This window comes from Chrysemys picta, chromosome 5, assembly GCF_011386835.1.
Source record: "Chrysemys picta bellii isolate R12L10 chromosome 5, ASM1138683v2, whole genome shotgun sequence".
Lineage (NCBI taxonomy): Eukaryota > Metazoa > Chordata > Testudines > Emydidae > Chrysemys > Chrysemys picta.
The window spans coordinates 18,153,270-18,264,077 of record NC_088795.1 but is presented as its reverse complement, the minus strand read 5'-3'; the positions used below and the strand labels follow the sequence as shown (position 1 = coordinate 18,264,077).

Below are 110,808 nucleotides of genomic sequence, written 5' to 3'. Positions count from 1 at the left end.
CAACTATTTAAAAGATTACATCTCTGAATTAGCTGCCCCCCTTTTCAATGCATGGCCCCCTAAAGCATCTTGAAGAATCATAATTACCTGGGCAACCAAGGAAAAGAAGTTTGAGACCAACACCAGTGGGTGCAGGACACACACTTACTAGAGAAGGGCTAAGGCAGGAGGAGCCAGGCTCCTAGCAGTTCGAGCTGGAAAAGCCTAGTAGAGCCAGTCCATCTTTCCCGCCCTTGACTCCTTGGGAGTGACTGAGTAGGGCCTTAGGGGTGTGACTGGGGGAGGAGCAGGGAAGAGATCTCTCTTCATGGCACCCTCCCCTACTCAACTGCCTGATTTATTTGGTGAAAGCCAGATGGCTGGAGTTATGACAGCTTAGAGCTGGGGGACCCAGCCAGTGGGACCACAAGGAGGGTCAGCTGTGCATGCAGGATGGTTCTAATCTCTTGCTGCAGCAGAATTATGTGATCTAGGAGGTTTGGAGACACCCCCCACCCTCCCCAAGCTTTTCAAGGGGAAGATTTACAGGATTGCCCATGACATCCACCTCACTGAGTTTCCCTACCCCTCTGGTCTGCTCCTGCTGGCTTATCCATGGAAGTAGGGGGCATCATGGCCCTGAGCAAGGACTGCGGGATTTGGGCCTTTAGGGTGGAATTCACCCCTGTGCAGAGCAGTGAATAATTATGAAGCATAGAGCCCAATCCTTGCAGAAAAGGGGATTTTTGGGAAGGAGTAGGACAGCAACTTAAATCTGCTGTAGGTCACTGCGCTTTGGAGCAGGACCCACTCAGACAAGATGGCCATGGGCATCAGCCAGTGTGACTCGTGCAGCCCCAATGCAGCGACACTTACTTCCATCAACTGCGGCTCACTCCCTTTAGCTGCAGTCAAACCCACCTATGGGGGCATCTCTTTGGCCCAGCACTTGATGGCATACGCTGGGATTTCCCAACAAGGGATTCAACTTGCCACCCACTGACAATAAAACCGAAGTGGAGACATTTTCACAGAAACCTTCCCCCTCCACTAAAAGAAAAAAAGGAAACAATCATCACTAGCTGCTGTTGTTTTACTTTTGATGGAATATATGGGTCCAAAACATCAAAGGTGTTAGCATGACCCTGTGACATTAAACAAGGTTCAGGGTTTGGTATACAGAGACCTCAGCCTGCTTGATATCATCACCAAGACACCACTAAAAATCCCTTTTACCTTTTATTAAAGATACCCGAAGAAAACAGAAGCCAGTTTGAATGCATTTGAAATGCACACTATTAAATAAGGCTTTTCTTTTGAACAACATTCTTTGTTCTCTTTCCCTTTAGCTGGAGAGAGTTTTTAGCAGGAAACCCCTCTGAGAGGGTATTGGAGAGGGTACGAACTGTCCTTTTGGGGAAAAGAGAAGACGTTAGTGGCGATAGGCTGGAGTCCATTTCCTAGAAGACAAATCCAGACAAACACACACCAAAGGGGGGGGAAAAAGAGAACAGCAAAGACAAAAAATGCAGCTTTTGTCTCCAATATTGACTCTTATTGCTGGAAAACACAGGCCCAGCACATGGTCTGATCAGCACCTCTGAGACCTGGCAAACTCATACCAGCAGTGGGCTGTTTAGGGCATTGCATTTAGCTGCCTCTCTGGTCACCACTTACAACAGCATTGCTAAATATACAGTCTTGGCTTGCTAAGCCAGGCCCTTATTAGACAGGAGGAAAAAGGAGAGGGCTAAGAAAGAAAAGTAATAAGGTAGGAAGGAAAAGGGCACGTGGAGTAGACCGGGGACACAACGCAGTCTCACATCCCAGGTAGTATTTGGGATTTAGTTGGAGGTAGTGGAGATGGTGATGTCATCTGGCCCAGCTGGCTCAGAACATCTCTCAAGATTAGGATGAAGAGGGGCTGGGGACCCAGGAGACAGTGGGGATGGTAGCCATGACAGTGAAGCTCACTCCTTCCTCTTCTGTCATCTTTCAGTCAGCCAGCATCGGGGTAGCCAGTTTTTCCTCCAAGTCTCTTTATGAGGGCCCCAAAGGGGAGCTGTGGATTCCCTCATTATTTGGTTCACCAATTAGACCTAATTTTCACCACCAATTTTGGTTCACTGATTTCTGGTCCCACATGTCTCTTGTTTACCAGGCATGATCTTAACACCAGCCGTGGCTCCTTTCCCCATCAGCATGCATTGTTATAGCTTATCGGGACACCTTACGCACCTATAGCCACTTTCCCACTGTTTTTACAGTGAGCTCACAACGAGAGTCAAAGTGGGAGGCCCATTTATCAGCAGATTGCCCATAACATTGTTAACAGTCTGGTTACTGCACATTCATTGCAGGCAGCAAGGCTGCAAATAGATCACTCAACAGTTCAATGCATTGAAAAACTGCCCTCTCCCTGTGGTATCTGAGGGATAGCTCAGTGGTTTGAGCATTGCCCTGCTAAACCCCAAATTGTGAGCTCAATCTTTGAGGGGGCCATTTAGGGATCTGGGGCAAAAATCTGTCTGGGGATTGGTCCTGCTTTGAGCAGGGGGTTGGACTAGATGACCTCCTGAGGTCCCTTCTAACTCTGGGACTCTATGAGTAATCATTAAGGGGCCTGATTTTCCAGTGGGAGCCGGATTGGGCCCTCAATCCTGTTTAGAGCAGGGATTTTCAATTGATGTTCAATTATATGTCCTTTGACAGCAATTGATATTAAGCAGGCACCGTTGTGCTGAAGGAGTGCAGGCTGATTCGGTGCCTGGAGGGGTTTTCCCCCATCAAGTGAGGGCCTATTAAGAGGGCTCAGCAACCTCACAAAAGCTTGGCTGCCTTTGGGGAGGACTAGTTGCATCTGGCCACCGCTTCTGCTTCAATCCCGCCCTCTCAGTGTTTGCATTCCGTTTGCGTGTGCGGGGGACTATTCAGTCTAGCCAATATGTGGCAACAGCGGCCAGAGCCGCTCTCTTGAAGAGCCCCACGTGTAGTGCTGATTGGCTGTAGCTATGCAGGTCTGTCTTTCACTCTCCTTTTTTCTTTCCCCCTCCCCCCCCTTTTTTTTCTTCCCTCTGTTGCTGTGCGGAGTTCAGCCCTGGCACAGCAGGAGCATCATGGATGAGATGCTAGCAACAGATGCTGTGCGCCAGGACTTGCATTCGTAGGGTTCATTTAAAACTGGTCTGGAGGGGAAAGAAGGGGGGGGGAAATCCCCAAACCTAACAAGAAGAACACTCATCATCTGTTATAATAAATCATCAACCCTCCAAGCAAGCAACTACTCCCCTTCGCTGGCTGGCTGGTAGCTGCTCTCAGACCCTGGTCTGTGGGGTACCGCACAAGCTCGGGCGCATACGCACACGCAGACCTCGCTTTCTTAGCTATGTCGGGCCCGGGAGCCGGCTGTGCAGTGGATGGAGAGACAAGGAGCCCCTTCTGTGATGGGAGAGAAGAAAGCCCGTTAGCATCAAAAGCCGAGAGCAGCGAGGGGAGCGCCAGATATCGCCAGCAGATTGTCTGGAGGAATGTCGTCCTAATGACACTGCTTCACATCGGCGCTGTCTACTCCCTCTGCCTCATCCCCAAGGCCCAGCTGCTTACTTTGATCTGGGGTGAGTCCCCCTTTGTTATCCCCTGGTAGGAGACCTCTCCTTTCTGTGGGGGGTGCGGGCGGGCTTGTTTCTGAAGGCTGGATTAGTCCTGTGTTCACGACTGTGCTTTAAAACTGGAAGGGGGGGGGTGGAGGTCGCACAATGGAGCCTAATATTTCAAAGTCCTCTTTCAGCTCGAATCATTCCATTCAGCTCCTCTGCTGCGTGATTTGCACCCTAGGGCGAAAGGATGGTAAACCACCCACTACTTCCCCCACGAGCGACAGGATCAGAATTGTTCCCGTGCTGGAGGGGTGGGGGGTGGGAAAACGGAAACAGTCAGATTAGAAACTTCATCTCTCTCAATCGATGAGGACATCAATTGGCTGTTTTCAAGCACCTTCTCACAGGAGATGGTCTTGTCTGGTCCCTGCCCCTGTCTCCCAGCTCCTGGTAATTTTGACTCATTACTGAACCAATAGCTCACAGCATTCTCAATGAAACAACGGGGGAGTGGGGGAGAGGGGGAGATGAAATCTCACCTAAGGGCCTGATCTTGTGAGGGGCTGAAGTCAATGGGAGTTGAGGGCGCTCAGTACCTAGCAGGATCAGACCCCAGCAGCCTAAAATGCTTCCCACTCTAATTCCTTGCTTCAGATACAGTCCAGGCTGTCATTACTTTTTCTCCTTACGGGCTCCACTTCCCCAGCCTCTTCCCCCTTTTAATGCCTGTACGCGTAGATGCTATTTGCCTGCTTACATATCCCTAGAGTTGCTATTGAAGAATCCCCCGGTGTGTCTGTCATGTGTGCCCCTGGCATAAAGCAAACCTGCTGGAGATATGCTGAACAGGGCTCCCTGCTCCTTCTCCCCAGCTCCGGCTGGGGCAGTGTGGCATGCACCAGGGGCTTTGGGGGGCAGCCATGACTTAGGGCTGCAGCCCATGGGTACGTCAGCATAGCAACTTCTGTTGGCCCCTTTCCCCCGGGTTTAGCTGAGACAAAGGACGCAGCCTCTGCTAAGAGAGTGGGTGCAGGTCAACCCCTCTGTGGGGGGGATGTCTGTTTTTTTTTTTTAGAAAGCCCATTAGGGGCCAAAGCACAATCCCAAAATGCCTTGTGCTGCGGCCAAGCGTCCAGCCCCCTGAAACACACACAAGACTTGCTTCTGATGCTTACAACAAGTGCCCCTGAATCTGATGGGAGTTGAAGGGGTTTGACGCCACCCAGGCCCAGGCCCATAAGTAAAGATGTATAGAGTTAGTGCATGCTGGGAATGTGGAGAGTTATTCAAGAGCCCTTCCACTCCCTGTTTGGTTTGGAGGAGCTGTGTGTTGACACACTGGTTTCCATAACACATGGTATGCAGGGAATGGTGCTTAATTCCAAGGCCCTCAGGTTCCCAACCGCCTCCCTTCCCCCACTCCAACCCCCCTCCCTCACATATATTCACTACTATACTGGTACTCGCTGTGTTCCTTAATGACAATTATAAGGGCTCTTTGCACTTCCATCCGACCGCTCATCAGAGCCTCTCTAAGCACGCTGTTAGCCCAGAGCTACAGAAGGGGAAACTGAGGCACGGGGAGGTTGTCACACTGTGAGTGAGTGGTAGAGTAGGGAGTGGAACACAGGTCTCCGGGCTCCCACTTGCTAGCTCTAGCCTCTTACTCTTCTGCCTTAAAAGAAATGATTGTGCTACTTGAAAGCCACAAGTGTGTGAGCAGGAGTGGCACGGGATGGTACAGGCAGGAGGGAGGTGGAGGGGGTGATACAGGCTCTAGATCTAGACCATGTTCATCAGAAGTTGCTCTGTCTCCTTCCTGAATTCCACGTTTGCTTTTAAGAGCAGTTGTAGAGAGATCTCAGCCGGGTGAGAGCATTCAGGCCGGCAGGACAATAAAAGGGGATGAAAGCTCAAGTCAATGGGTGGCATGCCCGAGATCACTTATTCACTGACTCTTTAAAAATCCTGCACCCCAATCTGGGTCTATGCGGGTTATGTACTAGGTATGTAGCTTGTGAACCTTGTAACCGATGCTTGTAATCTCTCATAACTCAAGCCTGACCCCTTCCCTCTTAACCTGTGCAAATTTGATTTTAAACATTAGCTTTAATAAAATGTTTAAATATGTTCAATGTCTGGCACCTCCTTCTGGGGAGGAGGTGCTTGCACTCCCCTCATATGCAGGTGGGGGAGGGGTGAGCATTTGCTCTGATAGCCCTTTTCTGTCTCTAACCACTCGGATCCCAGCGAAGGTCATATCCTGCAGGCAGCAAGATGAGCAAGCCACACCCACTCCCACACTATCTGAAGTCTCTCATGGAATGTCTACATTACAATTAGACGCCCGCGGCTGGCCCGTGCCAGCGGGCTCGGGCGAAGGGGCTGTAATTTAAATGTGGTGTAGATGTTTTGGGTTGGGCTGCAGCCTGAGCTCTGGGACACTCCCCCTTGCAGGTCCTAGAGCCCGAGCTCCAGCCCGAGTCTGAACATCTACAGCACAATTAAACAGCCGTGAACCCGAGTCAGCTAGCGTCTACCTGCAGTGTAGACACTCAGTAGAGGCCTCCCCATCCCCAACCACCCATTTCAATATAGGGAAGAGAAGGCCGGGGCAGAGGAGGGTTCGGCTGTACTGAACCTGACCTGGGTTTTTTTGTCAGTGTAACACATCTCTACTTCAGATCCATTATTCCAAAACCGGCCCACTAGGACTGCCAGCTCCATCGGCAGAGCATGGTTCAAAGGATACACAACGAAGAGGCCTTGTTAGTCCTGTGTCTTCTAAAAGAAACACCCCCAGCCCCTCCAGTGTTCACAAGAGGGGGCCTATATCTGAGACTCAGCCCTGCTAGGACAGCATCACTGAGGCATATAAAGTTTTCTAGAGGAAGGTGTTCTCCATGCTTGTGTCTTTCAAAGACAGATTTTGTATCCCTCACAAATCATAGAAGCCTCATTATGTCTGTTACCTTGGACACCCGTTTGTGGTTTCTGTGCTGAGTCAGCTATCTGTGGCCTTGATTACCATTGATTGCAATCTCCCCCCCCCTACCGCTTCCTTTCAATAATTCCCAGAGAGTTTTGTCCGATTATTCTTCCCTCTGCAACATTTCCAAAGTCTCTCAATGGGCATTTTAATGGCTGGCCCTGCTCTTTCCAGAGGTGGTTGTGTTTTGAGACGGGAGGGGATATCAAATCTAAATCTAAATCAAAAGCCAACACTAGCGCTGTTGGATATAGATCTTGCCTGCTGCAGAAGTAGATCATGAAACAGCCAGAGCGTGCGTTACCTGCCTACTGCTTAGCCACGGGAGTAAACGCTCCCCATTCTCCCCAAGTGAAAATGACGAAGACAGCCTGGGATATTTCAGCTGTGGTTCCATCAGCTTCTTGGAATCAAACGAGTTTCAGAGTCAGGCTTTGCAGAGCCGTCGAAAGTTCAAAAGGGAAAAGAATCTGCTCTAATTGTTCATAAATCTCCCAGTCTTTTGTTCTGTAACAATGTGATCGTTCTTTAGACAGCACTGCTAGCAGAATTCCTGGTATTTCAGTTGCTGTAGAAATAGAACGGGGCCACTTTTTTTTCAATGACATCCATTACTTTCTTTGATAACTTTTTCTTTTTTCTGCCCTTTTTTAAGCGAAATATATGATGAGCGAAATGGCTGATCTCTATTAAAATCCATGTGGAAAACAGGTTTGTTTTTTCTCCCTTCCTCCCTTTTGCTGCTATGTAGATGCCTACCTTTTCTATTGTGGGAAGGTTTAGAAAACCACCCCCGGCTGCGTCTTTCTGGGAATGCTGCACACAGCATAAGGAGAGGAGATTTGAAAACCAAACGAGTTGTAAGAGCCAAGCAATGAGAAAATAAGAGGAGGCACAGCTATGCTCTCTGAGATGGGATGGCTTCTCTTGTCTGTTCTGTAGCTGTCCCTGATGAGAAGGAGAAAGCAAAGATTTGCACTAGGAAAGAGAACCTAACATACAGCTTCCTTTATCTTTATTCCTCCCATCTCCTCCACTGAGACGATGCTAAAAGAAAAGACTAGATTGAGTGTTTGAGGATCTGCCTTATATGTGGGTTTACTGAGGTCCCTCTGCTGGATGGAGTGAGTGCCTGCCTGGCCACCTATGGGCTGGTCAAGGGGATAAAATCCTCACTACTGCTGACAGCTGAATGAAGGTCTCCTTTGGCATAAGGGCTACGCATCTGTAGGGGAGTTTTGAGCTAAGGGAGAAATTATTATTATTAATTTGTATTGTGAAACCACCTCGGAGCCCCAGTCCTGGATTCAGGACCTCACGGTGCTAGCACAGAACCAAAAGATGGTCCCTGTCCCAAAGAGCTGACTAGCTAAGTATTCTGCCTTGCTGTCAAAAGTGTTAAAGGTGACCTGCAATGGCTTTTGGTTGCATCCTTCATTTGTTGCTCTGTGGTGTGTAAAGAAGGGCTGGGAAGCTCTTATTTCTAAGCTTTGGGGGAAGAGGAGGAAAACAAAGCTTAAGAAGATCAGGGATGTCAAGTCTGGTCTACCCTGGGTTAAAGTCCCTGCTCTGCCACAGACTTCCTGTGTGAACTTGGCCAAGTCACAGAGCCGCTATTCCCCATCTGTACAATGGGGCTAATAGCCCTGCCCTGCCTCACAGGGATGTTGTGGGGATAAACAATTATCCCCATGCTCAGATACTAGGGGAATGGGGGCCATACAAGTACCTTAGCTAGACATCTGGTGAAGGGTAGCAATGCTTGGTACAGGTGTGAGATAATTAACATCTCAATAAACTAGGGTATGACCTTCGCATCCTCCCCATTCTGCTGTACCAGTTTAGAGGGTGTGTGGGTTTTCTGTTCTCATGTAGAGGCAGGTATGAAGGGCTAGTGCCTTTTGGGGACTAGACTGTTAAAATGAAGACCCGGGGCATGTGCTATGCACAGGAAAGGTTGTGGGTAGAGGGTTTTAGCTGGGTAGTAGGAAGGTGCATGTGGAAGGGTTTTAAAAGTGGTTGGAAGTCCTCTTCCACTCCTCCACCTCTCTTTTTTTCCAGCCAGTGACTCCATCCAACATAGACGTATCTCCATGTCCATCTGAATTCCGAACATAGTTTGCAACCCTAGGACTAAATGTTGCTGTCACACCTGCACTAAGATCTCACTTAAGAAATTCTGCTCTCCTTATGGAAACCGAATCCCCATTTATGTTAACAAAGAATGATGTAGGGAGAGCAGAATACTGGAGCCAAGTGCTGACAGACGCATGTGAGAAAAGACCTGTCCATCCAGCATTTTCCCCTCATCTTCAGAGGAATCTCTTCTGTATTATTATGAATAATGAATCACAAACAGGTTAATATTTGTATCATAGTAGGACCCAGAGATCCCGCTCAGAATTGAGCCCCCTTTGTGCTAGGTGCTGTGCAAATGTGGTTTTTGTTTTGTTTTGTAAAAGGAAGACCGACTCTGACCCAAAGAGCTTACAATCTAAAGAGACGCAAGGCATGACAAGTGGATCTGGAACGCAGTGGGAGCAGGGGAGGAAGACAATAGTGACAGTAATAGGAACACACATTTGCACTGATTAACTGAGTGAATACTTCAGGGGCTTCACAGGTCGGGGTTTTTATAAAAGCGAAGAAGAGATGAGAGCATTCTCTTTGGGCCTGAGGTAGCCATGTTTGCTTAGACAAAGTATGTCTAGCATTCATGGTGCCTCAAGAGAACTGCAGGTGCATGGCGCATGTGGAACAATGAGCTCTCCTAGAATACATCAGCAGCAAACATACTCCTTAAAGAGAGAGACCCTGGGTTATGGAGCAAGGATGGCAGAACAGGGCCCTCCAGCTACCTCACACACTAAGTTTTCCAGGCCAAACTGTCCCTGCTGTGCTGTAGATGATTGCAGCTAGAGAGGAGCCAGAACCAAATTGCCACTTCCCCAAGTTTTGGGAGAGTTTGGAGCTGGAATTGGATGTGAGCTTTGCAATTCAGGCCCAACTCTCCTTGAAACCTTTTTGCTTCACTAAAAGATGACAGTCGCCACCTATGTGGACTCTTTCTAAGGGCCTGTCTTTCCCCCTGAAAGAGAAGGAGCCTACAACCCACCGTGAAGCCCTGAGCGGTTGAGCAGGAGGATGATCTGGTTCTCCTGGTTATCAGGACAGCTGGGCTCAATTCCTTCCTCTGCCACTGACTTCACACGTGACCTGAGGCAAGTCACTTCAGGCTGGAATTTTGAAAGCGCTCAGCTCCCAGTTAGGCACCAAAAGAAGTGGCCAGATTTTTTTATGTTGGACGCTGAGCTCCTTTGAAAATGTGACCAGGAGTTTCTCTGTGCCTCAGTTCCCCATCTGTAACATGGGGCTAATACAGCAGTTCTGCCTCACCTAGGTGTGGCGACGACAAACAGGTTAAGTGAGAGGTGGTTGGATACTCTGGTGGTGGGGGTGGTATAAATCCTGGGACAGAGAAGTCCACAGCGGTGTCTGGATATGTCAGGCAAGTGGAATCTGTGTACCTCAGGGAGGTCCCTGTGTCCCCCGACCCCAGAAAGTCATCCCAAGGCACTTTGTAAATCAGTGGTTCTCAAACTGGGGCCGCCGCTTGTGTAGGGAAAGCCCCTGGCGGGCCGGGCCAGTTTCTGTACCTGCCCCATCCATAGGTCCGGCCGATCATGGCTCTCACTGGCCACGGTTTGCTGCTCCAGCCAATGGGAGTTTCTGGAAGCGGCAGCCAGCACATCCCTCGGCCCGCGCCGCTTCCTGCAGCCCCCATTGGCCTGGAGCGGCGAACCATGGCCAGTGGGAGCCGCGATCGGATGGACCTGTGGACGGAGCAGGTAAACAAACCGGCCTGGCCTGCCAGGGGCTTTCCCTACACAAGCGGCGGCACCCGTTTGAGAATCACTGTTCTAAATGATGTCCAAAGTCCATGTAACACCCCAGGGAGTGACTGCAGTAAGAGGTATGCAGAGTTGTACCTCCCCAGTGGCCAGCACTAATGCGGGACACGTTCCTAATGCTGTTTCACGAGCAGAGAGTCCTCCATACCGTTTGTTTGTTTACGTTCCCTTCCCCAGCAACAACCAAATGCAGCCAGTCTCTCCCTGAGTGGTCTGGGGCTGCCACTTCCCTCCCCACAGGCGGGATTTCCCTCCCGGCCCCCCCTACTGATCCGCTTCCCACTGCTCCCAATTAACTTGTAAATCAGTGAGTCACCGCTTCACGCTAAGCAGAGATGAAAGAGGGCCACCATGCTACCTAGAAAACAGCAGTTACAGCCAAAATGAACACTCAGCAGGATTCGTTTCCATTGGTAACTTACTGAAATGCATCCAGCTGCACATAATAGACAATGGAAAAATTAGGCCAAGGACAAGCCAGAGTCAGTTGTTTACTCAGGATCATCTATACTTCCCCTTCCCCTGCTTTGACCAACACCTAGAGAGCTTTATTGTGGCTTGTAAACCACAGCTCATAGGGGCAGGAGGGGGGATGCAGGAGGGCTACCCAGAGGCATTCTGAGTGACTGAGCCAGGGAATGCACTGACCAAGGGGGAGCTGCAGCACTACCCTTTCAAGGGATGCAGCATGCAAGCCAGTGTCCCCACCAACCCCCTCCTGCCTCTGTCTAGTGTGGGAAGGGCTGGGGCCAAAGTGCAGGGACTGCATCCTCATGTCCTCTTGTATTCCCCACACACGGCCAGCCAGGCTGGGTCTCTGTCTCCACAGATGGCAGGTAGGAAGGCGCTCATCCTCTCTGTGTCTTGGCACTAGATGTTGGCTGTCACTCAGTGCCCTAACAGCTCTCTCTGCTTTCTGATCGCTACAGGATAGCTTGGCATGCAAGCTAAGAGACGCGCCACAGAAGCAGCATGGTTGTTATTGACGTGTGCTATGAGAGCGCCCAGTGGCCCCAGATGGGATCCTGCCGGTGATAGTCAATGTGTAAACCATACAGGAACAGGGGGGCTCCAACCCGAAGAACTTGTAAACCGAGTTTATCCTCAGCTATCGTATGAGTTTGACCTTTCACATGGCCTCTGAACAGCACCTTCATGGGTCTGTTTTGCCTACCTAATAATGGCTATGCAGATGGAGACAGCTCCAGCCTCCCCGGTGCCATCTCCTGTGAACTTCCCTAGGTAATGGGGGTGGGGGAATGGGGGGGGCACTCTCAGTTTGAGGATTTGTGCCCAGCTCTCCCAGTGAAGTGGATCAGCGGAGCTAAGAATGGGAAAATAAAAGCAGCAATAAAGTAGATTAGGGTGGGAAGGGAGCTTCACTCTCCCAGCAGGAGCAGAAAACAGGGAGCAGCTTGGGGACCCGACCATTCCCAGAGCCAGCTCCTGAAAACAGGAGGGACGCCCCTGGTGTGAAATAGGGTGGTGTGCTGTGAGTAGTTCTGTCTCAGCACTGCTCAAAGCTGTGCATGTAAACCACCACTACCCCTTACAGCCAGCCACAGTGTGGTGGATGCTGCTGTGATTGTCTTTTGTGTGTGGCAAATGCCACACTTCCCATGAGGGTCAGAAAACCTCCCTCCCCAACCACTTCTTTGCACTACCATTGGCAGGAAAATACCAGTGTGTCTCTGAACAGGAGTATGGAAGCAACTCATCGTCAAACTAGATCCCTTCCCATATTTCTATTACTGGCTAGGGTTCCTATTGTCATTCTCTTAACCCACAGGCCTTTTTGTTGGTCTTTCTCTCTCTGAGCTCCTTGTTGTATGCAATCACTTGTCTTTTATGTTTTCCATACAATTCCATCTATGTGCCTTTTATTTTAATTTAAGGAAAACAACAAAAAAAGAACAAATATAAAATCTCCAAGAAAGAGAGAGAGCTGAGTGTCTCTCTCACTCCAAAATCTAGTGTTGCCAACACTCACATTTTTATGGGAACACTCACAATGTCTGGTATTTTACCAGCTCCCATTGGCCAGGAATGGTGAACCGCGGCCACTGGGAGTTGCAAGGGGCCATGCCTGCGGACGGTCAATGTAAATTAAATGTCTCGCAGCCCGCCAGCGGATTACTCTGATGGGCCGTGTGCTGAAGGTTGCCGACCCCCGTGTAGACACTCACTATAGCAACCATAGGGGTTCTCCCATCACTGTAGTTAATCCCAAGGCGGGGCAGCTAGGTCGATGGAAGAATTTTTTTGATGACTTCGTGCCTTCCACACCAGAGGTTATGTTGGCTTAACTGTGTCTCTGAGGCCTTGTCTACACTACGAGAGTAGTTCGATTTTACTTGCATCGAATTTTTGTAATCGATATTGCAAAGTCGAACGTGTGTGTCCACACTAAGGACAGTAATTCGACTTTGTGCGTCCACACTAACGGTGATAGCGTCGACATTCGAAGCGGTGCACTGTGGTCAGCTATCCCACAGTTCCCGCAGTCCCCTCTGCCCATTGGAATTCTGGGTGTAGCCGGCAATGCCTTCTGGGTAACAAAATGAGTCGAGGGTGCTTTTGGGAAACTGTCGTCATCCGTCCATCACTCCCGCCCTCCCTCCCTGAAAGCGCCGGCGGGAAAACAGTTCGCGCGCTTTTCCAGTCATTGACAGCGCGGACGCCACTGTACTCCGAGCATGGAGCCCGCTGCGACCATCGCTGCAGTTGTGGCCGCTCTCAACGTCTCGCAGCTTATCATAAAGGTTTCCCTGAGGCAGATGCAGAAAAGTCAGGCAAGGAGGCTACGGCACCGCGGTGATGTCCTGAAGTCTGAGAGTAGCACAGACCTGTCAGAAAGCAGGCGACCCAGCGCCGAGGACATCACAGTGGCAATGGGTCATGTTGATGCCGTGGAACGGCGATTCTGGGCACGGGAGACAAGCACTGAGTGGTGGGACCGCATAGTGCTGCAGGTCTGGGATGAATCCCAGTGGCTGCGAAACTTTCGCATGCGGAAGGGAACTTTCCTGGAACTTTGTGAGTTGCTGTCCCCTGCCCTGAAGCGCAGTGACACCCGGTTGCGAGCTGCACTGAGTGTACAGAAGCGAGTGGCCATAGCCCTGTGGAAGCTTGCAACGCCAGACAGCTACCGGTCAGTCGCGAACCAGTTTGGGGTGGGCAAATCTACCGTGGGGGTTGTTGTGATGCAAGTAGCGAAGGCAATCGTTGATGTACTGCTGCCAAAGGTAGTGACCCTGGGAAACGTGGAGGCGATCATAGATGGCTTCGCAGCGATGGGATTCCCAAACTGCGGTGGGGCCATAGATGGAACTCACATCCCTATCCTGGCACCGGACCACCAGGCCACCCAGTACATTAACCGAAAGGGATACTTTTCCATGGTGCTGCAAGCACTGGTGGACCACAGGGGACGTTTTACCAACATCTACGTGGGATGGCCGGGCAAGGTTCATGACGCTCGTGTTTTCAGGAACTCTGGTCTGTTTAGACGGCTGCAACAAGGTATTTACTTCCCGGACCACAAAATAACTGTTGGGGATGTGGAGATGCCTATAGTCATCCTCGGGGACCCAGCCTACCCGCTAATGCCCTGGCTCATGAAGCCCTATACTGGCGCCCTGGACACTGAAAAAGAACTCTTCAACTACCGGCTGAGCAAGTGCAGAATGGTGGTGGAGTGTGCTTTTGGCCGTCTCAAGGGGAGATGGAGAAGCTTACTGACTCGCTGTGATCTCAGCGAAACCAATATCCCCATTGTTATAGCAGCTTGCTGTGTGCTCCACAATCTCTGTGAGAGCAAGGGGGAGACCTTTATGGCGGGGTGGGAGGTTGACGAAAATAGCCTGGCTGGTGATTACTCACAGCCAGACAGCCGGGCGATTAGAAGAGACCAGCGGGAAGCGCTGTGCATCCGGGAGGCTTTGAAAGCAAAGTTCCTGAGTGAGCAGGGTAACCTGTGATTTTATAGTTTGTGTACTGAGAAGCTAAACCTGCCCCCGTTTCTTTACCCAGGTAATGTTGACTATCCTATCCAGTTACATACCCCCTTCACCCCCCCTCCAACACACGTGTCGAAATAAAAATAGTTCTACTTTGTTAAAGCACACCGTTTTCTTTAATACTGTTTTAGCGGGAATTTTTTAAAACTGGGACGCAGACTGTGGTGCGGGGCGGGTCTAGTGTTGTGATGCGAATGCAGCTTCTAAACTCAAGGATTGACAGGCTCCGCTGCGGTGGGATGCTTGTTTCAACGGAGCCTGTCACCCCTCCTGATCGGGACTGTGTGTATGGGAGGTCTATTTGACTTTGTGGCAGGGGGAGGACGGTTACAGATCCCATGCTGTGTGGCTCTGTGATCCTGTCTAAGGACCGGCGCTTAAGATCTGTAACTGCCCTCCCCCGCCACAAAGTCACAGAGCAACCCACCCCCCCCAACATTACATCAAAACAACCTCCCAGACTAACCGGGGCAACTAGTCACTGCATCACTGCACTGTGTATGTGCCCTGCTGCTGTGCCTGCCCCCGACTATGTACCCTGCCAAAGGAGACTGTCCTGTCCAATTTCCAACCCCCTTTCCCCTCCTCCTCCAAAAGAACATGATTGAAACAGTAGTTAACAGAAACGAATTTTTTATTATCAACTACACATGGCATTGGGAGGTGAAACTTGGACGTGGGCTTGTGTCAGGCGGGAAGGAAAGAACTTTTCAAATTTTGGGAAATGAGAGCCTTCTGCTACTAGAGCTCTCTGCAGGGGTGGAGTGAGAGTTAGCAGGGACTCTGCCGCCTCTCCTTCTTTGCACTTTGGGTGAGGTGGGTATGGGACTTGGTGGCGGGGGAGGGCGGTTAGAGATGGACTGCAGCGGGGCTCTGTCCTCCTGCCTCCGTTCCTGCAGAACATCCACAAGGCGCCGGAGCGTGTCCGTTTGCTCCCTCAGTAGTCCAAGCAGCGTTTGAGTCGCCTGCTGGTCTTCCTGCCGCCACCTCTCCTCCCGATCCATGTTGGCTTGGTGCATTCGGGTCAAGTTCTCCCGCCACTGGGTCTGCTGTGCTGCCTGGGCTTGGGAAGAGGCCATAAGCTCAGAGAACATGTCCTCCCGTGTCCTCTTCTTCCTACGCCTAATCCGCGCTAGCCTCTGGGAGTGTGATTCCAGGCTAGGTTGTGAGACAGTCGCAGACGGGGCTGTGGAAATGGGAAAAAGGGAGTGAATTCCTCTGAAAGATAAATGTAGTTGTGAACAAAGAACATAGTCTTTCTCTGTGAACAAGACCATGCACAGCACCTTTCACATGCGCACTCAGCACAAGGTCGAATTCTCGGCCTTCGCATTCTGTGCCTGGGGTCTTGAACAGCACATTTGAGAAGCGAGGCAGCACAACGGAATTTCTGTTGCAGGCAGACATGGTAAGCCGTACACTTGTGGCAGTTTAAAACTTTTATATTACCACTGGCCTCATTTCACATTTAAATCAATGTCAGTCCCTGCTGCCAGCAATCCGGCAAGCGGGAACTCTGCCCCTGTCCCACCCCCTCGCGGCTGTCCCCGGGAATGATCCCTTTCGGCTGCCCCTCTCCCGCCTCCACCGCGTGGCTGCAAACCAGCGGTGACAGTTCTGTAAAGGAACGGGAAAGCAGTCCCAACACTAACATTCCCCTACCTAATTAAAAGCAGGTCACCATGGCCGACATCACCCTGATGAGGATCTCCGAGAGCGACAAAGAGAGAATGCTCCGGGAAAGCCTCCAAAGACCAGGGCCGTATGCCGCCCTGCTGTGCAGAGCAATGATCCCCGAGTACCTGATAATCTCGTGGCGCGGCAACGTGTCGTACTTCGGAGGACCCAATAAGGCCGCTCTCCCCAAGAACCTCATGCAACGGCTTTCAAGTTACCTCCAGGAGAGCTTCATCGAGATGTCCCAGGAGGATTACTGCTCTATCCCCGCACATATAGACCGCATTTTACTGTAGCTGCAGTAGCAGGGAATACACAGTAGAGCGGCTTGTGCAGGACAATCACTGAAAACCGGACATTGCTAGATTTCTTTTCAAAACTTGCACTGCCCCTTACTAAACCGTTAAGCGCCTAGGGCACACTAATCATGAACAACCCATTCTTTTAATTGTTAATATTCCTGTTTTGTTAAAAATAAATGTTTAGATGTTTACAACACTTACTGGCTGATCCTTCACCAGATTCTGTGTCCGGGGTAATGGCTGGGGACGCTTCGTAGGGGATCTCTGTAAGGGTGATGAAGAGATCCTGGCTGTCGGGGAAATCAGCGTTGTGAGAGCTGCCAACTGCCTCGCCCTCCTCATCTCCTTCCTCATCTTCCCCGTCCCCTAACATGTCTGAGGAACCGGCCGTGGACAGTATCCCATCCTCAGAGTCCACGGTCACTGGTGGGGTAGTGGTGGCGGCAGCACCGAGGATGGAATGCAGTGCCTCGTAGAAACGGGATGTCTGGGGATGGGATCCGGAGCGTCCGTTTGCCTCTTTGGTCTTCTGGTAGCCTTGTCTCAGCTCCTTGATTTTCACGCGGCACTGCGTTGCATCCCGGCTGTATCCTCTCTCTGCCATGTCTTTAGAGATCTTCTCGTAGATCTTTGCATTCCTTCTTTTGGATCGCAGCTCGGAAAGCACGGACTCATCGCCCCACACAGCGATGAGATCCAAGACTTCACGATCAGTCCATGCTGGGGCTCTCTTTCTATTCCCAGACTGCACGGCCATCACTGCTGGAGAGCTCTGCATCGTTGCCAGTGCTGCTGTGCTCGCCACGATGTCCAGACAGGAAATGAGATTCAAACTGGCCAGACAGGAAAAGGAATTCAAATTCAAATTTTCCCGGGGCTTTTCCTGTGTGGCTGGTCAGAGCATCCGAGCTCGCACTGCTGTCCAGAGCGTCAACAGAGTGGTGCACTGTGGGATAGCTCCCGGAGCTATTAGCGTCGATTTCCATCCACACCTAGCCTAATTCGACATGGCCATGTCGAATTTAGCGCTACTCCCCTCGTCGGGGAGGAGTACAGAAGTCGAATTAAAGAGACCTCTATGTCGAACTAAATAGCATCGCAGTGTGGACGGGTGCAGGGTTAATTCGATTTAACGGCGCTAACTTCGACATAAACGCCTAGTGTAGACCAGGCCTGAGGGGGGTATGGATTTTTCGCTCCCCTGATAGACGTAGCGATGCCGATGTAACTGTTCAGTGTAGACCAGCCCTTAGTCTCAGTGCAGGTCTTCTCCTGTCAGTCAGGTCCCAGAAGGGTCACTGACACCACTGCAATAATCAGTGTTGAGTAAAAGCAGCCATGATCATGTAGCATTGTCCTGGGCTGGCAGACTTGCCCCCTGAGCCAAGCTAGGCTCAGTCTTCTCCATGATTTAGCAGGTATCTCTCAGCCTCAAGGATGAGCTGGCAACAGAAGGGTCAATTAGTGAGCCCAGCTAGATGTAATGGTTCTTAATTAGAAAGACTGAGCCCAGTTGTGGCGGTGGAGCAGCAAGAGCACTGCTGAAACAGGGCTGCAAAGGCAGTAGAAGGAAGAGAACGCTGGAGAGAGAAACAAGGGGAGTCAGGCTGCGTCACCCACAGGGAGCAGGGTAGGCTCCTGGGGGTGGTGAGATAGGGCTGTGAGCAGTGAGCTCCTCAGAGCTAAACTACTGGAGTTGCTAGGAAGCAGTGGGGGAATCCTGCTGGGGAAGAAGTGGTTTAAGAAAATCTCTGCAGGGGCCAGGAAGCAGAGGATTTCAGTCAAGCCTGAGAAGGGCAGAAGAACTGTAAGTGTGGACATTGTTTGTTAACTTTATGTGGGACCTTTAGTTACACTGCAAGGGGAGGGAACTGTTATGTGACCTGGCCAGAGAGCTGAGCCATGGAAAACCCAGGACAGGAGGTGGGAGAAGATGTGGTCTGGGCTATCGCAGGGCAAAAGAAGTGGCCATCAAGGTGTGCACGAGAGGTGAAGTCTCCTGCAATACGGCGTCGAGGCACGAGGGGTGCCCTGAAGTGAGGATGTGCACTTACAAGCATATAACAAGGCCAATCTTATTCACAGACTAGACTGACCTAGGGCCAAACAAGGTTCTTGACAGTTAAAGACTGCAAAGGCCTAATCTCTACTAGAGCTCAGCAGAGAAGCCAACTGAAACTTGAAAACTAAGGGGCCAAATTCACCCCTGTGATAAGTGGGCACAACTCCATAGTGTCTGTTATGCCAGGGCTGAATTTTGCCCACAGCTAGGACTATTTAGATTTTTCTCAACCTTTGCCTAATTCAAAAGGCTGTGTGACAGCTCTTTGCCTAACAAACATGCACAGATATAAGGCCTGCTCCTGCTCCCCCTGTAATCAATAGCAAAACTCCTTTTGTTAACAGGAGCAAGATCAAACCCCATGTGTGTAATTTCATAGGTCTCCATATTGGTTTTATCCCTACGGATAGAGCTTGGGGAAATCAGAACGCTAAAGTTAGGAATGGAATATCTATTACTATAGGCCATCTAGACCAGTGTTCCTCAACCTTTCCCATACGGGAATGCCCACCTCCCAATCTAGCTGGGACCCCCACACACATTAAACAAAACAGAGCTAAGACCATAAAGCCTTCTTTGCCCGTGACCTCTGGTTCTGTGCCAAGTGCAGCTCGGGCAGATGTCGGAACTGGGTTTTCAACAGTATGAATGAAATCACTCCCTCTCTCAGCTAGTACCTGATTCGAAGCCCACTGAAGTCGATAGGAATCTCTCCATTGACTTCTGTGGGGTTTGGATCATGCCCCTCATCAGTTTTCACTTGCAAGGTCCCTCTGAGGTCACAGTCTGCCTGGCTCTTTTGTGATCCGCAGATTCCTGCAATAAAAACCAGGCAGGCAAGCTCTGAGCTTCTAATGTAAAAATGAGCAGAAATAACTTCAAAAGAACCCAGCCAAGCCTTTCAGGCCTTCCTCCGTCATAAAGCAGCACCAAAGGGCACACAATGATTTGTTTTCCTTTGGAAGCCTCCTTTAAAGATCATATCCTCTGGGTAATGAGCAGGAGGAACAGGTTTGCTAATAATCCTGCAGTCCCACGGATCCGACAGCAAACGTCCTCCTGCAGCAGGAACATCAGTCCACAGTATGGGGCTCATTAGTGCTGCCATGTTTCTATAGCAGTTCTGAGAAGGTGGGCATGGCCAGTGCCTGCCATGTGCCCATTGAGCTGGCTGCAGTTCTGAGAATCTCAGCTCCTTCCCCTGGAGCCCAAACACCAATCTCTCAAAGACATGCCCCCTCATTAGAAAGTAGGGACGACAGCAGCGCAGCTGGACAGTAACTTTCTAGGCCTCCCACAGAGCGTGCACGCTTTCTCTCTCTCCCTGCCAAAGATCGAGCAGAGGAGACCTGAGAAAAAGAGCAGCACAGAGTCCTGCAGGTGATGTGGGATTGAACCTCACCTTTGTGACTTAACACTTCAGGCTTTATTGACACTAAAAGATGGGCAGCAGCAGCGCAATAGGTAGGGGTGTGTGTGGCGGGGGCCAACGGAGAATTAGTCTGCAAGCCTGGCAGGTCCGTGTTCTGCCCCTTCCTTTCCTCTCCACAAATCCCCTGATCCCAGATGCTGTGCTCCTGCAGGGAAACAAGGGAAGGTAATTAAATGATGCAAGAAAAGGAAGGGCGGGAAGAGAGCTCGTTGTTATAACAGCAAGGGAAGAGATGGTGACGTTTTACTTTTTTCCTCCTTTAAATCTTGCTTCCCACAAATTTAGGTGCCCCAGCCGCTGTTGCCCATCTGTCTAATTCAGCCACTCAATGGGCGGTGCTTCGTGCCCGGCGAGCAGCATTTAGAGTCCTCCCCAGCACTGATGCCTCGTAGTGATGTGACTAGACATGCTCAGCTGGTGGTAGCTCTGTGGCATGTGGTTCTGTGATAGACCCTTACAGACAAAGCGCCTCTTTCAAGGTTAAAAAGGAGATTGGTCATTATTAAAATGTTGTCGCTGCTCCAAAGTGGAATCTGGGGATGGCTGGGTGTCATTTGAGTCCCCTCAGTTTTAACTTAGCTGCTACCCATTGAAACCTGAGGCACATTAAATGTGCCCTCAGCCAGCTATGAGTATCAATCTTTGGGCACTTTCATAAGCGTTTCATACACTTGCTATTTAAGCTTCAACGCCATTGTAAAGTGGGAAAGTAGATATTATTATAACCCATCTACTGATGGGGAAACTGAGGCAAAACGGTTAAGTGAATTGTCTCAGACCAGAGAGGGAAGCAGTGTCCCAGGTGGGGCGATCCTGGCTCTTAGGGCTCTGTTTACACCACCAGAGCACATCTCTTTCTTGGTGATATTAGGCAGGTGCTCTCAAAGAGAGGGTCAGTAATGTCAACAGCCCCAAAGGCTTCTGAGAAATCTAATAATATCAGCTTTGGACCTCTGTCTATCTCCCTACCACGGCAGGTGCTAACACCAGAGCAAGAGGCATCGCTCAGTAGAGTAGGTGCAGTGGTGGTGGTTCTCCCCCAACTCCCAATAACCTTCCTGAAAGAGGCAAAGATTGAGAGAGGCTGGAAATAGGCAGGACTGTAGAGAGGTGGTTCCTTATGCAAGGGTTTAACCATCACTTTTGCTTTAGGATGGTAGGCAGGTTGCCCTCATGGAAAGAGGCATGAACAATTCCCACCAATAATGGACCCAAGTTCTCCCCACTGGCTTTGACCAGCTATGAGGGGCAGGGCGAGTTGACCAAAGCTTATCCCCTGTACCTCGAACCTCCAGCAGTGAGACTGGAAAGGGACTCTCAGCCAGAGAAGAGGGTGTATTTGTGCCTGGCTCGATCAGCATTAGGATAAATGGAGCAATATCTGACTCCTCCACCAGGTGGAGGCAGTGTGGATTCAGACTGCCTGCTGCTTGGAGCTGTGCCACTGATCTAGACTTTGCAGATGCTCTGGGGTGGGGGGAGGGGGAGGAAATAGCTGCCTACCCTCAACTACATCCAAAGCACTGGGATGCAAAAGGTCTGCTTCAATCAATAGGATTCAGCATGTGTCCCCATCACTGGCGCTGGAGCTTCCTTCCCTGCAATTACAATTGCACTTGTAATTAACATTGATGTTATAATTAAAGATGAGCAATTTGTTGCAATCAGTAGATTTTATTTTTTACCATCCAGACTAACTGTATAATGCCCTGCTCCACTGGAAAGTTGGCACGTCAACATGACTCTGCTACACGAGGCAGCACCTGGCCTGCGTTCTGTCCCACCTACCCGAGGCATGTTGGCCAGCACACACACACAGTTAATGTAGCTGCTTGAGAGCCAAAGAACAGCATCAGAGCAGATATCACAGAGCGCTTTACAGCGCCAGGGCGGATATGAAAGAGAAGCATATCTGTCCGATGCTGGCATCAGGAAATGGATATACTATTTTTGTTTTCCCAGTGAACCTCACCCTTAATAACAAAAGGAATCCTAGAACAAAGAGCACTTTCCATCCATCCTCAGACAACTGACCTTGCAGATGTTGCTTGCAAATGGACCAGAATCGAATTAGATGGAGTCAGTAATCAAAGGAACTTCCCTTGAACGGATGACTGGCCAACTGCCTAGTCAGGGGTTTTCACTTGCAGATTTAGCTTGTGAGCCCCCACCCCGGCCCCTAAAACTATCCTGGTTACGTGGCACTTACAGACCTGCCTCTCTGCCCTTCCACACACTGTAGTTGTAGCCATGTCGATCCCAGGATATTAGAAAGACAAGGTGGATGAGGTAACTGTGACAGGTTCCCCTTGGGGTGCCACCTGGAACTGGGGTACCACTGAGCCCCCTGACCCACCAGCTTGGGTTCCCTCTCACACTGTGCTGCTGTGACAAGCTGCAAAGCCCTCCAGTCTGCATTTTCACCAGCATTCACACAGGTAGGGGCACACCCAGCTCCAGTCACATTCAGGCTCTCTAACCACCAGCCTCCCAGCCTAGGACCCCAGAGCAGTACTGTCCTGCCCTGGTCAGATCTGGCCAGTATAAGTGATTATAAATGATAGCAAACAGATCAAAGAGATTAACTAGTAAATAAACAAAAATGCAAACTGAGCTTAACATACTAGATAGGTAGGGTATGAATTAGCAAATTCTCACCTTGAATGATAAACAAGTTGGCAGATTCTTAAGGCACAAGCTGCCTTAGTTTTGCAGCTTGGGTTTCCCAGGTTTCATACACAGACTAGAAATCCCTTTAGTCTGGACCATCATTTTTCCCCCGTTCAGACTTTATTCCTCAGGTGTTTCCAGGTGTGTGATTGTAGGGAAAGTGAAGTACCATCATTATGTCATTTCCCCCCTTTTATATCTTCTTCCCACTTGCTGGAAATCTCTTTTGCTGTGACTTGGGCCAAAGAGTTCCCGTTGTGTAGTGCAATCTCTGAGAGGTTTCTGTTGTACACAGTTCCTGGGGTAATCCTTGTGCTTGTGTGAATTTCCTCAATAAGCCACTAACATTGTTTGGCCTTTTTATTGTTGTACCTCAAAGGCTGCTTGTGGGTGTTTTTTTTTTTCAACCTCACGTGTTTCAGTAACACATACATAGCCTAACTTCATAACTTCACATACGTCATAGCACATACCATCCAACGTGATATTACTGTCTAGCAGATCAATCCTTTTAGAATGATACCTCACAAGGCACACTTTGTACAAAACATATCCTTGGACTGGAAAAATCTTGCATTCCCTTTCCTTGCACAGGCAATTATGGGCCTTTTCCTAGGCAGAGGGAGAATCCTGCTTTTCTAGCAGACACATGCGTCACCTCTTCCGTGTGTAAGTTTGTAACTGAGGCTGCCATAGAATGAGAAGAAGCATATCTGAGAATTATGACTGAGAATTCAATGAACTCTGTGGAAGCCTGATAGTAACTTTTTAACCTGAGTCATTCATTTTGAAGGAGGACTCTTAAGCTATGTCTACACTTTAGAGCTGGGGGTGTGATTTCCACCTGGCATAGACGTACTCCCTCTAGCTCTCATCCACCTAGTGCACTAAAAATAGTGGTGTAGTTGCAGTAACGTGGGCAGCAGCTTGAGCTAACTGCCCTAGGTACCTACCAGAGTCAAGGTGGGTTTGTACTCAGGGCGGCTAGCTGCTGTCTCTCTTACCATGGTTACACTGCTATATTTAGCATGCTAGCTCCATGAGAGCGACAGGGAGTAGATGTATGCGACCTGGGAATCACATCCCTAGCGCCAAGTGTAGACATTGCCCCAGCTATAATATTTCACTGAAGAAGGAGGCGAGGGTACATTTAACAAGGGGGAGGGTGGTTTTGTCGTTAAAGCACTAGTCAGGAAACTTGGGTTCAAATCCTGCTTCTGCTACAGGGCTACTATGTGGCAGAAGACAAATCACTTCATCTCTCTCTTGCCCATCTGTGAAATGGAGATTATAACATTTTTTTTTGCTGCCCAAAATCACTGACACGGCTTCTTGAAATTCATGAAAACAGTTTGAATTCTTTGAAAATTTTACAGAAACTAACATTTTGATTCAGTTTGAAATGAAAAAGTTTGGTTTGTGTGTTCAAATTGAAAAACCCAAATCTTTGATTTCATTCTCCTGGCATTCTCTTTCCCTGACCCCCCTGCCGTCCAGTTATATCCAGTGAGGAAAGGAGGAGGGAAGAGGCAAGAAAACAGTGGGGAAAAAAAACAAGAAAGAAAACCAAACCCCATCGCTTTTAGTTTTGATTCAAATGTAAACAAAACATTGAAAAATTCAGTGAAAATTTTCAAATGCCATAAAGTTTTCTTTTCCTTTGAAATTATTCATGGAAACTGTGGTTAGATGTTCGGCTGCATTTGTGTGTTCTCCCTGTGTGCTGCCTCAGCTCTGCACAGACAGCCGGCACAGCAAACCTTGAGCGAACCGCCCAATGACCACAAGATCCGTTAAGGTACAAAGGTCAGGTTTATTATCAACGAAGCACGGTAATAGCACCTGGCAGACTCTATGAGGCTACTAAGACATGTATTCCCGTGACAATGGACCAGCTCAGTGAATGGCGGGACTTTCCATTCCCCCCTTGGCTGGACAAAAATACTCCCTCTGAGATACATCTTTATACCCTGATACAAACAAGTTAGTACTGCCTCTGACATAGTTACTGCCCCCTGATGTGGCTAGTTATCACCTTGGTTCGATCAAAACATCTCTATTACGTACTGTCATTCTGACCTTATCTTTTAGGAGGGGTCATTGTGTTCCTGTTATCGTTGGGGAATGTTTTTGTACCATTCTTGATATTGGGATGTGTTTGCGTGCATACTCTGTGACTAGCACTTCTTAGGAATGTGTATTTCTGCAATATCAACCCTATTCTTGCCAGATTGTGAGAGCAGGTTCTGCCTCAGACCAGGCCTCTGATGCAAGAGCTTATGTCTCAGGCTCTCTTCCTACTACAGAAACTAACTGCTATTGTTCGAGAAAAATCTGTGGGAAACTTTCCCTGTGTTCTGTAGAAGAACTTGTATTTTTGAGAAGGGAAAAAAAAAAAAATTCAGCCAACTCGACTAGATTTGTCGTAACTTCTTCCAAGTGCTCATTTGGCTCTTAGTATGGAAAAATATGATATTAAAAAAAAATTAAATACAAGTTTTTAAATTAGTAGCAATCACTGAAATATATTTCTTATCATCAGCCTGCTCCTGCTCCATTCACTTGAATGGAACTAAAGCATGTAGTTAAAGTCAAGCAGGTACCTGAGTGTTTTGGGGCCTGATTCAAAGCCCACTGAAGACTCCCGTTGTCTGCACTTGGCTTTGTTTCAGACCCTTGCTAAACTATTGATAGGCTTATGTCAGTCATAGGCTGGCTGGTGCCTTTTACTACACACATAAAACTGTGCCCATTCATGCATTCTGTGTACAGAGATGGCTGAACATCACATGCTCAAATTTTCTGCCAAAAAAATAAAAATTAAAATTTACCCATTGGCGGAGGGAGTCTGGGGTCCTGATCCTGCAGTGAGCTGTGCACCCACTCATAACGCACTGCAGTGCATCGGGATCCCAGCTTTGACAATTTCGGCTCGAAGAGGAGTGCTTCAGAAAGTTATGAGCAAGGGACAATGGCTTTATATCTGAAACCATACTGCAAACTTAACTCCAGCACTCACTGTTTCAGCTTCCTTGGCTTCTGTGGGCTGGCTTTTATGTTTAAGACAAAAGCGTTCTTCTGTGCTCTGATCGTCTTACATGTGATGGCTCGGTGTGATTTACCACAGGCCCTGCTTGATACGCGTTCAGCTCTGGGTGAAAGGCTGCAGCTTCAATTTTTTATGAGCGAGATCGCGCTGAGTGTGTCTGTTAGGATTAAAGGACGAAAGGATGGAGAAGTGGGAGACCCCATTTGTGTCAGAAGTTCTCCTCGATGATGGGAAATCTTATAAATAAGCAGCTTAGTGCTGCCTTTTTGAACTGTTGGCTCTGTTTTCGAGGGAGGTAAATACACTATGTACATAAAATACACAGGTAGGCTTACGGGCTTTAAGTGTGGGGTCCTCCTACAGAGGGAAGGACCTGGGTGCTATATTGTTCGATCTAAAAATAGCTCAAAACCTAAAACCCCCGAATTAAAAACAAACAAACAAAACAAAACAAAAAACCAGTTAAGTTGCGAAGTGACAACAGATCAGCATGACTGGGCAGATCCTGCACTGCATGCCTTGGCTCGTACACGCCCTGGCATGGTCCACTCCAGGGTATATGCCAGGGATGGAGTCAGATGTGGAAGGGCGTGTGCTGGGGGGGTGGAGGAGGAGGAGCAACTGGATCATTCAGCACTACCGGCATTCTTGGCTGCAGAGCAGCCCGTGGGCAGCCATAGGCAGGGGCGTCGAGTTGTATTGGCCCGTGGTGCCCGGGCTCCAGCAATGTTCAGGGCCCGGGGGCCCTGCTCCATCAATGTTTGGGGCCGGGTCTCTCTCCCGGCCCCGCCTGCCGCCCCCACGGCCTCCCCTGAGTGCCCCCGGCCCCCACTCACCTCCCTGGGGCCCCAGAGCCTGCAGCTCATGCTGACTCGACTCTGCTGGCTCCCAGCATCAACTGCTACCGCAGGGTCCTAGTGGCCCCCATCCATAAATGGCAGGGCAGGCTGCCCTTCCCCTGCCCTTCCGCCCTAGCCCTGAGCCTCTCCAATGCCCCTGCACCCTAATCCTCTGCCCCAGCCCTGAGCCCCCTCCTGCATCATGAAGCCCTCATCTCCAGCCCCACCCCACAGTCCTCACCCCAACCCTCTGCCTTAGCCCTGAGCCCCCTCCCAAACCCCTCATCCTCAGCCCCACAGCCCTCACCCCTGCACCCCCTCCCACCCCCAAACTCCCTCCCAGAGCCTGCACCCCTCACCCCCTCCTGCACCCTCACCCCTTGCCCCAGCCCAGAGCCTGCACCCAAACTCCATCCCAAAGCCTGCACCCCAGACCACCTCCCCCACCCTAACTCCCTCCCAGAGCCTGCACCCCTCCTGCATCCTAATCACCAGCCCCAGCCCAGGGCCTGCACCCCAGACTTCCCCCCACCCAAACTCCCTCCCAGAGCCTTAGGTGGGGGGGGAGGGGGACGGGTTCTGGGCACCAAAATTTCTACAAACCTGCCACCACTGGCCAAAGGGAGCCTTCTGTAAATCAAAGCAGCCATTAGGGAGCGGGGGCCTATGTTCATTCTTGGTGTACGTGTAATCCATGTGGCCCAAAGGTGGTGTAAAGGACCCCTCTGCCCCCGCCCCTGTTAGCCTTCTGCGCTGCACCTGTCAGAAGATGCAGCACAGAATCTAGTCCATTGTGTTTCTGTTTATCATGTGATTAGTGTCAGCTTGATAATTCCTTTAACGATTCGCTTCCTCGTTGTAAAGGGTTTGGGTTCTGTAATTGATACGGGAGATGGCTACATGGCCATTATTTAGCAATCTCAAGAGTATGTATGTGTGTGTGTGTGTGTGTGTGTGTGTGTGTGTGTGTGTATTTTCCAGGATTGGTTCTGGTGGGGTTTGTTGTTTGTTTGTTACAAATTTCATTTGTTATGTTGTGTATGAAGACACACATTTTAAATAAATAGGCTGGAGCGAGGGGCACTGGGCAAGCTAATAATGTCTGGAGACCAACCTCTACTTTTCCCTCTTAGATTACGGTAGTGCCCAGTGCTAAGCACTGCACATAGACCTAGTAAGAGACAAACCCTGCCAAGGAAGGCTTGCAGTCTAAAAAGACAAGACAGACGTAAGAAGTAATATCTTTTACATATATGGAACTCGTTCTCCAGGGCCCTCCACTTTATGTAGTCATTTGCACCTGTGCAAAGCAAGCGGGACATTCACTAATACCTCACGTGGAGCAAGACAACACAGAATTATGCCTGAAATCACCAGGTATATTAAGTTACTTTGCCCAAGGTCACAAACAGAGGCTTTAGTAGAGTTTGGGATTAAATGCGGGTCTCCACAGTCCCAGTCTAATGCCTTAATCACAAGACCATCTTTCCTTCTACCCTTGAAAACTGCTGGTGGCATGAGTCAGTATCGGGACCTAAGTCACCTATCTCTGGGCATTTATAAAGCACTTGTCACTGTGGTGGTTTAGCACGGATTAAGGGCAAGTGAGGCTTGAGGAGTCAGTAAAATCTGTGTCCTGTGTGTTTTCAGTGTTGTGATGGAGTGTTATTTTATTGAACTGAGAGATGGGAACATTGGAAACTTCAGAGAAATTAGAAAATGTTCATGCCTTGCTTTTTGTAACCTCAAAAATCCTTGCATTGTTCAACATTTTGGAGCAAATTCTAGTTGTCAGTGTGGTTTAGCCTTTTTTTTTTTTTTTAAGATCAGGAAGATTCTGTTTCTACCTTTGTCCCTAGCTTCCTTTGGTATGTTGCTAACGGCATCTGGGCCAGTTTCTGATGCCAGGTATGCTGGTGGAAATATGGAGCATCTCCACTGACTTCATTGGAACTGGTTTGGATTTACACTAGAGTAACTGAGATCAGAATCTGGCCCTCTGTGTCAAAGTTGACCTGTCCAGAAAATGGGAAGTAATATCATCCCTCTCTAGGGACAGTGGCGTGAGTTTTTATTCCATGAGGGTTGTGAAATGTAGGCATTTATTAAGGCTGGGCTTTTCAAAGGGACCTAAAGGAGTTAGGCACCCAACTCCGAGACTCTTGAGTGGAAGACATGGGTTGGCCCTAGAACTCAGCACCAGTGTCCATTCCCCATAGGGCCCTTTCAGCAGGGAATGCAGAAGTAAGTGCAGGAGTCACCTTCCCGGATCCTGAAATTTTATTTCAAAGTGGAGAAGGAACCTGAACCAATGGATACCGAAAATATTCTGTCCCCATGATATTTCCCTATTTGGCTTGATGAATTTAGAATCATGACTCATCTTCAACTTAAGACATCTTACTATTCCTGCCCTGGGGAGCTGCCATAAGCGTTTATGTATGTGCAACCAAAAGGCTTTGATCTGTGGACCGTCCCAGAAAGCGTGTGTGCGCAGAGACCGGGACTGTTCGATTTCATTTAGCTGGTGATTGCTGGGGTAGAAGAAGTGTGTGATTGCTTCTCTTTGGAATTCTTCCCAGGATGGTAAGGAGGTGGTGGTGAGGAATTGCTGTAGAATCCTCTTCTGTTGTTGTCTGAAACTCTGCTTCCCATTTCGCTTTGATGTGCTGTGACTTCTGTCTCTCAGAGCTTGATTTAGAGCTGTTCAAAGAGTGTTTAGATCGCCTTTTAGATTCAGTCGATTTCGTTCTGAGATTTCATGCATTTGGCCTGCAAACAAATATGCTTTTTCCTTTGAGACATGGGAAGTAGGTGGGAGTGAGTGGGTGGGTGCTACTAGGATAGAATGATGCCTTCTGCCTCTCGGTTGCTAGTCTGAACTCAGTCCAAAGTCACTTTGATGTCAATGTTTGCTGTTCTTTGGTGGCTGTGCAGTGGCCTGTGTGAAATAGGTCAGTCATCTCAATCCGTTTGCTAGCGGCAAGGTGTGTACATCAGAAGAATCCCCATTTAACTAGCACCCACTTGATTTTTTTTTTTTGTCCAGCAATCTCAACAGCAAACCAAACACTAAATGGGGCCTGGAGACCGAACTACCCAATACTCCCTAGAACTGCTACTTCCATGTCAGTGGGTGAGGCTTATTGGTAGGACAGTGGGAAGAAGCTTGCACTATATTACCCATTGTGCACCTGTTCTTCAGGTAGAGGGTTTCGATCTCCAGAGTTCTCCAGCCAGAACAAGTCTGGAGGGAGGTAGCTTGGTGTGGCAGGTAGGATATCAGACTTGGGTAGAGGAGAGCTAGGTTCTAGTCTTGGCTCTGCTATTAACTTGGTGTTTGATCTCAGTCAGTACATTTTTGGGTGGATTTTCAAAAATGCTGGCTTACCTCTGCTCCCGCTAAAGTCAAGGGAGAGCTTCAAAAGCATTCACAATTCGCCTAACTCTGCCGTCAGTAAAGTCCATGGTAAAATACTCCATTGTCTTCAGTGGGAGCAGAGTTAGGCCAATACTGAGCACTTTTGAAAAGCCCCTTCTGCCTCCACCTGGGTCAAATAGTCCTGTACATTTCATGAGCCATAAACTCAACCCTCTCCTCCCCCCACCTCGCAAAAAAAAAAAAATCTGTCTAGAAGCTTATTTTTGAGGGGGATACAGGTTACACTGCCCTTTGATTTAGAACAAGAAGGCTCAAAATGAAGATATGGTTGTCTCAATCACCTTTGAGATGTTGTTTTGTCCTTAGAAAAGTCATGTTTAATACAACTCTTCTAGCCTGACTCAAAAGCAAGAACTTTATAGATTACATTTTCAAAACTCATGGGCAAGCAATTTTGCCCTGGCTCTATGAGTAGAGGTAATATGTCAACAGGTGAATCTACAATGATGTACACACAACCCCCAACTGGTGTTTACAAATTCAAATCCTTGCATCCCTACCCCTACCATTTACACATGTAACTACCTAGGCTTCTCATAAATGGTGGGGAAGGATGGTCTGATGGTTAAGGCACAAATCTCTTGAAATGATTCATTGTACTGGGGTTTATTCAAGACATCTATATGGTTCCATCCACAGCTCCTAGAACTGAAAGAAAATTATGATTTCTTATTAAAATCATGCCTGAATTGCCCTTGCAGCTGTCCATCAAAACAAAGTAAAACATAGGAACGATTTCTCCCTAGAAGAGCACTAACGTTGCGTTCAGTTGGCCTCTTGTGTAAAAGGTTACAGATGATGTCGCTTTTATCATTACAGGTGAAGTGTAACCCTTGGATGTGACTTTTTTTTTTTTTTTTTTTCAAATCATCATTCAGAGCTGGAAGATAATCTTTCATGGTCATATATGTCTCAAGAACTTTTTCATTCAGAAGAAGCAAAATAAATAGCTGCTCTGTCTGTTACCCATGGGATCTCACCTCCTGATCCTTGAACTACTAGAGGCATTAGCAGCTCAAATTAATGGTTAGAGTCCTACCGTGTTGGCAAAAATGTAAATACCTTTATGAAATCTATGCCTGCAGCTGTATCACCTGGGGCTGTGAACGCATCCGGTCTCATAAGCTAAGCACGGTTGGGCCTGTCATCGTTTGGAGGTGAGACTTCCAGTAAAAGCCAGGTGTTGCAGCCCTGTGAAACTGTTCCAAAAATGTACTGGCCTCGCTAGAAAAACGACTTGTCTGCCCTTTATCAGGATGGCTGCCTAGGGGAAAAAATTGAATATTTTTTCATAAACTGATTTACCAAGCGAGGGAGGAATTGTGCATGTTGCTCATGAGTGGGACTTTGCAGAGCTGTGTTGGTGCTCCGGTGGCTATATGCTGCTGCGGTGACATGTGGGAGCTGTAAAAGCCAACCAGCAGGCGGGGGGTGAGGAGATTTCCCAAGCTTAGGCATTGCATTGGGCTACTGTAAGCTGGGAGCCATGCTGAGAACAGGAGGGAACAGGCCCATGGCGACTAGCACAGTGGGGATTCTGGGTGGTGCTCCTGCCCAGAGGCCACTCAGGATGGGGTTGCTGTAACTTAGAGCAATCCCCAAGATGTCTAGAGGCCATTTTGGTCTCTAAAGCAGCCCAGAGTTGAGAGGGCCCAAAGCTGCCTTAGTCCACCCCATCCCTGCAGGCATGCTAGGGTCACGTGTCCAGGCCACTACTCCTGCATTCCCAGCACCCGGACTCAATGTCACGCATTGAGCTGGGCCACAGAAATGGGCTACCAGAGTTGTGGGGCTCTGCTGCCAGAGGTCACTGTAGCACCTGCTCCCTCTGCCGGCTCTGAGCAGGGAAAATGCAGCTGGCAGGAATAAGTGAGCAGCAGCTAGTGGGGGAGGCAATAGGAACATGGCCGTTACTGGCTCCAGAAACCTGCCAGCCTGCGCCCAGCCCAGAGACACTTCACCCACCTGCCCCATCTTCCTCCTGGGAGCCTCCCACAGACACCACTTTTCTCCACCAAGCTACCTACTACCAACTCTAGGTACTGCCCAGCCTCACTCCTGTCCTCCCCACACCAGCTATTTGTTGCTTCCCTCAGCCACTGAGCTTGCTTAATCACCTCCCCTCCACACATCCTGTACGCCCCCACAAACCTAGCTCCCCCCAGCCACCTCCACACACCTGCTCCATCCAGCAACCCCCCCAACTACACTCCTCCTTTGCCCAGACACCCCTCACAAATCCAGCTCCCCTGACAGTGCCCTCCCACTCCCTAGCCACTTGCTACAGCTGCCAGGTTTGGGGCAGCTCTGTGCCCTGACCCCGCAACTGTTTGGGGGCAGAGAGCATTGACCTTTAAGTTTATGGCCACATACAAATTATGTGCAAATGTCCAGATTATTTCGTGGGATATTTTTCATATTTACAAATAATTGGTCTGAAAAGTCCCATGGAGTGGCACAAAACTTGGCAGGTATGTGCTCAGGCTGCCAGTTTTGTACTGGGCCTTGAAAGCGGTACTGCACAAAATCTCACCCAGGCTTTTCAGCGTGTTGAGATCCTTTTAGGCAGAGTTGCCTGATGGATAGAGCACTAGGCTGGGACTCAGGAGACCTGGGTTCTAGTCACAGCTTTGCCACTGCCATGCTGGGTGACCTTTCATCACTTTCATTCGTCTAAAGTTGTCCAGCAGGAATTAAAACTAACACTGTGCACCTGTGTTGTAGCGCCCCCTAGTGTTGAATGGTGCACAAGATGCCACACAAGCAGGTATTTGTATCCTGTTTGAGGAACAGCCACCTAAGCATTCAAACTGTGCTTTAAATACTCCTTGGAGTCTTTATTTTTAACTGGAGGATCTCAAAGCACTTCAGAAGCATGAATTAATTAACCCTTGCAACTCCAATGTGAGGTAGGTGTGTATATAACATTACTACCTCCATTTTACAGATGGGGAAACAGAGACAGTGAAGTTCAGTAACTTGACCAAGGTCACACAGATTCAGTGGCAAAGATGAGAGTAAACCCAGGTGCCCTCACTTCTGTGCCTATGCCCCGACCACAGACAGCACTGTCCTCTGAATGCATTGCCGTGTTTTGAACTCACTGTCCGGTCATGAGCTGCACGGGGAGGGGAGAACGTGAACGGTGCTTCAGTGGGAAGCTGGGCATCAGGATTTCATTGACAGCCACTTTAACTACCCCTTGATGGTGCAAGAGCAATGCAAGGGGCACTAATGTAAAGGAGAATCAGGTCCTCAAAGCTAAAAAGCTTTATATGGAGTAGAGGGGTGTGCGCGGGGGTGCGTGAGAGAGACCCGTAGGGATGGAGCAGTGTAATATACTGGGTCAGATGACAGTGGTAGGTGGCACTGTACATTTCTCATTCCCAGGAACAGAACTGCATTCTGTGTTGCAGTCTGCAGCAGCAAGCTAATGAACTGATGTTTATCCTCACGTCTGCCCTTGAGAAGGGCCTCTGCAGGAGGCACCTTACAATTGACATTGATTTGTAAGGAGTATGCCCCCTCCCTCTAGTATGTGTGGGAAATGCACGTAAATAATGGGCCGGATCCTGCTCCCACTGGAGTGAATGGCAAAGCTGCCCGCGGGGCTCTGCCTGCATGGAGCTTGTTGAAGGGTGGGGATGTAAAGAGGCACAAAAGCAGGTGAAGGCTTGGGGATGGGGAGAAGTCAATGAACATGGTGGTGATTGGCACCATTAGCACCATAGTAAAAGACAGTTTCTGCCCCCAGAGAAATGACAGGCTAAATAGATAAGACAGACAAAGGGTGGCAGGCGAAATTATTCACTGCCTCTCCCCTTAGGGTAAGGGGGAATGGGAGTGTGTTTACATGGATTGTATTTTAAACAGAAGCAAATCCAGCTCACCAATCCACCCCTCCCCCATCACAATTAAGCCTTAAGAACACTCATCAATGGAAAAAAAACCAACCCCCACCTCGACCAACGTTCATTGTGGCCCAGGTCCCATAAGCCCGTGGTTTGCAGCAGACCCTCCAGGTCAGTAGGTTTGGGCTATTTCAAACCAGAGTGGTGAGTGCAGCAGCCACTGGACTTCTATGATGGCACAACAGCTCCTCTGTCCCTACTGTGTGGTTTTAAATCTCCCCCATGCGTATGGCCTGGTCCTTGGTTTGTTTGTAAAGCCTATTGTAATGATTGAAACAAGAGACTGTCAATGGCTCCTAAGGCAAGCTCATTTGTGAGGAATTATTCTCTCTTTATTTTTTATTTTATTTTAAGCAGTTTTGATCAAAAAAAGAAATTCCTACCCGCTGATCAAAGCCAGAGGTTTTAGTGCAAAAGCTCCAAGCCTGCTTCAGGTCTGTTTTGATCTGAGGCCCTTCCCACAATGTACTTCCTGTGTTGTAACAGGACTCAAAGGGATGAGGGCTGGAGCCTTACTGTTGCATCTCCTAGCTTTAGCCACAAGCTTAATGCCGTATAGCGATGGTTTATGTCTGTCAGTTTCTCTCTGTGCATCAGACATGCTGTACTCCTGTCCAATTTCATGATATTGCATGTTCCAAAAGATTTGTCACGTGCCCGTGCATGAAATGTATGTCAGTGCTGTGGATTCCAGTGTTAAAAGTATTCTCGGCCTCCTGAGTACACTTTCCTTTGGACACAGGTAGCTCACTCTACATAAACCAGTGACCTTGAAAGGAGAGATCATAGTGAATTCTCCCACCTCCCTACCCTTTATATTGTAGAGTCCATTTTGGTGCTTTAAAGATTCACTTAATTGGATTTGCGTCAAGAAACGTCGTTTTTTCCTAAGAGCTGAACTGTGTGCTTGGCATTTTAAAATTACGCAGCTCAGTTATTCCTATAAATAACTATCCTATTCAGAAAAGCTAATGTCTGCCTTGCTACTGTGAATGCCTTCAGTAATTAATCCTTAGCCTCTGCACTGATTTGTTTTCTACAACTTTTTGCTGCTTTGGATGCTAATTGTGTGCAGCGTTAGGAAGGGAGGGTCACTAGTTCTCTAACAAGCCTTTATTTGTTTTTGGTAGACTTGTCTGTCTTCCCATTTGATTAAAGTGTGTTTATTTCATTTTTCCATAATAAATAATATAATGTAATCTCTGGCTAGCTAGGGTTTAAAGTAATTTGACTTTATCTTATGTGCTTAAAGCTAAGCATATGCTTAAGTGCTTCACTGAATCAGGGCCTAAAAGATAATTGTTCCATTTCCGAATATAAACTTATCAGGTAATACTTTCAGAAGCGCCTAAGTCACTTTTGAAAATGGGACTGTGCTGCAGTCCCTTTTGAATTCCAAGCACACTGTGCAACTCCTTGGGGCTAAGGAGTTGAAATGCTGAATGCCAAAGTCAGTGCTGAAAATGGGACTGGTGCCTCTTGTGGCTTAGGTACTTTGAAAATATTATCTACTCCCTTTGTAGTACTGCAACAGTAGGGTTATTATCCAGCTGTTAAAACATTATCAAAGAGAGTCATGGGAGTGGGTGAGCCGGTTCTGATGCTGTTTTCCTGTACTGATATGCCATATCTTCCTATCGTAGCATCTGCAAGCTCGTATCTTTCAGCAGGAGAGGAAGCTTGCAGGCGATTGATGTATAGTTAATGCAGCCTTGGCTTCTTACCATCCCACAGGAATGATCACGTGACATTACTCATTATGTTAAAGCATGTTTTACAGATTATCAATGGCAACATTGTGAATGCATAATTGAGTTGTCTCACAACTCCTATTTTTATAACTTGTGTTTTGCCCCTCGGAGAGAGAATTGCAGTTTCCTCCATGTAACTAGGTTATGTTTGATTCTTGGCAGTGCGTGGATAGATGTTATCTGTTACAGTGTTTTGTAATCCTCTGTTAAGAAGGATGTTCAGGTATTTCATCTGTTTCAGGAGCCAGCAGGGTTGATACTCGTCCACTTTGGCGTAGGGTAGAATTGTGAAAGCACTAACATTTTTATCCAGCTTATTTTAGAACTAGGTAATGATCCCAACTGATGTGTAATGTTCATTACATTCATTATTTAATGTTTAGGTTTAGCCAATAGTAAATGCCTATTAACTGGACAAGGTAGGGACAGATTTTCAGAAGAGCCTAGGGTCAGAAGTTTAGGAGATCAGTACCCACAAAAGAGGCCAGATTTGTTTCAAAAGAGCTCCGCTTCCATTCAGGCAACTACTTAAGGGCCGGGGTAAAATCTTGGGCCCACTGGAGTCAGTAGGAATTTTGCTCTGGACTTCAGTGGAACCTGGATTTCACCCCAGGTTTTCCCAAATGCTTGGCACCCAACCCAGTGGACATAACACCAGATTACTTAGTCCTGCCTTGAGTGCAGGGGACTGGACTAGATGACATCTCAAGGTCCCTTCCAGTTCTATGAATCTATGATTCTAAGAGCCCCACGCCCAATGTACTGAGTTCACTTGAAAATCGGGCCTTGATCATGGGCGCTCAGCCCCCTGAAATATATGGCCCTAAGGTTTTAGGCTGTTCACCTCCAATCCACTCCATTTTTAAAGGACTCGCCTGATATGGCTTATGCTGCTTCTCTAGGTGTGTGACATGGTAGCCCTATGTCTGCAGCTCAAAATTGCATGGATGTCTTTTGTTGCCATATCCCATTGCAAGCTCAGAATATTTTAGTTGCTGCCAACGATCATCCCTCAGCCTTCTTCCAGGCTTCTGCTTCCCAGGTTTCTTTTCCTGTCTGGGGTTGTTTTCCCCTGATGCATTACCTTGCTTTTTGTTTTCAGAATGAATCTCATTTTACTCTTTGTTATCTATGTTACTATCCTGCCCAAGTCCCTTTGCATTTCTCTGTCCTCCCTGCTGTTCAAAACACCTCCAAATTTAGCATCTTCTGTAGTTTATAATTCATATGTCATTTAATTTTGTTCTAGATCGTTAACGAAGATGTTAAAACAAAAAACACTTTGTCTATTGATTGTGGAATATTCCCATAAATAGCATCTGCACACTTGCACAACATAACTCAGAGCCTGGCAAGTCACTGGCTTCTGGTTTGCATATTAGGAAAGATCCTGGAAATTAAACTCTCTCTCATCCTCTCCCACTTCCCTTTCCTTGTGTACCACTGGTCTCCTCTTTGCCCTTTACAGTGTCACTACTGTTTGGTGTAAGAATGTTCTCTCAGCTTCTGCCATGTGTAACAGCTGACTTACATCTCTCCATCTCAGCAGCTCCCCAGTCTTCAGATCTCCTCTCTTGGTACGCCTCTTAAGGAAGCCTCTCCCTCTGCTACCATATAAAGGCATTTTGTATACAATACACTCTACAAAGTAAGGTTGTGATCCTAGTGTTGCCGCCTTTCTAATTGCTGGTAACGGGACCCCCCCAGACCCCTCCCCCTGCCCCACTTCTTCCTCCCTCCAGAGCCCTGCCCCGCCTCTTCCCCAAGGCTCCACCCCTGTTGCTTGCACCTCTTCCCACCCTCCACTGTTGCTCCCTGGATTCTCTCTAGGAGCTTGGCTGCAGGTAGGAGGCTGTCCCGGCTGAGCAGGGGCTGGTGCAGGTTCATGATCTGGCGCTTCCTCCCATCCCATGATAACTGGACTTTTGGTTCGGAAGCCATCTATGTCAACCTTATGTGATCCTGCAATTGGTTCAAAATCCTGCAATTTGTCACCGTACTTGTGCACTGACTCCATGTGGGTATAAGGCGCCGTCCGCAAGGATGAAATCGCAGGACTGTAGCCCAAAGCCCCGTTGCAGTAATCTAGCACCAATTTCTTCCATTAGCGTCAAGTCTCTATACTATAGTAGCTTTAAAACAGTGCCGTAGAAAGACAAAGGGCTAAATCCACAAAGAGAACGTAGGCTCAGCATTGCAGTGCCTGATTGGCTTAGGTGCCGGTGGAATCCACAGCTCCAACTTGAGGCACTCAGGTTCCTGTACAATGCATTGGGTAAGTTAGGAGCCTAACTCAGACGCCAGCATGCTGAGCAGGGATCTGCCTAAACTAGCCAGTAGGAAATGCTTAGCCCCTGCCCCTCACAGGGCTTAGTCACCGACCTTGGGCTAGAGAGCGAGGTGAGATTTACTCCGTAGCCCAGAGGTTCGCGCACTTGCACTCCTGGGGGAAACCCAGGTTCCAATCCCTGCTCCAAGGAATGTTTAAGTAGCTTATATAAAGTGGAACAGCTTCAATGGGAGAACTGGAGAGAGACTCACCCTATAGTCCAGTGGTTAGGGCACTCAGGTGGGAGACCTGGGTTTGGGTACCTGCTTAGGCAGAGTGTTGCTTGAGTTTCCCGCATCTCAGGTGCTGTAACCACTGGGTGCAAGGGGTTGTCTTTTGTGGGGGTTAGGCATGCTTGGAGCACGCCTACCGGATCGGGCCCTGCGGGTGAAATAGGTGGGGGTGCCTAGTTTGAGAATCCCACCGGGGTTTAGGTGTGAGGTGCAGAGCGGCTGAGGGCACAGGCAGCTCTGCACACGCCCACTAGCAGAAATGTAGGCACCTAGGGGACTTTACTGGTGGAAATTTAGGAGCCTAGAGAATTTAGTGTTAGGTGGCAACTTGGCAGGGGTTTTGAGGATCTAAATTTTGTATGTAGGTATCTAAACTGGCAGTTAGGTACCTAAAACTATGTGTGGACCTAGCCCGACATCCCTGTCTAAGTGGAAAGAGCTGTCGCGATTCCTCAAAAAAAGAGAGGAAATAAATAAATAGAGGGCCCGAGGACTCCAATTGAAACTGCAGTCCTAGTAGCTTATATTCAGTCGTTTTTCCCCTCTGAAAATCTAGACTGAAAGAAAACCAAACAAAGACAGCACTAGATCAGTGTTTAAACACTCCAGAGCAAAGAGCTGTTTGCACAGAGCCTGCAGTCTCGCCTCTCAGCATAAAATGCTCCTTCTAATTGCATTTCAAAGGCATGGTAGCGTATTTCAGCCAATCACAGGCAGATGGCCCCTGAACTGCTTCACCACAATGAAAGCACAACAAACCGGCTACCGTTTCCCCTGGCTAAGCTGGGCTCAAAGTGGCCTGTATGTATTCAACAATAAGTGGAGACAACTGGTACGTGCCATGATCGTGACGAAGACTGACTGACTGATAGATGATGATGAAAGATAATGGAGCAAATAATTAAGAAATCAATTTGAAAACAGCTAGAAGATAATGAGGTGATAAGTAACAGTCAGCATGGATTTGTCAAGAACAAATTGTGTCAAACCAACCTGATAGCTTTCTTTGACAGGGTAACAAGCCTTGTGGATAGGGAGAAAGCAGTAGATGTGGTATATCTTGACTTTAGTAAGGCTTTTGATACTGTCTCGCATGACTTTCTCATAAACAAACTAGGGAAATGCAACCTAGATGGAGCTACTATAAGGTGGGTGCATAACTGGTTGGAAAATCATTCCCAGAGAGTAGTTATCAGTGGTTCACAATCATGCTGGAAGGGCAAAAGAGTTGGGTCCCACAGGGATCAGTTCTGGGTCCGGTTCTGTTCAATATCTTCATCAATAATTTAGATAATGGCATAGAGAGTACACTTTTAAAGTTTGCAGACGATACCACTCTGGGAGGGGTTGCAAGTGCTTTGGAGGATTGGATTAAAATTCAAAATGATCTGGACAAACTGGAGAAATGGTCTGAAGTAAATAGGATGAAATTCAGTAAGGACCAATGCAAAGTACTCCACTTAGGAAGGAACAATCAGTTGCACACATACAGAATGGGAAGAGACTGTCTAGGAAGGAGTACTGCGGAAAGGGATCTGGGGGTCATAGTGGATCACAAGCTAAATATGAGTCAACAGTGTAACGCTGTTGCAAAAAAAGTGAACATCATTTTGGGATGTATTAGCAGGAGTGTTGTAAGCAAGACACGAGAAGTAATTCTTCCATGCTGATTAGGCCTCAACTAGAGTGTTGTGTCCAGTTCTGGGTGCCACATTTCAGGAAAGATGTGGACAAATTGGAGAAAGTCCAGAGAAGAGCAACAAAAATGATTAAAGGTCTAGAAAACATGACTTATGAGGGAAGATTGAAAAAATTGGGTTTGTTTAGTCTGGAGAAGAGAAGACTGAGAGGGGACATGATAACAGTTTTCAAGTACATAAACAGTTGTTACAAGGAGGAGGGAGAAAAATTGTTGTTCTTAATCTCTGAGGAAGGACAAGAAGCAAACACCTCTCAGGGATGGTCTAGATAATTAGTCCTGCCACGAGTGCAGGGGACTGGACTAGATGACCTCTCGAGGTCCCTTCTAGTTCTATGAGCACGGAAGGCTCGTGCTGCCTGCAGCCACAGCAACTGCTGAGAGATCCCCTGGTAGCCAATCCCATAATGGGTCCTTTGGGGGTGTATCACAACCCCTCTCCCAAGCCTCCCTGGCAAGGAGCGATGTGGTAGTTCCATCACTCAGGGATCAATGAGGGGTCAGGAAAATGAAAGATGAAAAATGTGGAGAGGGAGGAAAAGGAAGAGTCTAGTAAGAGTGAGCCATGGCCTCACGGCACTGCCTACAATAGCAATACTGCTCTATTGCCCTGCTGCTGAGGGCTGGAGAGCTAACTAGGCCCTGCACTAAGTCAGTGGGTCTGCAGCCTTTCCTTGCACACATAAATGGAGCAGCACAAACACCATGCGACTGCCTGACAGGAATGAACAGCAGGTGCTGTAGAGCCTCATGTGCATGCTATGGCAGATAAGCTCTGTGGCTGGTGACCTGCAGCAGGGATATGGAGAGCCAGAGCTGTGCTACTGCTATGAAGCTTTGCAGAGGGCAGGGCTAATGTGGACAGGTACCAGATTACGTAAAGGGTGTCCGGAGGCCATAACTTTGTTAAAATAATTGAAGAAGAGCCCCCCCCCCCAAGACAGTGTTCTGCTAGCAGCAAAAGGGCACTGGGGTAAAGCAAGAGCAGCCTGGAATTGTCACCTGCCCCTTCCACTTTAAATATATTAATCCTGCTTTTGACCAAAGCAGTTAGGCAGAAATTTGGGGTCTCGTGAGTTGTTCCAGGCAGGCAGAAAAAGAAATTGGTGATGGAATTGGGTATTTCTTTGGCACAATCCTGTTTCTTTAGGACATACTAAATCCTGGTTTCCTGAACAAAGCAGCAGGAATCAAAGAGGAAATCGTATCTTTGCTCAGAGCTCCAAGCCTCTTTCAGTCAGCTCTCTGCCTCAAAAGCTCTTCCTCTAGGATTTTCCTCAGGGCCATGCTGCCAGGGCTTGCCCAGGTTGTGTCCTTTGTTTTCAGTTGCTTTTCTCTCAGCATCTGTGGTCATGGTCTTGGTGTCCTCTCTGATGCAGGCGTACACCTCGATTCAAAACAATACCCAGCAAAGCCCCTTCACCCATACAGCTCACATTCCTGAGCAGCCTCACATGTGCCTTTGTTTTGGATGGTGCCTGTGTTTTGTTTGGAGGCCCCCATTGTTTTAGCTACCTGGTTCTATAGAGGAGTTTAGTGGTGTCTTACAACTATCTTAAATGAAGGGCGAGGGTTACACCACCAATGGGGTTTAACCCAACACATAACAGTATGAATATCCAAGGTCAAACGAGCCATCTTAATCCCGTTGGCCTAGATCAGGCCTGTATAATCCCAAAGCCTGCACAGGCCTGCAGATGTAACCCACATACCTCCTGGTGTCTGTCCCATCTAGTGGCACCGAGACCACTTAGCGAGAGAGAGACAGACAGACAGACAGAGAGAGAGAGAAGGCTATAGAGCAGACTCATTAAACAGCCAGTTAGTTGGCTTTTAGCTCATGCAGTACAGGCTCATGCACTAAACTCCCGAGGCTCCAGGTTCGATCCCGCCCACCGGGGGTCTATCAGCATTACACAGACCCAAGCAAACTACTGCTCTGGAGAACCACCACACATGGCACAAAGCACTCGGGTGTTCACACAGAAACAGCAGCCCGTTTCTGTGTGAAGGGCTAAGTAAGGGCTCTTTTCCCCCTTATGCAGCGTGAATGGGAAACTGAGCCCCTACTGCAAGTGACGTTTTAACCCTTCCACCCAGGAAGGTAATCTAAGCTTTATTATGATGGCCTTCTATCAAAAATAGCTATCCTGTGACACAGTAGAGTAGAACAATCCCTCCCGCCACCCAAGCTGCGTTATAAACCTGTGGAACTTGCATGTCATTGGGTCCAAAGAGCTCACGGGGTTTTTTTTTTTTTTAGGCTTGGATGTTTATATGACTAATCATGAATACATTTATAGTTCCATAGAACGAATATAAACTCTTATGCTTCAGTGCACAAGCCAACTACTAACTGAGCTGAGGTTAGGAAGAGGCTTCCTTTTGGATGGCTGGCTGGGTTTCCATGTGGAGGCAGAAGAGAAACCTGCTGCAGTTGGACACGGTTTTCAGGCTGGGGTGACTGTTAGGCTGCGTTCACAGCCACGGTAACACATTTTCCCTCCATGCCAGATCCTGAGGCCTGATGCCATGCCAAAGACTTAGTGAACCAGATGCAGCCTGCAGCTTTGAATCCATGATCAAAGTGAGCGCTCCTCTGAGCTAACGCCAGCTCTCGGGAAATGGCGTTGGGAATCTTTCTCCTCTTCCCCTGGCCTTAATAACATTACACTGTTAGCTGCCTGGCTCAGTGTTTCATTTCACTGCACTAAAAGGAGACTGTTTGATCACCCTTATCCCCACACACAGGTATCTCTCCCCGCCCCCGGCAAAGCTGTTCTTCAGTCTGCCTACATGTGCCATTGCCTCCTGTGCAGAACAAAACAAGGCCCTTTGCTCACTGATCAAGGCATATGAATGTTTCCTACTCTCTCCTCTGATTTCTTTTCAGACCTCTTTTCCCTGTGTCTCTTCTCCCCCCCACCCACATCCTTTTAAATCCTTTGTGTGTAGACTTGAATCTTGGCAAGAGACAAGACAACCTATTGTCACATGGCTTCAAAGCTCCTGCTTTGGCTGCTGTGCTATGGATTAGGCCAGGTCTGAAACATCAAGGCCTTGGCTTCCCGGCGCTCTCACACCTTGACTTTTGCTCTTCATCATGCTCCGTTGTCAGCTTCCCCTCCGCATCGGTCCTGTGACTAGTGAGAAGATCCTGGGAGCCCTGTTAGACTCCATGTCCAGCTGCAAACAACATGGGGCATTACCTGTTCTTCCCGCCTTGAAAAACCAGCCATGTAATCTCCATTCGTTCTCCCGAGCGTGGCTCAAATCTAAAGGCCCTTCTTTAACTTTACTTTTTCAGGCAAACTCCAACTTCTTGAGTAAGTCTGCATAGCACCCACCACTATCGTATCTGAGGACCTCACTATCTCTAATGCATTAACCTCACAACACCCCTGAGAGGCAGGGCAGTGCTGTTATCCCCATTTACAAATGGGGCACTGAGGCACAGAGAGACTAAAGGCCAGATGAACAAAGGTATTTAGGTGCCTAAAGATGCAGATGGGCCCCTGGTGGGATTTTTCATAAGTACTCAGGCACCTCACTCCCATTGACTTTCATTAGGAGATAAACACCTAAGCTTGCTTTAGACCAGTGATATTCTGACCTCAGTGGTTCAGGAGCCCAATTAGTGAAAAGAGTCACAGCAGTGTGAATTCATTGTTTCTTTTACTGGAGTACTAGCTATTCATATTTAAACACCTTAGCCGATAATCAGAGATGCTGAGGAAGTTGGTGGGAGTGGCGTGTCTTCAATTCTTCTGAAAACTTGACACCAGTTGTTTTCGCACCGGGCATGCAAAACCAGTGGCTGCTCTAGAAAATGTGGCTGTTAGTTACAAATTCCCCCCTTGTGATGGTATAATTCAGGCCTGCTGTAACTCTGCCCCCCGCCCCAAAGAGAAGGATGAAATCATGAGTGGGATCAAGTCTCCAGCAGAGCAGTAGTTACCTTGATCCAAGTAGCTCAGTAGTCTCCCCTGTACCTCAGCCCAACACTTCTGAAGTGAGAAATGACCCTGGCAACACCAAAGTGAGCTCAAACACAGAGATGAAGCCCGACCGAAGCTCAGTGACACACAAGGAACAAAATGCCGAGGCAGGTTCATCCCCCCAGGGCTGGATCTGTTTGGTGCCATGACTTGGATGTTGTCCTCGGATAGTGGTAATTATAACAAATCTGCCTGTCACCTCTTTAAAACAAACTCTTACCATAGCAGATATTCCACATGGACTGTGCATGAGAGGAGAGCCAGGAGGACACGGTGGGATATGGAGCGCTCACTGACGTTCATTCATCTGAAGCACTGCCCGTCTCAAGTAGTTGCAGAGAAACTTAGGTGTTCCAGAAGGGGAGCCTTGGATCTTTGTTTCTTTATTCCCCACCCCCATCCCCATTCTCTGCAGTACTGGCAATCTCTGCAAATCTGTATGTTAATTCCGCAGTCCTTATTTTTGTTGATCAGGATGAGGATGTCATCTGCATAGCACTAGTAGAAAGCCGGCTGGATGTAAGGCAAATTTAAAACACTGATTTTCATATGAGGCTTTGAGACTGCAGCTGCTGTTGATTGCAGAAAGGGAAGGGTTCATCACCTCCCACACCCGTGGAGTAAGTGGTGGTATTGATGCCTTGGAGTGCTTCACGAACTTCATGTTGACCGTATCTTCATCTTAGGAAAGGCTTTATATTCTTTGCTTCCTTTCCTTCTCCAGCTGGCGAGAAGGGCAGTGTGCTGCAGAGTGCATGTGAGAGAAGGAGAGGGGCCTTGGAAGGCTGGCAGATAGAGGAAATGTCTTGTTGGAGGTAGATGAATGAAGTGGTTTGGGGTGAAGGGCTTAGTGTGGAGAGGAAGCACAGAAGTGCCACACAAATGGGGTTGGTGGTGGGGTCCTTTGGAGGGGAAAGGCAGCTTCACAGCACCAGCTCCTCTCCATCCTCTACATAGCCACCTCTGTCCCTGCCCTCTGCCTGCCAGACGGGATGAAGAATGATGGAAGAGCCACACAGGCCCGGATTTCCAAGTGCTCAGCATCCAACGTGCCAAGCCACTTATTTAGGTGTCTAAAGGGAGCGGAGTGCTTTTCGAACCTCTGGCCGGGCCCGACTGGGGATGCTGAGCTGTGCGGAAGAATCTAGTTCCCAGTGCGTATGTTCCTCTCATATGGCAGCATAATTTACAGTGCAATACGCATCATAAGTGACTGCTGATTTCAGGGATGTTACTCCACTCCCCCCAGCCCAGCTTTCTCCACATTTACCATGAGAGGGATGTGCATGTGTAACCCACGCACCACCTAGGTGTGGTGTTCTGTCCCATCTGAGGGGTGCGGGGGGGGAGGGGGGAGAGAGAGAGAGAGAGAGAGAGAGAGAGAGTGTGTGTGTGTGTGTGTGTGTGTGTGTGAGTGAATGAATGAATGAATGAATGAATGAATGAATCTGCTCTACACCCTTAGCTAACAGCCAGCTGGCTTTTAGCTCATGTGGTAGAGGCTCATGCATTAAGCTCGGAAGGTCCCAGGTTTGATCCCAGGGTCTGTCAGTGTTACACATACATGGTAAGTAGGGAGGCTGCCTAGTGCAGGCTGGCCCTGGCAGCAGGGCCTGGAGTAGTGGTGGCCCAAGATTCATTGGCTTGTCCTCTGCAAACCTCTGGGATCATTGACCTCTGCTTGTTTCACAGGCAACGCTCCCAGCTTATTCAGTGCCACTCCTGGCCCTCCCTCCCAATTAGCACAGTGTGTTGGAAAGGGCTGTGCCTGGGAGTTGTGCATCTTTTTAAAATAAATCCTCCCTTCTGTACATGGGGGTTTTTTCCCAGAGGCAGGAGAGAGGATGGCCCAAAGCGTGTTTATGGCCGCTTGCTATTGCCTGTTCCCCATCATCTTCATTTGGTGACAAGCTGCCCCCTCCACCACACAAACACTATTGTGTTTTAGTGCTCCAAGCACTGCAGTGCCAGTCCAGCTGTGGAAGAACCAGCCCAGCTGGGCTCTCGTGTTTTATGCACCGTCTATAAAATTGTCGTCCGTGCTCTGATTCCAGAATCTCCAATGCTGGGGATGACCTGCGATAATGTGTGAAGCGCAGAGAGAGCGAGAGAGCGCACCACTGGATTTTCTCATATTAGATTAAACTCAAAATGCCAGTTTAACCTAGTATCAGTAAATCTGGCTGTGCTCGCTCACTCTCTCCACTTTGCACATTCTTGTGGGTTATATATAAAAATATTTTGCTTTGCTTTGTAAATCAGGACATTTCGGAAGTTAGCTCAGTTAAATAAACATGAAAGGCCACCTTGCAACTATGATTATTTTAGGTAGCTCATTGCCAGCATTCTGAGCTAAACCATGTGCCAGGCACTAACATGCATTAAAATAAAATGATTGCAGCATTAATGTTTTGGTGATCATTTGATTCCAGGTGTTTTGGGGAGTGGCCAGCTCTTTTCCTTACTCACAGGAGCGCCGCCAGCTTTTCTGCCGCCCTAGGGGGCGGAAGGTCCCGCCCCGAAATGCCGCCCCCCACAGAGGCGGCGGAAGATCCCGCCGCTGAAATACCGCCACGGTTGCTGCCCCCCAAATTGTAATGCCCTAGGTCACCTAATGGGTTGCGCCGGCCCTACTTACTCAAATATATGACCTTACTGTTAGCTGCTGCTTATGTGATCTTGTCAATTACAAATCCAGAAGGGAGCTTCTGGAATATAGGGGAATTGCTAGTAGGAGAGGTTTGCTCTAAATGTAATCCTTTTATATGTCAGGATAGTCGCGCTCTGAAAATGAGCAAGGAATATAAATGGCCGCTATCTCCTCATGTAATTACTATAGCAACTCTGATTATTTTAGGTAGTTCATTTAAAATTAAATAGTTGAAATTGAGTTTGTAATTTATTCTGCAGAGGAAAGCTGGGGATTAGAGTCTTATCACTGTAGATCTGCGATGACTTATTAGCTATTTATAAATCAGGAGATGGCTGTGGTGAAGTAAAATTTGCAAGGACCTGATTTCCCACAAGTGTCACGTCTAATCTCACCGTGAAATACATTTGATTGAAAAGATTTGCTTTGCTCTGGTCCCAGAGCTGTTGGGGACTTTTTGCTGGGCTATTTCAGCTCTCAGGCTTCTGTGTGGAATATTTATGCTGGTGTAGCTGCCCCACTGCAAATCCCACAGGGTAGATGCGCTATATAGGAGTAAGACTGGATTTGCTCCATCATAGCTACTACACCTATATCGCTACCTGTATCCCCAGTACAGATAGTTCCTCCATCTCACCCTTCAGTTCTCGTCAGCTGTTCTAGTCGCTGGGGATGGGAGGTTGGGGGTTACACATTGGAGAGCTCCTTGTGGAGCTTGAAAAGGGAGAAAGAAGAAAAAGGCTGCTTTTCCCTGGGCTACTTTGTGTAGGGACAAATCCCGGTCCCAGTCAAGCCAATAGGAAATCTCCAATTGGTTTAGCTGGCCCAGGTCTGGACTCTGTCACAGCCTGTTCCTGGAAGGTACTGAGCAACTTTGAGAGGTGCTGTCGGCCTTCAACCACCGTAGATGTCCCTGGGAGATATGGGCTCTGAGCACCTGTCCGGATCATGCCCTTAATGCACTTTTTTTTTTCTTTAATCTGTCTGTCATCTGAGTTGTCAAAGTGAAGTCCTGCCCATTTGTGACTACTAAAGATCCCATGGTACATCTTAAAAGAGTCTGGGGTCCTGGCTAAATCCCTGCCTGTGAAACTACCTAAAAATGCCCCCTAGAGTTTCAGTTGGATACTACATTGGCCACTTCCTGTCCTTCACTGCTACAGAGATGCCATGTTCTGCCCCAGAGGTGATTGCACTTCAGTGATGGGTAAAGTAATTCCTGAAAAATGTTAGGGCTAAATCTTTCTCTCATTTATACCCATTGGCTCTTACTGAAGTCACTTGGGTGTAAATTGGAAAAGGAATGAGGCCGATAGCCTTTAAAGTATTTTGGTGACAATCCGAATGGAAGCCACTTATAAAGGAATGGGCAGTACCCAAGCACGTTCCCACATTAAAACAACAAACAAGCACTATGTTCTCATTCTTTCAGCTTTAAAATTCATGTTCTTGGTGGCGTTTCAGCATCACATACATTCTTCAGGGCCCCTGCTGATGTTTACCCCTGTGTCAAATAAAGTCTAAGGGCCAGATTTCCAGTTGGTGCAAATCGCTTGATTTAAATGGAACTACTTCAAGACATGTCAGTTGAAAATCTGGCCTAGTCTCTCTGTTTTTCTCTCTCTCTCCTCCTCCTCCCTCCCCCTGCCCCAGTGCCCAGGACAGAAAGGGAAATAAATAGTGAATTGACAAGGAAAATCAATGCTCCCTTAGTGTAATGAATTTATTCCCTCTGAAGCCAGTTATCTTTCCTTCTAATTTTGTACAACTGAGCAGCATTAAGATGTTGCCCTTGGATACAGAAATGATCTGATCCTCTGCAATTGTTGGAACCCTTCTTTGTGTTAGATGGAGGTCCCAGTAGCTGCTGCTTTCAGCAATACCTCTGCCCCCACATTAATGACATACTAGAGGCTGGGCCCAAACAAAAACACCAAGTCAACTGATCTTGATATGTGGAGGGCCATGGCTCTTATTTCAGAATTTGGATCTAGATCCAAATGTCATTATTAGCCTCTCTTGTAGAAAGGGCTGAACCAAACACCTATGTCCAAAACCCCTTGACCGATATCTTTTCACAGTGATACAAGGACCACATGATCCTGCGCAACATATTATTATTTATTATATAAACTGGATATGCCATATGTCCTGTTCGTTACACATTTGTTCCCATAATTTGCATTTTGGGGCAATTTGGAAGGCCACCTTTTAGAGACGCTTGTGTCAGGCTCTCCTTTTTTGGATACTAAGCTCTGTCAGGTTGATATATGATAAATAACAGAATGAACTTTTCTAATTTGATAGGCATCCCAGTCCTTTCATTTAAAAAAGCCTTGTGCAAAGAATTAGAACGAGGCTGGAGAGCCAGCTTCAAAGACCCTAGAGTGAGAATTAAAGAGTCTGGACTCTTCATCACGTCATCATCTTTCCTGACCTGATACTTTGCAGCTATTCTCTTTACAATGATGTGTGGGAAGGATAGTAGGAGTTTCAATTAATATTTGTATCCCCTTCGCAGGAATCAGAGGACGGGCTGAATTCAGCGATATACTTAAGCATGTGCCTGATTTTAACATAAGAACGGCCATACTGGATCAGACCAAAGGTCCATCTAGCTCAGTATCCTGTCTTCTGACAGTGGCCAATGCCAGGTCAGAATGAACAGAACAGGTAATCAAGTGCTCTACCCCCTGTCGCCCATTCCTAGCTTCTGGCAAACAGAGGCTAGAGACACCATTCCTGCCCATCCTGGCTAATAGCCACGGCTGGACCTATTCTCCATGAACGTATCTAGTTATTTTTTTGAACCCTGTTACAGTCTTGGTCTTCACAACATCCTCTGGCAAGGAGTTCCATAGGTTGACTGTGCATTGTGTGAAGAAATCCCTCCTTTTGATTGTTTTAAATTTGCTGACTAGTAATTTCATTGGGTGACCCCTAGTTTAAGCATTGAAGCCAACGGAACTGCTAATGCCTTTGAAGATAGGCACATGCTTAAGAACCTTGCGGAATCAGGGCCTCCAAAGAGCCCTGAGCCACCGCAGCAGCTGCCGCCCCATCTTAGAGGTCCAAACCAGTGCTGCCAACAGCGCCCACCAAACCTTGGTAAGAGGCCACTGAACAAGTGTCAGTCCTCAATGAATCATACAGAGCGAGCACAGGCTAGACGAGGGAGAGGGCACACCAGGGATTGCCCTGTAGTCTAGAAGACAGTTGCAGCATTATCGACTGTTGCTGCCCAGAGAGAGCTTGACGCGTCACGAACCTGATCCAAAGCCCATCTATGGGGAGTTTTCCAGTCAACTTTGGGTTAGGCCCCATTAGAGGATGTCTGAAAGCCAGCTAGGGTGCCATGGTCTCAATATCATAGTCCAGTCCTCAACACTCCCCGCACTGTATCCTCAGATGTTCAACACCCCCCTCCCCCCTGCCAACTTTCCCCTTCCACTCAAAAACTCTGCTTGCTTTCTCTTATGTTGGTTTAGTTCATGGAAAATGGAACTAATTTAGGGCCAAATTCAGTATGATGGTGACTCACAATGGGCAAATAAATTGGGCTAAATCCATTGTTGGTGGGATACCTCTGAAGTCTGTTTGGTCCTTTGACTTCAATGGGGCTACCTGGGTGAAAATCAGCACAAGAATCTGCAAGCATTTTGGCAAATTAAGTTTTTATTGCATTTTACCTTTATGACACAGGCCCATTAGTGCCAACTGGCAAAGGGTTCAGAGTTCTTAACAAGCAACTCCTATCTCAGACCTGACAAACTCACTCCACCTAATACCCCACTTTCATGGTATTTATCCATCAAGGGTAGCATCAAGATCTACTGAAAGCCTGTGAGTCATAGATACTCATAATCTTTGAGATGTGCGTATGGGTAATATTTAAGGACGAATGTAACAGTATTGACAGTCATACCCTCAGGGTCTTGGAGTGAAAGCGAGTCACCAGGGAATCATGTCTTGGTAATGGCCCATTCAAGCAGGAGGGAATTGTTAACCCTCCTTGGCTGACTGATTATGTAATATGTTGCTCAATCGTCCCCCATTCCAACCACCCAGAAAAGTCAATGGAAAGCCATTAAAGACAAGCTATAAACATTGAAACCCCTTGGATGTGAAAAGGAATAATATGACAGTGAGGGAGTGGCATGTCTGTGAATAAAGGCAAAAAACGGATGCAGTATGTCATAGGTGGGGGAAGACACTGGACATCACAAAGAGACACTTTGAAGGGGCCGGGATGCATCTATTTTTCAACCTGCAGGGCAAAGGTTGGTCTGGTACCGCCTGAGTGACTGACGGGCTGGTTGTGTTAGGGAGTTAACATCCATCTTGCACTGGAGACAGGTGGCAACAAGATGACTTACAACCCCGGAGCCCTGAGTAGTGTCACAACTTTTGATGCTACAGTTTCACCCACTGTGATTATAAAGTTAATAGATACTTTTGCAATCTTTTTCAGGTTGTGTCATAACCTTTGCAGTTTGGAACTGTAGGTGTTTTGCAGTTAATCAATTTCACCAATATTTCAGGTCATTTCCTTGCACACTGCAGGAGTTGCTGCTGGGTATGATATAAACACAAATAGACAGGAAACCTCAGCAATGTGTGTTTACACCAGGTGAGAAGAAATGCATGACATACTGACGTCTAACGTTCTTTGTTGAAAGGGAAAATTTAAAGTAAAATTCTTAATACAAAACATCTCTTGCAGATGGAATCTGTTTCCTTTTTGCTTGAATAAAATTATTCAGAGACTGAAATAGGTGTGTGTGTGTATATATATAATCACTATACACGTATGTATTCCCAGCATGGTGAGGTCCTTGCTGAACAACACAGACAATGCTGGAACTGGAACTGTGTGGAAGCCTGTTTGAGTCTACACTTTGAAATTGTTTTGTGCAATAAGTGTCTCCTGTTTAAGAAAGACAGACATGTCCTAGATTGTGACAGTAGGGTAGTTTTGAATTTTGGAGGTTTAAGTGGATTTTGCTTTTGAACACTGGTCCCATTTGTATAGATTGTATATAATAGCCTTTTCCCCAGCTTCCTCCCGGCAGATGAACAGTGCAGTTGTATTCTTATTCTCACAGCCTTTTCTCTTTTGTTGTAAAACAAAACAACCCAGTCTATGCAGTGTTTGTTACAAATGAATTCAGAAATGCTGGGGATAATAAGATCATCAAAGCGTATGGCATCAGGAGACGAATGCGTGAATGAATCAAACTGACACCAGAAAGGGCCTTTTCCTGGTTCGGAAGTCTGAAATAGTTGCTGCACGCAATTATTCAAAAGTGACTTCAACTGAGTACAACTGTGCTTTTGGAAATTAAATTAACTCTTTGAAATTAGGCATTTCAGATGAAAATTTGTTGTATATTCCTTGTCACCTGGAAAACCAATCTGCTGCTGTGGTCCATTAGCGTATACATTGTACACAGCAGCAGCTTGCTCTTCACAACGGCAGGGAAATCAACATGAAACATTTGTTCAATTAAAAAATAAAAAGGAAGAAAAGATGCTGAGCTGGGGCTCTTCTATAACTCCTAGCACCTGAGTTGCTTTTGGCTCAAGCCTGCTAGGTGCTGAGCAGGTAAGTATGTGTGTAAACACTGACTACTGTACTTATGTGCCTTACTTTACGCCTGATCCCTCAGGGAGAAAGGAAGAGTACTGTGGTGATTTAAGGCAGTATGTTAATGGTTAAGTGTGCAAGCTGGTCTCTTGCTTCCAGGACTGGCAGGGGCAGGGATGTATTTTTATTCAGCACTTGCCTTATTCCTACTTTTATTGTTGTTTGTATGGCCGTATCCTCTAGAGACCAAAATAAAAATCAGGGCCCCATTGTGCTAGGTGGATAGTCTCTGCCCAAAGAGTTTATAATTGAAATAGCCAAAGGTGTGAGGGGAAATGCCATATGGCTCTTCCATAATGGAAATTATAAGAAAACAGAGAGTTTGACAGGGCCCAGAGGCAAATAAAAAATCCCCTACCCCAGAAAAAAAAAAGGAAAAGCATTGAAGTTAATTTTTGCTTCAGATGCTTTAAAAAAAAAAATCAAACTTTAAAACTGACCACTTTGTTGCTGTCTAGGCCAGAAGTGGAAAATGCACATAGAAGAGTTTTGAAGGGGGGGGGGGGGATGCCTGCAAGCTAAGAGTCCTTGAATGTCCAGCTTCAGCAGAGAGTGAATTTTGATTGCCAAGTTATAAAGCTTTGAGTATAGTGGGTTGTATAATGGGAACTCTGATAGAACCTTTATCTACAGAGGTGTCAATGGCACCTGTTCAATTAGCTGACAAATTAGACTCAACAAAAGACCTGGAAGGCATGTGGAGGATGGTGCTCGTCAAAAAGGTGGCTGCTTCCCTTCTGACATAACAAAATGAAGGGAACTTAATGGCTTCTCTAGTGCAGTATAGAATGCATCAGATTAATCCACTTTTCTTAGATGCCATTTATATTACAGTAGCATCTGGAGGTCCCAACCAACATCGTCAGCCTGTTGTGCTAGGCAGTGTGGATGGTCCCTGACCAGAAGAGCTTACAGTCTCTGTGGACAAGAAGTGGGAGAAGAGACACAGGTGACATGACTTGCCCCAGGTCACACAGCAGGTTGTCCTGACTCCCAGTCCCGTGCCCTCTCCACTAGGTGACACTATCTCCCTGTAGGGTTGATTAGACAGCAGAAGGATTTTTTTTTTAACCAAGGAAAAGAATAAAAACAGACACTTGACATGCACTATTTATATATACTTCTGTCTTGCAGCATATTTGTGTTTCCTAATGACGGCTCTGGGGGTGACAGCTGGTGCACATCGTTTGTGGAGTCACCGGTCCTACAAAGCCAAGCTGCCTTTGAGGATATTCCTGGCCGCGGCCAACTCCATGGCTTTTCAGGTAGGGATGAGGTTGTCAGGTGTGACCTTCGGTCTTTGTGCAGTGTTCTCTTCAGGCCAGTCAAGGGTCTCTTATGTGAAGAGAGGCCAGCTATTAAAAATTCCAAGTAAACCCAAACGTCCACCTATTTCTGTACTGTGCGAAAGCAGGGCTGCAGTGATCACCTCTTTATTTGTACACACCATCCAGTGCAAGGGAAAACCTGATCAGAGCGATGGTCCATGTAGTCCAGTATCCTGACTCTGAAAGTGCTCAGTACCAATGCTTCTGAGGACAATTACATGCTACCATGCCCATATAATAAAGTTTCTTCCTAAAACCAGGCCACTAGAGATTGACTTATGATATCATTTAAGCTTATTTTTATCTTAGTTAATAAAACAACAACATGTTGTGGTTTTCTACAGCAGATTTACAAAGGAGGTATAATTAGCCCCATATTACAGATGGAGAAACTGAGGCCCAGGGATATGAAGTGATGTGCTCAAGGTCACACAGCAGGCAAGTAGCAGAGCTGGGAATAGAACCCAGGTCTCCTGAATCCTAGTGCAATGCATTATCCACTAGGCAACACAGCATCACTTACATTTATTTCTTTAGTGTAACTGTAAATAATCTTATTACTAATATAAATAATCTGTCCGCTTCAATAACATCTTGTGGCATTGAGTCCCACAGGTTAAGTTATACTTTATGAATGAACGCCATTTCCTTTTATCAGTTTTCAGCCTGTTTCCTTTCATTTGGATTGGCCACCTTCTACTTCTTGCATTATGAGAGAGGGTGAATCACAGCACCTTACGGACCTCTATCTATACCATTCATTATTTTGTATACCTCTCTTATTCATCCTGTTCTCTAAACTAGATAGCGCTCCTCTTAATCTCGCCTCCCAATACAAAGAGCACAGCAGAGCTGTTGTTTAAAGCAGTTTAGGATATGTTTGATTTGATCATACTGCCCTCGCTCCCTGGATGAGCACTGGCTGTTTTCTGCCACTCCACTGATGCAAAGCAGCCCTGCGAAGTGCCATGACATTGCTGCTTGGTGTGTTGAACAACAGCTCCACTTTTAAGTTGAATCAATGAACAATCAACAAAAAATCAATGCAACAGCTGGCCACTATTCAAAGGAAATCTTCCCCACTTAATTGCTGTAGACCTGCGTCCACCTCGGATCCGAGCGATCAGGATTGTTGTGGTTCTTTTGAATTCTGCTTCCTGTGTTCCTGCAGATTTCCCACTTGGATGCATTGGCCTCAGTCATCAGCGATGGCTGAGGAGCGGACAGTGCAAATCCAGATAAGTGGGGGGCCTAAAAGTGGCTTTGCGCTGCCTTTGCACCCCTATTTAGTCACAATGGCACCATCCAGGTCACCCAGTGTAAGTTATACTAGCCTGAGGGCTGTTCTAATTCACTTCGGCTGTGGGGGGCCTGTGGCAGGGTCAGCCTCCACAGCACCCACATGTGGCTTACCACTAGGGTGACCAGACAAGCAAGTGTGAAAAATTGGGATGGGGGTGGAGGGTAATAGGAGCCTATATAAGAAAAAGACCCAAAAATCAGGACTTTCCCTATAAAATCGGGACATCTGCTCACCCTACTTGCCACTGCACTACTCACCCTGCCTCAGCCACACACACCCCCAGCAGTGGTCTCCCTCAGCACCACTGGTGAGGCGCTGGTAACAAATGTAGACACTAGCCCCATGTGCAACATAAACAGAAGGGTCTACTTCTCCTCCTGGCTCAGCTCTCAGCTCTTCCCCATTCTCCCACAGAGCAGTGACTCAGGACTTCTCCCCACTCGGGGAATTTCCCTTCTTCCAGAGCCCGTCACAGAAGCCAGCCTCCCTCATGCAGCCCTCCTTAGTCTTTCCCCAGGCATGCTTGGGAGTCCCTTCTCCAGGGCCTACCCAGAGGAACCAGCCACCCTTCTACAACTCCCTGCCATCCAGCTGAGCTCTCTCAACCCTTTGTAGGCATTGCATGATCACTTCCCAGCTGGGATGGATAACTGGACAGGGCCTTTTGATCCCTATCCAATCAGGATCAAATGTCTGGGGTGGAGGGGTAGCTGATCAGTCACAGGCCATGCTGAGCCCTACTCTCCTTAAAGAGCCAGCAAGCCAGTGACAGGACTATCATCGTGGTTGCCATGACTGCTGGCCATTGCCCTATGTTGGCTTCAGGGACAGCAGGTAGCATCGGAGGAGCTACAGCATCCCACCATGTCTAATATCTCAGGCTTGGTCTACACTACCCCCCCTAATTCGAACTAAGGTACGCAACTTCAGCTACGTGAATAACGTAGCTGAAGTTCGAAGTACCTTAGTTCGAATTAGTTCAAACTTACCTTGGTCCACACTCGGCAGGCAGGCTCCCCCGTCGACTCCGCGGTACTCCTCTCGGCGAGCTGGAGTACCGCAGTCGACGGCGAGCACTTCCGGGTTCGACTTATCGCGTCCAGACTAGACGCGATAAGTCGAACCCAGAAGTTCGATTTCCAGCCGTCGAACTTGCGGGTAAGTGTAGCCAAGGCCTCAGTATAAACACATCTCCACGGGCACTGTGGATTCTACTTCACGCTGTGTGCTATTGTGGCATGATGTCTCTCTTGCACAAATCCTATCAGAGGCAGCAATTTTATCTCTATAGTTCCAGTAGACTTTTATGCTCGGAGGTACTTGAGCTGTTTCTCTTGACCTTGACCATCCAACTAGAGTTACTTTCTCAAGCTCTTGTAAGGTTGAATCACTTTTTTGTTTCAGAAATGGGGCAGTAGCTGAGTCATATTTACTTCACACTCCTCCTGTTTCTCAGCTCCTTTCTTTCACTATGTCAAATCCTACTGAGTGATATCCATTCTTACTGAGATGTGCCATTGTGACTCCGCATGGGTTTGTTTTTGCCTACTGTATGAAACAAACTGGTTTTGAACTTAACATCAGGCAGTCACTAATCTTTTGCTCTGATTACCTTGCACTCAGCTGCAGCTATCTATCTGGAATTTCAATTTAGTTCATTTATTTCCTATGTCACAAACCAACCTCTTAGAAAACCTCGCTTTGCAAGCTTTTTAAGAGAGACAACCAAGACATCTGGTCTGCATCTTCCTCATGGCTTTGTCTTCTAGCTGTATGTTCGTGTGTGTATTTTACTCTTGTATTTACTTCAAATGTGTGCTAATGTTTCCTGCTATTACATGTATGATGCCACACTCCTCGTGTCTGACACGTTTACATATCACGTTGTGATTGCCTCTGTATTTGTTACAAACAGTTCTGGTCTCTGCTGTTTTATTTGCCCTTCTATTCTGTCATTATGCATTTTTTAATTAGATGCACTTCAGCTCTTTCGCAGATCACTAAGGCTAGGTCTATACTACCCGCCTGAATCGGCGGGTAGAAATCGACCTCTCGGGGATCGATTTATCGCGTCCCGTGGGGACGCGACAATCGATCCCCGAATCGGCGCTCTTACTCCACCAGCGGAGGTGGTAGTAAGCGCCGCCGACAGAAAGCGGCAGAAGTCGATTTTGCCGCCGTCCTCACAACGGGGTAAGTCGGCTGCGATACGTCAAATTCAGCTACGCTATTCACGTAGCTGAATTTGCGTATCTTAAATCGACTCCCCCCTGTAGTGTAGATGTACCCTCACACTTTCATTTGGGGAAGCACATTTTTCACTAGCCCTGCAAATATCCACTGGTCTATGAAAAGCCAAGTTAATTTCTTGCACTAACGTTGCTTTGAGCTGGTTGTTGGCTAACCTACAACTAGCTTTATTATGTAGGCCTCTAACATCGTGATTGATAGTTTCATTTAGTAAAGAATATGTGCCTTTCCCAAGTGACATTCTTGTCATTTGTAAATGACTTTGTCTAGCACTCCTCAGGCCTCGTCCTGCTCCCACTGGAGTGTAAGGTAAAATTCCAGTGCCTCTGGACCTGCCCCTTTTAGCATTATGGAGGATTTCAGCCTCTGCGGTTTCTCTGCAATGCTATTTGCTTCCTGTCAGATTTGGAAGCACTGCAACTATCTCCAATAGTTGTCAGCCAGACTGAGGTTCAGGTGACTTCATATGCTTCATTTTCACCAAAGCTTTAGTTTTCTTCTGATATTATGTAATAAAGGTGTGACAGACAGGAATGCTGGAACGAGACTTGTTTGTATTTCCTGGTCCCAGTCACCTGACATGGGTTAACGTTATAAAAAACTAATACCCTTGTCACATGACCGGAATCAGGACTCCAGTGGTTACTGCTACATTAACATTCCCATACAAATGTCACTTAGTCTCACTTTACTACAGTCTGGGGACAATAGTCTAGCTGAGTTTTTCCAGTGTCTCTTTGTTCTTTAATTCTCTGCTGGAACGGAGGTCGAAAGGAGTTATTTATGTGCAGTCCCGGAAGTCTTCCAGATACAAGTTTAGGATGATGAAATTTTCTTCATTTACAGATTTGAGGCAGGTTCTTTGGTTCTATGGCCCACTCTCCCTCAGTAGTACTACTTATTCCCACCATACAGTCTCTCAGAAGTTGGCAGCTGATATACAGGGCAGTGGATGTCTACCAACTCTGGCCACAAAAGCTTCTCAGTTCACGAAATGTGGACCTACGCAGTTGTCTTCTTGGACTTACTGCATTCTTCATCAAGAATGGTGAAACGTACACTCTCTTTGTTCTTGCCTCATTCTGGATGTTTCACAGAAACCCCCAGCTGTCTGTCTGCTCTCTTCTCCTGCTGAAAAGAGAGCTGCTACAGCTGACAGGGATGATACTGTTGCCCTTCCTGAAACACTTGCTGCTTTGGATGGCGTATGCTGTATTGCCTTCCACGTCGTGCCAAGAGTGGGAAGAAAGAAGAGGCTGCTCTGCTGAATGGTTTTTGCTTAACACACTGCTATAGATGAGAGCACAGACTAACATCGTCAAACGGGGGGGGGCCTAAAGTTAGGAGCCCAAATTTATAGTTAGGCACCTAATAAGTGGCCTGATTTTCAGAGATGTCCAGACAATGGATGCTCAAGACCACTGAAAATCAGACCACTTATGGTATTTCAGTCCCTTCAAGTGCCTCACTTTAAATACCCACTCTTGAAAACTGTGGCTCTAGAATTCTTGCTTGACCATGGGACAGGTAACCTTGTTAACAGCCATTCTTTGCCATCAGACTTTGAACTGACCTTCATATCTCATGACAGCTTGAGCAGATGTGAGCCTGAGCTGTAATTTTGCATCCTGACCTGAGATCCAATGTTCAGGGGAGTTTTGGGTCTAAGGTTTTTGTCCCAGCCCATTTGCACATGAAGGAACCAGATCCTATAACAAAGGCACTCTAATACCTAAATCAGGTACACTTCCTACCTTCTCCCTCCAACAACCATCGTTACAGCTGACTTCCCAAGTCACTCTCACAAAGACCTCAAGATAAAAATAAAACTAGTGACAAAAGTCCAGTGAGTGAAAATCATCTTTGGCTTTTCTGAGCCTTAATCTTCCAGCATATCTGTGGGCAGTTTTTTGTTGGTGCTGAAGCTATGGGTAGCTAAGAAGTTTAAAATTCTGTTGAAGCTTTGTTTTGGCCTAGGGATCGGCTACTGCTGTTTGTTCCTTCTCCCAGGTCTTTTTGGCCCGTTGTCACATATTGGGTCAACTCTTGTAGGGTGCTGAACTGATAAGTTCAATGAGAGAAGAAGGTAGTTGGCACCTCAAAAGATCTGACCCATTTTCTGTGCTGCGTTCGTCCCTAGAGAAGTTGATGACGATGAGCTGTAGGCAGTGGATAATGTGTGGGATGGTAATGAATAGGTACCATCGTTTGGTTTGTGGACAGTACAGTGACATTGTCTCTATTGCAAAGCAAACTAAACCAGAACTCGGCAATAAGCCATCCTCCCAACTGCATCTCCTCCAGCAGTAGAACAGCAGTATGGTTTTTTAGAGTGAGAGTTACCTGTTTCCAGGCCAGATGTTGCTGACTTAGAGACCTGCAGGAAAAAACAACTTCAAAAAATATCCTCTGAGCTCTCTCATGGATATGAACTCCAGTTAGGCCACTGGTCTGCAGTAACCACGGTGGAGGTGAATCGGATTTCTTTCAGCTCTGGGTCTTGCAAACACTCGTTTCTTCCTAGGGCAGTGAATCTGCATCCTGGGAAAGAAAAATATCCATGATGAAAGAGATGTATTATTGTGGGCCTGCAGCAGTTGTGACTTTCTAGTATGGCTTATTGGAAATCACTAAGAAGGACAAGATTAGGGCAGATTTGTTGAGTGTCTCATTCAACTCAGTAAGATGGACACTGTCTGGCTTTCAGCACCACCAGTGTCTCTGTTGCCTTTATCTGGATACGTTTGATGCACCAGCCACTATGGGTGGTTATTTTCTGACACTGAACAAATTCCTTGGTGTCCTTTTTACTAGGATTGGAGATGGGCCTGAATCAACCCCCCAAATTGGAATAAGCCAACCATTGGGGAAGCTTGAATCCAGATCTACACTTCACAACAAGCCCCATCTCTATAATGGGCTCTATGAAAACTCTCTGGAGTCCAGCAACTTTAGGAGAGGCTGAATCCATCTCTGAATTTTGTGGTTTCGGCCAATTTTATATCAAGGGTGAAAGAGAAATGGACCCCTTGAGCTCCACGGTGGTCCAGGAATGCAGTCGTAAAATCCTTTCTGCAGGGTCACCTCCTTTCCACTGCAGAGCTGGTTCCTCTGGGTAAGGAAACTTGCTAACCTAGTGAGGAAGGCTTTAAACTAGGTTCGCTGGGGGATGGTGACCTAAGCCCAGAGGTAAGTGGGGAAGTGGGATACCGGGAGGAAACACAAGGAGGAGGGTGCAACAGGGGAGGCCTCCTGATTCATACTAAGAAACCAGGGCAATCGGCTAGTTATGTTAGGTGCCTGTACATGAACGCAAGAAGTCTGGGAAACAAGCAGGAAGAATTGGAAGTCCTGGCACAGTCAAGGAACTATGAGGTGATTGGAATAACAGAGACTTGGTGGGGTAGCTCATATGAGTGGAGCACTGTCATGGATGGGTATAAACTGTTCAGGAAGGACAGGCGGGGGGAGAAAAGGTGGAGGAGTTGCACTGTATGTAAGGGAGCAGTATGATTGCTCAGAGCTCCAGTATGAAACTGGAGTAAAGCCTGTTGAGAGTCTTTGGGTTAAGTTTCGAGGCGAGAACAACGAGGGTGAAGTCGTGATGGGCGACTGCTATAGACCACCAGACCAGGTGGAGCAGGTAGACGAGGCTTTCTTCAGACAACTAACAGAAACTTCCAGATCACAGGTCCTGGTTCTCACGGGGGACTTCTATCACCCTGACATCTGCTGGGAGAGCAATACAGCAGTGCACAGACAATCCAGGAAGTTTTTGGAGAGTGTTGGGGACAACGTCCTGGTGCAAGTGCTGGAGGAACCAACTAGGGGCTGTGCTTCTCTTGACCTGCTGCTCACAAATTGGAAAGAATTGGTAGGGGAAGTAGAAGTGGGTGGCAACCTGGGCAGCAGTGACCATGAGATGGTTGAGTTCAGGATCCTGACAAAAGGAAGAAAGGAAAGCAGCAGAATATGGAGCCTGGACTTCAGAAAAGCAGACTGACTCCCTCAGGGAACAGATGGACAGAATCCCCTGGGAGGCTAATATGAGGGGGAAAGGAGTCCAGGAGAGCTGGCTGTATTTTTAAAAAGCCTTTACCAAGGCTTTTTTTTTTATTGAGGCAGGAACAAACCATCCCGATGTGCAGAAAGAATAGCAAATATGGCAGGCGACCAGCTTGGCTTAACAGAGAAATCTTCAGTGAGCTTAAACACAAAAAGGAAGCTTACAAGAAGTGGAAACTTGGACAGATGATTAGGGAGGAGTATAAAAATATTGCTCAAGCATGCATGGGTGTAATCAGGAAGGCAAAAGCACAATTGGAGTTGCAGCTAGCAAGGGATGTGAAGGGTAACAAGAAGGGTTTCTACAAATATGTTAGCAACAAGAAGGTGGTCAGGGAAAGTGTGGGACCCTTACTGAATGGGGGAGGGACCCTAGTGACAGGTGATGTGGAAAAAGCTGAATTACTCAATGCTTTTTTTGCCTTGGTCTTCACAAACAAGGTCAGCGCCCAGACTGCTGCACTGGGCAGCACAGCATGGGGAGGAGGTGAGAAGCTCAGTCCTTAACCTGTTCTTTCACCACTATTTAGAAAAGCTGGACATGCACAAGTCCCTGGCTCTGGGTCTAATGCATCTGAGGGTGCTGAGGAAGTTGGCGGATGTGATTGCAGAGCCATTGGCCATTATCTTTGAAAACTCGTGGTAATCAGGGAAGGTCCCGGATGATTGGAAAAAGGCAAATATAGTGCCCATCTTTAAAAAAGGGAAGGAGGAGGATCCGGGGAACTACACACCAGTCAGCCTCACCTCAGTCCCTGGAAAAATCATGGATCAGGTCCTCAAGGAATCCATTTTGAAGCACTTGGAGGAGAGGAAGGTGATCAGGAACAGTCAACATGGATTCACCAAGGGCAAGTCATGCCTAACCAACCTGATTGTCTTCTATGATGAGATAATTGGTTCTGTGGATATGGGGAAAGTGGTGGATGTGATGATATATCTTGAAGATCTTGACTTTAGCAACGCTTTTGATATGGTCTCCCACAGTATTATTGCCAGCAAGTTGCAAAAGTATGGATTGGATGAATGGACTATAAGGTGGATAGAAAGCTGGCTAGATCGTCGGGCTCAATGGGTAGTGATCAACGGCTCGATGTCTAGTTGGCAGCCGGTATCAAGTGGAGTGCTCCAGGGGTTGGTCCTGGTTTTGTTCAACATCTTCATTAATGATCTGGATGATGGGATGGACTGTACCCTCAGCAAGTTCGTGGATGACACTAAGCATGGGAGGAGAGGTAGATATGCTGGAGGGTAGGCATAGGGTCCAGAGTGACCTAGACAAATTGGAGGATTGAGCCAAAAGAAATCTGATGAGGTTCAACAAGGACAAGTGCAGAGTCCTGCACTTAGGACGGAAGAATCCCATGCACTGCTACAGGCTGGGGACCAACTGGCTAAGCGGCAGTTCTGCAGAAAAGGACCTAGGGATTACAGTGGACGAGAAGCTGGATATGAGTCAGCAGTGTGCCCTAGTTGCCAAGAAGGTTAATGGCATATTGGGCTGTATTAGTAGGAGCATTGCCAACAGATTGAGGGAAGTGATTATTCCCCTCTATTTGGGATTGGCAAGGCCACATCTGGAGTACTGCGTCCAGTTTTGGGCCCCCCACTACAGAAAGGATGTGGACACATTTGGAGAGAGCCCAGCAGAGGGCAACAAAAATTATTAGGGGGCTCAGGCACATGACTTATGAGGAGAGGCTGAGGGAACTGGGCTTATTTAGTCTGCAGAAGAGAAGAGTGAGGGGGAATTTGATAGCAGCCTTCAACTACCTGAAGGGGGATTCCGAAGAGGATTTAGCTTGGCTGTTCTCAGTGATGGCAGATGACAGAACAAGAAGCAATGGTCTCAAGTTGCAGTGGGGGAGGTCTAGGTTAGATATTAGGAAAAACTATTTCACTAGGAGGGTGGTGAAGCACTGGAATGGATTACCTAGGGAGGTGGTGGAATCTCCATCCTTAGAGGTTTTTAAGGCCCAGCTTGACAAAGCCCTGGCTGGGATGATTTAGTTGGGGTTGGTCCCGCTTTGAGTAGGGGGTTGGACTAGATGACCTCCTGAGGTCTCTTCCAACCCTAATCTTTTATGATTCTAGGAAACAGCAGGGTCTGGCTATACGAGTGCCAACCCTCTGTGTATATAAACACACATTTCCCCTAGTGGTTTCAATCCCTGATTTAATCTGACGTGATTTATTTTTCTTAGCCAATTCAGAGAATCATTTCTGCGGTTCAAATATATTAGGGTGTGGTTGGAGGGTGGAGGGGGTGAGATAAGGTGTTACCAAAGTCATTATGTCAAGTCTGTATCTCTCACCCCTCCCTGGCTGTCTCCACAGAATGACCTTTTTGAGTGGTGTCGAGACCACCGGGTGCATCACAAGTACTCGGAGACGGATGCTGACCCCCACAATGCATGTCGTGGCTTCTTCTTCTCCCACATCGGCTGGCTCTTTGTCCGCAAGCATCGCGATGTCATAGAAAAAGGGAGGAAGCTGGATTTCACTGACCTGCTGGATGACCCTGTTGTGCGGTTTCAAAGAAAGTAAGTGAAAGCTCTGGAACTGCTCCCAAGCAGGGATCTGAGCAGAGGTTTGGGGGGGCGGGGCTGTTTCCGCTTAGTCTATTTTTGATACGTTATTTTATACTTCCCTTTTCTTTCCTCCCCAACATGCCCTTCCCTAAACTTGTCTGGAAATAGTAGAGCCCACCCCACGCAGTGATAACCTGTTGGGTACCAGGAGATCAGTCCCGCAAGCTCTTACTCCCAGACCCCCTTGCCGGAGCAAACTGCCCCTTTCTTACCTTCCCCTCTTCCAAAAACACCAGGGGGAAAAAAAGAAAAGTCTGCATCTGGCGCTTTAATTGCATTCATTGATAGAATCCAATAAACGTGATCATCATTAACCGCCTCAGTGGGGAATAAAACATATCTCTCTGTCTGAATTACCCGATGATCACCAACCCGGCCCACAGGACCCAGTCGAGCTGAACTGCTGTCTCTCCCAGTACCTTAATTCCTTTATAAAATGAGATGTCATCAGCTTGGCCCGCTGGGTTAGTACAGACCAGACTGCAGCCTTCCCCAGTCCATCATCATCACTATGGTAGCGGATACTGATCTGGCTGTTTCCGCCTATATTGAAATTATAATATTTTCTATGATGAGTAATTACTGCCTAGGATGTAGGCACTATTCCCAGGGTTGAGTTCTAAAAGGCAGATTGGATCAATTCTGTTTGGTAACCAGAGTGTTATTTTTGGACACTACTGGGAAGAGAGGGCAGTCATGCCTGTCTTCGCATTGCAAAAACGCCCAGAAAGGGCTGAACGAATCGCTGGTCAATGGGACTGGACCAGGGATGAAACTGATTCAGTGCTTTGGTCTAGTTGTTTTAGTTGCTTTTTGGAGAGCAGTGGAGAATTCCCCAGGACTTTGCAAAGTCTCCTTTGCAGTGTATTTGAGCTTCCATCATTGTCTTCTCCCCTTTGCATGAGTGAATCATGTCCCGTCTCAGACAGGCATTTCTGTAGTGCTTATATAACTGTGGAATAAGGTACAGTTCTGTGCAGGGAAGATTGTCTTAGCAAGTGATATTGCTCTGGATTTGACAGTTGAGTTTTGGACTATTTACTCTAGTGAATTTAGAGTTTAAATTTTCTCTTTCTCAGGAACATGCACCTGTTTATGTCAACACCACATTGTTGTAAGAACAGAAGCTTATTATTTACTTACTGGAAAAACAAAGAAGTCTGATTGGTCATAATAATATTGAATTGTACCTCTCTAGTGGATTTCTTAGGACCGGATTAGGTGACATCCTTACTCATTCTGGGTCCAATTCCATTGTCAGTTACATTAACGTAAATCTGGAGTAAAACCGTTAATTTCAATGGCGCTACTCTACGTTTACACTGGTGTAACAGAGAGCAGAACTTGGCCCACTGAGTAGTGCCTTAGTCCATGAATAATCCACTCCATTAACTGCAATGAAACTACTCAGTGGTTCTCAACCAGAGGTCCAGGGCCCCCTGAGGGGCTGAAGCAGGTTTCAGGGGGTCCACCATGCCTGGCTGGTGTTAGACTCACTTGGGCCCAGTGCAGAAAGCCAAAGCCCCGCCACACAGGACTGCAGCCCGGGGTCCCGGGCCCCACCACCCGGGGCTGAAACCGAAGCCTGAGCAACTTAGCTTCACAGTGCCCCCAGTGGCGTGGTGCCCCGAGCAATTCCCCTGCTTCTACCCCTTAACGCTGGCCCCGGCTTTTATATGCAAAAAAACAGTTGTTGTGGCACAGGTGGGCAGTGGAGATTTTATAGCCTGTTGGGGGGCCTCAGAAAGAAAAAGATTGAGAACGCCTGGTGTAAGGTACAATTCTCTGTGAGTAAAGGTACAACAATCTCTGGCCCTTAACTGCACAACATGGGACAAAAGCTCAAAATGAAGGACGTACACACACACACACACACACACACACACACACAATCGTGCTCGGCGTTTGCAGGAAAGGGAGGGTCACTTATCTTGCACAAGTAATCATTAGAACCGGCCGAAAGATTTCAATTAAGAACTTATTTTCCTTGTAAAATGGCTGACTTTTTAAACCACATTTTTTTGCAAAAAAATGTCACCATTACTGACACCATTTAACTTTTTGCTAAAACGTTTGTGGGTTTTTTTAAACTGAAATTTGAATTGCATTTTTTGTTGAAATGTGTAGTGGCACATTCCATTTGCTGAAACCTAAATTGTTGATAAATAAAAAGCTTCTATCAACATTTTGATAACCATCTTGATAAACAAACAAACAAAAACCCCCCACAAAAATTAAAATGAATCCATTTTGATCCTGGCAAAATAAAAACAACTTTAAAATGTTTTTCTTTATTTTAATTTTGGACCAGGTCTAACAATAATGTTGCCTCAGTGACAGCTGCATTTCTGGTGCCACTGTTTTACAGTAATGTAAGCAAGATATTGTGAGATCAGCATGGACGGGGGTAAATCTGGGTTAAAAATAAGAGGTGCCCTGTCTGATGAGGCCCAGTTCAGAGGGATACTAGTGCTTAAAGTGGCCTGAAAAAAGTGTGTGTGTGTGTGTGTGTGTGTGTGTGTCATAATCTGGGGGCAGCAACTTTGGTAAAGAGTTCCCCTCAATGACCCATCTTGTTTTTTAAAATTCTGGTTTTTGCCAGGTCTGTGTGTGACCCCTTGCAACCCTCCCCTCACAATTTTAAGCTCCGAGGGACGCTGAGCCAGGGATCCCTTTGCCTGTCAGTCTGAGGATAACTTGCCTCTCATTCTCCAGTGCCGAGCCCTTGTGCGACACAGCGCATTACCCTGCTATGCAGGCTTGCCTGTGGCACCTTTACATTCTCTTGCCAGCCCCTGACTTTGTTTTGTCTTCAGACTATTCAGGTATTCTTGGCCTGTTCTCCAACTTATTGCGCATTATCTTCTATCTGTCTCTCTTGGTTTCCCCACCGCTTGGGCCTCTTTGCTGCTCCTCTCTCTGTTGAATCATTCCACATGGCTTGCTGGCTCCTTTGTCACATTATACTCTTTCTACCATTCACCCTCCTTTCTAGGGTTGCCAGGTGTCCGGTTTTTGACTGGAACACCCCCGGTCGAAAAGGGATCCTGGTGGCTCCAGTCAGCACCGCCAACCAGGCCGTTAAATGTCCGGTCGGTCGCGCAGCAGGTCAGGCAGGTTCCCATCCCTACCCGGTTCTGCATGGCTCCTGGAAACAGCAACATGTCCCTCCAGCTGGGGGGCAGCCATGGGAGCTCTGCACACTGCCCCAGCTCCAGGTGCTGGCTCTGCAGCTCCCATTGGCCAGGAACCACTGCCAATGAGAGCTGCAAGGGCAGCATCTGAGTACGGGGGTAGCACATGGGGACCCCATGGCCACACCTCCGCCTAGGAGCTGGACATAGTGGCTGCTTCCGGGAGCCGCCTGCAATAAGCGCTGCCCGGAGCCTGCATCCCTCACCCCCTCCCGCGCCCCAACCCCCTGACCCAGCTCAGAACTCTCACACACAAACTCCCTCCCATAGCTCGCACCTCCTCCCACACTCTGAACCCCGGAGCCCCGTCCTGCAGCCCAAACCCCTCATCCCCGGCCACATCCCAGAGCCTGCACTCCCAGCTGGAGTCCTCACCCACTTCTCCACCCCAACGGCCTGTCCCAGCCTGGTGAAAACGAGCGCCTGAGCAAGAGTGGGGGGGAGCAAGCAACAGAGGGAGAAGGGGCAGGGCAGGGGTGGGGCCTTGGAGTAGGGGCAGGGCAGGGGCGGGGCCTTGGGGGAAGGGGCAGGGCAAGGATGCTTGGTTTTCGGCAATCAGAAAGTTGGGAACCCTATTCCTTTCTCTCACTCTCCCCTCCCCCCGCCCTTTTTGCCTCCCTCCTGGCTTAGTTTAGCATTCTGCTTCACTTATCATCCTGCTTTCCCTTTCTTTTTGCCTCTTGCACTATTCAGCTTTATTTCCTCCATGCCTCTCTCTCTCTGTGTGTGTGTGTGTGTGTGTGTGTGTGTCTTGTTCCCCTTCCCCAGCCCCCACATTTGATCATACAAACTTGGCTGAACTGTTGGAGCAAGTTGTCACATTGCAGGGCTTTGAAAACGACTTTCCCTCATGAAATTCTGAGGAAGAAATAGATCAGTCAGAATTACAGCTGCATATAGATTTGGGGGCTTGATTGAAAGTAAACGGGTGCGAACCCCTGGCCTTCATTGGAGTTGCACCTTCATACACCTGGTCTGTATCTGCCTCTGTTTTATAATCTCTTCTTTACATTTGCCTATAATTGTCTCCAAAATGTCCTGGGGGGGGGGGGGGACTGAAATCTTCTATGCAGTCTCAGCAAAGGGGTGATTTTCACTGGAAAGTTTGAGGAAAATCCCTCCTCTATTTTTGCATTATGTGAGAATACAAATAATTTAAAAATAAAGAAGTGGGAGGACCGCAGACATGACTTGGATTGTAAGTTTCTCGGGGCATGGATTGTCTTTTTGGTCTGTGTTTCTACAAGGCCTTGCACAGTGGAGCCGTGGTCTGTGACTGGGGACCCTATGTGCTACCACAAATCAAGTAAAAGATTTTGATGATGATACATTGCCTATTGAAGTCAATGGAAGGCCTCCCACTGACTTCAGTGGGTGCTGGCTAAGGCCCTACTTTTATAGCCAGGTAGACAAATTCAGGCCCAGTGCGGTTTGTTCTGTGATAGGGACTTGGTGCCCAATCAAATCAGCCTCGCTGCCAGAAGATTTTAAAAAACAAAAATAAAAGGCTAAAATCTTCTCTTGCAGTTACACCTGTGTTACCCACTTAAATGACAGAATTTTCAGTCAGATTTTGAAGCCAGAAGGAACCATTATGGTCTGGTCTGACTTCTAATGTAGGCCATAGAACCTCTCCCAATAATTCTTGCCCTTCACTTCTGCTTGAGCTAGAGCAGATCTTCTAATTTTCTTCTTCCTTTATGGAGGAGTTTGTGCCTTTGTGATCTGAGTAGTGGAAGTGAAAATAAAAACCGTGCCAATGGCCAACATGCTCAATGTGCTTCAATACCAAAATATCGACAAACATGAACCTGCATAATAATTCTCCTCTTATTGAATCTGTGCTATTTGCTTAGCATCAAAGTTCTCGGTCCATCCTATTGCTAATCTCAAGTGATTAGCAGACCTAAGGGCATGGGATCACTGCCAGTGCAAGTTGTGATTTGCTAGGGAAATTAATCAGGGCTCAATGTGCCTAGTCAGAACTTTCATATGTATTGTAACAGACCTGTAGCCTCTTAAGACTTTTATTCACGGCTATTTTCACTCGGCTGCTGCAGTTGTTTGGTGCTTTATGCAGGAGTGGGGAGAGAACGCCAATATCCCTGCTCCAAAACCAGTGTTTCCTACAGATGGCGCTCAAGAAGAATCTTCACTAGCTGTAGGATAATAGTGCATTTGACACAAATGTAGTTGGGCAGTCCAGCCCAGCTGATATACCTTAATTGCCATTCTGGGACATCGGGCAAATGGTCTTTGGTGCATTTCATAGAGACAGGCCCCAGTTGCAAAGTTTGCAGCCAAAGTGGAACTTTCGCAAAGTTCCAGGGTGTTTAGACAGGGGGTTTGCGCTGTACAGTTTGAGCTCCAGTATTTTGATCAATTGTAATTTATGCCTTTAAATACTCTGACTGCCACAGAACCTTGAATCACAGTCCTTTTTCCCCTTGAAACACAAAACAAGCGAGTTATGCATATCTGGAACTTCCCCTGCTGCGTTCAGCCTTCCCCCGGCTTAGCCGACGTTACCTGTCTTTTCCCCGTAGACAGATTAATGTTGAATGCAATTTTCACTCTGACAGAAAACAGCTGCAATTTTATGGTAATTTTTTTCCCCTTCAGCAAAGTCTTTTAATTATTCCTTTTTTAGTCAGCCTGCACAATTTACCATTAAAAGCCGACACATCTTCCATGTAGCCTATTGACAGCAGCTGACAAATAGGCAAGGAGAGAACTGAAACAAAACTACCGAACGCTCCACTACTAACATTCTTGTGGAGGAACAGAAAAGCTCCTGACATTTAACAAGCGGTGTATTGGCCTTACCGCTCATGAGTAATTAATCTTCACACTTTTTTTTGGAGTGGGCTGTTGGAAACATAACCACAAAGGCAGGGAGAAAGGGAGGGAGGAAACAAGCTTTTAAGAATGAAAAATTGTTTGTTACCTTCCTAATGCATGATGGTTGCTGGCAACTGTTTCTGAGTATTCTGAATAATGGTTTGAAAACGTTCTCTGTGTTAATAAAGCCGAAATCTGCACTTGAAGGTAAAATTGAGGGCAGATTGCATTTACTTTACTTTAAGTCAGCACCAGTTTTTTTGTGCAAAAACAAATTAAGGTCCAAATGGCTGAATGCAGCTAACATCTGCTCTGATGCTATTTGTTTCAGTTTGGAAAACCAGCTAGATTTTAGACTGTTTTTCCCCTGCTCCTCATCTGCTGCAGTTCTGTTCCAGTGAACTTTTTTGGCATAATAATGATAATACCTTTCTTTTACATAAGGCTTCTCATCCATAGATCATCTTACCTCCACTTTACACATGGGGAAACCGAGGCACGGAGTGGTGAAGTGACTTGCCCAAGGTCATGCAGAAAGCCAGTGGCAAAGCTGGGACTAACCCAAGACCTCCTTAATGCTACTCCCGTGCTCTGTCCACTAGGCAACACTAGCACATATGGCTATCAGAAATGAGTTAAAACTTCATGGTTCAGCACCAAGTGAGTAAACTGCCCAATAGCCAGTGAAATATACAGATGTTCTTCTCTATTAAAGAAAATAAATCTCTCAAATAGCTCTGTACAAGGCTTAGAGAAAAGGAGGAGTTACAGGAACTGCATGCCAGATTTTCATTTAAAATATATTTTTATATATTATTATTATTATTATTATTTATATTACAGTAACACTGAGAGACCTTGAATGAGCTCAGGGTCCCATCATGCTAGCCACAGTATACACACACATAGCAAGAGACAGCCCCTACCCCAAAAGCTTACTATCTAAATAGACTGCTAGGCCAAATGAAGTACTATTATTCCCATTTTACAGATGAGGAATCCAGACACAGAGAGATGAAATGACCTGCTACACAGGGAGCCACACAGGGAGTCTGTAGCAGAGATAGAAATTGAACTCAAGTATCATGAATCCTAGTCCAGTTCAGTAACCATGCAGCTCCCCCTCCTGTCACAGTAATATTGTTGTTCTTGTCCCTTTCTCTCCCTGTAGGTACTATAAGAGTTCGGTAGTGCTAATGTGCTTTGTGATCCCCACCCTGGTGCCCTGGTACATCTGGGGGGAGAGTCTGTGGAATTCCTACTTCCTTGCTTCCATCCTTCGTTACACCGTCTCTCTCAACGTCACCTGGCTGGTCAACAGCGCGGCTCACATGTACGGCAATCGACCCTACGACAAGTACATCAGCCCCCGGCAGAATGCATTTGTCACTTTAGGAGCAATTGGTGAGTACCAGGCAAAATATGTCTCTGAAACTTTAACCTGGGTTACTTTGCGCATTGCCGAGCTCTAGCTAGCAGTGGGATTTCCTTTCACTGCAAACAGAGCAGCCACTAGAACCATGCGCAAAGGATAGTCAGCAATCCATTCCTTGAGTGCTTAATCCTGGCCAGGAGTTAGGCAGTCTGTCTGCAGTAATCCTGTGCGGCACAGTCTGTGAGCCAGACAGCAAAGCCATGAGTGTCCTAAGTAAAGATTCCTTGTGTGTTTGTTACACCTGAGCCCTGTCTCTCTCCTCTCACAAGGGACACTAAACTAAATCCATTTCACCAACTGGCCAGGCACTCCCATGGCACTCATGAAACACTTATTACAGTCATGGAGGGAGTGGGTGTGTATCTTCAACCAATGAAGACTGCACCATAGCTGAAAGCTCTTCAAGATACTTTCCTCTGCCCATTAGCATCACCTCTGTCTTGCTCAGGGTCAGCGTCAGCTAGCTGTTCTTCACCCGTGAGCTGATCTTATCCAAGCACTAGGCCCCCTTGGTGGTAGTGCTGTGGTCATGTGTGTGAATATGGTTGCATGTAGATGTTGAAAAGGATTGGAGAGAGAACTGATCCTTGTGGAATTCCACATGTGAGTAGTCTGGTAGGAGAGGTGCAGTTTCCCTGCACTACTTGTTGGATGCATCCCTCCAGAAAGAGCTTAAGACATTTTAGCACGTTACCCTGGATCCCTGCTATCTCTCTCAGGCGAGACAACAGAATCTCAGTCAACATTGTGGAATCCTGTCAAGAAATCCAGGAGAATGAGAATGGATCTTTCTCTCCTCTATCCGCTGGCAGGAGGAGATCATCCAAAAGTGCCACTAGGGCAGTTTTGGTTTTGTCCTGGCCTGAATCCAGAATGAGATGGTCTAGGACGTTGGCTTCAGTTACATGATGGTAGTTGGCTAGGACCGAAGCATCCAGGGTGGGTTAGTTCAGCATTGGTTAGGCTAGTGTGTGTTTGAAGGAGGAAGGGAAGTTTCCTTCTGTGAATGAGGCACTGATCATTTCAGTCAGGAGTGGCACCAGTTGTTCAAGACTCTTTCACAAGTCAGGAAGGGCATGGGTCAGATTCACAGCTCTTGGGTTAAGACTCCTTTAAGGTGTTGAGAATTTCTTGACGAATGAACGCTGGGAATGCAGGTGGGCTGTTTGGTTGGTGGGTGGAGGTGGAGTGGATCCCAGCTGTTTGAGAAGGCTTCCTAACGGTGCGTGATGTTTTCAGTGAAGTAGGACGATAGATCTTCACAGCACTTAGTGCTCAGCTCCACAGCAGGTCGTCATCATTCAGGATTAGTGAAGCTGTCTACCATCCTGGATAACTGCTTGGGGAGGGATTTGGCAGCCACAGTGGAGGCTGATAGGAAGGTTCTCTTGGCCTATAATATAGCCTCGGCCTAGACTTTGAGGAATTTGTTATGTTTCATCCTCTCTGAATCAGCCTTTGTTTGCTTCTATCAGTACTCAAATTTCCATCCCTCTCTCTTCACCCAGCGTAAGGCGCTAGTAGCCACGGAGATGTGTGAGCAATGTGGAGGAAGGGGCCATGTGGGAGCCAGTGTGTCAGTGGCTGACTGTAGAATGGTAACTAGATTCTCAACCCCTCGTCCTGTGGATGGAGTGCTATTGTCCTTTGGCAGGCTTTGGAACTGGTTGGAGTCCATGAGTCTTCGTGGTTGAATCAGGATCATTGGACCTTCTTGTTGCCTGGATGCTGGAAGGTCTCTGACCACTGCCTTTGTGAGGTGATCATCTGTCTAAGATAGTGGCTGGGTTGTGATGTCCTCCATTTTTGACATCTAGGTCAAAAAACAGGTCCAAAGTGTGACCAGCTGCGTGGGTTGGATCAGAGGTGACCTGTTTACGTCCTAGGGTGGCAAGTGAGAAGATGAGTTTGGGGGCTTTGGTATCAGTGGCCTTGTTGAATATGACAAGTTTCAGAGTAGCAGCCGTGTTAGTCTGTATCCGCAAAAAGAACAGGAGTACTTGTGGCATCTTAGAGACTAACAAATTTATTAGAGCATAAGCTTTCGTGGACTACAGCCCACTTCTTCGGATGCATATAGAGTGGAATAAATATTGAGGAGATATATATACACACATACAGAGAGCATAAACAGGTGGGAGTTGTCTTACCAACTCTGAGAGGCCAATTAAGTAAGAGAAAAAAACGTTTGAAGTGATAATCAAGATAGCCCAGTATAGACAGTTTGATAAGAAGTGTGAGAATACTTACAAGGGGAGGTAGATTCAATGTTTGTAATGGCTCAGCCATTCCTTATTCAATCCTGAGTTGATTGTGTCTAGTTTGCATATCAATTCCAGCTCAGCAGTCTCTCCTTGGAGTTTTTATCAAACTGTCTGTACTGGGCTATCTTGATTATCACTTCAAAAGTTTTTTTTTTTCTCTTACTTAATTGGCCTCTCAGAGTTGGTAAGACAACTCCCACCTGTTTATGCTCTCTGTATGTGTGTATATATATCTCCTCAATATTTATTCCACTCTATATGCATCCGAAGAAGTGGGCTGTAGTCCACGAAAGCTTATGCTCTAATAAATGTGTTAGTCTCTAAGGTGCCACAAGTCCTCCTGTTCTTCTTGTTGAATATGTGTGTTGAAATCTCCCAGGATGACAAGTCAGCGGCATTTCACCCCCATCACTGACAAGGGGTCGGTGAGCTCCTTTATGGATCATTTAATCTGTGCTGGTTTGTAAATGAGCATAAAACCTATGTTAGCTTTGGGTCTGGTTTCGACTGCCAGATGCATCAATTCAAATGAAATTGTCTTATGTGAGGCACATCTCTTGCATTGGATGTTTGCTGAGAAGATGAAGGCAGGGCCATCTGCCTTCTTGTCCTGTCTAGGTCTGTGATGTACTGAGTATCCTCGGGGAACAAGGTGCGCTAGCACAGGGCTTGCTGCAATATTATCCAGCCAGGCCTTGGGGATGCAGGCTATATTGTGTGCTTTGTCACTAATGAGGTTGTATATTGTTGGTTGTTTGTTAGCGGCAAATCTTGCGTTGATCATCCTCAACTTTAGTTTGTGTTGCCTGCTTCTGGTCCCCATCTAGGTAGGGGTCCTGTACAGTATAGGCGTTAAATGTCTGAAATCAGGTTTCTTTTTTCCGTTTCCTTGGACAGTTCCTCCCAATGAGAACAGTAATAGGTGATGATGTAGAGGTTGGGAAGTCATTAAAAATTCCACCCTTAGATTCCAAGTATGGATTTAGGTTCCTATGAGGTACCTACTTTGGACCATCTTAGCCTCTGTATTCATCATACATAATTGAACCTGACTTCTGCTCTTCCCACTATCACTGCTGCTGAGCTTGTGATCATCTATCTCCTCCTCCTTCCCTTTTAATCACAATAATTTTGCCGACTGGACATTTGTGTCCCAAAACTAAAGCTCTGACCTGCTACTCTAAAATAAAAATGGATATTTCCCACTTCCCAGGGCTAACCCACCATTAATTGAAGCCTCACGCCATACGATTATCCTCTTCTCTTATTATTTGAATAGACGTAGTGGCTATTTTGACAGTCAGTCGCGCCGTTGCCACACATAAATACCGCATGAATGTCCGAGACCCTTGAGTGCAAATGTCAGGGCCTGTCCATATTCCTCTTGAACAAGTGCTGCAATGAAATGGATAGGAAGGGTTATTAGCTGCCAACAAGGGATGTACAATTTTTTCTGTAATAGAAAGGAAGTCAGGGAGCTTATCTCTGCTCTCACCTCAGCCTGACTCCTCTACTCTCTCTCACAGCAGGTTTTCTCGGCTCCCTGCTGCTGCACAGTTTTTAACCCTCTCTCTTATAACTGTCTTAAGAGTTCTACCAGCATATGACATAAGCCCTGTTAGGGAAGAGGCGCTACACTCCTCTCTGTTACCTTAACTGAAACATCCATTCAGCAGCAAGATATTTGACAGGGAACCTGAGCTATTGCCCTCGGAATGCTAAAACTTACTCTTTTGGGCTCACAGAATGATAGAAGATTAGGGTTGGAAGAGACCTCAGGAGGTCATCTAGTCCAACCCCCAATGCTCTGCTTCAGATACATGTGTGGGACTCTGGCTGATGGCAGCATGTCCCATCTAATAGCTGGGCTGGATGCTGCCAAAGGGTGTAAGGAATGGGAGACTGGAACCAGTATTGAAACCAGTTTAGCTTATAGCGTGTGTGAGACAAAAACCTTGCAGCGCCCTGTTACAGAGGTATGATTGAGCCTCAAGTCTCAGTTGAGCTGAAAAGAGATAGCAGTCAAGCTGTTTTCAACAGTGGATTCTTCTGGTTCATTTGTGACAGCCTTGGAATAGGCCAATTCTCCGGTGTGATAGGGCCGAAAGGGAACTTCTTCAGTCATTCTCATCTGGAGGCATCCTTGTAAAATCACGTTGGATCACTCCTGCCACGGGGTTTGCGGGGGCACCTCCCTGTGGCCACAACTGGGGATTAGCTCATGACCAGTCTGACGCCCCTTCCTTCAGTTTCTCACCCCCTGGTCTCATTCTCTCTCTGGAGTCAGGTTACTGCCCCTCCATCCCTCAGGGTGCTCTCTCTTCATGGCTGGGTCCTCTGGCCAGGTCACTGTAGTCCTCCCCTTCCGGGGTCTCAAAGTCCTACTGGACAAACTGTCTCAAGCAGTCTTCTGCTCCACTGCCCAGTCTTTTCCACTTCCCCAGTGGCTGGTAGGGGAACCCAGGCCTGCCCTCTACTCCGGGTTCCAACCCAGGGACTCTACAACCAGCGGGCAAGGTTTGCACTGTCCCAGACCTTGCTGCTGTTTCCCTGAGCTGCATCCTACTTCACCTCTATCTGGCTCCTTCTCCACCCTCATCTAGGTACTCCCTTCCCTCAGGGCTAAGATCCCAGGGCTTCTAATCTCCCCTCCCATTTGTTCCTTTCTCTCTCTAAGCCCAGAAAGTTATTGCAGTCCCCTTCTTATTTTCTAATTCCTGGATTTAGAGCAGCTTAGCCTGCCTCTTGCTCAGATGGGCTTCATCATCAACTAAAAGTTTCAGCCCTGACTCTTCTCTCCCCGGCTCCCTGTGCAGCCTGTCTCAGGGTTAATTGCCCCTTCCTCTCTCCTCAGACCTTGTGTGAAGTAGGCACCCCATTCCCTTCTTGTTTTCCGTCATGTGGTTTAGCAATAGGGGATTGTTTGTCAAATGTCTTTGTTGCCCCCTCTCAATGGGGGAAGCAAAACCACAATGTACTTTATTGATGTGAGGACCAAGTTTGCTACAGAAATCTCACATAGATATAGATGTAGCTTCATGTGAACTGAATTAAACTACATCAGTGTAAACCAGTTGTAAATTGAGATGAGTATCCATACTGCAGTTTGCCCAGTTTAACTAAATCAATGTAAAAGCCAGTATTTGTGAAACTGATGCAACTTTTGCATATAGGGAAGCCATAGTTAGATAGATGAGGCCATGATCCTGCAACTTTTTCTCTCTCTGCATTTTAAATCAATGATGCACCTGGTGGGGTTACACCAGGGTAGAACATGTTACAGGTACAGGGTTATACCAGGGTAGAACATCTTCTATCTATCTAATCATAAGACATATGTTGGCAACTGCACTTAAAATCTCTGTTTGTTTTTCTAGGTGAAGGCTTCCACAATTACCATCACACCTTTCCATTTGATTATTCAGCCAGCGAGCTTGGCTTGAAATTCAACCCAACCACATGGTTCATTGACTTCATGTTCTGGTTGGGGCTGGTTACTGACCGAAAACAGGCTCCCAAGGAGATGATCTTAGCCCGCAAAGAGAGGACTGGTGATGGCAGTGCTTGAAAATGTAACATTTCTGTGTAAATCTATGCTGTCGTGTGTGTGTGTGTGTGCGCGTGTATTTTTTCTTTGAGAAAAGTAGTTTTTTTTTTTTTTTTTCAGATAAAATGGGCTACATTAATCCCTGGGATAACTACATTGACTTTAGTGGCTTTATGTCAGGGGTGAATTTAGTCCCAATTTTTTTTCCTATTAGATGTCTTATGTCCAAATCCCAGACTATTAAGTGTAAAAAATATTGGATATTATTTAATATTCGTGTTAAACATCCTAGATCTTTGATTTTAGTCATTCTAGTTTAAGTCCAGTGTACACTGTAATATGCTTGTTCGTGTTAACCCTGGCAAGATGGAGGAATTAACTATCCTTTCAAAGTGCGGTTCAGGTGAATGTTTGTTTTTGTTTTTACTAGACAACCAAACATGCTTTGAGACATAATTTTTTGGGGGGTTGGGGATAGGGCCTGATATGCTGTTACAAAAACAAACAGAAAAGAATGTTTAAAAAATCCCCTATACTGGGGAAAAATCCGTTTTAAAAAAGATGTTTGTCTGAAAATCTGTTTTCTTATTTCTGTTTGCAAGACCCTTGCTCCACTGTCTTTGTTTATATAAAATTAATTTATTGCTAAGCAGGCTTTTGTGTTAAACGCTACACATTATACAAGCCAAAATACAAACTGATGCCATGCTTAGCTGATTCATTCATTGTCACATAAACGTTGTAATTTGTAAAGATATACTGCTCAACTATGTCTTAAACCAAAAAAAAGCTTCGATTTAAATGTTTGGAGACCTAATTTATATTCTAACAGGTCACAGCCACTGCTGCATGCATATTTTAGCTACTTCTGCACAATAGGTGTCTTCATTTTTTTTTCGAGCTTTCACTATCAGGTCTTTAAAACCTGGCCTTTATCTAAATCACAGTTTTTCCTAATGTTACAACTGCATGTAGCCTCTATTGGTTTCAGAGCAAAATATATATATTTTTAAAGTTATGTAGCTTCTGGATTTAACAGTTGCCTTTTAAAAGCAGCATGTCTTGGGACCTACAGCCCTTTGTGTTAGATGGTAGCCAGTGCAGGAGAAAGGCTTTATGTTGTCTGCACTGGAGCACTTTTGAAGACAGAGGGCCTGATTCTCATTTACATTAAGGGTTTGTCTGCACTTAAAATGCTACAGCTGCACTGCTTCAGTGTAGACACTGCCTATGCTGATGTAGGGTGACCAGACGTCCCGATTTTATCGGGACCGTCCCGATATTTCCTTGTTTGTCCCGCGTCCCGACCGACATGCGGTCGGGACAACCGGACAAACAAGGAAATGCCCCGAGCCTCGAGCCCGGAAGTGCTCGCGCCCCCCCCCTGCCCCGACTCCGCCCCCTCCTCCCCCGATTGGCTCCCTCCCCGAATCCCCGCCTCTTCCCCGGGCTCACCATTCCCCCTCCCTCCACAAGCGCTGGAGGGAGGCCCGGGAGACGCAGGGGAAGCGCGGGGCCGGGGTGAGTAACAGTCCGGCCTGGCCCAGTGCAGGCAGGACTCGGGTGGTTGGGAGAGGAGGGGGGCGACCCGCGGGGCCAGGCGACGGGGGAGGAAGCGGCCATGGCGCTCGGCGGCTCTGGCGCCCCCGAACCCCCCGAGCCGGGGCCTGCAGCAGCGCGTACGCTGGGCCCAGCCCCTGGCCAGTCGCGACTGGGCTGCTGCCCAGCTGGTGCTATCCCGCGGCGGCCCCGGGGTGGAGGCATCGGCCGCCCAGCCCCGTTCGTTCCCCTGCGGGACGGGGGGGCTGGGGCCTCCTGCCCCCACTCCGGGGCCGCCGCGGGATAGCACCAGCTGGGCAGCAGCCCAGACGCTGGCCAGGGGCTGGGCGCAAGCAGCGTGCGCGCTGCTGGGTCCCCGCAGCAGGCCCCGGCTCGGGGGGTTCGGGGGCGCCAGAGCCGCAGCCGCGGAGCGCCATGGCCGCTTCCTCCCCCGCGGCAGTGGGAGCTGCAGCAGCGGCTGCTCCCGAGTCCCGCTGCCCGGGGGGGAGAACAACCGCCGCCTGGCCCCGCGGGCCGCCCCCCTCCTCTCCTTACCACCCGACTGAGTACTGCCTGCTCGGGACCAGGCCGGACTCTTACTCACCCCGGCCCCGCGCTTCCCCTGAGTCTCCCGGGCCTCCCTCCAGCACTTGCGGAGGAAGTTTTTTTTTTTTTTTTTTTTGGCCCCGCCCCCTGCCACGTCACCCCCCCCGCGACGCCCCCCCCCACGTCACCCCCCCCCCCCCCCGCGTCCCGATATTTTTCTTTGGTGATCTGGTCACCCTATGCTGATGGGAGGGGTTAGGTACTGTACTCTACCTACCCGAGAGGCAGTAGCTCGCTCGATGGAAGAATTCTTCTATCAACCTAGCGTTGTCTACATGAGAACTTTGGTCAGCTTAACTATGCACTTGGGGGGGTGTGGATTTTTCACATTGTTAAACAAGTCTAATTTTGTAGTGTAGCCCAGGCCTGAGATTCCCTTTGCCCTGTTCTGGCAGTGTGAATATGTCCACTTTCACGCCCATTTACACTGCAAAGGGAGGAGGGGAAAGATGGCCTTAATATAAATGAGAATCAGGCCTAGTTATTTTCAGGAAAGATGTACAATTTTAAAACCAAACTCAGTTCTTTTGGGTTTGTTCGGGTTTTCTTTAGTTTTGTTTTTTAAATGATGCCAATATAAAAGAATTGTCCTTATTCTGTACTTCATCCAGCAGGTGTTTAACAGTGTTCATTTGCCATTAATGACATGTAAACTCATGAGTGATTTACAATAAACAGCTATGAATTAGCCTGTAGCCTGGTTCTTATTTGAAGATCTTTCATTAAATGGTGGTTTTATGAATGAATGATCAAAAATATTACACTCCTGCTCTGTGGCCAATGGTTACTGCACTCCTTTGTGAAGTCTCATCTAGGTCTGAACATGGCTCCACCCATTACCATAATATCTACCACCTCAAAATATTAATGAATTCATCCTCACATGATCCCTATTTGACAGGTGGGGAAACTGAGGCACGGCTATGGGAAGTGACTTGTTCAAGTTCGCACAGGACATTAGTATCAGAGCCAGGAACAAAACCCAAATCTCCTGAGTCCTAGTCCAGGGTCTTAACTACAAGATCATCACCTGCTTTCTTGCTTCCTTGAGTTGGGCCCAACAAAGAGTGGCTAAAATGAGAAGGAACCCACATGTCCAAAATGTAGCTGGCCGATGGGTTTGGAGGTGATGTGTATGTGAGGGAGTGTGGCAAGGGAGATATATCTATATCTATCTATCTATCTATATATGCCTCTCATAAATGATTCACCCCTTTATAAAAAGTCCTGTTATTGCCGTTTACCAGTTGGGAAAATTACACGAATGCAATGGACAGCTAAACCTGGGTTTATAGCTTTCAGTTAAACTTTGGAAGAAAAGATCTCAAAATTATACCAGTACTACCCCTGGACTGTATTGAGTTCATTTCTTACCAAGCACCTCTATAGAGCAAAACTTCACTACTTCCTATTATGGACCCAATCCTGCAAATAGATGTATTGGTGTGAATCTTTATGACTGCATGGAGTTACAGTGAATTCAATGGTATTTTGCACTGTGTAAGAGATCCCCACTAGCTCACATTTCAGCAGTACTGGGACCTAAGACTAGGGAACCCATTGCAAATGACATATGCTTTTTGTGAATTAGAGAGTAAGCAAAGAAACATGAGTTTGTAAAAAAAAAAAAAAAAAAAAAAAAAAATTATTAAGGCTACGACATCAAAACAATGTACATTGTACTTCTTTATGCTTTACTTTCTTCTTTACTTTGTATTTAGGTGGCTAAAGATAAGCACCTAAATCTGCATGCAAAATTTCCCAGGAACTCTTTTTTTTTTTTTTTTTTTTTTTTGAACAAAAATCTTAAACCAGAAATAGAAAATGCTATTTTTGCAAACTGCTTTTGGTAAAATATATATATTTTTTCTGTTAACATTTTCAGTTTCCAATTTTTCATCAGAAGCCCAGAAAATTTCCACCACACTAAGGCATTTCTAAGACAAAAATTCAGTTTGATCAGAAGACCCATTTTTGGGTCACAGAAATATTTCTGTGAAAAAATTTCAGTTGGCTCTGATATTTGGGCACCTGAATAAAAGCAGCCTGATTTTCACAGGTGCTACTGCCACAGCTCCCTTTGATCTCATTCGGAATAGGAGCAAGCTTTATTTACACGTATCATACCAGACGGAAATCCCCGCCCGTGGTGGCAGATTCCTTATTCCTCAACTGGGGCCTGTAATATTCATCATACTAGACTTACTGAGCCATTGTGGAAACAGTGATGCAGCCCGCATGGGCTGAGCTTCAGAGGCAGAAGACTGGAGCGGAGAAGCAAGGAGGAAGGTAGGACTTGACTTGAGGTGAGGTGAGATGAGATGAAGAGCAAAAAAGGAGTATGAGGGAACAGGGTGAAAAATACGCTGGTGGGCAGAACCTAGGCGGGAATGGCAATGGGGCTTTCTGTTTTAAAATATAGTCACCCAAATCATATCCCTAAACTCTTATTTTCCCGAGACCTCCAACAGACTTCATTCAGCCCACTACCCCCTGGTATTCACACAATGTTCGTGCTGAGTGCCTGATTTCTGAAAGACCTAGTCCCTTCCTCCTTCGGTGGAGTTCATTGGAGTGATGCTGATTGGCACAAGCTGAGAATCTGGCCCCACGTGTAGTTCAGAGCCACAGGGTCAGATTCTGCTCTCAATTACACCATCAGCACCCCAGAGGAACTCCCTGGATTTCACGTGAGTTATGCCTGCTATACAGCTGAGTGGCTAAGAGCACAGTCTGACCTGAGGTCACGTTAACAGCCTGCCCTGTTACAATATCCTTTGACGGTCTCCTCTCTATGCCAGATGCTGTTTGGGCAGCCAGACTTCTTCACAAGCTCACAAACTGCGGGCCAGATCCTTAGCCACTTCAGTGGAGCTATGCCAACTTACCCCAGCAGGAGAGCGCTCTGTGGGTCTGCAGTTCAACTCCCAGCTCTCTCAGCAAGAAACAGCTTGCTCTGTTTTCTCAGATCTGCAGGCAGACAGGATTACGCTTATAATACCTTATGCTTGACAGACAGATTGTACACACACCTCTGCTATGACATATGTCATACATATTACAATTTATTAACAGAGCGACACACTGGGAGGGGAAAGGGTGCTGAAGCATGTGATAGGCAAGCATAGGGAAATAAAATACTTTAAAGAGAAGACCCATGGGCCCAAGTGGCCATCGCCTCATAGGGGCGTGGTCAGATACACCCACTTTGCGCTGACCAGAAGTATACCACAGCGAATGGAGCTCCATAGGCCCAACTGCATTCGCCACTTAGGTCTAACAGTGGAAAACCGCCATTGCAGTTATTTTGGCCATATAATTGGCCGCATTGCAGGATGCAATTAATCTGGAAGGGCTAAACTCTTCTGGGCTGTTGGGGCAGAGGGACTAGTTAGCGGGCTGATTTTCAGAGGGCAGCTTCTCAGTGTTTAGGGCCCCTTCAGGTGTCTTGGGTTGAGCACCCCAAATCAGTCACTGTTGCAAGTTTAGGCCTATTAGATAATGCACTATGAGACTGGATTTTTCTACCATCCTAAAAACAGGAGCACCAGGTTGACATATTTTTGCATCCTGTTGGGGTTACCCTATTCTATTGTCGCAGTGTTCCACACTAGATTTCTAGACAGAGTTGTTCTCTGATAACTTTTCTAATCTCTGTTTTATTCCGTAACTTTGGTCTGGTCTTGCAATAAGGTCCCCCAGCTGGAGCTCACTGCAACATTGGGACCTGTGTACTACACGTTCTCTTATCAACCAGCCGCACAGCCTTCTTTAGCGGCCACGCAGGAGATGAACCAGTTAAGTAGGCAGATAGTCAAAATCCATGTTAATTTGCCCATTAGTTATCTGCACATTTTCTTCATCACCCTGGGGCCTTGGCTATGCTAGGGAAATACGGGAGCAGTTGCCCGCCATTGCTAATTCTGGTTCACCCGCAAACAACGGTAGGAACGCTTTCAAAAACTGTCCTTGTGTAGCTAAGGCCTATGTTGTTCTGCTTAGTCTGTGTTACACATTGTATTAGCACAGTCTACTGTGTGCTTGACTTTCATGGCTGTATTTGTCTGGCATATGGAGCCCATGTTTCAAGATGCTAGAGAGTTGCACTTAAGTTTGTAAGGGAAACAAATGGTGTCATATTGTGTTGCTTTGGTCCTGATCCTGCAATGAGTTCTGCAAGGACAGACTCTGGATGTACGCAGTGCCCCATTGAAGTTGTGGGGCTGTGCATGGGTACAGGGGGTCCACCCATCTAGCACTCAATGCAGGATCAGGGCCCAAATCATAATACGCACAAACAATGGGCCAATGTGCAATGTTGCACATATAAAGTAGAGCTGAGGAAGTTTTTTCAGGGAACAGTAAATTTGTCAAAATATTCATTTTGACAGGCACTGACATGATGAAATTCAGATGAAATTCGGTCAATAGTTTAGGCTGAAAAAAATGTAAGAATTTGTTTTTTGAAAAAGTTGAAATGATTCATCCCAGCCATTTTGAAATGTTTTGTTTCAACTTTTATTCAGAAATAGTGTTTCATTTTGAAATGTAGCTATTTTTTAAAAGGGGGAAAAAAATCTAAAAATGTCCCAAAACTAAACAAAAAAACTGAAAAAAAAAAAATTGGGGATCAAACAAAATATTTTGTTTGAGCCAAAACCAAACAGTTTTGTTTTGCTGAGGAAAAACTGGAAAAAACCTACCCCATTTTTGGTTTGAGCAGAACCAATTTTTTATTTTTCAGACATTTTGGTTCAGCCCCCAAACCAAAAACATCAAATTTTTGCTCAGGTCTAATGCAAATCTAGGCCCTGCCTCATCCTGCAATTAACTCTGCATGAGCTCCTGGCCCTGCAGCACCAGCTGCAGGATTGGGTCCTTGCTACAGGGGTGCTAAATCAGGAGCTAAATCGGCACCCTGTCCTCGCTAATACCCACCAGGCTATAGTAATTAGGACCTAATTCAAAGACAGATAGTTGACAGAGGGTGTCAATTAACTGAGTAGAGCTACAGCTGAAGGGCTAATTGAGGGGGGAGAACACTCTTCCCCCCACCCCCCTTGTAGCAGTTGGGATTATGTAAACAGACAGGAAGGAAGCCTGGCATAGACAGGCTTAGATACTGCTAGTATGATTCCCTTTGCTTAGCTAGCAAGTGGGTAAATATATATATATATATATTACTAATGCTACAGGCTGTGGCCTGCTGGAAGAATCCAATAAAAGGTGATGGTGGTGACAGTGATCTGGAGTTGTTGTGGTGAGTGACTGAGGCTGGAAAGGATTCTCAGGGGACTACCCTAGTGTGATAGGCCTTGCTTTGGTCTTGATCGTGTCAAGGCTTAAGCCAGTGCTTAGTATGATGCATGTATGTAGACTTGTTGAAGGGCTTGTCATTTCCTTGCTCTCAAGTTGCTCGCTAACCACCCACACATTCTCTTAGTGTAGTTTTATGGAGGTGGGCTTGATAGGTTTTTGTTTTAAAGGAATCAGCAATTCTATGCTATTGACAGATTTGGATACACACCATTGGAACGCTCTATCCCTGCTCCTGCCACAGCAGTGAGCCCTTTGCTAACTGTCCTACAAAATAAATATGCACTGAATGAGGCAGAGCCCTGGTTTATTCACTCTGCACCTGGCCTAAACATTGCAGTGTGCCCAGGAGGGGCTGTATGAACCCCATGCTCCTGAGGGTAAGGAAGGGGTTAATGCAAGCCCAAGGAGTGGTAGGAGCTGGACCAGCTGGGCTCATGTATAGCTCCTGTACTTACAAATGGGCTTTGCTCCCAAAGCACTGGGGTGGGCCGGGGAGTTGGCTGGGCTCTGCTGGGGAGTTGTATGTGAGGGGTTTCAAGGTACGGTATATCAACTGGTGGAGTGGAGTAGGTGGCACGTAGCATTGGTGAGCTTGTTTACTGACTCTTCTATTCATGGCAACCTGATGTAAGTGGCCCCTTGTCCTTTTGGCTTTTGTTACAATGGGCTGCAGACCCCAGTAGATGCCTCTTTAATTGGAACAAAGGAGGAAGATGGATGTGGGTGAAGCACTTGCAGATGACAAGGTGAGACTGAAGCGTCTACCTGTGACCCCCCCAATGAAGGCTTGGTGCCTTTCTTCAAGAGATGGGAACTGGCTGAGAGGGGTGGTTGTTGGAAGGAGTCTTTAATGCTGCAGCTAAATTAGCCAGGTGTGAACAGACTTTCCTGTCTGCACTCCAGACAAGGCTAAAAAGTTGCATTAGGCATGTATCAAATGTGACCTATTTTCCCAAAAGCTCATAACTTTGCATATGCCTCCACTGCGCTGAATAAATAAATAAAAGTGTGTGGTTTTCACTTTGGTTAGCTAACTTGAGTTCTAATGGCAGTGAAAACGTGGTAACTTGGGTTAGCAGCTCAAGTTCAACCCCAAGATCTCTATCGGCTTTTACTCCAGCTGCTAACCTGAGTTAAGATTAATTGCTGTGTCTTCACTGCAGTTCTAACCCAAGTTAACGCCACTTAGCTAATCCACATTAGTTAAGATCACACTTTTTGCAGTGTAGACATACCTTCAGTTGAATTAAACCCAACTCTTCCCCAAGATGTTCAAAAGCACTTCTCCTCACTGGCTTGTTTCTCTATTACACTTGAGCTATCTAATTTTAGCTGTTTGGGCTACAGAGTACTTCAAGAAGGGTTGCAAGAATCTCTCAATGGAAAAGCATATCTGACTTCCCCCCCCATCTCAAACTGTGAACCTATTTTTGATCTGATTTATAACGTATCTCTGGGTGGGACCTGTGGCAGGTTGGATCACAGAAACCCCCTTGGGGCTGCCAACTGATGTGCCAAGACTACTTCTGCCCTTGCTTTCCCTGCCAGCTTGGGACTAATAAGTAAAAAATGATTTGATTAAATACAGAAATTAGGATTTAAGTGGTTCCAAGTAATGACAGACAGAACAAAGTGAATTACCAAGCAAAATAAAATAAAACATGCAAGTCTAAGCTTAGTACAGTAATAAAACTGAATACAGATAAAATCTCACCCTCAGCGATGTTTCAATAAGCTTCTTTTACAGACTGGACACCTTCCTAGTCTGGGCACAATCCTTTCCCCTGGTACAGTCCTTGTTCCAGCTCAGGTGGTAGCTATTTCTCATGATGGCTGCCCCTTTTGTTCTGTTCCACCCACTTACATATCTTTTGCATAAGGCGGGAATCCTTTGTCCCTCTGGGTTCCCACCCCTCCTTCTCAATGGAAATGCACCAGGTTAAAGATGGATTCCAGTTCAGGTGACATGATCACATGTCACTGTACAACTTCATTATCCACTTGCCAGCACACATGTATATAGGAAGACTTACAAGTAAAACATAGCCATCTACAGTCAATTGTCCTGGTTAATGGGAGCCATTAAGATTCCAAATCACCATTAATGGCCCACACTTAGCATAACTAGCATAACTCTAGGACCTCAGAGTTATATTTCATATGTCTAGTTTCAGATACAAGTGATACATTTATACAAATAGGATGACCACACTCAGTAGATTATAAGCTTTGTAATGATACCTTACAAGAGACCTTTTGCATGAAGCATATTTTAGTTACATTATATTCACACTCATCTGCATACTTTCATAAAATCATATACAGTGCATCATCACAGGACCAAACCTGGAAAATTTCAGACCCAATTTTGAAAGTCTTCAAGAAGTTAAGTGAAAGAAACCAAAGGGGTGGAATGGAAACACGTAGCCAGCATGAGTGCTGCTGTGCCCGCTGTATCAATGTACTCGTTAAGAAACCCCAGAAACCTTCTCAGCAGTGTTTCAGCAGCTCATTCAGCGAATAGGAGAACTGCCTTTTATTGGGACAATCACCTTAGCGATGATGCTTTCTAGTAGATGCCCCTGTTGACAGTATAAAATAGAACTGAATGAGAGGAAGGTTGACCCTGTGGCTAAGGCACTGGATTGGAACTCAGGATATTTTGGTTCACTTCCTGGCTTGGTGACAATCCCTGCGGGCAAGTTACTTAGCTTCTTACTTCAGTTTCCAATGTATAAAATGGGAATAATCCTTCCTTTCTCCCACCCACTATCAGTCACTTTAGACCCTGACTGTGCAAGGGATTATGCATGGTCTTAACTTCAATGGGATTACTAGCATTTGCAGGGTCAGGACCCTGAATTGTAAACTCCTTGGAGCAGAGCTGGCTTCCGACCATATGTACATTCTTCACTGAGACCTCTGGGCAATACTGGAATACAAATAATAAATAAATGGACTGGACTTGCAATTCAAAAATAGCAGGAATTAGAAAGTCTTTAAAGCAAACTCTCTGGAATTTAAAACTGTTGGGTTAATTGAACAATTAGTTTAATGGCTATTAAGTGACGCACACACAAAAAACTAAATTGCAGCACTTGAATTACAACTTGGATGAGTTGACTTCCCATGCTTTGTAACAGGAAAGCCACCCCTTTCAGTGCTACTTTCCATAATTAGGGTTTTCAAGGTGAAGGCTTCCTGTCTGTTACATATAGCCAAGGCTCCCAAATGCTTTTTAGTGATTTACTCTTCTTTGCAATTAAATATGGGGTTTTAGCCTGCATCCCTCTGCACCCAAAGCTCCCCCTGACTCCGGTGGCACCTATAGGTGCAAAGGATGCAGGATCAGTCCCATTGTGATTAATGTTGTTCAGAGATATTTTAAAGTAATGGATCACAGTGATGAATTAGCAACAGAGGGTCCTGTAGCACCTTTAAGACTAACAGAAGTATTGGAGCATAAGCTTTAAGCTTTCGTGGGTGAATGCCCACTTCATCAGACGCAATATTCAGACTAAAACGGTGTCAAGGCTGCTTCCCCACTTTGAACTTTAGGGTACAAATGTGGGGGCCTGCATGAAGACTTCTAAGCTTAACTACCAGCTTAGGTCTGGTCCGCTGCCACCATTCCCAAATGGATTCCCTTCCCTGGGAAGCCTTGGGAAACCTTTCACCAATTCCTTGGTGAATACAGATCCAACCCCCTTGGATCTTAAAACAAGGAGAAATTAACCATCCCCCCTCCTTCCTTCCATCAACTCCTGGTGAATAGAGTTCCAACCCCCTTGGATCTTAAAACAAGGAGAAATTAACCATCCCCCCTCCTTCCTTCCACCAACTCCTGGTGAATACAGATCCAACCCCCTTGGATCTAAAAACAAGGAGAAATTAACCATCCCCCCTCCTTCCTTCCACCAACTCCTGGTGAATACAGATCCAACCCCCTTGGATCTAAAAACAAGGAAAAAATCAATCAGGTTCTTAAAAAGAAGACTTTTAATTAAAGAAAAAAAAGGTAAAAATCATCTCTGTAAAATCAGTATGGAAAATAACTTTACAGGGTAATCAAACTTAAAGAGCTCAGAGGACCTCCCTCTAGCCTCAGGTTCAAAGTACAGCAAACAAAGGGTATGTCTACACTACGAAATTAGTTCGAATTTATAGAAGCTGGTTTTATTGAAACCGGTTGTATACAGCTGATTGTGTGTGTCCCCACATAAAATGCTCTAGGTGCTCTAGTCGGCGGACCGCATCCACAGTACGAGGCTAGCGTCGACTTCCGGAGCATTGCACTATGGGTAGCTATCCCACAGTTCCCGCAGTCTCCGCCGCCCCTTGGAATTCTGGGTTGAGATCCCAATGCCCGGATGATGCAAAACAGTGTCGCGGGCGGTTCTGGGTACATGTCGTCAGGCCCCTCCCCCCTCGTCACAGCAACAGCAGACAATAGATTCGCGCCTTTTTACCTGGGTTACCTGTGCAGACAACATACCACGGCAAGCATGGAGCCCGCTCAGCTCAGCTGAGCTCACCATCACCATATGTCCTCTGGGTGCCGGCAGACGTGGGACTGCATTGCTACACAGCAGCAGCTGCTAACTGCCTTTTGGCGGTAGACGGTGCAGTAGACTGGTAGCCTTCATCGGCGATCTGGGTGCTGGCAGCCGTGGGGCTTGCCTTTTGGCAGTAGATGGTGTATTACGACTGTTAGCCGTCCTATTACAAGTCGGGTCATCGCACATTAGCAGAGTCTTCCCCGAGCAGCCGATTGTGCAATAGGCCTGAAGACCATCGTCATACACTAACTGCCAAGCGCCCAGTATTTGCTGCCAAGCACCCAGAAAGATGCCGAGGGCTATCAGTCACGCTGCACCGTCGTCTTAAGATGTAAAAAATAGATTTGCTCTGTATTCATTTGCTTCCTCCTCCCTCCGTCAAATCAACGGCCTGCTAAACCCAGGGTTTTCAGTTTAATCTTTGGGGGGACCATTCTGTGTGACAGTTGTTTGTGTTTCTCCCTGATGCACAGCCACCTTTCTTGATTTTAATTCCCTGTACCTGTACGCCATGTCGTCACTCGGCCCGCCCTCCCTCCTTCCCCTAGTCCGTCAGATACTACTTTCGCGCCTTTTCTTTGAATTCTGGGTTGAGATCCCAATGCCCGGATGATGCAAAACAGTGTCGCGGGCGGTTCTGGGTACATGTCGTCAGGCCCCTCGTCACAGCAACGGCAGACAATAGATTTGTGCCTTTTTACCTGGGTTACCTGTGCAGACAACATACCACGGCAAGCATGGAGCCCGCTTAGCTCAGCTGAGCTCACCGTCACCATATGTCCTCTGGGTGCCGGCAGACGTGGGACTGCATTGCTACACAGCAGCAGCTGCTAACTGCCTTTTGGCGGTAGACGGTGTAGCATGAGTGATAGCCGTGGGGCTGGCAGCCGTAGGGCTGCATTGCACCAGCCCCTTGCCAGGAGATGGTATATTGTGACTGGTATCCATCATCGTCGTACTGGAGTGGCTGTCAATCATGGCCACCTGGGCAGACATGCTACTGTTTCGATGATGCTGGCTACCAGTCGTAATATACTATTTTCTGCCAATTGCCCAGTATTGTCTGCTAAGCACCCAGAAGAGGCCGAGGGCGATGCTGGGTGCTGGCGGACGTGGGGCTGGCAGACGTGGGGCTGCATTGCTACACAGCAGCAGCCCCTTGCCTTTTGGCAGACGATGGTATATTATGACTGGTAACCGTCGTCATCATACTGGAGAGGCTATCACTCATGCTGCACCGTCGGCTGCCAGCTTAAGATGTAAAAAATAGATTTGTTCTGTATTCATTTGCTTCCCCCTCCTCCGTGAAATCAACGGCCTGCTAAGCCCAGGGTTTTCAGTTTAATCTTTGGGGGGACCATTCTGTGTGACAGTTGTTTGTGTTTCTCCCTGATGCACAGCCACCTTTCTTGATTTTAATTCCCTGTTCCTGTACCTGTAAGCCATGTCGTCACTCGTCCCTCCCGCCCTCCCTCCTTCTCCTGGTACATCAGATACTAGTTTCGCGCCTTTTTTCTGACCAGCCAGGCGCCATAGCTAGCACTGGGATCATGGAGCCCGCTCAGATCACCGCGGCAATTATGAGCACTATGAACACCACGCGCATTGTCCTGGAGTATATGCAGAGCCAGGACATGCCAAGGCGAAACCCGGACCAGCCGAGGAGGCGATTGCAGCGCGGCGACGAGAGTGATGAGGAAATTGACATGGACATAGACCTCTCACAAGGCACAGGCCCCAGCAATGTGGAAATCATGGTGTCACTGGGGCAGGTTCATGCCGTGGAACGCCGATTCTGGGCCCGGGAAACAAGCACAGACTGGTGGGATCGCATCGTGCTGCAGGTATGGGACGATTCCCAGTGGCTGCGAAACTTTCGCATGCGTAAGGGCACTTTCATGGAACTTTGTGACTTGCTTTCCCCTGCCCTGAAACGCCAGGATACCAAGATGAGAGCAGCCCTCACAGTTGAGAAGCGAGTGGCGATAGCCCTGTGGAAGCTTGCAACGCCAGACAGCTACCGGTCAGTCGGGAATCAATTTGGAGTGGGCAAATCTACGGTGGGGGCTGCTGTGATCCAATTTGCCAGGGCAATGAAAGACCTGGTGATAGCAAGGGTAGTGACTCTGGGCAACGTGCAGTCAATAGTGGATGGTTTTGCTGAAATGGGATTCCCAAACTGTGGCGGGGCCATAGACGGAACCCATATCCCTATCTTGTCACCGGAGCACCAAGCCACCGACTACGTAAACCGCAAGGGGTACTTTTCAATGCTGCTGCAAGCCCTGGTGGATCACAAGGGACGTTTCACCAACATCAACGTGGGATGGCCGGGAAAGGTACATGATGCTCGCGTCTTCAGGAACTCTGCTCTGTTTCGAAAGCTGGAGGAAGGGACTTTCTTCCCGGACCAGAAAGTGACCGTTGGGGATGTTGAAATGCCTATCGTGATCCTTGGGGACCCAGCCTACCCCTTAATGCCATGGCTCATGAAGCCGTACACAGGCAGCCTGGACAGGAGTCAGGACCTGTTCAACTACAGGCTGAGCAAGTGCCGAATGGTGGTGGAATGTGCATTTGGACGTTTAAAAGCGCGCTGGCGCAGCTTACTGACTCGCTCAGACCTCAGCGAAAAGAATATCCCCATTGTTATTGCTGCTTGCTGTGCGCTCCACAATATCTGTGAGAGTAAGGGGGAGACATTTATGGCGGGGTGGGAGGTTGAGGCAACTCACCTGGCCGCTGATTACGCGCAGCCAGACACCAGGGCGGTTAGAGGAGCACAGCAGGGCGCGGTGCGCATCAGAGAGGCTTTGAAAACGAGTTTTGTGACTGGCCAGGCTACTGTGTGAAACTTCTGTTTGTTTCTCCTTGATGAACCCTCCAAACCCCCCCCCCCCCGACCCGGTTCACTCTACTGCCCTGTAAACCAACCAACCACCCCACCCTCCCCTCCCCAATTCGAGCACCGCTTGCAGAGGCAATAAAGTCATTGTTTTTTCACATTCATGCATTCTTTATTAGTTCCTCACAGAAGCAGGGGGATAATTGCCAAGGTAGCCTGGGATGGGTGGGGGAGGAGGGATGGAAAAGGACACACTGCATTTTAAAACTTTAACTCTTATTGAAGGCCAGCCTTCTGATGCTTGGTCGATCATCTGGGGTGGAGTGACTGGGTGGACGGAGGCCCCCCCCACCGTGTTCTTGGGCGTCTTGGTGAGGAGGCTATGGAACTTGGGGAGGAGGGCTGTTGGTTACACAGGGGCTGTAGTGGCGGTCTCTGCTCCTGCTGCCTTTCCTGCAGCTCAACCATACGCTCGAGCATATCAGTTTGATGCTCCAGCAGACGGAGCATTGACTCTTGCCGTCTGTCTGCAAGCTGACGCCACCTATCGTCTTCAGCCCGCCACTTGCTCTGTTCATCCCGCGATTCAGCCCGCCACCTCTCCTCTCGTTCATATTGGGCTTTTCTCATCTCCGACATTGACTGCCTCCACGCATTCTGCTGTGCTCTATCAGCGTGGGAGGACATCTGCAGCTCCGTGAACATATCGTCCCTTGTCCTACGTTTTCTCTTTCTAATGTTCACGAGCCTCTGCGAAGGAGAAACATTTGCAGCTGGTGGAGGAGAAGGGAGAGGTGGTTAAAAAAGACACATTTTAGAGAACAATGGGTACACTCTTTCATTACAAGGTCGCATATTTCGGCTTGCAGGCAGCCATGGTAGGCCACAGTGTTTTGGCTTTTTTAACCTTCTTAACATGCGGGAAAGGTTGCAAACAGCAGCGCATTTCCCATGTCAAGGATGAATTGGGTTGTCCATTTAAAATGGGTTTTCAATGTAAAAGGAGGGGCTGCGGTTTCCCGGTTAACATGCGGCACAAACACAAGTAAACCACCCCCCCACACACACACACGATTCTCTGGGATGATCACTTCACCCCTCCCCTCCACCGCGTGGTTAACAGCGGGGAACATTTCTGTTCAGAAGAGCAGGAACGGGCGCCTTTGAATGTCCCCTTAATAAAATCACCCCATTTCAACCAGGAGAGCTTTCTGGAGATCTCCCTGGAAGATTTCCGCTCCATCCCCATACACGTTAACAGACTTTTCCAGTAGATGTACTGGCCGCGATTGCCAGGGCAAATTAATCATTAAACACGCTTGCTTTTTTTTTTGTAATGTTTACAAATATTTACAAAGTTACACTCACCAGAGGTCTCCTGTGTGCCCTGAGGGTCTTGGGTGAGTTCGAGGGTTACTGGTTCCAGGTCCAGGGTCACAAACATATCCTGGCTGTTGGGGAAACCGGTTTCTCCGCTTCCTTGCTGCTGTGAGCTACCTACAGTACCTCCATCGTCATCTTCCACGTTCCCCGAAGCATCTTCCCTGTGTGTTTCTCCAGTGAGAGAGTCATAGCACACGGTTGGGGTAGTGGTGGCTGCACCCCCTAGGATCGCATGCAGCTCCGCGTAGTAGCGGCAAGTTTGCGGCTCTGCCCCGGACCTTCCGTTTGCTTCTCTGGCTTTGTGGTAAGCTTGCCGTAGCTCCTTAATTTTCACGTGGCACTGCTGTGTGTCCCTGTTATGGCCTCGGTCCTTCATGGCCTTGGAGATCTTTTCTAATACTTTTCCATTTCTTTTACTGCTACGGAGTTCAGCTATCACTGCTTCATCTCCCCATATGGCGAGCAGATCTCGTACCTCCCGTTCGGTCCATGCTGGAGCTCTTTTGCGATCCTGGGACTCCATCACGGTTACCTGTGCTGATGAGCTCTGCGTGGTCACCTGTGCTCTCCACGCTGAGCAAACAGGAAATGAAATTCAAACATTCGCGGGTCTTTTCCTGTCTACCTGGTCAGTGCATCTGAGTTGAGAGTGCTGTCCAGAGCGGTCACAATGAAGCACTGTGGGATAGCTCCCGGAGGCCAATAACGTCGAATTCCGTCCACACTACCCCAATTCCGACCCGCAAAGGCCGGTTTTATCGCTAATCCCCTCGTCGGAGGTGGTGTAAAGAAACCGGTTTAAAGGACCCTTTAAGTCGAAAGAAAGGGCTTCGTTGTGTGGACGTGTCCAGGCTTAATTCGGTTTAACGCTGCTAAAGTCGACCTAAACCCGTAGTGTAGACCAGGCCAAAGATAAACACTTTAGTAAAAGGTACATTTACAGGTTGAGAAAACAAAGGAAAACTAAGACGTCTTGCCTGGCTATTTACTTACAAGTTTGAAATAGGAGAGACTTGTTTAGAAAGATGTGGAGAACCTGGATTGATGTCTGGTCCCTCTCAGTCCCAAGAGCGAACCACTCCCAAACAAAGAGTACAAACAAAAGTCTTCCCCCCCACCAAGATTTGAAAGTATCTTGTCCCCTTATTGGTCCTTTGGGTCAGATGCCAGCCAGGTTACCTGAGCTTCTTAACCCTTTACAGGGAAAAGGATTTTGGAGTCTCTGGCCTGGAGGGATTTTATAGTACTGTACACAGGACAGCTGTTACCCTTCCCTTTATAGTTATGACACACGGCAACCCCTCTGAGTGATGAATTACTTTGTGGAAACTGCCCTGAAGAGCAATCAGTTATTTGATAGGTACTAGTACACTGCAGATTACCTCCAGTTCCTATTCATTTCAACAGTCCTGTCATTGCTGTCTTAAACATGAGTGGTGATACCTACATCCAGAATCTCCCTGTGCAGCTAGCAAGAACAATGCAAACTGGATCCATCACCTCTGGCTTCTGCAGTATTGATTGCTTTTTAAACCAAGTAATCTGCAATTTGTGACACTGCTTTTTCAAAGTACTACTAACAAGTTTTGCTTCAGTTCAATCTGTAGGTATTGTATTGGAATATCCATGTCCTTCCCCTTAACTAAAATCTGATCTAAAAGAACTTGTGTGTATGGGAGATTTTGAATGAGAGTGAGAACAGTTCAGATGAGATGTGCAATATCTAAAAAGTCAGTCATGTGGAAAATGAAGGACTAGTTTTCTCCATAGTTAAGTTTTGGAGGGGTTGAGAACTCCACCAGTCTGGGTTTATGTGCTCTAGCAAAGTTGACCTCTGGTGCCACCCCTTGGGTGCTAGTAGCAGCAGATGCTATAGTGTGGACAAGGCTTAGGTTGTCTTCACCCACAGTATCGTCTAATGGAGATGTCCCTTCCAGTTCTAGGAGATAGGATCTTGAAAGGTCATATGAGTCCAGCCCCCTGCCTTCACTAGCAGGACCAAGTACTGATTTTGCCCCACATCCCTAAGTGGCCCCCTCAAGGATTGAACGCACAACCCTGGGTTTAGCAGGCCAATGCTCAAACCACTGAGCTATCCCTCCCTCCAATTAGTGTAAAGAGACTCTTTTGTATAATACCGAGATGGACCCACAGCCAAAGTTTAGATCCAGGGTATATCCTGAGTCCTCTGGATTTGGATATGACAGTAAGCGCTTCGTTTGAAGGCAATCGGCACCTCATGCATGTGCCTGAACCCAGAACAGACCTCAAAACCTGCATTTGAGTGCTTGATTATTATCACTGCAAGATGGGTCCTGATTTGTATAATTCCTGTACTGGCAATATAGATACATTTGTAGAGGCAATCATAGGGCTCCTTTCTAATGTGGCTTGAGTCACATACTACTGCTGTCACTAAGATAATATTAAAAAAAAATTCCCGGTGTTGGAGCAGAGAGGATGTACTGAACAAAGGCATAGCTGCGCTTCAAGCAAAGAATTCTGAGACTTCCTTTTTATTATAGGAAGGAAATTGTACAGAGTGATATTTTTGTTTCCAGGGTTCCCTCAGGACTCCCACTCCCTCACACTCTTTCAGCTTTATGAAGAAAACTTCATACTTCATTATGATCAAAAGTTCGTGGGTTGTTTTTTTGACCAAGAACATGTAGAATCTATAACTCGAAGACTCTTTCACTCATGACTTTCTTTATCCTTCTCTAGCAGGACTGAGAGAAGCTGGTGTGGACTAATGACTTTAAACATCCTGGAGAAAAGGAAGGAAAAGTTTCAATATACTGTAAAACTATAGTTGAGCTTGGAAAGTACCTGATTAAAAATGTCTTCTCTTAATTTAAAACAGTCACGGTTCAAGGGCACAGCTCTGATGTTAAAAAACAACAAAGACTGATTAGCACCAGCAAGGTGTGGCTAGTTCTGGGAAGTACCTGTGAGGTGAATTGCTGGTTACAGCTTGCTCTGAACTTACAATTTTTTTTTTATTTTTTATTTTTTTATTTTTTTAGTGCTCTGGAAAACTGCCAGTTTGGTCATAGTCTAGGTGCTTCAGTGCAGACACTATCTTCCTCTCTTGGTGGTATAGACCCTGTAATTTGTGAAAGACCTACAAGAACACACTTTATGGATCCAGATTAGATAATGCTTAATAAATAAGATTCAGCACCCAGTTTTAAAAGGGGAGTTAAATCTCTTACAAGGAACAGTTTAGAAGGCAGCTTTTTTCCTTACCATTTCTAGGTAAATGCTACCATGTCCAGGAGCGGCTCTATGTTTTTTGCCGCCCCAAGCAAGGCAGTCATGTGGCTTTCGGCCGCTGGTCACGCTGATTCAGCGGCATGCCTACGGGAGGTCTGCCGGTGCCACGGCTTTGGCGTCCCCGCCGCCAAATTGCCGCCGGACCGGCGGACCTCCTGCAGGCATGCCACCGAAAGCCACCTGCCTGCTGCCCTCACAGCGACCGGCAGGCCACCCTCTCCCCCGCGGCTTGCCGCCCCAGGCACGCGCTTGCTGCGCTGGTGCCTGGAGCCGCCCCTGACCATGTCATACGGACACACATGAGCATGAGGCAAAGCTTTCTTAATAAGTAGTAGCCAACCTACAGGGCAGTCTGTTCCTGTCCTCAATTCTTCCACCTGATATTCTTCCACCTCCTTTGTAACCTAACAGGATTAAAGTACGGCTCTGTCTGGCAGTGTAATTGGGACCTATATCGCCACACACATACAGCTCTGTAGCAAGGTTCAAGGCTGCAGGGAAACACAGGTCTTATCTATACTGCAGAATGGAAGGGTGCATTAAGTGTGCTGGGGGACAATCATCCTGTAACCAGTCCCTTCAACATGGTTTATTTTAAAGGCCCTAAGGCCCAGATCTTCAAGGTACTCCACTGATTTCACTGGAAGTGATGTGCCTAAATATCTTTGAGGATATGGGTCTAAGTGACCTGTCCAAGGTCAAGAGGGAGTCTGTGTTAGAGCTGCTATTAGAAGTAGAGAGTTCCTGGCTGCCAGTCCTACATTCACCCCACTAGAACGTGCCTCTCTAATAATATCAGGCCAATATTCAAATATAAATGTCTAAAATTCAACCACTAATAAACCTATGGGTACCTAGATATCTGCTTCTAGCACTAATATCACCAGGACCTAGTAATATTAGTAAACATTTGTACTTCACAAATGATGAATCTCTGGGAGGTCTCCTGAAGGAAGGTAGTTGACCTTATATGACTGACTACTTGACCATCACTTAAACTAGTTTTTGATTACTTCTATGAAGCAGCCTTGAAACAGCGCATATTTATCTTGGAAATTGTCTAATCAATCAATAATCCCTACGGGTCCTAATTTGCATTGTTTAATATGTATTCCAGTAACACAGTCCCCGACCCTTTGTAGAAGACTAGTTTAAGTAGCTCTGCCGAATGCCAGAGAGAAGGACTACTGATTGAGCTGAGCTTTCTTCCAGCCCGTTAAACTAATATCTTTCTTACTCTGTTGCCTGGATGAATTCAAGTCTAAGTGGTATCAGATGGACTTGAGTTTTCATTCCGGAGTGGAAGAGAATTTATTTGACAGGAGAACTGCCAAAAAAAGTCATAGCTTTAAGAGCGTATTAGCAAAGCCTTATTTTTAGTGTCATGAAAGGACTGAGGACATTGTCTCAGGGTTTCTTAGTGGTTCTCAGGAACGCCAGTCACACAAGCACACAAATCTGAACTCACAGCTAAGAAACTTGAGCCGTAAGTGAGTGGATGCTCCAAAGCAAGAGAGTGTTGTGACCAGATCAGGCCTCATGGTAGAGACAAGACCTCTAGGGGTAACGTAGGGTACTGCAAGAAGTAGTATGGTGATGCAGTAAGTGGTGCTCTTACCTCGGTTTGTACTAAGACAATGCTCCAACATGTCATAGGGCATTGTGCTGCTGGAGCAACGTTGTGGTGTTGTGTTTTGAAAGATCAGATCCTGGCCACTGTGGTGAACACAAATCTCATTAAACAACTTGCAGATGTAGGAATGCTATTCAGGCCAAATTCCAACTCGGGTAATCACATTCTCCCTATGTAAATTCCCCTGTTATTTCAGCTGGGTAAGTATTGTTGTTTGGCATAGTGTGAACAGATCCTTCAACACAATATAGCTGCCTGAGAAACGCTACAGGACATTGGCTTGGCTAGATTATCATTAAATAAACACCAAGCTGTAAATCTGTCACAAAGGAATAAATGGGACATAGGTGAGAGTCACAAATACCCAAAGGTTGCCAACGTGATATTTTGAAGGCTTGGAAGTTTGGGGGTATTGGACAATGGAAGATGGAGGTTTTTTTGCAAGACTAGTAGCATTACTCTCCTGGTCAGAGGGAGTACTCTGGCACTAAACTAATTTGCAGTGGCCTGACCCACTTGTGCGGCGTTCTCTGGGGGCATATTCTTAATGGAATCACTCTTAATCTGTACTTGACACTAAACTTTCTTATAGTTTATAGTATACTGAAAATCCTGGTAATAAAGTACAGAAGAAGGACAGATTATACCATAGGAGTGAGGGTACAGAACTGCACCTAAAAGACTTATAAAATCTAGTGAGAAAACTTCTGAGTAGATGTATGGATACAAATACTGATTAATAAAAATACAAACACGCTAAGGGCTGTACTAGGTCCACAGACCTCCTGATCAAAAGAAAGAGCTCTCATTGACTTCATTGGGGCCAGGATTTCACCCACAGTATGCGATGCCGAGAGAAACTGAAACCAACCAAATTAATAAAAGAGAGAGGCAAGGTGAGTGAGGTAATATCTTTTACCAATTTCTGTTTCAGGTCTGGGAAAGTATTGAAATGTGCCAGCTACTTATGCTAAACAATCTGTTCCACCGTGCACTTAGCTGTACTTTCCCCAGACCTGAAGAAGAGCACTCGCTGTGTGGCTTGAAAGCTTGTTTTTCTCACCAACAGACATTTGATCCACTAAGATATATTGCCTCACGCACCTTGTCTTGCTACTAGCCAGGGACTGACCTGGCTACAACTACACTACCGCTAATAAAACAGTAATAATGAGCAACTCAAAGGGGGTGCATTCTTCCTTGTTTTGGGCTCTGATCCTCCGGTAAGAGTTGATTGGTTGGTTCATTTGTTTAACAACCCCTAAAGCATGGGTTTCCATGGTTTTATCAAGAAGAAAAACAGCATGTGCTGTGCATATGGCACTGCAAATTGTGGCCTCAGCATTTCGAAATGTCTCAGCCTCCTCAAATCAAGGCTGCCCGGGGGCGGGGCAAGTGGGGCAATTTGCCCCAGGCCCCACAGGAGCCCGCATGAGAATATAGTATTCTATGGTATTGCAACTTTTTTTTTATGGAAGGGGCCCCCGAAATTGCTTTGCCCCAGGCCCCCTGAATCCTCTGAGTGGCCCTGCCTCAAATCATGGCAACAGGGGAGCTGGAACAATTTTTATAGTGAGGGTGCTGAGAGACATTCAGCTAAACTGTCAACCCTGTACATAATGGAAATCACTTCAAGCCAGGGGTTGCAGTAGCACCCGTGGTTCCAGCATCTACGAATGGGAAATCAGGTTCCGGCCTCTGTGGCTGCTATTCCAGCTTTGCCTTGCTGATTTTAGAGGCTCGTAGCTGGCTCTTCCGTGCAGTGTTAAAAAGGTTAGCTTAATGGCCTGCCCTGAAAGCCATTTGCATAGTGTTATCCACTCCCTAGCTGCTGAACTCATCCACCCTGATACTCAATCCCCTGGTTACAAAGAAAATTAGAGAGAGAGAAGTAAGAGTTGGAAAGGGAAGACACTAGTCATGGGATAACAGATCAAATATCATCAATAGAAGGGAAATGTGACAGATGCAGCAGTAGATGAATTAGAAAAACCTTTAAAAAACCGGGGTGTGGTTTCAGCATGAAAGATGTAGGCTCTGACTTCTAGCACTTCTCGGAGAGTCATTGAAGAGAACAGCGTCCCTTTTAACTCCTATTTTGTAACCAAAGAGCTTGATCCTGTCAACCTTTACACCAGTTGACAGCCTGGCTGACTCTAAGAAGACGAATCACGTCAGTCAGTGTGTGACGTTTCAGTTCGATAGTATGTTTGTTTAAATAGTTGGTGTGAGGAAAACCAATCAAGTCGTTTTCATATTTTAGTGGGGTTTATTTTCAGGTTCTCAGTCCTGCAATGTTATAAAGTGTGATCTGAAAGTATGTTAGTTTACAAAGCTTTCACTGAAGGCTTTAAAAGTCCATAGCAGCATTTTTACTGGTTATGCACCTATTTTGTTTTCCTGAAGCCTAAACTTGGGGCTAAATTAGAGCTGTTAATATCTCCTTGAATGGTGCAGAAGTGGGGGGTGGGGGGGAAGCATTGTGAGGCATACAGTACTGCAGAAGCTTCCCAGCTGCTGGGGCAGAGCTAAACAGCTACGTTTGACACTTTCACTTATGATATGATTTTTGTTGGAACTATGACTAGCTTTGCCTTCTGCAAACAATGAACTAATTGTGAAATTCCCAGAAATAGGAAGTGGTATAGCATTTCTCCAAGTTCTCAAAGCAGAGATCAGCACTTCATGATATCGTTAAGAAAAGATATGGCAAACAAATATGTAGAAGAGAGGGAATGGTCTTCTATAGCCATTCCAGGGCTGGGAATTCAAAGTTTAAAGCTAGGGAATGGATCGTTTAGAGGGGAGTATGTGTATGTACGTAATAATGTTTCGCAGGTCTCAAGAGGAATCCTGGAAGGAGTTACGACATGTTTTAGTAATTCCTGTGAACTGCTGCTTCTCCAGTCTTTCTGATTCATTTCTGCTTTAATTTCAGTACTTCCCAGTATCAGGCTAATGGGGTCACATGTGCTCATTTCTTATAGCATTTTAAATGGTAAGATTTATATTGAAAAAAATCTAATGAAAAAGGGCTGCTCCAGAGCATAACTGTGTACAGAGATGTTGCAAATACAGTATATTCTTGGATCTCACCAGACAAAGGCATCAGAATATTGAGTGCTTTATGGCAGGGACATAAAGCAATATGGACAGATAACAGCAAGAACATTATCCTTATCGAAATAGCATGGGAACTGTGTGTTAGATCTGTTTCATACACAAACTAGCAAACCACCAGTATTTGTGGATTCAAATGCATTAAAGCCTGTTACAAATATGAAATAGCTAAAATAGCCCCCATAGTACAGCATGTCAGAAGCCAGGTGTGCTCTCCAGTGTTAATAGCACAGGATTGTGCAGTGTTACCAGTCTCAGAAGCCCTTTGCATTATCCCTCACCCCATCCAAGAGACACTCATCACCAGATCTCCCTAGCCCAGTTCACATCTACCAACCTTTCTTCAGGTTTGATCCTGCAAACCTTTATTCTCACAAATAACCCCGTACCGAAAAGTTTGCGGGATTGGGCATTTAATTTCTCCCACTACACTAGCTCCATGCTTCTACCTATCTTTCTAATGGCCAGAGATCCCTTCTTAACATATGCTACCCATGCCTGGTTTTAGCAGTCTCTCTATCTTCCTCAAATTCTTCTGCTCTTCATAAATTATTCTGTAACCATAGGCTCCAGTGCTGCAAAAGGATTAAAGTCAATGGGATTCCATTTGGGTATAGGGTCCATGTTGTAGGATCAAGTACTTGTTCAGTAGTCTCTGAGCATCAAGGCTAACTGTTGGCTATTTGGCAAATACCAATAGGAAAGGCAGTGTGGTTTAGTGGATAAAGCGCAAGACTGGGAATCCAAATATTGGTTCTAATAAATGAATGATCTGGAAAAAGGGGTGAAAAGTGAGGTGGCAGAATTTGCAGATGATACAAAACTACTCAAGATAGTTAAGTCCCAGGCAGACTGCAAAGAGTTACAAAGGGATCTCGCAAAACTGGGTGATTGGGCAACAAAATGGCAGATGAATTTCAATGTTGATAAATGCAAAGTAATGCACATTGGAAAACATAATCCCAACTATACATGGGGGTCACTTGGGGTGTTTGTCCCTCCTTGTATAGGTTTAGTCCCCCTCTTGAAAAATATTTCTAACTGGGCATCAGGAGACAGAATCTATGTGGAAGGATGTCCCCTGCTCCTTCTTTCTCACCTGTTTGAACTTCTGTTGTTTCCCTCCCTGCTTGATGACTCTGTTTACTGATTACATGCAAATTAAGCAGAGCACACATTCCTTTGTTTAGGACAGACCTGTTTGCAAACCTCCGTTTGGGCAGGGCTGTGTGGTTTGGAACATGTGTTAATAACACCATACAGTGGAATTTTATAACTGAACATACAGTGTTGCCATACACATTTTACCAGGACAATAATGACCAGTAAATTGAGTTTTCAAATGATACCTTACAAAGTGTACTTTGTACCACAGCGTGTGAACACAGGTACATTCTCTCATAACAGGAGACTGCTAGATGGACCACTAATCTGACCCAGTATGGCCGTTCTTATGTTATCCTGCTCTGCTTCTGCTCATCTGTGTGATCTTGGACAAGGCACTTCACCGGTAATTGTATCCCCTCCAGCCTTTTGTCTGTTGAGACAGTAAATTCTTTGGGATGGTCTGCCTCTTATGTTTGTGTCTGTACAGCACCGAGCATAGTGGAGCACCTATGTCAGTGGAGTCCTCTTGGTTCTGCTGTAATAATATTCTAAAACAAGGTGCCTTGGCACGCTGTTTTTACAAATTAGGACCTCCCCCTATAGACAGGATTGTTATTATTCACATGAGTAAATACATTTAAGAATTGCGCCAATCTCTGTCTAGCACCCTGCAGGTCTGGGTCCCCAATGGGCTGAATGCCCTGAACTCCCAGCACCCTCAGTAGGAGCTCAAATCTGCACCCAATGAATTCAGTGATGCAGGATCATTCTTTAGGAGCTGAATGCACTGAAAATGTCAATGATTTCAAGAAATCACTGGTTTTGGTTTTTTGAGACACTTAGCTCCAGATTCTCAAAGGTATTTAGGCATCTAACTTCCATGGAGTTTAATGGGATTTAGGCACCAAAATACCTTTGAGGATCTCAGGGTCTTAGCCTTAGGACTTACTTTCAGAAGTGTGGAGAGCCCAAATGCCAAGTGGAGCCAATGGGAGTTGGGTTGCAGGGGTTACAGCTCTGACAATTAGGCCGAACATGTCTCTAACCTAGGGTTACCATACGTCCTCTTTTTCCCGGACATGTCCGGATTTTCGGCAGTCAAACCCCCATCTGGGGGGAATTGCCAAAAAGCCGAACATGTCCGGGAAAATGGTGGCTCTGCTCCTCCCCGACTCTTCGGCTCTGTTTAAGAGCCGGGCTACCCGAACGCTACCGGCTTTGGGCAGCCCCGTGCCTCCAGACCCTGCGCCGCCGGAGCCCGAGAGGGGAAGTGCCCGGCTGGGGGCGCAGGGTCTGGAGGCACGGGGGCTGCCCGAATCCGGTAGCGCTCGGGCAGCCCGGCTCTTAAACAGAGCCGAAGAGTAGGGGAGGAGCAGAGCCGCGGCGGCTGGAGGCTCTGCTCCTCTTCGGCTCTGTGTAACTGACACAGTGTAAGTTACGCAGAGCCGCCGGAGCCCCGGAGGGGAAGTGCCCAGCTGGGGGCGCAGGGTCCGGAGGCATAGGGGCTGCCCAAAGCCCGAGCGCTACCGGCTTCACGGTTTGCTGGGCAGCCTCCAGACCCTGCGCCCCCGGCTGGGCGCTTCCCCTCCCGGGCTCCAGCTGCGCTGGGGAAGCGCCGGCTGGGGGCGCAGGGTCTGGGGGCTGCCCGGCAAACCCTGAAGCCAGTAGCACTGGGGCAGCCCTTTCCCCCTGGCTGGGAGTAGGAGGGGGCGGAGTTAGGGTGGGGAAGGGGCGGAGTTGGGGCGGGGCTAAGGGGTGGGGAAATGGGCGGGGCCAGGGCCCGTGGAGGGTCCTCTTTTTTTATTTATGAGATATGGTAACCCTATCTAACCGGACAGGGCACCCCAGTTCTGAGCTACCTACCAGTGAAAGCAAATGGCCACTATTGAAAATGGTGGCCTATCTTAGTGCTACGTATTTGCAATTCTGTTTAATTTCTCACGGTCTTGTCTTGGATTTCATTATTACAGTGAAACACAATTTTACAAAGGAATGCTTTATAACAGAGAAACAATGATTATGAAAATAATGGTTAGATGATGCATCTATTAAAATGCAGTCACAGAAAAATAACAGGTAGATGTGCTTTTTAAAGCACCGTCAAAACAGGGATATTTCTTTTTGCCAAGTAGCCTCTATACTCTTGCTATATTAGACAAAGGGAAAAAGCTGTAATAAGCGACAAAGATAAAAACAGAAGAGTGGTGCTGTCTATATAGGGGACTAACAGAATGAACTAGTTACTAGAAAAGTCACGTGGTGTGGGTTTCCTTGACAACTGTTCCCATAGAACCTGATCTCAAAAGAAGGGGAATCATAAAAAGACCACTGAGATTAATACTTTTAGCTATAGGAAGATTGGAAAAATTTGCATGAGACTTCGCCCAAGTAAAATTCCTAGCTAAAACTATTTTAGAGTAGTTGGGTTGGGTTTGTTTTGCTTTAACAATGCCCCACCTTCCGGAAAACTATATCAGTAAAGGATTAGAAAAGCATATGCCAAATGACCTGATAAAATGTCATGTGTTTTGCTCATTTCTGAGATATAATTGTCCCACAGAAATCAAGGTTTAAGATTTATGAGACAGGTTAAAAAAAAAGTGTCGAACTGTAAACAGTCTTAATGTATTTGATCAACAGTCTGTTTTTGATAATAGCAAACGTGTTATGGAAGAGATGATGGCAAATAGGACATGCATCAGGAAACTAATATAGAAGTTGAGCGGTCATCCAAATTCAACTGAACTCTCGGAGAGACGGTTGGCAACTGTTCTCATGTGAGACCTTTTCTCCTCATTTGCAGAGGGAAAGATTTAGATATGAAGGAAAAAAGCCTGTGTGAAAACAGGAGGAGGTTTACAGAAAAGACATTACAGCACAACAAAATCTTACAAGCTTAGAAAAGAACTGTAAAAGAATAAGGATGGTCTTGTGATGAAAGCTCTGCATTAATACTCAGGATAGTTGGACTCAATTCCCAGCTCTGCCACAAACTTCCTCTGTGACCTTGGGTGAATTCCTTAGACCCAGATCCCCAAAGGCATTTAGGTTCCTAACTCCCATTGAATTCAGTAGGAGTTACACACCAATACCTTTCAAGATCTTATAGACTCACAGGCTTTAAGGTCAGAAGGGACCATCATGATCATCTAGTCTGACCTCCTGCAGATTGCAGGTCACAGAACCTTGCCCACCCACTCCTGTAGTGGGCCTTAATATCCCGGCAGTTTAGTTTGCCTGTCTATAAAATGGAATAATCTCATCTTTTTCACTGGGGAGTTATGAGGATAAATTAATTAATGACTGAGCACCTCAGACTCTATGGTCCTAAGTGCCATAGAAAAGCCAATAAATAAGAGGGGAGGGAAGAAATGAAATGCAATTTTCTCTCTCCTTCACATGCACGATAGAGCGAGGCTCTTCACACATAGTACGTAGAAGGCCTGCCCTGTATAGCATACAATCTAAAGGCCGGATCCAACATCCATTGAAGTCAAATGGAATCTTTCCACAAACTTCAGCAGGAGTTGCACTGGATCCTAAACAATAGGCTTTACTGGCAGCCACATGAGGATGTAACACACACCGGGATTTTATTATTTTAGAGTTGCTGGCTGGCCAATTTTTTTCCAGACTTGGCTGTGTTTTAGGAGAGGAGGGAGCCCGACATAAAAGTCAGGTGGTTAAAGCTATCTTTTAATAAATATATTCCACAGGAATGAAAGGAAAATTGACACAATGGCAGAGATGATCTGGAGAGGATTTAAAATAAAATAGGCATGTGCCCTCTCTGCTTTATCGTGTATGCGGAAGGCCTACAAGCTTTCTTGTTTTATTTTGCTTGTCCTTTCCTTAGAAATCTCAAGCGACTGATCCTTTGCTGGCCTGCACCATGTACAGCAGTGGTTCTCAAATGTTTGTACTTTTGTGACCCCTTTCACATAGCAAGCCTCTGAGTGAGACCCCCCCCTTATAAATTAAAAACACTTTTAAATATATTTAACACCATTATAAATGCTGGAGGCAAAACGGGGTTTGGGGTGGAGGCTGACAGCTTGCGACCCCTCATGTAATAACCTTGCGACGCCCTGAGGGGTCCTGACCCCCAGTTTGAGAACCCCTGATGTACAGTCATTCACATCAGTGCAAAGTGAACATAAAACACTACCAAATCTGAATGGCTTCATTTTATACCTACTTTGCACTGCTGTAAAATAAGTGCACCATGTGCAAGGTAATGGGTAATCAGGCCCTCAGTCCTCGTTCCCTCTCTGCCTAGTTGGAGGACTTCAGCGGAGGACCCAGATATATGGAATGGGTGCTCACTCAGTACTTAACTGAATGGGCTGATGTGCTAAATTTTAAACAAGAGCGCTTTTCTCCCAACTGTTCTTAGGCATTTGAATTAAATAAATGTTAATTAAAACAAACACAATTTTGAACAGCCTCAGTAAAAATCATTTGCCTGCAATTAATCAGGTTTCACATCCATGGTATCTATTTTATCATAAACCTACTACTAATTTTCTAGCTATCTGTATAGTCTTCCAGGAAAAAAAACATGTGGACAAGATCTAAATTTCTAATGTTAAAAAACAAGCAGAATAAAGTGTCTTTGGGTTTGTTTTTTGGGGGAGGGGTGGCAGACTTTTAGGCCTCTTACATATACCACAAAGAAGCACAAAAAAACCCTATTTTCTGTTTCTTTAGCTTTTAAGGTTAAGAAATCAAGCACTCATGAGTCAGGATATGCAGAATTAAGGCTGAACTATACTCCCATGTTGAAGCTTTTAAAATATGGTTAATTTGAAATGATATATTTAAGGAATTTACATGCGTTATAATCATACAATATGAAATTTCTTATACAGCCTGAGATCCTGATCCTGCTATGAATTTTACCTACACGGAACTCATTGGCCCTTCCATATAACAAGTTGCAATAACATTTCACAAATTTGTGTTGGTTTTGCCAAACTGTGTGAGTTTAAAAGAAGACTTAAAAATAAAAAGTTCAGAGAAGAAATGTTTTGATTATTTGGACACTTCTGAAACAAAAAGTTTTGATTTTTAAATTCAAAATGATTTTCATTTAAAAATTTCCTCTATTTTATTAAAAAAAAACAACAACCAAAAACATTGTAAAATAATTGAAATCAAAATGAAATGTTTGTTTTGTTGAAACAAAACCTTTTTTGTTTGACCCAAAACCAATTTTTCTGGACTCTTTGATTTGCTGGAAATTTTTAAAAAATTGTTTTCAGTTGGACCTGAAACAATGTAGAGTTTTTTTGGCCCTTCCAGCAAACCAAAATATCCATTATTTGTATAATTCTAATAATTAGCCACCTACTTCAATTTCTTTGTGTGGAAAAAGTGAATCATTTTTCCACTCGTCACCATTTCGCTGAATTCCTCATGTACTTCCTTTTTTCTGGGATGACACTGGTCTTACATTTGCTGACTTTAGAGCAGTGGTTCTCAAACTAGGGCTGCCCGCTTGTTCAGGGAAAGCCGCTGGCGGGCTGGGCCGGTTTGTTTACCTGCCGCGTCCACAGGCTTGGCCGATCGCGGCTCCCAATGGCCGCGGTTCGCCGCTGCAGGCCAATGGAGGCTGCAGGAAGGGAAGCCAGCACATCCCTCGGCCCACGCCGCTTCCTGCAGCCCCCATTGACCTGGAGCGGCAAACCGCGGCCAGTGGAAGCCGCCATCGGCCAAACCTGCAGACGTGGCAGGTAAACAAACCGGCCCAGCCCGCCAGGGGCTTTCCCTGAACAAGCAGCGGCCCGAGTTTGAGAACCATTGCTTTAGAGTACCTTCTACACTAATGAACTGATTTTCTTGTAACTGAGCTTGATCTGTATAGTACCTCTTTCCAAAAAATCAAGCCACGTCTGCCAGTGATGTTAGGGTCCCCAAATAAGTCCTAGCTTGACAGAAAACCCTAGCTCAGGCAGCTGGTCCCACAACTACCGAAACGTAGGGATCTCAGCAAGGCCGTCCTTAGGATTTATGGGGCTCTACGCAGCATTTTTAAACTGGTGCCCCTATGCCCGACTTGCTCTTAGCAACACAAACGTAAGCTTACAGTATTGGAAAACTTGCCACATGCACTTTATTAAAAACAGTTTAAACAAATTAAGCACACTATAATGCTGATGGACTCTATTTGCAGTAAAGAAGTAGCGCTATAGAAAAAATTCTGATTTATTGACAGAATGATGTAAACAATATAATTTTTTTAATTTGTCAACATTTATTGGAAATTACTTTGAAGCGGTATTGAAACAAGGATTTGTTTTTAATTAAAAGCAATCTTTCTGGCTTTTTTGGCTGCAAAATCAGTAATAATGTCATCGTATCACAAATACGAAGTGATGTCTTGTTCGATTGCAAGAATAGCAAGACCAGGCTAGCGTTCCTGACTCATTGTAGAGCAGAGATAGTTTTTAATGAGCTTCAGTTTTAAGAAACTCCATTCTCCTGATGCTACTGTTACAGGAATTGTCAGTAGAATATGAGTGGCAATGTACGCATTAGGATATATGTCAACAAGTTTGCTGGTATGAATAAACTGAAAAAATGTCCACCGCTGAATTTGTATGTGGCAACATTGATGACAATGTACTCAATTCTTCATACATTTCAAGTCCATTTAAATCAAAACTATCACCGTGCTTCAAGAGGCTCTCTAGTGTTTTGCACTTTGTCATTAGCTGATCTTGTTTTCCTAATTTGTTGAATTTAGTTATGTCATACAAAAATCCAAACTGTTCATGATGTGCTCGTAAGGTATTAAACCTTTCATCAACGGCAGATATTGCTTTATCCATCACAATGTTAAAAATTCAACCTCAAATTTCTTTTCAGGATCTTCTTTGGGCTCATCTGCTTCTTCATATTCCGCTTGCCATTTTATCCTCAAAACTCTTGTCACGTTTGGATATGGAAATTTTGGTTGCAGAGTGCCTCTGCAAACTCTCTTGCTGTAACCTGTGCTTCTTTGAATCCAGTTTCTCTGTATTTCACTAAAGTCTTGTGTGTTGTTTAGTAAGGTAAGTGTTGAATCAAGCTGCATCGTTGGACTCTGCATTTTTTGCTTACATTTGAGATTTTAACAAGAATGTCATACCAGATTATGACAGATGTTAGAAACTGGAAGCTGGATCTTTCCGAGGCTTCACTTTTAGCTTTTGGATCTCTGGCTTCAGAAACTTCCTCAGATTGATATCTCAATGTTTTTACACTTTCTATTCTGCTTTCCCAGCGTGTCTTGGATAGGGGCTTAACAGTAATACCACTGACATGTGCTTTGAATATTTGCTATAGTTGAGTGGAAGCTGAAAAGAGCAGGTAAATGCATTGCAGCAAACCAAAAAAAGAAATAGCTTCTACAGAAGACTTGGCCATATCAAAATCAAATTAAGGCTGTGGCATGCACACGGAACAAAAAAAGCTCATGGATTTTCCACCAGCAATCTAGCTTTCACACCAGAAATACGTCCTCTCATATTGGCGCCATTATCGTAGTCTTGTCCTCTAATGTTCATTACGGACAATACCATTCATTTTAGTTCATTATGGAGAGCTTGAAGAAGTCCAAAATCTGTAGTGTCCTCTACTTCTAAAAATGTGATAAATGATTCCTTAACTGGAATCTGTGCTGAATCACTAATGTCGATAAATCTCACTACTAACATTTATTCTTAATGACTTAGGTCCGGAGTGCAAAGAAACCAATGAAACAATTTTGTCTCTCACCTTACCACTCATTAGCATGATCAGTTCATTTTGAATTCTTGGTCCCAAATAGTGGTCAAGTATTTCATTTTCAGTTATTCTTCGGAGATGTTCATTCATCACTGTGTCAAATTTTCCCAGCAGTTGTACAAGGCCCCCAAAATTTGCCATTTTTGGGCTGGTATAATTTGTCAATGCTTCCTCTAAAAGCAAGATTGTTAGTCAATAGATATTCAACAATAGATAATAGACGTTCAAGAACACGACGCCAATGGTGCTTCTCTGACTCCAGCAACCTTTGATTTTGGGGAATCGAGAGTTGTCTGATTTTTTTTTTTTAACCTTACAATCAGCTCACGCCATTTGTGCATACTTTCAATGTGGTGGTGTACCTTTTCACATTGTGGTAATGTGTGACTAAGATTTTGCCAATCATTAATACCCATGGTTGCTATGTTAAAATTGCAACTGTTAAAAATCTTGCATGGGAAACAAAATACAGCATCCTTGCATTTAGAGTACACAAGCACCGTCTGTGGACAATTTCACCATTAGAAAATCTTTTGTAGTAATTGTTTTCTGTGAATTTCCTACTGCTAATGTCTTTAGGATATTTGAGACCTTCTATTCCCCCAGGGCCTTTCTCAAGTATAATGTCACGTAATTTGTTGTTTAAAG

The 110,808-nt window shown here is 46.6% G+C and overlaps 3 protein-coding genes across 3 annotated transcripts; 1 reads left to right on the top strand and 2 right to left on the bottom strand.

Annotated features, from left to right (window-relative positions):
• The first annotated feature begins 2,936 nt into the window (after positions 1–2,936).
• Positions 2,937–79,836, top strand: SCD5 (stearoyl-CoA desaturase 5). The gene is made up of 6 exons (XM_065596044.1): positions 2,937–3,593; positions 53,320–53,450; positions 63,469–63,674; positions 70,929–71,161; positions 76,834–78,246; positions 79,341–79,836. Exons 1-5 carry the CDS (start codon positions 3,365–3,367, stop codon positions 77,022–77,024), a joined length of 990 nt encoding a protein of 329 aa, XP_065452116.1. The 5' UTR covers positions 2,937–3,364; the 3' UTR covers positions 77,025–78,246; positions 79,341–79,836.
• Positions 15,111–17,380, bottom strand: LOC135983546 (uncharacterized). The gene is made up of 2 exons (XM_065596043.1): positions 16,675–17,380; positions 15,111–15,680 (listed from the first exon to the last, which is right to left on the bottom strand). Exons 1-2 carry the CDS (start codon positions 17,249–17,251, stop codon positions 15,205–15,207), a joined length of 1,053 nt encoding a protein of 350 aa, XP_065452115.1. The 5' UTR covers positions 17,252–17,380; the 3' UTR covers positions 15,111–15,204.
• Positions 79,837–92,031: 12,195 nt separating the features above from the next.
• LOC135983545 (uncharacterized) lies at positions 92,032–94,156 on the bottom strand. Its single transcript, XM_065596001.1, has 2 exons — positions 93,240–94,156; positions 92,032–92,644 (listed from the first exon to the last, which is right to left on the bottom strand). The coding sequence occupies exons 1-2, from the start codon at positions 93,775–93,777 to the stop codon at positions 92,181–92,183; spliced, it is 1,002 nt and encodes a 333-aa protein (XP_065452073.1). The 5' UTR covers positions 93,778–94,156; the 3' UTR covers positions 92,032–92,180.
• Positions 94,157–110,808: the final 16,652 nt, after the last annotated feature.

Excerpts from the sequence above, each read along its gene's own strand:
- SCD5 (XM_065596044.1), top strand. The coding sequence starts at position 3,365 with ATGTCGGGCCCGGGAGCCGGCTGTGCAGTGGATGGAGAGACAAGGAGC. Across the intron at positions 3,594-53,319 it reads GCTGCTTACTTTGATCTGGG|CATATTTGTGTTTCCTAATG; the intron begins GTGAGTCCCCCT and ends TCTGTCTTGCAG. Across the intron at positions 71,162-76,833 it reads TGTCACTTTAGGAGCAATTG|GTGAAGGCTTCCACAATTAC; the intron begins GTGAGTACCAGG and ends TTGTTTTTCTAG.
- LOC135983545 (XM_065596001.1), bottom strand. The coding sequence starts at position 93,777 with ATGGAGTCCCAGGATCGCAAAAGAGCTCCAGCATGGACCGAACGGGAG. Across the intron at positions 92,645-93,239 it reads GGGCACACAGGAGACCTCTG|CTGCAAATGTTTCTCCTTCG; the intron begins GTGAGTGTAACT and ends CTCCTCCACCAG.
- LOC135983546 (XM_065596043.1), bottom strand. The coding sequence starts at position 17,251 with ATGCAGAGCTCTCCAGCAGTGATGGCCGTGCAGTCTGGGAATAGAAAG. Across the intron at positions 15,681-16,674 it reads ATCTGGTGAAGGATCAGCCA|CCCCGTCTGCGACTGTCTCA; the intron begins GTAAGTGTTGTA and ends CCATTTCCACAG.